A 144,179-nucleotide genomic window follows, 5' to 3' on the forward strand; every position below is an offset into this window, starting at 1 on the left:
TCCCCCTTATATTTGAATTCAAATCCATTCCTTTCCCTCTGGAATAATAAATGTCTAAGATTTTCAGCTTCACTTTATTATATCCCTGTGAGTCTTCCCTTCTCCAGGTGAAATACCAACAAGCTACATTTTGCATGTGACATATTTTCTAGTCCCTTCACCTCTGGTCGTATTTCACTTGGTTCATGCAGGTGTAGACTGACTAGCTTAGAGTAGGCCACTACACCTCTTTTCTTCTGAGCATCATACTAGAATTCTAAGGTTGCATTTGCTGTATTTTGGTAGCCACATCCTGCAGAGGAAGAAGATTGTGCTGAGCACGAAGTGATGTAGGCCGGTAAACCAACAATCCAGAGATGGTAGGCTACTTTGGAATTTATGAGGAATGGCTATGAGGTATCCTCATCTGTCTTCGGAACATTGGCTGATTTCATCAGTTCCTTTAAGGGGAAGAGGAGCAAATCTATTCAAGGAAGACCTCAGGGAATCCAAAACAAATAAGTGTCAAAAGTAGTAAGGGGCTAGACCAGACATAACTAGCATAATTTAATGGTTTAAAACCCTAACTAGAAGAGGGATTTCCTAAAGTCTTGGAAGCATTCAAGGCAGCTTAAAAGTTCTGCTACTTTTCAACCCATATTTTCCCCACAATGTTTAATGCTTCCTGGGCCAGAAGTAGGCAGATAACATTCATGCTTTGCATGCATGAGAATTACCTACTTTTAAATTCAACAGAAACATCCTCCTAAACACAGAAGAATATTTCTGTTGAATTTCATGTGAGTTAACTAAGGAATAAGGATTTGCTTATCTGCATGTTAAATTAACATTTCATTTGAAAAGCAAAGCAGTTAAGCAACAAGGAATAATAGACCCAGAACAGCTTGTTCTAGGATCTTTTATTTTGTCATAAGGTCATGACTATATTCAAAAGACTTCCCTTATGAGGTGTAATGTGGGGATAAGGACACATATGTAATAATTTAATCAATAAAAAAATTTAAAAAAGACTTCCCTTGCCCTTAAGATACCTAATCCAGGGGAAGTTATCTAATGTATTTTTTAAAGTAGTAAGAATGTATGCTATTGGCGCACATGAAGAGATAGACTGTTCCACCTCTGACAAAAGACATTTTGGAAAAGTTGTTCATAAACATTTTTTTTGTAAATTAAAGTATTTTTCCATTTACTTATACTAAATGCTTTTGAAATGCTTGATAACATTTGTGCTTCTTTGTAACATAAGCTTTTTACAAACCTTTGTGATTTATTTTTTGTAACTAACTCTATATCAACCATTTAAAATCTGGAGGGCAATGATATTTTAGAAACTCTCTTATGGCCCAGCCAGTGCTCATGCCACACTGAACTGATGATCCATGCACCAAAAGGTCGTAGGTTCGATTCCAGGTCAGGGCATATGCCTGCATTATGGACTCCATCTCTAGTGGGGGCGGGAGGGGGGGGAGGAGGAGTGCAGGAGGCAGCTTATCAATGAGATGTTTCTCTCTCATCAATGTTTCTATCTCTCCCTTCCTCTCTCTAAAAAACAAAATCAATAAAAATATATATTTTTAAAAAAACCTCTTATGAAGTAATTACATTTAGGTATGATTATTTGTTTTTGAATTTTAGACATTTATGTATTACATTTTCTTAAAAGACAGTACACCTGTATTTCACATATTGGAAATTAAATCAGTAATTAGCTATGATGATTTAAATCAGAAGAATCATTATATTTGAGTATGATATATAATGACACTCAAATTTATTTTGCTAATTCAAGAGGCCTTTAATTAGGCACAGCACTTCTGAACTATCATCAGTACTAATAATCATAGTCACAATTTTAGAAGTCAATGAGCATTGAGTGAACACCTACAATATATAAAAACATTATTAATAAGTATAATGTTATAAGAACAGTTAAGATGTGTTTCTGTTCTTCAAGAGTTTCACTACAAAAGAGTTATGTAAGTGTATGTTATAAACTATATAACAGGCTGTGCTATAATATACATGCTTTTAAAACAAAGGCATGAATAAGATACTTCATCTTTTAAATTTAAAACACATTTTTACATGTTTAAATGACTAGTGAAATGGTAATGTCCATATTTTTTCCACTTTTAGAATATTTTTCATTGGTTTGTTAAGTATTAATACAATAAATAATGCATATAAACTACTATTATCTTTTCCTGTGTTTTCCAATGTCCTACAAAATGAGTTGTATTAAATCATCATCATAAAAAAACAAAATCCCAAATCTGAGCAATGTGGAAAAGGACTTGACATTCCTCTTTTATAAGTGAACTGCCAGCTGGGGCCATCACTCAGACCGGAAACAGGAATTCAGCAAGTGGGTCAAAGGGAGACTCAAGATTTCAAACAGGAAGCGACCTGGAATCTGCTTCTCGCTGCCAGAGGTTGCTAGTGTAAAGCTCCTGGGGAAAGATGATCCTGCCTTTGTAGTCAGAAGGTCATTAGGAGGATTAAGCTGAGGGGCTCACGTTGTGCAGTATGCTTATTGAAAGGTAGAACCAGACCGAACCAGCTAATTTTAGTCTGAACCTATGACATTTAGCCTCCCATGTGATGTAGAGCAAATCATTCAGCCTTTCTGGGTCATAATTCTTTCATGTACATATAACTCAAATGTCTTGGCTCCATTAGACAATGTAAACACATAAAAGCAGCATTTCCATTAAATAGCAAAATTCCTAGTGGAGGAGACACCACCAACTTCATTGCTAGAAATTAGCCTACTAAAATGTCCTCTGGAGACAGCTGAGGCTTCCTAGGCACAGTCTTAGGTACACTCAGACCCAGCCTGTGTTTTCCTACTTGTCACACTCTGACGTGGCTCTTTAGAACACCACTAGCCTTCCCTTTTCCACATCCCCCTTCTGTAGGTAGTACTGGCAGGGAAAACTTATGTCCCCTACCCTCCTTTTCAACTTGCATTAATTCCCCTTAACAAAGTATAGATTGGGCTTCTAACATTTATTAAGACTTTACTGAAAATCCCTGTGTAAAAAATGAGGAAATAAAACAATTTAGATGATACAATTAAACTTTACTTAACACTTAATGAAGCAGACAATCACCATTTGAAGGACTGCAAAATGGGCTGGAAGGCAGGATGCTTTTATTGGGTAACGAATAAAGGAAGAAAAAAAATACAAAAATATCTGGTTGGCTGGAGCCACATAGTCAACCTTGTTTGGGGTGAAAAGGAGCAAGAAAATATGTATAGAGCTCAAACTTGGCTTGATGTTTAGGGATTGGCTGACTGGACATACTGCATTTCTGGTCTAGCAAAGCATTTACAGGGACATCAAAGTTATCTAAGTTTTGATTTGTTGATGTGCCACCCTGGGGAGGAATGGCTCCATCTTGGGCCTAGAGATTTATTTCAACATGAGCAAGGGAAGGAAAAAGTAGAACACACAAAGACTCCCTCTCCCTCCCTCCCTCTCTTCCAGTGAATAGTTATTGAATAACTAATAACATCCACTATGTGCCAGGCATGTGTAAGTGAAAACAGATGTGGTTCCTGCTCATGGGTCCCATAGTCTAATAGAGGAGGCAGACATTAACTAAATATGTAATCACTCAAATAAAAATCATTGTAAGTTGATAAATGCTTTGAAGAAAAAGTAGAGTTATAGATAAGGAGGAGCTTACTTAGTTGGGGGAGTCAGGACAAGAGTTCTTGAGGAAATGAGAGTAGAGCTGAATGCTGAAGGATTCATTGGCCTTCAAGAGGCTAAGGAGGATGGACAGAGAAAGAACATTCGATACTGAAGGAACAGCTTGTGGGAAAGCTCTGAAGCAGGGAGGGTCTGGCCCTACTTGAGGAACTGAAAGGAGAACTGCCTGAGAGGGAGAATGATATGAGAGCAGAGGAGAAAGTTAGGTAGATCTTGGGTAGAACCATAGGGAGCCACTGAAGGGTTTGAACAGGGGAGTGGCATGGTCAGATGTGAAATGCCAACCCCATGGGGATAGAGTGCACATACCTCAAACAGTAGGCAAAAAAGACAAAGCTAGGAGCAAAGCAACTTTGCTAGGAAAAGAAATATGGACTTTGTAAATTGGATGCATTTTATTTTAAAAGTATTAAAAGAATAAGCAACATCCATACAAAACTGTATACAAATGTTCAAAGCAGCATTATTCATAATAGCGAAAGAGTGGAAACAACCCAAATGTCTATTAACTGGTAAATTGATAAATAAAATGTGAAATGTCCATACAATTGGCAACGAAAAGAAATGAAATACAGATACATGCTACATGGATGACCCTTGAACACATTATACTAAGTAAATGAAGTGAGACACAAACAATGACATATTGTATAATTCCATTTATATAAAATGTACTGAATTGGCAGATCTATGGAGACACAAAATAGATTATTGGTTGCTTAGGGTTAGAGATGAAGTAGGGAATGGACTGCTAATGTGTATAAGGTTTCTTGGAGGGGTGGAGGTGGGGGGGCAAAATTGTCCTAAAGTTAGATGTTGGTGATGACTGCACAACTCTGAAAATATACATGCATGCATGCATGCATAAACAAACCACTTTAAGTGGGTGAATTGTATGATATCTGCTTATATCTCAATGAAGCTGTTAAAAAAGAAAATAATTTTAAAAAGAATCAGGAACTAGGGGTATCTATAAAAATGGATCTCAATCCTAAATTTCTTCTGTTATCTTCATTGTAATCCAAATAATTGACCACGATGACTGTCTTGCTAGGGTGAGTTGGGAGGATTTATGGCTCTATTAATACATGTTAGAATGGTAGAGTTGAGCCCATTGTTCATCTAAATTGGCAGTACCAAGCAGCTGTTTCAAGTAATCACACCAGAACTGCAAAAGGCACCAAAAGAGTGCTCAATTCTTTCAGTCTTTTAAGAGTGGTCTTAATTTGTGAAAATAACACCTTTCCTCTTTTTAGTAATTTCCTTTGAAAAACTAACCCTATAAGTTTTCTTAATATCTTATTTTCATTAAAATTGTTAAACTTTAAGATATTGCCTTGTAAACATTTATTTTCTATTTTTAAAATCTTGATTAGGAACATATGAATCATTATTTATTGAATACATCATAGGTTCAAAATAGCTGTAGAGAAAGGGAATGTGAGGTTCAGCAGGTGGCGATGCATTTGCTTTCGCACGTGGAGAAGGCCAAGGTTTCTTTTTTTTTTTTTATTGCTTAAAGTATTACAAAGGGCATTACATATGTGTGCCAAGGTTTCTTAGATGCATACCTGGCATCTGTATTAACCAGTTTCATAGTCCCTCAGTGTGTGTGTGTGTGTGTGTGTGTGTGCGTGTGCGTGTGCGTCCAATTTCATTTGACTTGTGCTGTTGACTGTTAGGTTTTTATAAAAATGCACTCATTTCCTTTCCTGGCTTTCGTCTTACTGTTGTGTGCACTGAAGTGGAATTCAGGCTTACCCACCTGGGTGCAGGCTGGTTAAAGGTGCCGTGTTTGGTGTATGAGGAAGCAGAGCCTCGAGGATAAGGCACCGTGATTTGATTGCCTCACCAGCTACTGAGAGGTTTTCCTGTGGGAACTCAACTCTCTGGATTTCTTTTTTTTTTTTTTTTTGGATTTCTGTTTTAGGAAAACGCCTTCATTTTCCGACCTTCAACCTCTATCTTTTCAAGTGTCATACTTGGGAATAAATGTCGTTATGAGTATCACTTTATTTTGCCTTTGCTTAGAACCGACTTTAAGATTAGAAGAGGTGCTTATCGGCGTGGTGTCACTGGAGGGGAAAGGAGATCGAAGGTGACTTTTCTTTTGGGCCATTCGTTTCCCCAAAAATAACAACTACAAAAAAAAAATTCCCATCTATTTATCTTATTGTGATTAAGTAACAGTAACTGAATGCTTGTCCAGCTGTTTTCAACAAAAGGCAGCAAACAGCACTAGGGTTCTGACCTAATGGATTTTAAAAGAGGAATGTCAAGGTCATCGGAAATTAAGTCTTTCAGGACTGTCTCTCACATGGCTTACACGTCTCCCATCTTTTTTTTTTTTAAAAAAATATATTTTATTGATTTTTTACAGAGAAGAAGGGAGAGGGATAGAGAGTTAGAAACATGGATGAGAGAGAAACATCCATCAACTGCCTCCTGCACATCTCCCTACTGGGGATGTGCCCGCAACCAAGGTACATGCCCTTGATCGGAATCGAACCCGGGACCTTTCAGTCCGCAGGCCGACGCTCCATCCACTGAGCCAAACCAGCTATGGCCTTCCCAATCTTCTTGCTTCCTCTGTGGCCTCCTTAAGATCCATTCTCTGCAGGAAAAATATTTATTTATTTATTTATAAAGTAAACCGTGGGTGTCTCCCCCTATTTAAAAATGTACTCCCAATTCCTCTCTTGGCTTACAGAGCCTACAGGATCTGGCCCATTTTGTTTGCTTCTCCAAGTTTATTTCTTCTTTCTCATTTTTCTCCTCAAACCCAACCTAGGGCCTTGGAGTTAGTGGTTTATTTCGCCTGGAAAGCCCTCTCCTCTGGTGTTGGTTGTGGAAATCGCTGTTTGTCCTCCTCACAAGGGCGCCGCCCCTCAAGTAGCCGCCCGATCACAGCCACCATCACATCACCCGGGATGTTTCCTTGTGTGGGGTTTCGCCCACAGACGTTCTCCCTCGCCCCCTAAGAGCCCTAGACCCTAGACCAGTCTTCGTCGCTGCCCACTCGACAGCCTGGAGTCATGGCTATCATGGCTAACACTTGCAGGCGCTCACACACACACTTTGAAGAAACATCGATCAGCTGCCTCCTGCACACCCGCTACTGGGGATGTGCCCGCAACCAACGCGCATGCCCTTGACCGGAATCGAACCTGGGACCCTCCAGTCCGCAGGCCGAAGCTCTGTCCACTGAGCCAAACCCGTCAGGGCAGGATGCGATACTCCTAAACGCGTCTTTCTCATCTGCCAGGTACGTCCACCCCGAGGAACAGATGCCCTTGAGGAGGCGCAGCTTCACTGGATTGGCCTCCCGATTCTCAGGGCAATGCTCACACCAGCTTCCACCGGAGCTCGCCGCCTCCGTGGCCAATGCTTTTTACCCCCGCGTCCGACGCGCGTGGAGACGTCGCGATGAGCACTAGGGCCCCGGGGTTCCCGGATGCTAACGGTCGCGGTTCCGTAGGGCCGTTGGCTGGCGCGCTCTGAGTGGTCCTCCCAGCAGATGCTGAGGAGAAGGGGCGGAGCCACCGGAGGGATGAGCCGCACTTGAGCGGTCAGCGTCGGTGGGGCTGCCGCTTGGGAAAGGGCCCGGAGTGAGAAGAAAGCGAAGCTTGCTTGTGACGGAGGAGTCCAGCGGACCCCAGGCGGTAAGACTGAGGGGTCCCAGGCAAGGAGGCAGGGGCTGGACCCAAACCCACCGAGCAAGCCAACGCTTGAGGTGTTTTGCCGGAGGAAAGGGTTAAACGGTTTCCAAGGTAACGGATCAGGAAGCGCGCAAGACGTTCGCCGCAGGTTCATAGGTTAGCCGGAGTTTAAAGCTCCCACGGCCGTGCGGGTTCCGGCCAATGGAGAGGCCGTCTCCACCTCACGTGACGTGAAGGCCGCTCCACTCACCGCCGCGGAGCACGTGAGAAGCTTTTCTCTTTTCTTGGCTTTTTTGAAAGCCCACCCACTTTTGCGCGGGCTGGGTCACGAGGTTCTTCTCGCGAGAGGGCGCGCCACCCTCTCGCGAGAATGAGTGGGAGGCGTGGAGACTCGGTGGTGGTGCGGGCCCGAGCTGCGGCGGCGGAAGCCGGGGTGGGCAGGGCGGGGGCGGGCCGCGGGGCGGGGAGGGGGAGGGCTGGGAGCAGAGCGGGCGGGGCGTCTGCCGCTCTGCAGCTCGCGCGCCGGGTCGTTGCGGGCTAGTGATAAGCCTGTGGGCTGCGGAGGCTGCGGTCCTCAGGTGAGCTGCGTGCGGGTCCCTTCGCCGCGTGTCTGCCGGCGGCAGGATGTGGGGCCGCGAGGGATGGAGCGGCCGAGTTCCGGCGCCCCAGCCTCCGCCTGTCCGCAGCCTTTGCTCCGACTTGGGGCTGCTCTGAGCTGCGCCTTCGCTTGGATGTGGGAGGAGGGCGGGAGGAGGCAGCGGAGGGAGGAGCGGGGCGGAGGGGGGAACCTGGGGCACGGGCGAGGGTGTGTGTGTACAGGGGCTGGAGAGTCGTCCTGGGGTCCAGCGTGCGGCGGCGGAGCTGCAGTCCTTTGAGTGACAAGTTCAGCTCCCATCCCCCGGGTGATCTTCAGAGCCGTGTTCGCTCGGTGCGTGGTGGGGCGTGTGCTTAGATTGTGTGCGTGGTGCGCGCACAGGAGGGTGTGCAGGAGGGAGAGGACGTTGCACTTTGTCCCCGAACAGCAGCATCCTTCACTGTCAGAATCCCTGAGCCCTGGAACCAGGCGCAGCCCGTGTGGCAGAAATGGAAGGCGCCAAGCAGCTCCTCAGAGGGTTCAAATTTGCATTTTCGGTCAGATTTTCTCTAGGGCGGTTGGTTAGTCGTTTAAATGCTGGTCATCCGTATTCCGAATGGATTGAGCATACGTCTGTTATTCCAGGCATCTAAGCTGCTTTATAAAAAACAAACAAACACATAGATGTGACCAAAGTATTAAAAAGGTTGACAAAAAGACTATAGGAATACAATCTAAACCACCACCGTAGTATGATTTGGTAACAATTCTTTTCTTCTGCTTAACGCCGTGCTCTAAAGCCTTATTAAACTGAAGGTGATTTTGCTTAAGATGTTAAGGAAATTTCAGGACGAGACATACTGCTGAGACATCTACTGGCCTGGTGCAAACGTGAGTTAAGAATTCAGGTTCTCTTTTCAGCTTTGTGATGATTCAGTCCCTCACAAAGCATGTAAGCTTTTCTTAGCTTCTTCCCACCTTGTTAGGGATGTTGTAATGATTGATATTGATTTTGATATGTGTGGAAATACTCAGAAAATACGGGGTTCTCGATAATGCAAAGGTGATTTTAATTACTATTTTAGAGTAAATGGAAGTATAGTTCTCAGCGCATGATTAGGACATTTAAAATATTGTGATTTAATGAATCTTTTAAAACACAGTTTGTTTTCACGTAATACCCTGGTTTTCATACTTTTTATGTTCCTTCTAGCAGCACTGCTGCAAGGGTTGCCAGCGAATTTCCCTGTTAGTTGCAGCTATAACAGAGCAGTTTGTGAGAGGTCAAAGAATGTAGGGCAGTTGGAACAAATGGGATCCCAAGATGAACTGGTAACTAGTCATTAGTGTATTTCCGTACGTACCCACATAACTGCGTTATTGATAAAGACTAGTGATAATATCCTAGTTGTTGAGGATATGGTACTTGCCGAAGACCCTGAACCACAGTGAGAAATTCTCTAGCTTCTGATCTCCTGGGGTAAGTCTAGAAACTGAAGAAGTCTTTTGCTTTAGAGGCTGGAAGAAGGATAGTACATTTAATATGTATATGTGTAAATATTATATACATATTTTTTAATTCTAGGAACTTACCTTCTAGAAAAGGAAATCAAACCCAATCAGATGATACATTATTGCTCATTTTTAGGGAAGTTTTCACATAAATAGTGGAGTTCTGTCTATACTTGGAGAAAATGTGAAAAACTTAGGAAATGTCTTTTTGATAATGGGAAAAAGAGACCCATCTATATTAAAAAAGTTCCTTCCCATTCCACATTGGCAAAGTGATATTCAGGCATAGAAAAGGGACTTATTTTATTTATTTTTACTGGTCTTTATAACCTTTTGGCAAGGGTTTCAAGCTTTTAGAATGTAAGTGTTAGTTATTTTGTCTTGCCTTTGAAAAGTAATTGAAGTAACTTTTGGTAGAATAATTATTTAAGTAAGCTGAATTTGTTCTTTTTCTGTCAAGTCACCTACCTTTTAATAATACAATGAACTACTTGGACAGAACAAGAAGTGGGGGCAGGTCAGGAAAAGCTAACAGCTTAGCCTGGGCTTGAGTTAAGGGTGTCTATATTGGTGAAGTGGTGAAAGGAAAGAAAAATACTTTATCAGTTTAAAAACAGACCAAACTTTTATACATAAAAGTTCATTTTATTTTAAAATATTTACTAGAAATTGAGGCATTTGAAATACAGGGTGGGCCAAAAGTAGGTTTAAAGTTTGCATAGAAAATATTACAACGTACACTAATAAAATAGAAAGATGCAAATTGACCGTACCTTTGCGACACCCACCAGCTAATCAGGAGTCAGTATGCAAATTAACCCAACAAAGAGGGTGGGTTAATTTGCATACGCAGGCGCCGAGCAGCCGGGGGTGGGATGCAGGTGTTCCACACCGCCTCAGCCACTCTGGGCCTCTGGGCAGCGTGGGAAGATGGAAAGGCGGGCTCCAGCCGGATCTAAGGTGGTGCTGGCAGCCAGGAGAAGGAAGGCTTGTTCTTGCATGAATCTTTGTGTATCGGGCCTCTAGTCTACACTAATAAAAGAGAAACATGCAAATTGGTGTCACTCTGCTACGCCTACCAGCCAATCAGATGAGTATGCAAATTAACCCAACAAAGATGGCAGTTAATTTGTATACACAGGCACGGAACGAAGACTGAAGACAATGTAGAAGGAAGCCAAGCGCTGCAGAAGGGAGCGAAGTTGCGGAGAAGCAAGTGGGGCGGAGGAGGCGGGAGCGAAGCCCGCCTTGGTGTGTTTCACTCCCTTCTCTGCTTCGCTCTGGCTGCAGGAAGCCCTATTCTTGCAGGAATCTTCCTGCAAGGGGCCTCTAGTCTATATATATAAAAGTCCAAGGGACTGGCTGGCTGGCTGGTAGCTATGACACGCACTGACCACCAGGGGCAAACGTTCAATGCAGGATCGGAAACCACAGGCATGGAAACATGACTGATGAATCTCAGAGGGAAGGGGGAGGGGTGAGGGAGGGAAGAGATTTACCAAAGATCTTATATGAATACTTGAGGCCGGTGCACGGATTTGTGCACTGGTGGGGTCCCTTGGCCTGGCTTGTGGGGATCGGGCCGAAACTGGCTCTCTGACATCCCCTGAGGGGTCCTGGATTGCGAGAGGGTGCAGGCCAGGTTAAGGGACCCCACTGGTGCACAAATCCATACTCCAGGCCTCTCGTCCTAAATAACAAAAGCCTAATATGCAAATTGTCCCCTTGAGAGTTTGACCACTCGCTGTGACATGTGCTGACCACCAGGGGGTGTTGTGGAACAAAGGAAGGCCCTGGCTGGCAGCCGGCAGCTGGAAAGAAGGCCCTGGACAGCAGCCAGAAGACTCCAATCGGCCCTGATCTCTAGCCAGGCCTAGGGATCCTACCCGTGCACGAATTTCCTGCACCAGGCCTCTAGTATTAAATAATAGTACAAGAATAAACTCTTGTTTTATGTACTCAGAACTGTAAACCTACTTTTGCTCCGCCCTGTATATATATTAGAAACTTGGCAGGATAAAAGGAGAAAACATTTTTAACATTTTTGGATTAATCTGAGAATGTTTCATGGGAAGAAGTAAGAGGTGATGTAGTGGCCTGAAACAGGGAGTATGTTTACTTGAGTGAAAATGAGGTAAATTGTAAAGAATTTTAGGTTTTGGAACCTGGCAGATCTATGAATATTACTGAGCCTCTTTTTCCTCATCCTGAAAAGAGAGTTAATGTACCTCAAAAAGTATTGGGAAGAGCATAGTTGTAGCTTACTCAATCTTTTTTCATTGACCTCTTTTAATGCCTTGAGGATTATTTATGAGGAACAAAAACCCATTTGAATTAACTTACTTAAAAAAAGGTGTTTGTCAGACAGTTAGATGACTGCCTCTAAAGTCTATTGTATGAAGTCTACTCCAGCTCAGTGTCCTAGGAACCAAAATATCTTCAGAGGGTTAGTCTTCTAGTTTTTTCCTGGGAATTCATGGTCTTATTCTCTGCTACTCTGTTTTCTGCTACTAGTACTCTGTTATGTCCCAGTTTTTTTGTGTTTTTTTTTTTTTTTCAGATTGTCCCTCTCATTAAAGCTCCTGGTTTCTGCTTCCCCATAACTTTGGTTTGCATGAAACGTTGATTTGTCATGGTGCCAACACCAGACTCACTTTGGTATTGAAGTATGATTCTCACCAAATACCTCTGTATCTGAATTCTGAATTTCTAAAGAAAGAATCTGATTGGTTCTTTCTGAGGGTGCCCACTTCCAGTTCAGTGGGCTGTGGTTGGGGGAAGATGAAAATGGGAAAATGGATGGAGAGGAGACTTAGGTGTGTCTCACAGTTTGTACTTTTTTAGACTGAGTACCGAAAGTTCTCTAAGAAAGGGGTGTGGACAGGGAGGAAAGGAAGGGTACCTCTGATGTATTTAACATCCTGCAGTTTTGAGTTTTCCCCCTAGAACTTTATTGAACTTGTTTTAAGCAATCTTTTCTTTCAGGACAGATTTTCCTAGATGTATGAGTTAGGGCAAATTATGTAACTGTTGCATGCCTCATTTTCCTTATATATAAAATGGGTGTGATAACAGCAACTTCTGTTGTGAGAAATCTGAATTCTGTTTAATAGCATTTAAGCAGTGCCTGGCTGGCACAATATAAGGATGTATATATTATTACTGAGTACACTTCAGCAGGTACTATGATATGGGCTTCTACAGCATTCAGAGATGAAAGAATATAATTTCTGTCCTGTCCTGGGTGGCTCAGTTGGTTGAGTGTTAGTCTTGTGCATCAAAAAGTTCACCAGTTCTAGTCCAGATCAGGGCACATCCCCAGGTTGTGTGTTTGATCCCTGGTTGGGACATATGTGGAAAAAACTGATTGATGTTTCTCTCTCAGATTGATGTTTCTCTCTCTTCCTCTCCCTCTCTCTTTGAAATCAATAAAACATATTAAGAAAGAAAGAATATAATTTCCACTCTCAGGAGTTTAAAAGTCTAGTGATGACCACTTCATATTTAAGACTATTTCTTGAATTTAATCACAGTAAATTTGTCTAAATCCAAATCTACCTCACCTGCTTTTCAGACTGCTACCTTTTTGTGGTTCTTTGTTTACCTCCCCAGGAACACTTTATTATAGTTGTCCCTTTGGATTCTCTCTTGATCCTCTGTTTTTTCCCAGTCTCTAGGAGTCCATCCATTGCCTGATATATTGCAGGGTTTTTCCACTTTGGTTGGTGAGAATGCAAACTATTCCAAGTCCTGGCTGGATCCAGGGATTGTTTGGCCTATTGCTCTTTGGTAGTTATTTTCCCAACCTCAGATACTCTGCACAGATCAATATTGAGCCAGGGACTCTAGGGGAACTCATCTGTTCATTTCTAAAGCTCTTACTCTTCCTGAGTTCTCTCTCCAGTACTCTGCCCTACAAATTCTAGACACTTTGGCCTTCCCAAACTCTGATCTTTGTCTCTGCAGCTAGGTGAGACTGCCAGACAGTTTGGCTTTCCTTTCCCTATGTTGTGACAAGGATGTAGCCGGATCATAGTCCTGTTTTGCCTATTGTGTAATGTTTGAAAACCAATGTTTTACATATTTTGTTTTGTTATAGTCATATTGAACAGAATATTAATTTTTAACACTTGGCCATTTGTTTGGGATTTGTCAGAATGTATGTTTGGAGCACGTATTGTAAATATTTCTCAAATATTATAAAATTAGAAATTATTGTAGTCTTATTTTCTCAAATAATTCATTAAATGTACCCATTTAAACATTTAAAGGCATACTTTGCACTTTAAAATGAATTACTTTTTATTTAGCAGATGTTTGAATCTTACTGTGTTAGAGTGCAAATATAATAAAACACTTTTATCTCCAAGGAACTCACAATGGGAGGGAAGCATGCAAACATTTGCACCAGAGAAATAAAGTACAAACCACTTTGGCAGCATAAAGGAGGTGGCTACTGTTTGGGCAAGGAGATGAGCCAAGCCTTCCTCGGGAGGCCCTTGAACATTCATGAAGAGTCAGTAGCAGTTCAGCTGATGCAAGAAACAGTAGATTTGATGAAAGTTTAGGGGGGGATGGGTCAGGACTTGGTGATTTACTAGATATGGTAGTCTGTAGCGATTGAGGGGAAGGTCAGTTTCTAGCTTGGCTTACTGGCTTCGTTGGTTTACTGATACAAAGAATGCAGGAGGTGACTGTTTAGAGAGAAAAGTTTCATTCAGTTTTCAAACATACTAATTTTGGGGTAATTGAGACATTTCCTCAGAAGTACCTAACAGAAAATTGAACATAAGGAACTGAAACTAAAGTTCACAAAGTGTACTGAAGATATAAAGGTTGTCCCAAAATTCCCGCAAGAAGTAATTTTGATAGAAAACACAGGTTTATAATTAAAAATTGTAAATTTTTTATTGATTCATAAAGTATACAGTATAGGGTTATGTATGGAACGGCATATCGTGTAAATGGCCTCCACAGCTTTGCTGGCACATACGCACTCTTTTGTTATTGCCTGAGTAGCCGCATTTTCGAAGAAGAATGGTCCGATGATGCCTCCAGCCCAAAATCTGCACCAAACAGTGACACATTGTGGATACATTTGTTTCTCAACAATCACTTGTGGATTTTCTGAACCCCAAATGCATGCGACAATTTTGTCGATTAACCAAGCCATCAAGATGAAAATGAGCCTCATCGAAATTCAGGCACATTTATGCAAAACGTTCATCGAAAATTTCAACAAAAGAGTGCGAATGTGCCAGCAAAGCCGTGGAAGCCATTTACCCGATATGCTATTCCATACATAACCCTATACTGTATACTTTATGAATCAATAAAAAATTTATAATTTTTAATTATAAACCTGTGTTTTCTATCAAAATTACTTCTTGCGGGAATTTTGGGACACCCTTTACATACATATTAGGGAGTTATGTGCATAGTAAAAACTAATGGTAGATATAAAATAAACTGGGAAAACTAAATAAAATGAATGCCAAAGAGGACGAGGTGGAGGTTAGAAAATATTAGTATTTGAGGCCCTGGCTGGTGTTGCTCAGTGATTAGAGTGTCAAGGGTTCGATTCCTGGTCAAGGCAAGCACCTGGGTTTTGAGTTGGATTCCGCCCCCCAGTGGAGGCTTGTGGGGGAGGTGACTAGTCCATGTGTCTCTCTCACATTGATGTTTCTCTCTCCTCCCCCTCTTTCCCTCCCTTCCACTCTCTGAAAAGCAATAGGAAAATATCCTCTCGTGAGGATTAAAAAAGAAAATATTAGTATTTGAGTAACAAATTATAAAAGAATTTAGAGAAGGTGACTAATGTAATGGCTAGACAGGTGTTTCTCAATCAGAAATAAAAGAGTATTTATTAAAAATAAAGATTTCTATTTTCCATGTAGACTTGAATCTAGAGATCTTCGGGGTTAGGGGAGGTTGTTAGAAGTAAGTTGGTCCTTATGTGTACTGAAGTTTGAGAACTGGTGCAGTAGGAAGAGAGTCAAGATAGGACACTATTGATGATGGAAGAGTAGGAAGGCATTTCAGAAACTCCTGGGCTTGGTTGGTTAAGTCATGTTATAAAAAGGCCAAGATGTAGATGATGCTGTCTTGAACATTTCTTAATTTCTTAGGCCAGAGGAGAGGAGAAAAGACTGGGATATATTTGTTTTTCTTATTATAAAAGAATGCTTGCACATCCAGAAAAATAAAACATACAATATTGCATCTACCCAGACAAAACCAATATTTATACCCCTTAATATATGTTCTCTTTTACTGCACATAAAAATATAGACATGTAGTAATACAGATTTTACATAAAATGGGGATAATGTGAACATGCTGGAACCTGCCTTATTTTACTTAATTTATTATCTCTATATATAAAAGGCTAAGTGTCTGTCCATCCCACTGGTAGCTATGACGCGCACTGACCACCAGGGGGCAGACGCTCAATGTAGGATCTGCCATGACACACACTGGCCATTTAAAAATAAATGGCACCACGGACCTGGTGCCAACAAACCAACACTCAACTTCCCCCAAGTGGGACACAGGCCCCACCACCACCCCAGAGCTACACCCCACCAAATCACAGCCAACACTGCCAAGACCCCATGGCACAAAATGTGGCCCACAGCCCAGCCCAGCCCGGAAACAGTTGCTGTGGGCATCAGGTAATGATGTCACGTAGCAACACCTGGCTTTCTCTCCCTAGAGACTAGCATCCTTGGAATTTTTTTATCCCAGGAACCCGACTTGCTTTATAGCCAGATGCAAACATTTTACAGTTTAACCAAATGTTTGTGAAACGTTTTCCCGTGCCTCATCTCATTTGATCCTCACAGAAGTCCTGGAGTAGGTAGATAGGAGACTCGGTAGAATCCTATTTTCTTTTCATTAGCAAGATGTGAATAGTGATATGAAAATATTTCTTCTAATTAATTTCCTTTCAATGTGCATGAATTCGTGCACTGGGACACTAGTCTTCCCATGTTATATGACATTTTATAACATTTAAAAAAACAACTTAATTGTCATGAGTGACCACTATCATGAATTTAGTCTGTATCTGTCATTTTTCCTACGTGTGTGCATACACATACATAGGTGTCGGAGTTTTGTTTGTAATTTTTTTTTTAATCACAAGTAGAGAGCACACTATTTACACTGTTCTGTAACTTGTCTTTTCTATTAATATTTTGTGGACATGCTGTCATATCTATATGTATTGATATAACCATTTCCAACAGCTGGGTAATAATATGAATATATTATAATTTATTTTAATTGATGGACTTATAGATTCTTTTTGATGTTTTATCTTATTTTGTTTTAATATTCTTTCACATATATCTTTGTGAATTTTTGTAAGTATATATGTAGGATAAGATGTGAAATTGCAGGATCAAAGGATAGGTGTAACTTATTCAGAGTGTCCTATACTGTTTTCTGTACCTTTTATAGTTGTTTCTTTAATTGCTTTCATTTGTTATCTTTTATATTTTGTGATATTTCTTAAAACTTCCTTGGTGTTCCAGTGTTTTAAACAATGTGTGTTCTGCTTTTTGCTGTTTCTAAAGGATTTCATGTTATTGTTTTTATATCCTGTGTCTTTCCTGAGCTCTGGCAGCTCACTTTTGACTTGTTTCCCTTGTCTGTACTTTCTTGTCTCGGATCTGCTTTTTAAAAAAATGACTTTGGTTCAGTTTCATTTCTTTGACTATAGAGCAGCACAATTAGTATTTTCCTGTTTAGGACTCTTGTTTATTCACCCAGAATATGTCACAGAGCAAAAAAACAAACAAACTTTAAATGAAAAGTTTATTATTTTAATACAGAAGTGTCCTCAGGAAAAAATACTGTATTTTTGCTCCTCTTATGAAATCTGTCTAAAACTGCATACACTCTAATCATATAAGATAGTGAAGAAATGCTGCTGTTACTCTTTCTCCCCATCTGTCTTGGCATCATTTCCAAAGTGATTGTTTTTTCTTTACCAGAGTGCAAGTCATTTAATCTCATGTTAGGTCCACTTTTATGGACCATTGCATAGATATTCTCTGATAGATTTTTTTTCTTTGTGAGATGTTTTACTTATGTTTAAGATATACACAGTGAAGGAGTAGGGTTCATAATTGTGTTTTTTTAATGAGTGAAGAAAAGTGTAGATGTGAAATTAAATTTAGTTTCTTGTTTATTAATATAAATTCTGAGGTATTATCCTGAAAATAAATAATGTGAATTTTGGGTGGCATGATTATATTTGTCTGGATTTTTTTTCTTTCTTTCTTTAGTATATTCCTTCTTATATTGGTTTTATTTATTTTTTTAAATTTTTCTTTAAAGGTCTGTAGTGGATTCTATTTTGTTTTGAAAAGAGTGTTCTATCTAGGTTGCTACTCAGGAATATTGTAGGTAGAGTGAACTGGGGTAGCTAGAGATGTCAGATCTGGGATGTTGTCTGAGAGTACCACAGGCCTCCCCACAAGCTCATTGGAACTCTTTCTTCTGCCCTGAGGTGGGCGTGGCATGTCGCACCTTCAGGTGAGCAGCTCATTGGTCAGATAATTGGTCAGTTTTTTTCCCCTCCAATGATTTAGTGTTTAATCTTTGCTCATATTGCCTCTTGTCAGCAGCTGCAAAGGTTATTGTTTTTTCCCATCTCTTTTTCCAACTCCACCCTTTCAGGAATCAGAGAAAGTAAAGATGTTTTGTGTGCCTCTCCTGTCTGCCCTTCCTCATTGTTTTTAAAAGGCTGCCATTACCATCTCAGGAATGCATGACAATTTATTCAGTTACTCCCTTTTTTCTGGCATCTTGAGTGCTGCTTATTTTTCTCTATGATAAAGTGTGATGAACAGCTTTTCAAACCTTTATGCCTGGTTGTTAGAGTTTGAAGATTTGGATTTGAGTCCTCACTCTACTGCTTGCTGTGTGGGCTTGGATGAATTGCTTAATTTCCACTTGCCTGTTTTTCTCATTATAAAATTGGAATACTACTCATTCAGTCCTAAGGATTAAATGAGATATTAACTTAATAATCTCAGCAAAGCACTTGGTGCTTTATAAACTTTAGTTAGAATCATAGATGCTCCAGAATCATCGTTTCCTTTGCTGATTCCCAGAAGTAGAATTGTTGTGTCATAGGGTAGGAATATTTTCAGGGTTTTAATATGCATTTCAAAATTGCCCTCCAGAAGGGTGGTGTCAGTTTACTTGGGAGCTGAATTTGAGAGTTTTCTGAAACCCTTGTGTTGACCTCTATATTACATCTTTTACATGAAGTTTGAGGCAAGTCCATTGGCCTAAGGGCTTCTGGCAGTTGAAGAGAGCTCTGGGGGTGAGGAGGGGAGTGAGTTGGACTGGGATAAATAAAAGGATTATTTTCTTGTTTTGGCCACATAAGTCTTTATATTTACACCTTGTTTTGATAATTTTGGTCCTCATAAATATTTTAATTTTTATTTTACCTATGTTTTATAATTTAATTTTTATAATTTAATTTTATATTTTAATTTTTATTTTACCTATGTTTTATAATTTCCAAAGTGCCTCCTATAAGTTATTTTTCATTTGATTCCCATAATAAACTTTCTGGGTAAGTGAGGTAATATATATATTGAGGAAACAGACCCAGAGATACTGCAATTTACCTAAAGGAAACAAAGCTAATGAGAGGTACAACAGGAACACAAATGGTACTTTTCTGAATCCTGGTGTTGTTATGCCCAGATTTCAAGATCCCCAAAAGACCACCACCAGGGAGCCAGCCGAGTCCGATGCAAAAGCAAAGAGTCTTTATTCAAACCCGGGTTTGGCTCCCAGCCTCTTTACCAACGCAGCGGCGAGATGAGAGAGCTAGCCCGGTGGGAAGAGGGGTTTAATGGGGGGGGGGGGGGGGGTTGAAGTAAAGGGAGGAGAGATGACTGTGGGCCCTGCCGATTGGCCAGGTGCAAGTCGGGGTCTTGTTATACAGGATGTGGTTGTGTCTATGGCGCGCACGTCCCTTGATTGTCATTGGTTAGTTTAAAGAGCAGAGGCTTGGGCTTCCGGGAAGAAGCTCCTTGCCGAGCACATGGCTGATGGCTGCTGCCTAAATATGGAGGATCCGGAGTAAGATGGAGGGCGTAGCCCTCACCCTTTCAGTATATCTCTCTTTATCATGTGTTTTGGGGACCTCTGTTTCCTTTCTTGCAGTCCTACTTCAGTTCCAGTCATTGATCACATTTTATTGTTAGACCACTAGGATTTATCTTATTAGTTCAGAATAGTATGTAATCATAGTTCTTTGTCTGACAATTAGAATCTAGTAATCTCTAAAGCAGTGGTTCTCAACCTTCTGGCCCTTTAAATACAGTTCCTCATGTTGTGACCCAACCATAAAATTATTTTCGTTGATACTTCCTAACTGTAATGTTGCTACTGTTATGAATCGTAATGTAAATATCTGATATGCAGAATGGTCTTAGGCGACCCCTGTGAAGGTCATTCGACTGCCAAAGGGGTTGCGACCCACAGGTTGAGAACTGCTGCAAAGGAAGGTGGATGTGTGGGGGCACACACACACTTCATTCAGCTTTATGTCTATAGTACAAGAATATAAAATTAGAACTCCGCTAAAATTTAGTGTTTTTTGCAGTTCTAATGGGACTAGATTGAAGTCTGGTTTTTCATATAAGTCTCTTTATAATAAAATTAATATTAATAACTGAATGTCTTTAAAATTTCTACGAGGTTATTCTTTTTTTTTTCCAGTCCTCATCTCAGGATATGGTCATTGAGTTTTTTTTTAGAGAGCAGGAGGAAAGTAGAGAGACAGAAACATCTTCAACTGGGGATCGAACCCAAAACCTGAGTGTGTGCCCTGACTGGGAATTGAACCCAAAACCTTTTGGTGTATGGAATATGTGCCAACTAAATGAGCCACCTGGCCAGGGCAGTTAGGTAATTTTTATAAGACAAGTTTGATTGAAACTAATTAACCATTAAATCTTTATCGACTCAAATTTTTTAGTTATTTAGTGATTTAGAATTCACTTCTCATTCCCACCCTTTACTATAATAAAACATTTTCCTGGCTGTTCTCCCCTGTATCCATAGCATCTAATGCAAGTAAATGTTGAATGACCAAGTTACTGTGGTCAGATGTTGATATTGAGTGATTAATGCTGAGTTGATTTAAGCTCTCAAAGGTATTTTATTAAAGCATTGATTAAAAAATTAAGACTTAATTTTAGAGTGTCTCCCAAGGGCTTTGTATCTGTGTGCACACATGTGCACGCATGTGTTTTAACCCTTTGAATGCTAACCAATATCCTAGGAACTATGCTAAAATTGCCAAGGCATTTTTGCTGATTTTACAGCAGTTTAGGAAAAAAATTATGAATCGCAAGTAAATGGAGTTACATATTCAAAAACTTAAGGAAACCTTTACTACATCGACATATTTAGCAATATCATCATCACTAATAAAAGCAGACTTAGAACTGGACACCATTTCTCAGCTTTGATAGCGCTCCCGGGACTTTTGGCGAAAGACAGGAGGAGTGCGATCGCGTTCCCCGGCACTCTAGGGGTTAAGTACTATTCATCATTGAATTTGGATGTTTTTTTGAACTCTAGTCATTGGTATGCTGTTAAGATTACTATATAAAGAATTTGTTTTTGTTTATTTGATTTTAATTTGATATGTACAGATTTCACATTTTTATTTGTATATTATCAAACTTATCTGCTCAAAAAGTAAGAATGTCTCTAGAGCATTCACAGTTGCTATGAGGATAGAGTGACTTTTAGGAGACAAGAAGGCTGTAATCTTTTTGTGATATTCTCTATTTTAGATTTTAAAAGGTTTTTCAAATACTTATTGAGGCTTTCAAATATTTTTATTTGCAATAAAAAGGGCAGCGAGATTGAATGATAAACTACTTTATAATAACCTTGAACATAAAAATAAAATTTTTGTAATAATGTGGTATCATATTAAGGTACTGATATTAACATATCTTTCAACTATTCTTGTTGGAATTGCTAAGTAAAAATTTGATGGCTCAGAATTTTTGTTTATGTTTTTACTCAAAAACTATTTTAGAAGTTATTTTAGGGCAAAATGCTTGCCTGAGTCACTAAAGTTAATAAATTGTTTTCTTTTATGTGTTCTTTAGGTATTTTATGGATTAACTCTTCATTCATCACATACAGCAGCAATATAGTTATGGCAACCTTCCAGACTTTCAGAAACAGTCACATGAAGACTAGAGCATCTGTCAGAAAAGTAAGTTCTCTATATTATATTACTTTTAGTGATAGTTTAGTAAAAATGTTGATTTTTTTTTGTTAAGCAGCTGTGATATTCTTGTTTCAATTACTCATTGAAATTAGTAACATTGAAATACTACAAAGATTGAAATATATGACAGTAGTAATAGGAAATCATGAAGATAATGAACCTTATTTCCTAAAGATCACAGTGCCTCCCCATTTCTTCTCAGCAGATAGTTTTCTATCATCTTTTTAGCAATATAAGTATCAGGTGAAAATTTTCTTATAGATCTTTAGCTGTACCCCAAAGTATTATCATCCATCCATCCATCCATCCATCCATCCATCCATCCATCATCCTTCCTTCCTCCCTCCCTCCCTCCCTCCCTCCCTCCCTCCCTCCCTCCCTTCCTTCCTTCCTTCCTTCCATCCTTCCTTTCCCTTGGGCTAGAAGGACTGGAGGCATGTGGCATTTTGGTGGCTAATTTGCCCTGTGGCGCCACTTCTCTGTCCTTGCCTCTCTCTCTTTTCAAGGAACCTGTACCACCAGGGGTTGTACTTCTTATGTCCACTGTGCTGGAGGTATTGCTGTCCAGATGTGCTGGAGGGCTTCCACCTTCCTGCCTGTAAGGACATAGAGGATGTAGCAGCCACTTTCTTCTCTCATTGGTGCTTTCTCCCCATTCATTCATTCATTCATTCATTTATTCTGGAAATATAAATTTGGATGTTTTTTATAGGTCAGGTCCTACACTAGGTATTAGATAATCAGTAGTGGGCAGATTTCTACTTTCTGTAAACTGTAGTGTATTATACTCTTCTCATATTATATGCAACAGGACCCATAGCTTTAAGCAAATAATTAAATTATACAGATTGCTTTATATTAATAATTAGAACTAAGAAATATGCATACAAAATATAGTAATGAGCTGCTGACCTTGTTTTTTAAGCATAATACTACATACCTGTTTGATTCAAATTTACTAATATGAGGAATTAGGCCACAACTGAAATTTCATACTATTAGTATTTTTTTAAATTTTGTTTTATTGCTTAAAGTATTACAAAGAGTATTACATATGTCTCTCTTTTTTTTCCACCTTGACATTCTCCTGGCCTCCCCTACCCCCCAGTGTCTTGTGTCCATTGGTTATGCTTATATGCATGCGTACAAGTCCTTCGGTTGATCTCCTACCCCCTTCAAGCCCCCCAACCCTCCCCAGCCTTCCTGCTGTAGTTTGACAGTCTGTTGGATGCTGCTGCTCTGCTTCTGTATCTATTTTTGCTCATCAGTTTATAATGGTCTTTATTATCCAGAAATGAGTGAGATCATGTGGTAGTTTTCTTTTCATTGACTGGCTTATTTCACTTAGCATAATGCTCTCCAGTTCCATCCATGCTGTTGCAAATGGTAAGAATTCCTTCTTTTTTACAGCAGCATAGTATTCCATTGTGTAGATGTACCACAGTTTTCTAATCCATTCATCTGCTGATGGGCACTTAAGCTGCCTCCAGATCTTTGCAATGGTAAATTGTGCGGCTATGAAAATAGGGATGCATATATCCTTTCTGTTTGGTGTTTCTGGTTTCTTGGGATATACTCCTAGAAGTGGGATCACTGGGTCAAATGGGAGTTCCATTTTTAACTTTTTGAGGAAACTCCATACTGTCTTCCATAGTGGCTGCACCAGGCTGCATTCCCACCAGCAGTGCATGAGTGTTCCCTTTTCTCCGCACCCTCTCCAGCACTTGTTGTTTGTAGATTTGTTGATGATAGCCATTCTGACAGGTGTGAGATGATACCTCATTGTTGTTTTAATTTGCATCTCTCAGATGATTAGTGACTTGGAGCATGTTTTCATATGTCTCTTGGCTTTCTGAATGTCCTCTTTTGAAAAGTGTATATTTAGGTCCTTTGCCCATTTTTTGATTGGATTGTTTATCTTCCTTTTGTTAAGTTGTATGAGTTCCCTATGAATGTTGGAGATTAAACCCTTATCGGTGAAAACATTGGCAAATATGTTCTCCCATGCAGTGGGCTTTCTTGTTGTTTTGTTGATGGTTTCTTTTGCTGTGCAGAAGCTTTTTATTTTGCTGTAGTCCCATTTGTTTATTTTCTCTTTAGTTTCCAATGTCCTAGGAGATGTATCAGTGAAGAAATTGCTTCGGCATATGTCTGAGATTTTGTTGCCTCTGGATTCCTCTAGTATTTTTATAGTTTCTCGTCTTACATTTAAGTCCTTTATCCATTTTGAGTTGATTTTTGTGTATGGTGTAATTTGGTCGTCTAGTTTCATTTTCCTGCATGTATCTGTCCAATTTTCCCAGCACCATTTATTGAAGAGACTGTCTTGACTCCATTGCATGTTCTTGCCTTCTTTGTCAAATATTAATTGAGCATATTGGTTCAGGTTGATTTCTGGGCTCTCTATTCTATTCCATTGATCTGTATGTCTGTTCTTGTGCCAGTACCAGGCAGTTTTGAGAACAGTGGCTTTGTAATACAGCTTGATATCTGGTATTGAGATCCCACCTACTTTGTTCTTCTTTCTCAGGATCACTGCAGCTATTCAGGGTCTTTTTTATTCCAGATGAATTTTTGGAGAGTTTGTTCTAAGTCTGTGAAATATGTCGTTGGTATTTTAATGGGAAGTGCATTGAATTTATAGATTGCTTTGGGTAGTATGGACATTTTAATGATGTTGATTCTACCAATCCAAAAACATGGTATGTTCTTCCATCTGTTTATATCTTCCTCTATCTCTTTTTTCAATGTCCTGTAGTTTTCTGAGTAGAGGTCTTTTAACCTCTTTAGTTAAGTTTATTCCTAGGTATCTTAATTTTTTTGGTGTGATGGTAAATGGGACGACTTTTTTAGTCTCTTTTTCTGTAAGTTCATTATTGGTGTATAGAAATGCCATAGATTTCTTGGCGTTAATTTTGTATCCTGCTACATTGCCGAATTCATTTATTAAGTCTAATAGTTTTTTGATGGAGTCTTTAGGATTTTTTATGTACAATATCATGTCATCCGCAAATAAGGACAATTTGGATGCCTTTTATTTCTTCTTCTTGTCTAATTGCAATGGCTAATACTTCCAGTACTATGTCGAACAGGAGTGGTGAGAGTGGGCATCCCTGTCTTGTTCCTGTTCTTAGGGGAAATGGTTTTAGTTTTTGCCCATTGAATATGATGTTGGCTGTGGGTTTGTCATATATGGCTTTTATTATGTTGAGGTATGATCCTTCTATTCCCACTTTGCTGAGAGTTTTTATCAAAAATGGTGTTGGATTTTGTCAAATGCTTTTTCTGCATCAATTGATATGACTATGTGGTTTTTATCTCTCAATTTGTTTATGTGATGTATTACGTTTACTGATTTGCGGATATTGTACCATCCTTGCATCCCTGGGATAAATCCTACTTGGTCATGGTGTATGATCTTTCTGATGTACTGCTGGATCCGATTTGCTAGGATTTTGTTCAAGATTTTGGCATCTATATTCATGAGGGATATTGGCCGGTTATTCTCTTTCATTGTGTTGTCTTTATCTGGTTTTGGTATTAGGGTGATGCTGGTTTCATAGAATGAGCTTGGAAGTGTTCCTTCCTCTTGAATTTTTTAGAATAGTCTGAGGAGGATAGGTTTTAGGTCTTCCTTGAATGTTTGGTAAAACTCCCCTGTGAAGCCATCTGGCCCTGGGCTTTTGTTTGCTGGAAGCTTTTTGATGACTGCTTCAATTTCTTCCATAGTTATTGGCCTATTGAGATTTTTAGATTCTTCCTGATTGAGTTTTGGAATGTTGTATTTTTCTAGGAATATGTCCATTTTCTCCAGGTTGTCTAGTTTGTTGGAGTAGAGCTGTCCATAGTATTTTTTAACAATCCTTTGTATTTCTGTGGGGTCTGTTGTTACTTATCCTCTTTCATTTCTGATTTTGTTTATTTGGGTCCTCTCTCTTTGTTTCTTGGTGAACCTGGCTAGGGGTTCATCAGTCTTGTTTATCCTTTCAAAGAACCAGCTCTTGGTTTTGTTGATCTTGTGTATTGTTTTTTTTGGTCTCTATGCCGTTTATCTCCGCTCTGATCTTTATTATTTCCTTCCTTCTGCTTACACTGGGCTTTTCTTGTTGCTCTCTTTCTAACTCTTTGAGTTGTAAGGTTAGGTAATTTATTACCATTGTTTCTTGTTTTTTACAGTAGGCTTGTAGAGCTATGAACTTCCCTCTCAAGACTGTTTTCGCTGTGTCCCATAGGTTTTGGATTGTTGTGTTTTCATTGTCGTTTGTTGCCATGATGTTTTTTATTTCTTCTTTGATCTCTCTGGTAACCCAGTCATTGTTTAATAGCATGCTATTTAGTCTCCATGTGTTTGATTTTTTTGGATTGTTTTTATTGTAGTTGATTTCTAGTTTTATGCCATTGTGATCTGAGAAGATGCTTGATACGATTTCTATCTTCTTGAATTTGAAGAGACTTTGCCTGTGACCCAATATATGGTCTATCTTTGAAAATGACCCATGTGCACTTGAGAAGAATTTATATTCTGTGGCTTTGGGGTGAAATGTTCTGAAGATGACCATTAATTCCATCTGATCTATTGAGTCATTTAGGATTGATGTTTCTTTGCTGATTTTTTGTTTAGAGGATTTATCCAATGGTGATAGTGGGGTATTAAAGTCCCCTACTATGATTGTATTGCTGTCAATCTCTCCCTTGATCTCCTCCAGAAGTTTTTTTATGTATTTGGGTGCTCCTATATTGGGTGCGTATATGTTTACCAGAGTTATTTCTTCTTGTTGGATTGCTCCTGTTAGTATTATGAAGTGGCCTTCCTTATCTCATTTTATGTCCTTCACTTTGAGGTCTAATTTGCCAGATATAAGTATTGCTACCCCAGCTTTTTTTTTCATTTCCATTCACCTCAAAAACCTTTTTCCATCCCTTCACCATCTGTCTGTGTGCGTCTTTTTTTCTGAGGTGGGTTTCCTGTAGACAGCAGCTTTATGGGTCATGTTTTCTTATCCACTCAGTTACCCTACGTGTTTTGATTGGGGCATTTAATCCATTTACATTTAAAGTTATTATTGATAGATACTTGTTTGTTGCCATTTTTATTCTTTACTTCTGTGTTCCTTCTTTGTTTCCTATTTTTTCTTTTTACAGCAGACCCTTTAGCATTTCTTGCATTGCTGATTTGGTGGTAATAAACTCCCGTAGTCCTTTTTTGTCTGTGAAGCTCCTGATTTCACCCTCAATTTTGATTGATAGCCTTGCTGGGTACAGTATTCTTGGATTCAGACCCTTCCTTTGCATGAGTTTGTATATTTCATTCCATTCCCTTCTTTCCTGATGTGTTTCTGTTGAGAAATCAGTTGCTAGTCTGATGTGGGATCCTTTTTAGGTAACTTTCTGTCTCTCTCTGGCCGCTTTTAAGATTCTTGCTTTGTCGTTGGTGTTTGCCAATTTTATTATAATGTGCCTTGGTGTCGGTCTTTTATGGTTCATTTTGTTTGGGACTCTGTGAGCTTCTTGGATTTGTGTGAGTTTTTCCTTCCCTCTATCAGGGAAGTTTTCTGTCATTATTTCTTCAAACAGGTTTTCTATTCCTTGCTCAGTTTCCTCCTTCTGGCACCCCTATTATGCGGATGTTGTTTTGTTTTGTGTTGTCACAAAGTTCTCTTAGGCTCTCCTCCTGCTTCTTAATTTTTTTTTCTAGAAGCTGCTCTGCTTGGGTATTTTTTCCTACCTTGTCTTCTAGCTCGCTGATGCAGTCCTCTGCTCCTTCTAGTCTACTGTTGATGCTTTCTATTGAGTTCTTTATAGCAGTGATGTCATTTTTCATTTCTTCTTGGTTCTTCTTCATTTCCTCTTGGTTCTTACACATATTATTGAATTTGTCTTCCATTCTTTATATCCACCTTATGCCCATTTCTCTGAATTCTTTCTCTGACAGCTTGCTTGCCTCCATTGCCTCCATTTCGTTTACTCCCTTTTCTGGTGATGCCTGTTTTTCTTTCATATGCAGGCTGTTTCTTTGTCTCCCCATGATCCCTCGTCTCCAGGTGTTTGGTTATGTAGTTCTCTCTCTGCCACGTTGATTTAAAGGCTCAAAATACAACACAACAAGGCACAATGCACAAGGCAATGAACACAAATGTATTCACGTTACTAATAACCCCAAATAAAGTTGACCACCAGAGAAAAGAGAATTAGGGGATTAGGAAGAAAGAAGAAGAAGAAAAGAAAAAATAGAGAAAGAAAAAAAAAGAGTGCAAAAATGAGATTGGTAAAAGGAAAATAAAAAGTAAGAGAGAAAAGAAAGAGAATGAAATAGAAGAGGGGAAGAAACTATTTATATGGGGAGAAAACTCCAATAGAACAGTCACTAATCCCAACAAATTCCAGCAATAGATACGTAGAGATGATTGCAAACTACAAACAGCTAATAGCAAGCGAGGCAAGGGAAAACAGAAGCAAAAAATAACCAAAAAAACAACAAAAAAAGAAAAAGAAAAAACGAAACAGTCTCACAAACAAGCATAAGAAAACCCCAATATCATCAACAATCAAGCAAACAACAACAAAACGACACAGAGAAAAAAAATTTGGATAGTGAAGAAAGAGAAGAGAGAGGTGTATATGTACTTAGAGCACAGGGTTGGAAATTAGATATATAAGTAGGGTGAAATTTTAACAGGGGGTGAAAAGAAGGAATAGGGAAAATCTAAAGCAGGAATGGGGTAAGAGAAACAGGAAAACAAAAGGGGAAAAGTGAGGAAGAGAGTTTAGGCATAAAGGTAAAGTTGACATAGAGTAAAATGATGCTAATGGAAAGATGAAAATAGAATGTAGAACACTAATCCGAAAATAAAATAAAGAGAAAATAAAATGACACTTTTTTAAAAAAAAATGTAAAGTGGTAATAGTAATAATTGTGGTTAAAAGTAAAAATGTAGTAATTGAAAAGGTAAAATCAGGTGATGAAAAAAGAAAAAAAAATTAGTTTCTTAAGTAAAAGGTGAAAAAAATAAAAATGTGCAGTAGTGAAGGTCCTTTACTTCCTCTACTCTTCTGTTTGGCATGCCTTAGTCCTGTCAGGTATTCAGGAGAGTGTTGAAGTTTCCTTCGATACACTGTTGCTCCGTATTGTAAACCACAGTCCTGATTTTTTTTAAAAATATATTTTTTATTGATTAAGATATTATATCTGTGTCCTTATCCCCACGTTATCCCCTACCCCCCGCCCCCCGCTCATGCCCTCACCCCCCCCCCCCCCCCCGTTGTCCATGTCCATTGGTAATGCCTATATGCTTGCATATAAGTACTTGGTTGATCTCTTCCCCTTACCCCCACCCCCCCCTACCTTCCCTCCAGGGCCCACAGTCCAATCAGTGCCTCTCCGTCTCTGGATCAGTCCTTGTTCATCAGTTTATGTCGTTCATATATTCCACAAATGAGTGAGATCATATGGTATTTATCACTTAAAGAATAACCTTCAGCATTTCATACAATCCTGGTTTGGTGGTGATGAACTCCTTTAGCTTTTCCTTATCTGTGAAGCTCTTTATCTGACCTTTAATTCTGAATGATAGCTTTGCTGGATAAAGTAATCTTGGTTGTAGGTTCTTGGCATTCATCACTTTGAATATTTCTTGCCACTCCCTTCTGGCCTGCATGGTTTCTGTTGAGAAATCAGCTGACAGTCATATGGATACTCCCTTGTAGGTAACTAACTGTTTTTCTCTTGCTGCTTTTAAGATTCTCTCTTTGTCTTTAGCCCTTGGCATTTTAATTATGATGTGTCTTGGTGTGGTCCTCTTTGGATTCCTTTTGTTTGGGGTTCTCTGTGCTTCCTGGACTTGTAAGTATTTCTTTCATCAGATAGGGGAAGTTTTCTGTCATTATTTCTTCAAATAGGCTTTCAGTATCTTGCTCTCTCTCTTCTTCTGGCACCCCGATAATTCGGATGTTGGTACGTTTGAAGTTGTCCCAGAGGCTCCTTACACTATCTTCATATTTTTGGATTCTTTTTTCGTTTTGCTTTTCCGGATAGGTGTTTTTTGCTTCTTCGTATTTCAGATCTTTGACTTGATTCTTGGGTTCCTCTCGTCTGCTGTTGGATCTCTGTATATTATTCTTTATTTCAATCAGTGTATGTTTAATTTCTAACTTGTCCTTTTCCATTTTTTTGGCATTCTCATTAAGATCCTTGAAGGTCTCACTAAGTTCCTCGGCGGTTCGTAGAAGATTCTTGGGTAACCTTATAACTGTGATTCTGAACTCTATGTCCTCCATTAGTTTGCTTTCCTCCATTTCTTTCATTTGTGACATGTTTCTTTGTCTTCGCATTTTTGGCTGACTGCGAGGAGCCACTGTCTGTGCTGGAGGCACCCTTATGTGTGTTGGGTCCACCCAGCAGGGGCTACAGCAATATCAACATATTTCTCCTCTTTGTTTGGAAGTTTTGGAGCTCTTTGATTCACTGCAGTTAGGCTGCAAAAGCGCAGGTGCCTCTCTTGTGTCGCTGAGTACAGCTTGGGAGGGGATGTAGTGGGGCGGGGTCTCAGAGAGTTCCCAGGGTGGGGCAAACAGCAATGGTGTCGTCAGCGACCCCGCAACTCCGTGAGTGCCTCGTGCCCCCACAGCCCTGCGAGCAGCTCTGTGAGAAAGTCACCTTCGCTTTCTGACATGCTGCAAGACAGTCCAGTTTCTCCCTGTAGGAGCCTGGGACCCAGCGTCTTGCGGTAAATGAGTTCAGTGCGTTCGAGAGCTTGTCCCCTTCTGATTGAAAAAACCATGCACCCAGGTGCAGCAGCCTCGCACTCGCCCCCGTACCTCTGTTCTTGGCGCCTCTCCCCTCCTACTCGGTCTCAATGCGCTTTTTTCTTTCCTTCTAGATGTAGAACTTCCACTTGATCAGCTTTCCCATGGTTCTGGATGATAGTTGTTTTGTCTTATAGTTGTGGTTTTAATGTTGTTGTGGGGGGCAGCATGTACAGGTTTGTACCTTATGCCGCCATCTTGGTTCTCCATAGTCCTGATTTTAAAGCAGGCAGTATTTCTTTGTTTCCCAGTCTGCCTTTATTTGTATTTACAGAAGAGTCAGTTCGTGGGTCAGCCCCTGGGTGGCAGTGTTTCTGGATTGACCTCAGAGGCTATAAGCCCTCTCTAGCCAGTATTTAGGTTTTGTTTTCCCTATCGCACTTAATACTGGTTTGGGAGAGTCCACTGCCCCAGAGCTGGTTCCTTGGTCGTTACTCCCCGCTCTGATTCCCAGGTTCCACAAAAACAACTTTCCCCTGCAGTCTCTGTGAGTGACCCCAACTGGGCGATCCTATGTATTGGGTTTAATAATCAAAAGCAAAAATTTAAGGAGAAAAAAAAAAAAAGAGCCAGAGTGTGCAATTCTCCCAAAGTCTCTTCCGCACGTCCTCTCTCCCCTGGCTCTAAGCAGCCAGCACACTGGCAAAATCCGAGGTTGCCTTTTTTTCACCCAATCCAGCTATGGGTTGATTTTTAGAGTTCCCTTCTGCCAGCAGCCCTGCAGGACCCCTTCCACACTCGTGGATCACGCTGGCCCCAATGGCCGCGGACTTTGTGTGGCACAGACTTCCCCCACATGCATTCCTCTCTCCAACCTGAATTACAAACCGCACCTTTATGTAGGCGAAATCTGACCTTTCCGTGAGGAGGAGCAGGGCTCGTCTGAGTCCTAGTATTTGCGCTGCTTGAGATCCGGTGTTCCTAGGTTTGTAGCCGGACGCTGGGTGCCATGGTTGCAGGGTTTCTGGATGTATACGCTTCCGATATCAGCCACTCAAGATGGCGCGGTATACGCGGCTGAGCTGGCTGCTCCGGGAGAGATTTCAGCAGCAGTGGAGGCTGCCCGGTTAGGGGAGCCCAATCTGGCAGTCTCCAACAGTCCCCTGGAGTATAGCTATCGCTCACCCACAAATTTACACTCTCAGTATGTCCACACACTCTCCTTTCGTTCTCTCACTCTCACACTGTCTTGCAGTCTGCCTTCCCTTCAGCAGCCATCTTCTGAATCCCTCATCATACTATTATTTTAATATCTTTTGTTATTCAGCACATTACCCACATTAGGCACAAAATAAAAATTTGGTTTGAATTCATTTGAATACTTGGAAACTCTTTTAGATAAAAGTATGTGAATTCAAATGTTACATACCGTTTATGCATACACTTGTACCATTTTTGATGTCTTTCTTTGGTATGGCTGAATGACAAAACTTCTCTATTGGCTAGTGCAGAAATTGAAAGGTGTACTTGAATTCTCTAGATTTCGTTTTACTTTTCATTGAAAATAGAGATACATTAAATATTTATTAGTAGTCAAATATTATGAAGATCAGAAAGAGCTATACTTTCTACTCTATTTTTTTAAACATGTAATTATGAAAAATTTCAAGCATATTGAGGAATTAAAAGCATAGTATACCAACACATAAATCTGTATACCAAATACCAATACTCAACAGTTGTTAATGTTTTGTCTTATTTGGTGTATATATGTGTTTGTCTGTTTACTTTTTGGCAGAACTATTTGAAAGTTAAAGTCTTAATGTCTTCATTACTGAACACTTGAGCATGCTTCTCCCAGGAATAACAGCATCTTCCCACATAATAATAATACATGATCACATCTAAGAAAATTAAATATAATTCCCTTATATCTAATACTAGCCATACTCAGATTTCCTTTATTACCCTTAAAATATCTTTTATAATCCCTCCTTTAACTTCCATTTTGGATTCAGTGTAAGCTCCTAGGCCGTAAGTTGCATTTGATGGTTATGACTTATTTTCTTTTGGTCTGAAAGTTTTTCCTCTTTCTATTTAAATAATTAAAAAAAGTAAATATAACCTCAAGATTTTATTGTCTTCAGAATAAAACAAAAGCTGAAGCTTAGAACTGGATCAAGAGGTCTTTTCTTTCATTCTCCCAATTCAAAAATGCCTGTGTGTCTTAAGGTTAGCATTCTCTTAGATCTACAGTTGGACTCAATGCATTCAAGCCTCAGCAATTTGTAATTTGAGCCTTTTTCTGGAAAATTGGCTCAGTCTGTCCACCATAGCTACTCTGCTTCCTGTCATAATGCTGCTTTCCCTGGGCATGCAGAGAATCCTTGTCCTTATTGTATTGTCTCTATGTGGGGTCTTGTACTATGGGATCTTATACTTCGTGTATCTCTCTTCTATATTTCATATAGACTAGAATTTAGGTATAAAGGATTAATTAGATTCTGGTTAAACATTTTTGACAAGAATACATGATAGGGTGATTTGAGGACAGAATTTCAGGTTTTCCTATGATCAGCGATGCAAAAATTGATCAGTTGAGTAAGGTAGTAACTCTGTATACCTAGTATTTAAGCATAATACTACGTACCTGTTTGACTCGAATTTAAAAGCTGTCCATTTTCTATTTTTTAGTTAGCAATAATCTATAGGCTGATATTTGGTTGTGTGCAAATATCTTGTTTTTTTCTCCCCCCAACAACCTTTCATCTAATATTTTTGGCATTTCTTAATGACCCTTTCCTGAACTTGTTATTTCCTAGAAGTTGCAAAATGGTAGTTTTTCTAAATTTTTCTCTATTTTCCTTTTTTTTTTTTTTTTTACATTTATTAGCTAACATTTTTTTTCTTAAAGAAAAGCTTTCTGTCTTCTACCTTAGAAGAACTGTGATATCTCCTATAAAGGGAGGGTAAATGCCCTTTAATTACCAATTTTCAGATTCATGATTTAGTGGAATAGTCACTTCTAGTGGTGGCAAGTGAGTTTATTCCTCTCACTCATTCGTTTATTTGTATTACTCTGGACTCATAGATTTTTTAAAAAAGTCTACATTTTCCAATCCTTTGTTTATTTATAGTCTCTTATTCATTCACTCATTTATTTGTTTCAAGTTCTTAAACTACCCCAACCTTGGCCTCTGGGAGCCCCTGCAAGCTGGTCTCTATGTCCTTTTGTCCTAGGCTCATAATTCTTTGATTGCTTCCTTGTTTGTACTGCAACAGATTGATCCCAGTTTCACCTTCCACTTTCTCTTTCTCAGACCTGTAATTGGCTATTCCTCTAAAGAACTCTGAATAATATTCAGAAACCAAAATCTGGGAACTAGGAGTAGGAATGTTTATTGCTTCTTCAAGTGTCATGAGTTTATATTGATAGTTCATGCTCAGATTTCACATTTTAATTTTTCTTAGTTCATGTTAGTATCTTAGCCTGTAAACCTCCACTCATTAATGAAAACAGAATCATTTAAAATTTTGAATATTTTCAAGCCCACAGAAAAGTTGGGGGAAGAAAAATACAGTGAGCCCCACATATATTTTTCACTTACATTTACCCTGTTAATGTTTTACCATAATCATTCTATCTTTGTATACACACACACATACATGTGCACTTTTTGTTTTAATCCTCACCCGAGAATATTTTTCCATTGATTTTTTGGCAGAGTGGAAGAGAGAGGGAAAGACAGAGAGAAACACATCAATTGGTTGCCTGCTGCATGAGCCCCAATCAGGGCCTGGGCTGGGGAGGAGCCTGCAACCAAGGTATGTGCCCTTGACCAGAATCGAACATGGGACCTTTTGGTCCACAGGCCAACACTCTGTCCACTGAGCCAAATTGCTTAGGACCATATGCACTTCCTTTTTGCTCATACATACAGATCCAGGGAAAATCTCAGAGACTGAAAAATCTCCCTCTGTAAGCAGAGGGCAGAGGAAGACCGAAGAAAGAAGTGGGTCACTCTAGTCCAGCAATTAACAGAGTTTATTAAAGGAAACATAGGCTCATCTTGTGCTGTGGCAAGAGGAAGTAGATAATCTCCGTGATGCTTGGCAGGGACTAAAGGATTATGTAGAGCAGGGCAGGATGGATGAGGGACTGGACTGGTCCCAGGTAGTAAGGGAAAATGCCTTTCATGCTTGTCCGGGCAGGGTAATAGCCTGTTCCAGGAGCCAGCACAGCATGGAAATGGAGTCATATCTCTGAGGGGATTTATGGGAAGCAATCTCTCTTCTGAATTTACAGGAACAATCTCTGTTCTAGCCTGGATCTAATATAATACAACTCAAGGGTCCAGTAGTGGTCATGCCAGGAAACAGTCTCTCCTCCATACCTTCTGAAACCATATGAGAGTAAGCTGCAGATATTATTTTACTTCTCTTCTGAATATATCAGCATACATCTCTTAACATGAGCATCATCACCACCCTTCAAAAGTCATTAATTCAATAACATCACGTAATATGCAGTCTATACACAAATTTCTCTAATTATCTCAAAATATCTTTGTTACTTTTCCCTTGCCTGTCTTTAAGGATCTAATCAAGGTTCATAGTGTATGTTTGGGTATTGTGTCTTTGTGGTCTCTCCCAATTTAGTCCATTTCAATGGTCTAGATTCTTTTCTTATGACAGTAGGTCTTTGGAAGTCTGGACCAGTTGTCTTGTAAAACATCTCTATATTTGGAGTTCATCTGTTTTGCCCTGTGATTAGGTTTAGCAGGAACCTCCCAAAGGTAATCTAGTCTTTCCACTCTGATGCCAGCTTGACCAGGTTATAATAATCTCCAATATAAAGACACATAATTGTGTATGTGTTCCCCCATGTCCCGCGTGGTTCAGGGTTCAGGATCTGGAAGAGGAGCTGCACACAAATGAAAGAGAAGAGACAGATAATTTGGAAATATTGGGGGGCCAGGCGGGCAAGTCCAACTCAAGGGGAAGGACTTCCACCGGTGCCCAGGCCTCGCCAGCCTTTCATTCAACTTTGGTTACACATAAAGCCCTTAGTCAGGCAGGCAATTGCGGTAGCAGACAGACTGTCTTAAAGATCAGTAAATATTAAAAGGATTTACTCTGAGACTATTTGATCAGGAAATAGCTTGAGTCCCCATTGTCAGGACTAGACAATCGGTGCATAACTCAGGCCCTTGCCATGGTTCAAGGTTCACCAGCATTTTGGGATCCTTGTTTGCACTTCTCTGCTAGTGAAGACAATGGGTGGCCTCCTGCATCTCCCCCGTTTCTTTTCCTTAGTAATTCTTGAAAGGTGAATGCTGCCTGAAGGGTTCGAGCCCTTTTAAGACTCTTCATGCTGCATCTGCAGACTAGAAATAAGCATATGAGAACAAAAATGAGACAAGCAATAGTGGTTATGCTGAGAGGCAAATGTCATGTCCTTTTTAAATTGCTGCCAGGTATCCAAGGAATCAGTCTGTAGTAAGTTTCTTTCTGGGCCAACAGTTCTTTGAGTCCCAATTTCAATGTCCAACAGTTTCTTATGTGTACATGCCAGCAATTATATTCTAGTTCTGGATGGTGGGCAAACGGTGGCAATGCAGGTCCAACCTCTGGTGGACAGCTGCTGACTGCTAGCATGGCAAGGCATCTTCACCATCTTCCATCTGGATGGTTTCTCCTCTTGTCTTCATGTGTTGTCAGTTCCTCTCTGGGATTCATTGTTGCAGGAATCCACACAGGCTTAGAGGAGTTTTCTGGAAATATACTAACATATTCTCGACCAAAAGTTAATAAAGGAATCTTTTCTATAAACTAGACTTGGGATCCTTTCTTTGCATTGTGCCCAAACCATTTTCCTTTGGCTTATTTTGAAACAATGTGTGTTTTCATGGGTGTCTTGTCTTCAGCATTACAAGTGAAAAATAATTTTTACAGTAAAAAATTTTCTTGATGTAATTTACTCACAGGGGATTATTCCACTATCCCCCTTCTCTTTTTATTTAAATAATATTAAGAGGCTTTTGGAAATTTTGCAATGCAGTCTTGGTAACTTTTTATTTTCATTTTATGCACAGAAATATGACTGCAAATTGCAAATCCTGTGAACCAATTTGGATTCATCGTATGTTAAGCAGTTTTTGAACTATGAGATAAACCATTAGTAAAAAAAAAAAAAAAATAGTTAATGCTTCAGGAACAGTGTTCTGTCTAGTACAACAAAGTTTTTATGAATATTCATTTATTTCAATTAGCCAATTTAAATTAATCTAAAATAAGGTTTATTTTTTAACTTCACTTGTCCTAGGTTATAGAGAGTAAATGACATTAACTACATTTCTGCTATTAGCCTTTGAATAACTTTACATAAGTTTTCTCAGGGAGGCAAAAACACAAATTACTTACTTTTGCTTATGAAGCCTAACATTGACCTTTAATTACAGCTTTCATGTATTTGAAGGAAACCTCTTTTTATTTCCTTCCAGAGCAATTATTAGGATACACTTAGAGAGTTTCTTTTAAAAGACACTTTTCTTTCTTTTTTACACCAAGCAACTTACAGGGCTGCTGCTTGGATATAGGGTCATGCAGCTGAATAGCTATATTTCAATGACTCTCATTACATTATGTTGACCACTAGTAAGGATCAGATTTAATATTTTAATAATAATAATCTTTAATTTACCCTGTAAATATTAGCGAAAGAGATTTCAAAATTTTTAAATTTCTCCTTTTTATTAATCTTAGAATTACATTTTTAAAGAGTATCCCTTTAGGCTTATTTGCATATACAGAGGAATTATGAGTAGTCCCAGTAACTTTCAGAGGGATTTATTAGAATTTAATTGTTTATAAAAATATTGGCTTTTCATTTAGCTGAAATTATATGAAACCTTGATTATAATTTAAAAAGCTAATTTATAAAGTAATTAAAGTAGTTATCTTTATTTAAAAAGCAAAGCAAGTAAATTTATACATTTGATCCATGAGGCACAAATGCCGCCCCACCTCCAGCCTATTTAAAATGCAGGCGGCTAGGAGTTTTTTGTCTTTTAAATTTCCGCTGCTGAAAAATTTGGCTGTATCTAAGAAATATACCGTCACTCTATTTTGCCCTTCCTAGAGGCCCAAACCCTAATAACATTTAAAATATATGTATATAAGTAAAATATAGTTGTTAATTTTTACTAAAGCTTTCCATGCAATTTCAAGTATATTAGATTGACTAAATGTAAAATATTTCTTTTAAGAAGAGAGAACAAATTCTTTTTTGGATCACTCCGGGCCCTTGGAGTTTTCCAAAAATCATCCCTCGGTTATAGCCTTGAAATTTAACCTGGAAAGACTGTCAGATATATATATTTAAAGATTATATACTTTTGAGAGTTGGGCTGGAGTTGTGAGGACCAGGGGTGCCATGGGGGCCACTGACGACGCCGAGCAGCCGCGGGGACCTGGTGGGGCAGAGGGGGGCGGCCCGGAGCTGGGACATGTGGGCACAGCGGGGCAGCTGGTTCTCAGGAATCCTTGGAACATAATGATAAAGCACCGGCAGGTGCAGCGAAGGGGCCGCCAGTTTCACAGATCCTGCTATCTCCATGGACCTGCTCCGAGCTGTGCTGCAGCCTAGCATCAACCAGGAGATCCAGACTGTGTTCAACAAGTACATGAAGTTCTTCCAGAAGGCAGCACTGAATGTGTGAGACAACGTTGGGAAAGAAGTGGATGCAGAGCAGCTGATCCAGGAGGCCTACTGCAGCTGCCTGGAGCAGGCAAAACTACTGTTCTCAGATGGAGAAAAAGTTATACCCAGATTGACCCATGAGCTTCCAGGGATAAAGTGTGGTCGGCAGAAGGGGAAGGTGCCCATCGAGAAAGTCCCATTCCCAAAAAGAAGAAGGGAAGGCCTCCTGGACACATCCAGTCAAATGACCGGGCAGCCCCTGGTATGGTGTGAAAATCCTGTGAACCAATTTGCCGCAAAGGCCCCAAGTGGGACCCAGCTTGGCTGAATGAATCTATCACCTTTCTGTTAGGATCTTGAGCCAGCAAAGCCCTGGGGATGGGGGGCACCAGAGGGAGAATCTACATCAAGCACCCACACCTCTTTAAGTACGCAGCTGATCCCCAGGACAAGCACTGGCTGGCCGAGCAACATCACTTGCGGGCAACAGGAGGGAAGATGCCTCCTCATTGAAAAGGACATCCAGGACCTCGCTGCCAGCGATGATTACAGAGGATGCCTGGACCTGAAGTTAGAGGAGCTGAAATCCTTTGTCTTACCCTCCTGGATCGTTGAGAAGATGCGAAAGTACATGGAGACTCAATGGACAGAGAATGAGCATCATGCAGTTGAAGCACCTGCACAGACCTGAAGCCAGGTGGCCTGGCCACACTAGGCAGCCTTCCTCCTGACTCTCTTTCCCTGTGGCTGAGGCCATCACTGAGACTGCTCCCAGATGGATAATAGCGGCATTAAGCTGTGCCTCACAGGGGTGATTAACTACAGAGCATCCCCAGACTGGCATGTACTTCTATATTTGTAAAGTCATTAGGATAAGAAGCAATTAAACAGTTTGTAATAAACACACACACACACACACAAATTATATACTTTTTATAATTATTAAAAGATATTAATGAAATTTAAACTGGTTTTTGTATTAAAAAATTTCGGTTGGGATCACAGAATTAATCCTCCTTTTTAATTAGACCAATAAGTAACATATTTTGAATTCCTAATATTTCAGAGAAAACACAAAAATTATTTTCTCAAAAATAAATTTATATACTTTAGGCATTTAGTTACCATAACTATAATTTCTCCCAATTTAATTTGAATTCTTAAAAGCTTCAAATTTCAGGTAGCAAGTTAAATACTTAGCATTTCTCAAATTAGTAATACATTTATATTTTAAGGATGTATTTCCAATAAAATACAAGGCATATACAATTAACAGATTAAATTCTAACCTCTAGATTTTTTTTTAATGAGGTAAACTCAGGTTAATATTTCAGTATTTTTGTCATTTTAAAATACCTAGATATTTAATAATTTTTATTATTTAATTCAGCAATGTTCTAAAGTCTTAAGTTACCAAAGGCTTTGGAAAACTATCTTTCTGGTGAGAAGGCAGGGGGATGGGATTTTTAAAACCGCCACTTTTTTCCTTTAGAGATATAACAAGTAAGGTTCCTGTTGCTGCTGCAGGCTTCTCCGGCTTTTACAGGGAGAAGAGGGACTGGCCCTTTATCATCAACACATTATCACTGAAAAGCTTAACCACAAAGTCTAATTTGCTTATAAGCTTTCTGCACATAATTTAGCTGATTTTGCACATCATTATACTGTCCCAGCCTTGCTAACATTTCATAAGTTATTTGAGCATTCAGCCAGGTTTATCCTCCTTCGTCTCTTTAAAAGTCTCTGGCAAATGAAATACCGTGTTCCACAAGGAGAAACAGTTTGGAGGCATGTTTTTCCCCTGCTGATGAGCTTTTTTCAAATTTTGACCCACTCTTTACCAACATTCAAGACCTAATGTACCTTCTTCAGGAAACCAAGGGTTATGTTCTATAATAACATGCAAAAACTGTACGAGATTACCTTCTGAAACTTTAATTCCTTAAGCATGCAAATCAAAAATCTACAATAAAGGTTCTTACTTTTAAGCCGAATCCTGCCCCATTAGCCTGGCTAAGGAAACATTCCCACTCTACTTACAGATTGTGAATTCTGCAGCTGATCATGGGCTTTGTGTATGGTGAATATCTTCCCACCTATACGGTGTGCCCACCTATACAGTGAATTCTTTTCCACCTCGCCGGTGAATCTTTGTTTTTTCACTCTAGGCGAAGTCTTCTCTTCCAGATGTCCCGTTGAGGCGCCAGATGTGTATTTGTGTTTCTCTCCCGCATGGTTCAGGGTTCAGGATCTGGAAGAGGAGCCGCACACAAATGAAAGAGAAGAGACAATTTGGAAATATTGGGGGGCCAGGCAGGCAAGTCCAACTCAAGGGGAAGGACTTCCACCGGTGCCCAGGCCTCGCCAGCCTTTTATTCAGCTTTGGTTACACATAAAGCCCTTAGTCAGGCAGGCAATTGCGGTAGCAGACAGACTATCTTAAAGGTCAGTAAATATTAGAGGGATTTACTCTGAGACAGATTATTTGATCAGGAAATAGCTTGAGTCCCCATTGTCAGGACTAGACAATCGGTGCATAACTCAGGCCCTTGCCATGGTTCAAGGTTCACCAGCGTTCGGGGATCCTTGTTTGCACTTCTCTGCTAGTGAAGACAATGGGCGGCCTCCTGCACATAATACCTTTGTAATTAGTAAGTCATCTGTAGAGTGATTCTATGAGACAGTGTGAGTATCCTGTTCCCCAGTAGTTTGTAATCCAGTAGATTAGGATACACTGATGTTCCTTTCCTAAATCAGTAATTGCAGGGGTAGTTACAAATCGGATTTTCTAATTTTGTCATTCTGTCTGTATTTGTTAGCTTTTTTGTTGTTGCTGTTAATCCTCACCGGAGGACATTTCCTTTTTTTTTTTAAAGAGAGAGTTGAAGGGAGAGGGAGAGACAGAGAGAAACATTAATGTGAGAGAGACACATCGATTGGCCTCCTCCTGCACATGCCCTGAGGAAGGCTGGGATCAAGTCTACATCTGAGATACATGCCCTGGAACCTGGGACCCTTCAGTCTGAGGGCCAGCACTCTATCCACTGAGCCAAACTAGCTAAGGCAGTCAGCATCTATACTAATAAAAGCATAATATGCTAATTAGACTGGACGTCCTTCTGGACATCCTTCCAGATGACCTCTAGACAAAGCCAGGGCAGCGAGGAAAGCCTGGGTCCCGTGTCCTTGCTGGTGGCTGGAGGGAATTCTGGGTCCCGGTGCCTGCTAGCAGCCGGAGGGAAGCCAGTGCCGACAGGTGGGGGAAGGGAGGCCTACTCTTGCACGAATTTCATGCATTGGGCTCCTAGTTCTTACATAAAGAAGGACTCTTCCCCTACTCTACCCTTTTGTCTATCTCTTTTTTAGGTTTTTTAAAAAAACTTAGTTTTGCCGAAACCGGTTTGGCTCAGTGGATAAAGCGTCGGCCTGCGGACTGAGAGGTCCTGGGTTCGATTCCGGTCAAGGGCATGTACCTGGGTTGCAGGCATATCCCCAGTGGGAGATGTGCAGGAGGCAGCTGATTGATGATTCTCTCTCATCAATGTTTCTAACTCTCTGTCTCTCTCCCTTCCTCTCTGTAAAAAATCAATAAAATATATTTAAAAAAAAAAAAAAAACTTAGTTTTTATGGTCTGTTACCATTTTTATTCTTTTAATACCCAAATTGTCCCAAATTAGGCCAGTGGGAATTTCTTCAACTTGGCTTCCATGTCTTTTGAAATGACCTAGTTAGTCTCTGGGCACTTCTTTGCATTCTGTCAATAAGAAGTTGCAGCCACACTTCATATTTTTTCTATTTCTGACCTAGAATTAACCATTTTCCCAGGGAGTTCTAGTTCTTTTTATTGGTACATGGTATTTAGAAACCGAAATCTAGGTGCTGGAAATGCTCATTGTTGCTGAGGGTCATTGCTTCTGTGATTTTTCAGTGGAAAAATGTAGTACATATACTTAAAGAATCTTGAGTTCAGATTGATAGTTCACATTCAAATTTAACTACATTATTTCTTTTTGTTTTTTTGTTTTGTTTCACTGGTGGTCTGTGAGGTCCGAAAGGTTGGCGACTGCTGGTTTAAAGTATTGCATATGTCTCCTTTTTCCCCCATCGACCCCCCTGTGGCTACTCCAACCCCGCAGGACAAGCCCCCACCTCCCCAGGGTTCTTGTCCATTGTTTATGCTAATATGCATGTATACAAGTCCTTTGGTTGATCTCTCTCCCCCCCTCTCCCCTCCCTCCGCCATCCCTCTGAGGTTTGACGGCCCATTCTGTGTTTCTCTGTCTCTGGACCTATTTTTGTTCATCAATTTATGTTGTTCATTATATTCCACAAATGAGTGAGATCATGTTATATTTACCTCCCTGACTGGCTTATTTCACTTAGCATTTCGTATTTGTATCTCTTCTCTTAAACTAAAGATTTTCACTAATTTTCAGTTTATTAAAATTAGCACACATTTATTGAGTTCATATACAGGGTGTGGCAAAAGTAGGTTTATAGTTCATATGGAAAATAATACAATAATAAATAATAAAAGAATAAATCTGAGTTTAGTGTACTCACAACTGTAAACCTACTTTTGCCTAATCCTTGGTATGTGTGGTATTGAAATGTAGGGAAACACATTGAGTTAAATACAATTTTACAGTCTCTGGCCTCAGTAATTTGGTTTAATAAGTAGGAAAGACAAATATATAATGAAAAGAGGAATTATAATATATTGTGATGTAGATCATTAATATAGGAACTTTGAGACTTATTATGACCAAGGGATGGCAACATCTTCACATGTCTTGGAAGATTGGGGAATAAGGATATTTCTGATAGAAAAGCAGATCAACAGATCAGCAGGAGAGTAAGTTAGAAGGAAATTAAGTCTATTTATGTCTAATTATAATATTATTTTCTTTATGTAACTTTTTCCTTCTTTTAGTACTTAGTACTTGTGACATCCTCTCCTGCCAAATCTGGAATGCCTTTCCTCACCTTCATCATATAGCTGCCTTAAGGTCCCTGAAAACCTTATTTGTGGTTATTAAGCCTTTTCCCCCCCATAACCAACTTAGTTATGAGAGTAATCACTATTGTTAGCATTCCTTATTGTAGCTTCCACAGTGTCTCACTCCTTATATAAATTATTGCTTCTGTTTTGCCAATGACTTAGATATCAAGTATGCAGTCTTTTAGGTTTTAATGTAAGGTAAGGGTAAATGAACCTGGTGTAAGGACCCCGTGGTCTTTCAGTAGGTTGAATGTCTGGGTTATGGTGTGTGTGTTTTGAGCATGTGGAACTCTGTTTAAGCATTTTGTTCTGTTTTTTCTCTTAGCTAAATTGAGTTCTGTATTTATCAAAAGGTATGTAATATGCCAAATGAATATTAATTGGAGTTACTCTCCATTTAAAACTAGAATATCTCTTGGATCTTTGATCTTGTCTTAGAATCAATCTTGTCTTAAGAATATCTTTTGTTTTCAGAGCTTCAGTGAAGATGTTTTCCAGTCGGTAAAGTCTTTATTACGGAGTGAGAAGGAACTGTGTAGTGTATCAGCAGAGGACTGTTTAAAGCAAGATGAACATGCCAGTTTGACTGAGGTTTGACATATTACTCTCTATATCAGTGGTTCTCAACCTTCCTAATGCCACGACCCTTTAATACAGTTCCTCATGTTGTGACCCCCAACCATAAAATTATTTTCGTTGTTACTTCATAACTGTAATTTTGCTACAGTTATGAATCATAATGTAAATACCTGATATGCAGGATGTATTTTCATTGTTACAAATTGAACATAATTAAAGCATAGTGATTAGTCACAAAAACAATATGTAATTATTTATGTGTTTTCTGATGGTCTTAGGCAACCCCTGTGAAAGGGTGGTTCGACCCCCAAAGGGGTCGTGACCCATAGGTTAAGAACCGCTGCTCTATATCCTTTCCTAATAAAGCAAAATGTATGTTCATGCATTTCTGTAGAACTGCATTCCTACTTTAAAAATGCCTAAAATGTTTACATGTTAATACATGTATGAGAAGTACCTGTTTTAAATACCCACTAATATAATTGTCGTTTAATTCAGTGCACAGGCATTATTGCCCACTCATCAGACAGATGGTGCTGTATCAGATGATTCCTACTCGATTCAGTAATTGGTACTTTAATACTGAAATTTTCTACTGTGAAACATGAAATATATCCTTATTTTTTTGTAATTGTTTTTTTGGTTATTGTTAGTTTTCTTGGTTGTTTAAATTCAGTACCTTGAGTCAAAATGAAAAAATAGTGCTAAATTTATTTTGAAATTAAGATATTTACTACTTGAAGATAAGATATATCATTTGCTCACCTGTTTCACTGCTACATTAGTGTTTCCTATCTTTATTTGAATTTATTACTAATAAAAAGGAATAACAGCTCTAGCCAGTTTGGTTCAGTGGATAGAGTGTCGGCCTGCGGACTGAAGGGTCCTTGGTTTGATTCTGACCAAGGGCACATGCCTGGGTTGCAGGCTTGATCCCCTGTAGGGAGTGTGCATCTCATCATTGATGTTTCTCTCTCTCTCTCCCTTTCCCTTCCTCTCTGAAATCAATAAAAATATATTACAAAAACAAAAAGCTTAAAAAAAAGGAATAAATTTTATTCTTCAATATAATCATAGTCCATTAACACATTTATGATATCAAATGAGAGGGTATGAGCTCATTGAATCTGAAAAATATGATATTAGGTTGTTAATACAAATTTTTTTGAAATTAGTGTTCTAATAGAATCTTGATTATTCTTATGTTTGGGAATGATTTTCTTGACTATTATCTTATTTTCCCTTTTTACTTTATTTTCATCAAGCTGAGCCACTCTTAATCTCCTTGGTTGTTGCTATGTGACAAGTCTCCTGTGTCCTTCTGCCCTCAAACAATTTTCCAGCCTGTATCTCTCCAGCTCCTTATGTAGTGCCTTTCTGAGCCCACATTCCTTGGCAAGGTCTTCTTTGATCAATGGGATATGCAAGACTCAAGTGGCATCTTTAAAACCCCAAGTCAGCTTATTTTCTCTTTTGTATTCAGTAAAAGGAAATTTGAAAGAATAGAAGGAATTTCTTTCTCACTTTAGAGTGTACATATCCCAAAGTATCTTTTCGAAGAAAGGAAAGGAATTTCAATGAATGTCTCTTTGTTATTGGGTGCCTGTAATATACTAGGCACTTTCCTCTACATTATCTGATTAACCCTCACAACTGTGGAGGAGAAGTTGTATTGCCTTAAGTTTTATAGATGCGGAGACAAGCTACTAGAGGTTAACAACCTACCTAGACCTGTAGAAATTAACTATAACAATTTTGTGAAGTAACAACCCTAATAAGTCAGAATAAACATCCTGAGCTAATTTCTGACTTGCTTCTGAATCATCAGAAAGAGATCAAAAGTATATCGTGTTGCTTTGTATTTTAACTATTATATTTTCCCTTAATTCCTAGTTATCCATGTTGCTATTATTTAAGTATTTCATACTTTTAGTCACAGTGCTTGTTTAGCAGACAGTTTACTATTCTATCTTCAAATGGAACATATTTCTTCTAATGTCAAAGACAAAGGGAATATAAACTTTATTTTTATTATTTTTAATTCTCACCCAAGGATATTTTTCCATTGGTTTTTAAAGAGTGGAAGACAGACAGAGAGAAACACCAATGTGAGTGAAACATCTTGATAGGTTGCCTCCTGCATGAGCCCCGACCAAGGCCAGGGCCGGGGAGGAGCCTGCAACCGAGGTACATACCCTTGACTGGAATCGAACCTGGAACCCTTCGGTCCGCAGGCCAATGCTCTATCCACTAAGCCAAACTGGCTAGGGCTGAGAATATAAACTTTTAAAATAATACTTTTTTTCAGATTATAAAAGCAGTACATATTTCCTTATAGAAAGCATGAAAGAAAAAAATGACTATCATTAATCTTATGAAGGAGGGGAAAAACCCACAGTGATAAAAGTAGAAAAAAACCTGGCTGGTGTGGCTCATTGGTTGAGTTTTGGCCTATGAACCGGGAGGTCATAGGTTCGATTCCCGGTCAGGGCACATGCCTGGGTTGTGGGCTTGATCTCCATTGTGGAGCTTTCAGGAGGCAGCCAATCAATGATTCTCTCTCATCATTGATGTTTCTGTCCCTCTCGCTCTCTCTTCTTTTCTGAAATCAATAAAAAAAGAAAAAAAAAATGATCACTTATAATTCCATTGTCTTGAGTTAATCACTGTTGTAGTTTGATGTACTGCTTTCCAGTGTTTTTCCCATGCGTATGTTTTAAAAAATATTGTTGAAATTGTAGGCATACTCTTTCTCATTTTTGTGTAACTTGTCTTTTTTATTTAATGTGGCATGTCCTCATATCATTTCATATTCTTTAGAAATTTAACTTATATAAACTTCTACAGAGAAATCTCTATATAAGGGCATTGATGGAAATAAGTGATGATATCACAGGGAGTCAATAAGGAGGTAACCTTGAGGGCCTCCTCTCCGAGGAGGTAACATTTAAGTTGGATCTTGAAGGATGAGGTAGAACTAGGCATGGGAACATCCAAGGAGAGATCCAGGTTGAGGGGGCGCTACTGTGAAGCCCTTAGGCAAGTACATACTGGGCATGTTCTAGGCCCTGAAGTGAGCCTATGTGTATAAATGGAAGTGAGGGAAGACTGAAGCCAGCTAACCCAGAGCCTTGGGTCCTGTTAGAACTGCACTGGGAAGCATGGAAGGCTTTTGAAAAGCAGGTGACATAATTATTGGGATCAGGTGGAATAGGATTGTAGTAGTGCAGATGAGAAGTGGTGGTAGCGGGAATGGAGAGAAGTAGATGTATGTGAGATATGTTTTGGGAGTAGAATTGATCGAACTTGCTAATGAAGCTGAAGAACTGTACTATAAAGCCAAATCTTTGGTGGAAAGCCTCGTCATCATCTTTGAAAAAATTAATCATTTTGTCCAAGATACTCAGCATTTTTATTTATTTATTTTGAGGTCTAATTGACATAAAACATCATATTAGCTTCAGATATACAACATAATGATTTGATATTTATATATGACAGTATTTTAATTCTTTATACGTTTTTTCTGTTTCTCAGCTGTCAGTAATCTAATTGAGATAAAATGTTAAAATTTAAACTAATAGAGCTTTATTTATTTATTTTTATTCAGGTCACATTTCTAGGTTTTAATGAAGAAACAGATGCTGCTCATATACAGGTATGGATGATTTATTAAACTGGGAAGGACCAGGAGAGATTATTTGGAACAGATTTTGAGACACGTAAAATTTGCCTTATTAACCGAAAACTTAAACACTAAACTTTTCTGTTTTCATTTCTGTTTAAAGTTAAAAGGTGACATTTTGAAATCAATTTTTGAGTGTGCTTTGGACATTTTCACTTTTTACATTTTCACTGAGTATTCTTGGTATAGAAAGCATTTTTAGGTTAGGAAACCACAAAAGTCAATTATCTTAAGGAAGCTAAAACTGTAGGCTGAACTTTTTCTCCTGAGGTAGAATGTAAGCCTTGTTTTTTAATTTGGATGGTTTTTATAATCTGACCTCAACAGTCAGATTCTTATATTTTCAAATGAGATAGAATGAAATTTAAATGGTAAAATAAATGAGATAGAATTAAATTTAAAAGGTAAAATTTATAAAAAATAATATTAGCCAATGCAAAACTTTTAGCCTGTTGATTTTCACAGGAATTTACAGAGGGACTGACAGTTGAGATTAGGATCAGCAAAGGAAAGCTATACAGTTACATAAAGAGTGGTTGAAGTTCCAGTGGGTGTGGTAGGCATACTGTGTTTTACCTCATGAAGAATCTTAAGGTTTGTGATTGCCATATGTTTCCTTTTGTGGCAGTAAAAGTCTCCCAATAGAAGAAGAAGTAATACTATTCAATTCTTTGTGAACAATGCATAGAAAGTGATAATGAAAACTCTTGTGTGTCTTGATTGTATCCTTACCTGAAGGAAAAAGTTTCGGCAGTAGGTCCAAGAGAGGACATACTCCTGAGAATGTGAGGCTAAAAGCAGAAGTGTTCCAAAGTATTTCTCTCTTGTTCTATTTCCTCTTTAAGAGTTACTGATAAAACCATAATTAGGAAGGAACGTACTCTGAGAGGTCAAGGATGTTAAAATACCTTAACTGGGTAAAATTTATATAAATAAAAGCCTAAGCAACCTTTATGACCAGTCGACCGGACGACCGGCTGGTAGCTGTGGCGTGCACTGATCACCAGGGGGGCAGACGCTCAATGCAGGAGCTGCCCCCTGGTGATCAGTGCACTCCCATAGCCAACCTCCCACTGCCGGCCAACCTCCCACGGTGCCCCCCCCCACCCTGCCCGCCCCCGGCCGGCCAGCTGGCCGGCCCTGATTGGGACTGTGATCGTTGGCCATGCCGAGGGACCCCACCCATGCACAGATTCATGCACCGGGCCTCTACTATTTACATAAAAAGGACAAATGAGAGAAAAAAGCTTTTTTCTTTACGTCTTTATTAAATTATCAAAGTTTAATATAATACTTCAGAGAGAAAAAGCAGAAAAATAGATTTATATTTTATGAATATAAAACTTGAACTCCAACGAAGTATAATCTGTAGGCAAGAATCCTGTATGAAAAATTTCACAGTTAAACCTGAGGACTGCAGGTTGACATTTGCAGCTAAAAACTATTAACCCTCATGGATGTGTGAGGTACCATGTAAAATTTTTTGTTGCTTCATATTAATACATTTAAAAGGGTACAGAAATGGCAGGTATTAAAATATTTTAGTACACTTCATTTTTGAGTTTTAAAAAAATTGGTTGTGGTTGATAAGCATATGTTAACTATTATGAACTGGGAAATTTATTAACCAGTAGACCTTAAGATTTTTAGATAGGACCCTCATTATAGGAATCTTAACAAAGTTTTATTGCTTTAAATTAGGATTTAGCTGCTGTTTCTTTGGAACTTCCAGATCTTCTGAATTCACTACACTTCTGTAGTCTAAATGAAAATGAAATTATTTGTATGAAGGATATAAATAAATCACCAAATATAAACAGTGGTCCTCTAAATCAGGTAACTTTTATATGTAATTTCTAATGAGTTTTTAAGGGCAGATTTTACAATGACATTTGATTAAGACTATTAAATTTTTAAATGCTTTGATGAAGTTTTTTGTTTTTTTTAAAAAGAAACCATATTTGAGGAAGTATGATTCATGAGAAATCTAACTCATGAAGCTTTGAAATCATGCTGAATGCTACAGGAAAATGGAATACAAAAATAGAATAGTACCTGACTCCTGCCTTCAAGCAGTTTGCAGGGTACTTGTTAAGTTAGGTGAATGATTAAATAAGAAAAATCACAGGGCTGTACAATAGTACAGGAAAACATTATTGCTAAATGAATGGATATTAAGTTCTGTAACATGTAAGAAGATAATGTAGGTAGAATTTCAATACCTGGTTAAGAGAAAGCTGGGAGAAAAAGATTGGGGAGTGAGAAATGTGGAGAAAGAATAAAGAAAAGAATTAAACAGTACAAAATCAGGCTGCATTTCAGGATGCATGTATTTTTCTTTTTTATTTTCCCCCTTGAGATTATGTTATTTCTAGGCTTCACTTCCAGTTAATATGTTTTGTATGTATACTATGATTTGATATTAAAATATTTTTATCATCTTTCCCAAGAGTCGTCATTCTGGGATGCTTTGTGTCATGAGAGTGTTACCACCTACATTACCAAGACTCAGAATTGATTTTATCTTTAGTCTCCTAAGTAAATATGCTACTGGTATAAGATACACCCTGGATACATACATTCATCAGAAACGCCAACTGGAGACCACTAATGAAGATGATGATGATACTAACCAGTCAGTGTCTTCTATAGAGGATGATTTTGTCACTGCGTTTGAGCACTTAGAGGAAGAAGAGACCTTAAAGCCATATAATGATGGTTTGTCTTTACTAAACTTCTTGATATAGAGCAGTGGTTCTCAACCTGTGGGTCGCGACCTCTTTGGGGGTCAAATGACCCTTTCACAGGGGTCGCCTAAGACCATCGGAAAACACATATATAATTACATACTATTTTTGTGATTAATCACTATGCTTTAATTATGTTCAATTTGTAACAATGAAATTGGGGGTCACCACAACATGAGGAACTGTATTAAAGGGTCGCGGCATTAGGAAGGTTGAGAACCACTGAAGAGGATTAAAGTTTAAAGTTCCATTTTAAAGGCTTTAAGGCCGAGTTACTCAATTCTTTTTTTTTTTTTTTTAAATTTTTTTTCTTAAATCTTTATTTTTTATATTTTTAAATTTGTTTCTCTTTTCCCCCCCCCCCCCATAACTCCCCTCCTTCCAGTTCCCACCCCACCCTCCACCCTCACTCCCCACCCACTGTCCTCATCCATAGGTGCACGATTTTTTGTCCAGTCTCTTCCCGCATCTCCCACACCCCTTTCCCCCCCAAGAATAGTCAGTCCATTCCCTTTCTATGTCCCTGATTCTATTATAATCAACAGTTCATTCTGTTGATTATTTATTCACTTGATTCTTAGATTCACTTGTTGATAGATGCTTATTTGTTGTTCATAATTTGTATCTTTACCTTTTTCTTCTTCTTCCTCTTCTTAAAGGATACCTTTCAGCATTTCATATAATACTGGTTTGGTGGTGATGAACTCCTTTAGCTTTTCCTTATCTGTGAAGCTCTTTATCTGACCTTCAATTCTGAATGATAGCTTTGCTGAATAAAGTAATCTTGGTTGTAGGTTCTTGGCATTCATCACTTTGAATATTTCTTGCCACTCCCTTCTGGCCTGCAAAGTTTCTGTTGAGAAATCAGCTGACAGTCGTATGGGTGCTCCCTTGTAGGTAACTGAGTTTCTTTCTCTTGCTGCTTTTAAGAGTCTCTCTTTGTCTTTTGCTCTCGGCATTTTAATTATGATGTGTCTTGGTGTGGTCCTCTTTGGATTCCTTTTGTTTGGGGTTCTCTGTGCTATTTCTTTCACCAGGTAGGGGAGGTTTTCTGTCATTATTTCTTCAAATAGGTTTTCACTATCTTGCTCTCTCTCATCTTCTGGCACCCCTATAATTCTGATGTTGGTATGCTTGAAGCTGTCCCAGAGGCTCCTTACGCTATCTTCGTATTTTCGGATTCTTTTTTCATTTTGCTTTTCCGGTTGGGTGTTTTTTGCTTCTTCACATTTCAAATCTTTGACTTGATTCTTGCGCTCCTCTGGTCTGCTGTTGGGAGTCTGTATAGTATTCTTTATTTCAGTCAGTGTATGCTTAATTTCTAGTTGGTTCTTTATCATAACATCGAGGGTCTCATTAGATTTCTTGTAGATCTCATTAAGTTTATCGGCGGCTTCTAGACAGTTCTTGAGAGACCTTAAAAGTGTGGTTCTGAACTCTATATCTTCCATTGACAATTTTGTCCTGTTTCTTTGTCTCCGCATTTTTCATGCTTTCTTGGTGCACCCCCTAGTGGTCTTTGTGCGCATTCTTGTTGTAGTTAAGCCTTGATTGTTGTAGTTAATACTGGGGGCTTTGACCTCCAGGCCAAGTGGCTGTGAGAGTCAGCTGTGTCTGCAGTGGGAAAACTTCTGTCCTCTGGGGAGGTGCTAATCTAGCCTTTGCCTGAGGCTATTCGGCAAATGGCTCTGTGCAGGGCTTGGGTGGGGCGGGTCGCACGGGATCAACAGAGGGGGCGGAGGGAGCAGTTATGGCTGCTCTCAGTCCTGTCTCCAGAGGCTCTGCCTCTCCGAGTCCCAGCAACCGCTGCAAACCTCGGAGAGAAAGCTGCCCTGGCGTTCTGACCGATGCCAGACAGTCCCGCTTCTCCCGTTTGAGTCTGGGTCCCTAGAGACTCGCCCAGAACTGGAGCTCAGGGCCTGAGCCTCCCTCCCAATTGAAACAGACAACCGTGCCCTCAGCCGCCAGCCTGCTCTGCGCACCTCCGCACCTTTGTATTTTCCGCACTGCGCCTCCTCTGAGTCGCGGTATGCTGTTCTCTTTCCTTCTAGTTGAAGAATTTCCCCTCAGCCAGCTTTCCTGTGGTTCCGGGTGATGTCTGTTCCGTCTTTTAGTTGTATTTTTGAAGTGGTTGTGCGAGGCAGCATTCTCCGGTGTTTACCTATGCCGCCATCTTGGTTCTCCGCAAATACTTTTTATCTCAATTCTTTTTAACCTTTTTTTCTGATTGTCTGAGGAATTACTTTTCTTGAGATTTTTTAAGTTCATAGCTATCTGGTTTTTATTTTTATTGATTTCAGAGAGAAAGGGAGAGGGGGAGAGATAGAAACATCAATGATGAGAGAGAATCATTGATTGGCTGCCTCCTGAATGCCCACACTGGGGCTCGAGCCCCCAACCCTGGCATGTGCGCTGACCGGGAATCGAACCGTGACCTCCTGGTTCATAGGTCAATGCTAAACCACTGAGCCACCCTGGCTGGGCCATTGTTTTCTGGTTAGTTTTGCTATTTCTGTTCTTATTTTGTTAGTACTGTTTACCATATTAACTGTTTGGAACATGCCTAGGGTCAAACTTGAGAGGAGTTAACTGGCAGAGTCACTGTATTCGTGTTTCTAACACATGTGACACCATTCTATGTATTCTCAAGTATGGGGTAAAATTAAATTATTTTAGTAAAAGATATATTTGATTTTGAGAATGATTTGGGATGAATATGTTAACATAATTTAGAAGAGACATGTTACAAATATTTTATGCTGAAAGTCTATTCCTATTGATTTAAATTTTTAAAAAATTCTGTTCAAGAATAAGCTGATCATTTTATTCTTTTCCTATAGGAGTAAACATTACTGCACTAAAGAGCCACTGTGATGCTGCTTCACAGACTAGTGCTGGTCACCAGTTAGAAACCCATGATTTAAGGATTCTGGTTAGCTCTGGGCGGCAGAAGTCATTGACAAAACCTTCAACTTCCTTAATAAACGTTCTGGGACATAAAGAACAACCTGTGAAAAGTTCAGTCACAACATCAATTTCTGAGCCTTGGACCCAAAGGAGTTTCTATAGGTCATCTAATGCTTCAGATAAAGGTAGTGACATGCAGAAAACGATTTTTTCTTCTTCTCCTGCCTATTCATCTGAATCAGAATGCTCAAGTCCAAGTCCGGTTATTTTCTTAGATGAAGAAGGATATCAAAAAAGTTTAAAAGCAAAACTTGAGTTACCAAAAATTCCTGTAATGAAAGATGATATAGAGGACTCAGACTCAGAAGTAAGTGAATTTTTTGATAGTTTTGATCAGTTTGATGAACTAGAACAAACTTTAGAGACTTCTTGTCCATTTCTAAAAGATTCTGTAAAAGGGAAGACATCGCAAAAGAAAAGACACAAACATGACAAATCTTCTGTAACCACTACTATGAATCCTCAAAAATTCAAGTTTGATTGTCCAGCTCTCCCAGCTAATGTTCGAAAGCCAACACCTCGTAAACCAGAGTCCCCTTACAGCAACCTGTGTGATGCTCCAGATTCTCCTCGCCCAGTGAAGGCATCTGGGGAAGACAGTGGCTTGTTTAGCCCCATTCGGTCCTCTGCTTTTAGTCCTCTTGGAAGCTGTACACCTGCTGAATGTTTTTGCCAAACAGATATTGGTGGAGATAGGATTCATGAAGATCATGATTCTATTTATTACACCTATGAAGATTATGCCAATAGAATTACATGTGAAGTACTGGGCTCAGTCCTTCATACTCAACATACTAATGCAATATCAAACATTAATAGTGTTAAAAAGGGAGAAAGTGAAACCATTGCTCTTAAGAGTGGAAACCTTGATCAAAATAAATCTAAAAATAAACCCTTAATGATTAGAGATAGCATTCAAAAATTTGCAGCAGATCTTGTGGAAAAAAGTTTTGGCAGTGCATTTAAAGACTTGCAGAAAGGAGTCTCTTCATGTACCAATGCATTGTGTCATTTAGCCGTCAAATTAACGTCATCCATTTTTCAGATGGCATTTAATGAACTGAGAAGGCAGCATGCATTTTCACTGAAAGAGCGTGCTATTAGTGGTCTGGCTAATTTTTTGGTGAGTGAAGCTTTATCAAATGCTTTAAAAGATTTACAGTATGTAAAGAAGCAGATATTTACAAACATAGTTGCTGGGTTTGCTGCAGATCTTGCTGAAGAGCTTATTTTTGAAGGTATCATGGAAGTGTGTCAGTTTTCATCTCCTCCAACACCTGCATCTCCAAAGTATTCATTTGACTATGAAGACAAAGTAGTGAAGTCATATGCAAAAGATTTGTCTGAATCTGTAATGCAGGAAGCATTCATTGAGCTATCACAAGTTGATGTGATCTTTACAACAAAGGCAGCAGTTAGTGTTTCTACAGATAACATAAAGTATGTGAGTGCAGAAAATATTGTGCCATGGACACAGACTTCTACATGTCCCATTTTTAATAGTCAAGCAATTGTGACAAAACCAATGCCAGAATATAAATACACTGTACAGCAGGCCTTATTTTGTACTTCTGGAATTGTTACTTCTATACCAGTGCCCCTGGCTGGAAGTGCCCTTCTCCCATATCACTTTTCATCTAATATATATCAGGCAAAGACTAATCTGTCATCTGGTGATAGTAATCTGAATGGTGATTCTACTGAAGCAGGTGTTTCCACAAAAAACGAAGAGGAAGTAGCTTGTCTCAGAAATATTTGTTTATCTTCAGAACACAGTCTAGGTAACCAGAATGATTTTAAACCAACTAATGATGATGTTGAAATGCAAAGCTCTTCAGAATTACCAAGTGATCCTGTGATTATTAGCAACTTTTCTACAGCACTGGTGCATTCTATAGTAAATGAAACTTTAGAGTCAGTGACATCATTCAAAGTTACAAAAACAGTTGATGAACACACAGATTGTTTAACTAAAACAGTAAAGGGAAAAAACCCTCCTTTCCACTATGATCAAGTGACCCTGCAAGAGAATGAAGCTAGCAATAAGGACATGTTTGTTGATCGATTATCTAAATCTGTTATTAAACATTCCGTAGAGAAAAGCAAATCAGTGATCTCCAATGTGGATAAAAATATGGTAAACAGGGAAGGCTTGCCTGTTGCTGAAGAAGAGTCACGGTTGATATGGGGAAAGTTTCCCAAATCTCTTGATGCTCAAGATCACTTAACTCCCTGTTCACTTTTAGTGGGAAAGGATTGTGTTCCAGAATGTACAGATTCTATAGCTCATGGATTTTCTTTAGAGCCACTACCATGTTGTTCAACTATGGCAGGTCAGAAACCTGATTTGAAGGAAGCTGCTAAGGACAAATCAGTGAAAAAGTATAATTTGAATAATATGGCACCGGTGCCCTTGTCTTTTGGGCAAGAAAATCCTTATCCCCATTCACATACTTTCTCATCTGCAGTGCTTACATGTGTAGATGGTTTGCATGTGGAAGATAAACAGAAAATTAGAGATGGAAATGTAATACCTGATACTCCTCCATCAACTCCTCTAGTACCATCCCAGGCTAGTTCTGAATGGGATATCAAGAAGTTAACCAAAAAGCTTAAAGGGGAATTAGCAAAAGAATTTGCACCTGCTACACCACCTTCTACACCTCACTACTCATCTGTTGGTAGTTTGTCTGAAAATGAACAAAATACTATTGAAAAAGAGGAGTTCATGTTGAAACTCATGCGATCTCTTTCAGAAGAAGTTGAAAGTAGTGAAGGTGAAGAGCATCCAGAAGTGGATGTGAAGGCAGAGCACTCAGAGAAGAAAACTCAATTTGCCGAAGCATTAGCTTCACACATCGTTTCTCTTGCAACTGAAATGGCAGCTTCCCATTTAGATAATAAAATAATTCAAGAACCCAAGATTAAAAGCCCTTGCTTAAATGTGCAGAGTCAAAGAAGTGTATCACCTACTTTGTTAAATCACACAGATGAAAATTTACAAGCATTATGCAATTTTGCAGGTGATATGGCAGCAGAAGTCATTACAGAAGCTGAGAAAATAGCAAAAGTTAGAAGTTGTATGCTTTGCAGGCAGAAGAAGAATAGTTATAGTGATGGTGACCAACCTCATAGATCAGAAGAAAAGTTGAATATAGAGACTGTAGCACATCCAAGAGAAGGTGACCCGTTTATTCTTTCATTACCACCAAGTTCTTGTATGTCAGGTCTGTCATATAAGTATCCCAGCTGTGAAAGTGTGACAGATGAATATGCAGGTCACATTATCCAAATACTAAAACAGGAAGGTGGTAATAGTGAGTTAATAATGGATCAGTATGCCAATAGACTTGCTTATCGATCTATCAAATCAGGATTGAAAGAAGCATCTAAGGGAGCAACAATGAAGTGTAACTCAAAAACGTTTCCCTTGCAAAACTCACAGGTGAAAGCCAACAATGAACTCTTAATGTTCTTAAATAAACACCACCAAGAAGTAGATAAAAAAAGACAAAGTAAAAGAAATGAAGGTTACCTCTGTAAAAATCAAACTTGTGAATGGACAGGGAATACATACAGAAGTAAATGCTCTGAACTGTATAGTTTTTCAACCTCTCTTGCTCACAGCATAACCAGAGATGTTAAAAAAGAGCTTACAGTGTCTGCAATTGGCTTGCCAAAATCCTCAACAGATTCTTGCCTTTATGAAAAGTCTGGATGTGATGAAGATAATGAGTCTCACATTGAGCCAGAATTTCCTAAGTCTCTTCAACCTTCCCCGCAAAATCACAGATTTTACCACAGTGCAGGCAGCTTAAATGGGTATGGATATGAAGTGAATGTTGTTCAAGCTATAGAACAATATGCTAAAAAAGTAGCGGATGACACTTTAGAACTCAGTTTAGGATCTGCAGTTTTCCAAGTGTCTGAGACAGCAAAAGCAGCAGATAGGATCACTTATGCAGAAAAGTTGTCACCTCTTGTAAGTCAAGCTTGCAGATACTGTGACGAGAAAGAACTCCATGACTGCAATGGAAACTCACCTCAGTATTCTTTCAGACAGGATTCACTTGCTCATAGTAAGCCAGGTTCTAATTCAAAATTTAGCAGCATTTATCAGAAATCTAGAATTTTTCACCTTGATGTCCCTCAAATTCATGTTGATCTTGATAAGAAGACAGTGCTTGCTGAGAAGATAGTTGCTGAAGCTATTGAAAAAGCAGAGAGAGAGCTGAGCAATACCAGTTTGGCAGCTGATAGTGGAATTGGACAAGATGGTGTTAGCTTTGCTGAAAGCCTTAATACAGAAATAATGACCTCAGCCATCGTGAATGTTGAACATGCTGTTAGTAGGTAAGTTTCAAGTTTCTTTTGGGTCTATGATACAATGAAAAGTTAAACTCCATTGTTCCTGGCCAGATGGCTCAGTTGGAAAGGTTGTGGGTTTGATTCCCAGTCAGGGCACCCAGTTTGTAGGTTCCATCCCTAGTCAGGGCAAGTATATGAGATAACTGATCGGTGTTTCTCACATCGATGTTTCTCTCTCTAAATTAAAAAAAAAATCAATGAAGAAAGCCATATCCTCATGTGATGATTAAAAAAAAAGTTAAACTTGATCATATATGTCTTAGATTCTGTTCAGAAAGGTAGGATTATTTTTTAACCCTAAATTAACAAGTTTTCTCTGTTACATTTATGTATTGTTTCATATCCTACATATTACTTTCATATACATTCTTCATTATCCCACAACAGCCTTTTGAGGGAAGGTATTAACCATTTACCCAACTAAAATATGAAGCTATTATGGTTTAAAACTATAGTGTGATTGTAGGAATGCCCAATATAATTCTGATTAGTATATTTTAAATACAAAATGAGAATAACCCCAAAGTGGGGGCAGTTCAGGACCTATTCTAGGCACTGGGGAACAAAAGTAAGTAAAACAGGCAAAAATATGTGTTCACTTGGACTTCATGTTACAGTAAAGTAAGACAATAAATAAGTAAAATGTGAAAAAAAAATAAGTAAAATATGTAGTACATGGTAATAAGCGCTTTGGAGGAAAACTAAAGCAAGGGTGTTAGTGTTTTTGGTGGTGGCAGTACGTGGCAGCAGTTGGGGCTGGTTTTCAGTTTTGAACAGGTAGCAGGCAAAAATAACCCTGACAAGGTAACATTTGAGCAAAGAGCCAAAGGTGAAGAGAGAATAAGTCACATGAGAATCAGTGGAAAGAGGGTTCCAGGCAAAGGGGTGGGACTGAGCATGTGGAGGAAATGGCAAAGAGGCTTGAGTGGCTGAAGTGAGTGGGCCAAGGGGAGTAGTAGGAGATAAGGTGTAGGTTATGAGAGATTGTCATACCAGATAATATGTTATAAGTATTTGGCTTATTTCGGCTGGTGAGAAGCCACTAGAGCAGTGGTTCTCAACCTTCTGGCCCTTTAAATACAGTTCCTCATGTTGTGACCCAACCATAAAATTATTTTTGTTGCTATTTCATAACTGTAATGTTGCTACTGTTATGAATTGTAATGTAAATATCTGATATGCAGGATGGTCTTAGGCAACCCCTGTGAAAGGGTCGTTTGACCCCCCAAAGGGATCGCGACCCACAGGTTGAGAACCACTGCACTAGAGGGTTTTGATCAGAAGACTAACATTTTCCCTCTTCATGTTTAAAAATATACTTTCAACTGCTATGTTGAGAATTAAATGTAGTTGGGCAGTTGCAATAATTGAACAGTGAATGGCCTTCCTAGTGAAAAGTTAGAATAAAATTTGAGAACATTTCTTTATTAAAAAAAAAATGAGTAGGGTTAGGTTTATGATACACACTTAACATCAAAGAGATTTGGCTAGTTTGACTCTAATTTTAATTTACAGTACTAGAATTACTTGAACTACTTTTTTGGTTTTTAAAGCCAAAATGAAGTTTGTTTTGTTTTGTTGTGCAAATAAAAGTAGTATCTTACAAAGCAGTTGGAAAACTTAGGAACTTGTGCTCTTTCATAGTGGTCCCAGTTGAAAATATGAACTGCTTTGAAGAAAATTTAAATGATGCACTTAGGATGGATAGGTGTTCGTGGGTACTCAGTTAACTCTGAAAGTAATAAGCTACCCTGCTAAGTCTCTTTGTTAGCAGACACAATGAAAGGGGGTTAGGTGGACCACTGGTCTGACTCTGAATATCATTTCTTGTTTTTGTTATCTTTATCATTTTTAAGAATTATAGTCTTATCAGAGGCCCAGTGCACGAATTCATGCATGGGTGGGGTCAGGCCAGCCCAGCCCCAATCGGGATGGATCAGGAGGAGGAGACGGTGGGAGGTTGGCCGGCTGGCCCGCCCTAATAGGGGCCCGATCAGGGCTGGGCCAGCTGGGGGGAGGAGCTGCAGGCGATTGGCCAGTGAGTCCCGCCCCCTAATTGGGGTGAGGGGGCCGATTGGGGGCGGGGGGTTGATCGGGGTCAGTAGCTGGGGGAGGGGCCGTGGGAGATTGGTTGGCCAGCCCCACCCCCTATTGGGGTAGGTAGGCAATCAGGGGTAGGGCCGGCCAGGGGGAGGGGCTGCAGGCCGATCCGGGTGGTGGGGGCCCATGGGGGTGGGGCCAGCTAGGGGGAGGGACTGCAGGAGGTTGGCCATACAGCCCCACCCCCTATTGGGGTGGGGGGGGTGATCAGGGGCAGGGCCAGCTTGAGGGAGGGTCCGCAGGAGGTTGGCCAGCCAGCCTCCCCGATTGGGCTGGCCGCAGTGGTTGTCATAATAGTGACCTGGCATTCTGGTCGTTCTGGCGTTCTGGTCGCTGGCTTTTTATATATATAGATAGTTCAGAACCTGATGCTTTTGCCACTCATTCATTTATTCATTCATTTATTCATTTATTTTAGTCCAAAAGAAACAGAAGACTTTCAGTCAACTGAGTCTTTTGGTAGCCAGCAGATGAATCTCAGTATTGGTGATGACAGCACTGGTAGTTGGTCCAATTTAAGTTTCGAAGATGAACACCAGGATGAAAGCAGCAGTTTTCATCATCTAAGTGAAAGGTAACTAAAACTTTACATGTAATAGCATAGTTTAGATCCTCAGACCTATGAAGTGAGCTATTAGTTTACATTGAGTATTATTTAAAATTCTGAATTTGAGAATCTGTCATTATTTTCAAAATGTATTTTATTATTTGCAATACATTTCTAATGGTTTTTGACATTTATTAAATACTAAAGGCCCAGTGCATGAAATTCGTGCATGGGTAGGGTTCCTAGTGGCTGCCAGCTGGGGGCATCTCCCTTCCCCCGGCTGCTGGCCCCACCCCCTGGTCGAACTCCTGGTCAAGGGGACAATTTGCATATTAGGCTTTCATTATATAGGATAATAATTAGCCCAGCTAATTTTCTCTGGATGTGCCAATAGTTGATTTGAAAATGTTACATACATTTAATTTTATACCCTCTTAGGCTTTACCTGGACTTTTAATGAATTTTTGAGGAAAAACTTTTTTTTTCTTTCTTTAAAGAGAGTACTTTTTTTTCTGTAGAGCAGCGATTTTCAACCTTTTTCATCTCATGGCACACATACAGTAATTACTAAAATTCTGTAGCACACCAAAAGACGTATTTTTTGCCATTCTGACAAAAAAAAAACACAGGTATACTTTTGATTCATTCCCACCAGACAGGTACTGGTATTGTTGTGTGGCTGTTGTCAGTTTTTAATTTGACAATCTAAGGGAAAAGTGGTCAGTGCCTCTGACTAAATAGTCAGGTATTACATTTTTTTAAAAATTATTGTGCATACCAGTTAAAAATAGCTTTTTGAGGATAGGAAAAAGGACAGTTTTCTGTAAGAGACATAAAAATGGCCTGTAATTTCACAGGGATTAGTTTAGATAGTATTTTTGGGGGGGGAAAGGTTCCTTAGTTGTCCTGCTACTCAGGAAAAAAATGATCCAGATCATTTATACTCGAATGACTGAAATACATAAATTCATTATAACTTGTTTGGTATAGCAGAGGTGTCGTAAGTGTTTCCCTCCACGTCCTGCGTGGTTCAGGGTTCGGGTCTGGAAGAGGAGCCGCACAACAAATGAAAAAGAAAAGACAGGAGATAATTTGAGAATATTGGGGGACCAGGCGGCAAGTCCAACTCAGGAGGAAGGACTTCCACTGTGCTCAGGCCTCACCAAGCTTTTTATAGTGAGGGGTAAACAAGGTAGTGGTTACCAAAGTTACACTTTTCTTGTGAGTTTCACTTGTTTACACCATGGTTATACTTCCTGCACTTCCTCAGCCCATTAGCTTCCCAGATAAGATCTAGGGAGTGTTATAAGGTCAAGCCTAATTATGCTAAGAGGACTGTGCCCTCTAAGCTAGGACTTGTTTGTGACTTTGCCAGCAGGTCAGTCCAAGGCTTAACCGTATATCAGTTTCCCACACAGAGGCACCTACCTTATATATTACTTTTCTTAATTAACTTTATTTTGAATAAGTTATGGAATATTTTATTAATTGTGATACAGTTGTTTCTTATATGTATAACTCTATACAGGCATTTTCTAACCAATAAAATTCCATAAAATCTTTATCCAAATTAATTGACAATTGGAAATGATAAATACCATCTATAGCTGAGTCTAGGGAGTGGAGAGGATTCTCAGCATACATACTTCCAGTTTTGGGCATATGTGGAAAGGACCCTGTGAGGCTCCAGGTGAACAGAGCCTTGGAATGGACTTGTCAGGAGTGGGAGGTAAGCAGACTATTAGAGGAGGGGCTGAGGGTGCATAAGAAAGGAAATGGCTATCGCTTGTTAAAACAGATCATTTCAGAGTACTTTGTTTGATGCTTGGATTAGCTAGTAAGTATTAGTATTTTTATAAAGTATCTATTTTATCATAGTTTCTTAAAATGTAGTTGTAAATCTTCAATATTTCTTAAAATCTAGACCCAAAAATGGCAGTTTTTAAAATGGGGGGGTAGGAAATGGGGATGATAATCACACATCATCATTTGGCTCTTTTCCATAACTTTATCTAGACTAGAATATGAACACTTAAATTGTTCTCTTATCTTTGAGTGATATAGGCTTTTAGAGTTTCAGTGAGAGTTGACGTTGCTTAGGAAATCCCGGTGTTAAAATGGGAAAACTAGGGTTAGAGGCTAGTGGCATTAAGAGGATTGTAGCCAGTTGAACAGCTCTATGTGGAATGTTACCTAGTTTGATGAAAAGAGGGAGATATCTACCATGCTCTGTTCTTGGTTCTGTCCTATACAGCATTATTTTATTGGTGATAAGTAATACTCATTTCTGAACGACTCAAAACAAAGATGAAAACAGTAAATCAACAAGTGTTGGTGAGGATGTGGAGAAAAGGAAACCCTGGTGCACTGTTTGTGGGAATGCGGTTTGGTGCAGCTACTATGGAAAACAGTATAGAGTTTCCTCAAATAATTAAAAATGGAACTGCCTTATGACCCAGTGATTCTGGGAAATCTGAAAAAATCTGAAACACTAATTGGAAAGAATATATGCACCCTTAGGTTCATTGCAGCATTATTTACAATAGCCAAGGTTTGGAAGCAGCTCAAGTGCCCATCAGGAGATGAGCAGATAAAAAATCAGCAGTACATTTACACAATGGAATACTACCTGGCTGTAAAAAGGGAAATCCTACCTTTTGTAACAGCATGAATGGACCTGGAGAGTATTATACTAAGTGAAATAAGCCAGTCAGAGAAAGACAAATACCATATGATTACCCTTATATGTGGAATCCAATGAAAAAAATAAAATAACAAACTAGAAACAAACTCATAGTTACAGAGAACAGACTGACAGCGATCAGAGGGAAGGGTGTTGGGAGGCTGGGTGAAAAAGGTGAAGGGATTAGCAAAGAAAAAAAAACAATTCATAGACACAGAAAACAATATGGTGATTACCAGAGCGGGAGGTAGAAGAGGGTAAAGGGGAGATGAATGGTGACAGAAGACTTGGTGTGGTGAACACACAATACAAAATACAGATGAAGTATTATACAATTGTACACTTGAAACCGATATAATTTTATTAACCAATGTCACCCCAATACATTCAGTAAAAAATTTTTAAAAATTAGGATAAAAGATAATTCCATTAACAATCAAGATTTAAAAAGACCAAATTAGGCTGAGGCTAAAATAAGTATATTTAATATGGATAAATCCAAGTCGGTTCAGAAAATTAATTATTTGAATTCAGGATGGGGATAGTTTGGCTTGATAGCATTTTGTCAGAAAAACTTCTGTAGTTTAATCTACCACAGTCTTAAGAACTATTATGCTTTGTGGCATTAAGGTTCAGCCAAAGAAAGTTAGTGGGACGCATCCAGGCTTGTTGGACATACAATTTTCAGGGCCTCATGTCCCAGAGATTGATTCCCTAGGTCATTAGAGGGTCCCAAGATACTGCATGCTTAATAAGACCCTCATAATTTTAATGCAGGAGGTTCAGAGAACACATGTAAGATAATATGGCTTTTCATGTTTCATCTTTTGATGACCTGTGCTGTAGGCACTGTTATTTTCTGGTACAGAGATCAAGGTAGGAGATTATTGGACAAACTTGCATTTTCCCTCTAAGTAGGAAGTTCCATAGAAGGCACCAGTTAAAAAAGAAACAATAATCTCAAAAGTTCACAAGTGTTTAGGAGGAATGTATAATGATTAGATCAGAAAGAGAACTGGTCTATGTAAGTGAATCTCAAGTATTTCAGCAGTTTGTGAATTTTGTCCCCTCCACTGATTTTTAGACAGAGTGGAGGAGAAAAACATTGACATGAGAGAGACACATTGATTGGTTGCCTCCTGCTTGATCCCCTACCAGGTTCTGGGGTCGAACCTGCAACAGAGGTACGTGCCTTTGACCGGGAATCAAACCCTTGACCCTTTGGTGCATAGGCTGCTACTCTAACAACTGAGAAAAACTGGCCAGGGCTGGTTTGTGAATTTCTTAAAAGTTGAGCTTTAGCCCTAGCTGGTTTGGCTCAGTGAATAGAGCGTCAGCCTGCAGACTGAAGGGTCCCAGGTTCGATTCCGGTTGGGAGCACATGCCTGGGTTGTGGGCTTGATCCCCATTAGGGGACGTGCAGGAGGCAGCCTGTCAATGATTCTCTGTCATCATTGATGTTTCTATCTCTCTTTCCCTCTCCCTTTGTCTCTGAAATCAATTAAGATATATATATTTTTAAGTTGTAGTAGATTTAGGTAAGAGATGGGGCTGGACCTGCCAAATTTTTAGATAACTACCAGTGGTTTGCAAATGCCTGTCTTTAACATAGGAAACATGAAAAGACATAAAAGAAAATGATGGAAGCAGGACAGTGTTCAGGAATGAAATGAAAAGATTTTAAGTGAAGAAATGAAGTTGTTTTATGTGTGGTTAACATAGGATGATCATACCTCCCAGTTTGCTCAGGACAGTCCTGGTTTATTTCTGTTCTGGTATAATTATTGTTGGTGACGTCTTTCATTTTCAGAAGTGCCCTGGTGAGGTGAAAAATACATGGCCATTCTAGTTATAAGTGGCATTTTGTAAATAACGGACTTCAAATCTCTACTTTAAGGCGCAACATGGAAGGGGGAATGAGGTTAGATAGAGGGAGTTCGACAATATTTTAGCTGGTATTTTCATGTTCATCTAATACTTAGATGATTTATTTTTATTATTAAGTGGGGGAATCATTAGTGTATGGGTAAAAAGTTTGTAAATTTTTTTGTTTAGCTAGTCATTCTGTTACTAGAAGTAAATACAGTGTTTGAGATCATTAATTTCTCTGGCTAGTAGCTCCCTGTTCACTCTATTTCTGTATTTTCTCAGTGTTGGTTTGTTGGACAGACTACATGGGCAAGATTCTGCTTGTTTTAATAGTTTTATGATAGAGCTATGTTTGTTTGAATATATGTGAAAAGCTTCTGCTCCGTTTTAACTTTTATTCTCTAATACATTATAGTTTGTCACAATTTGTTAGTGGTAGAGTAAACATGGATATGTAAATTATTTGAGATTGCTTGGAAACTACTTAGAACTTTTAAATAATCTTCCATTTTCTAGTAACTTTGTCAACATTTACTGATGCCTATGAAATTATTTAATGTTAACTCATTTTTTAAAACCAAAATTTTGGTTTATATAAATATTAACTTTTATAATTGCTTAGCCTAATATGGGGAAATATAGCTGCTTTCACTTCAAACTAATGTGCTTACTAATTATTTTGATTAGAATTTTTAAAAATTGCATGTTTAGGTGTTAATCTGAAAGATTGAATTTAGTTTTGTTTCTGAACACAGTTGCTTTTTGTTTTTTATTGCTTTGTTGCAATTTTAGAATATAGTTGCTTTCTTCTTTTGATTGGCTTAGAGTAAGTTGTTATCTGTGTGGAATTACTGACTGGCCAACCAGACAAGTGAAATGCTTGAATAAGCCTTGATTAGTCAATATTCTGAAGAAAATGTATGTTATTTGCCACCTACTGAATTATATGTAATATATGAAATGAAGGTAATGACATAATAAGAAAACTTGTTTTTTCCAAGTAGTTGAAAAGGTCTCTTTGGGACTGTGTTTCGGTGCCTACCTCCCTTACCCCCCCCCCCCCCAAGTCTATCACTGTTTGCACTATCTAAAGACCTGAGAGAATGTTAACATTCTTATTCCAAACTGAAGAGTATTAGCCTTTAAAACTTGACATATACTTAATTTAATTGTAAAACTTCATGCATTCATTTGCTGCTTTTAAAGACATTTTGTTGTCATAATCTGTAAAATAAATATACATTTAGAATAATTGTTATGATCTCTTGAGGACAAGTAGGAAAACACCCAGATCTCTGAAGCTGTCAGGTACCTTTTGCAGTAGCAGTGTGGGCCTCTTGACCCCTGTGGATGCTGCACTCCATTGTGGCAGTTTCAGAACAGCCACAGTTAACACTTGACAGAAGCTGTTCCAAGGAAAACCATGATCGTCTTTACTATTCATTTTCTAGTTCAGCTCTGTTCTTTTCTTCCTCTGGCAGTAATGGTAACAGCAGTAGCTGGAGCAGTCTTGGTTTAGAAGGAGATTTGTATGAGGACAATTTATCCTTTCCAACATCAGACAGGTTGGTCCAGTCCAGAAACTTAAAAACTGATGAGTCTTTCACCACTAATGCATGATGTCATATTCTTAAAACAATGTGGGTTACAATGCCAATATGTATCAAGCTGCTTTTCTCCTATTTTTGACATGATTCTGCTTGATAAATTACATCTAATGAAAAAATTCTATGCTAAGATATGATTGACATCTAATTGCAAAATGTATTACTTTTATGCATGTATTGCTCTGCTTGCTATTTTTCATTCTACCAATTATTATTTCATTAAAAAGAGCTTGCTTCCTACAGGATTTCTGTTTTTTTGTTTTTGTTCTGTCCTTTGTTTTTTTTATATAGTTTTATTTCATACATAAGAAAAATGTGTTCTTACTATGTTAAAAATATATAAACGGCATCAGCAGAAGCATTAATAAATAATAATTTGTGGCATTCTATGATATTCAAATGCTGTGTTATCTAAAACCAAATTGGTAGAATATTTTGGCTTCAAATTATTTTAAATTAAATTTTATTATGAAATTACTTGGTGTTCTATATATCATGGTCAGGTAGAACTTCTAGGTTACAATAACTGATTTAGGCATCATTTGCAATTCATATTTTAACATGAAATGATGTGAGAAGCAAAGCTTCCTTTTTTATTGTCATTTCTCCCCTTTTTAAATATCACACATCATATTATAACATTCATTCTTTACCACATTTCAAGAATTGGTTTTAATACCATTATTAAAGCTTTTTTGTTTAACTGCTTCTGTTCTTTTATTTGAAAAGTGATGGGCCAGATGATAAAGACGAAGAGCATGTGGACGACATAGAAGGTAATTGACAATTTGTTTTTCAAAGTGTTTGCATGTTTTGTTTTATTTTAATACTAGAAGCCTGGTGCACGACATTCATGCACTCGGGGGGTGAGGGGTGCCCTCAGCTCGGCCTGCGCCCTTTTGCAGTCCGGGAGCCCTTAGGGGATGTCTGACTGACAGCTTAGGCCTGCTCCCCATGGACATCCTTAGTGCTGTTGCAGAGGCGGGCCCCTGCGCTCGCCAGCCATCAGCCCAGCTTGGGGCTGAGCGGTGCTCCCTGTGTGGGAGTGCAATGAACACCAGGAGGCAGCTCCTGCATTGAGCGTCCACCCCCTGGTCGTCAGTGCGCTTCATAGCGACCAGTCGTTCCACTGTTTGGTCGATTTGCATGTTACCCTTTTATTATATAGGATATTTTTATTGATTTCAGAGAGGGATGATGAGAGAGATTAATTGATCGGCTGCCACCTGCATGCCCCCCAACTGGGGATTGAGCCCACAACCCAGGCATGCACCCAGATCAGGAATCTAACTATGACCTCTGGTTCATAGGCTGACACTCAACCACTGAGCCACAATGGCAGGGCCATGCTTTTCTAGAAGGTTCTCTAGAAGAGTCTTTAATTTTTGTATTTGTGCATTTCATCAGTTAGGCGCTTGGCCATTACAAATAAGGGTATTTACATTATAAATCAGGGTATTCTTTAATTTATCCAATGTCAGGCCTTTTGTTGAGCAGTTTGTATTATTTGATTGCTAAACTAATGAAGTACCCATTGATATAAAGACCGAGTTGCTTTAAAAGAATGATTCAGTTACTTGTGAGGGAAATTCATGATCAACTCTCTATAATTATCTTTTTCAAAATAAATTCCTTACTCATATTATTTATTATAACTATAGCATATGTCATAGTTTTTTCCTTCCAAACAAGTAACTTCTAGAATTAGTGTTTAATGACAATCTCACATAAATCATATTCCTTCTTCACATTTCTTCCCAAAGTCCAGTACTACACTCACATACATGTTTTTGAAGAAAATACTCAATTGTTCCTTTAATGAACATAGTTCTGAATATGTTAATAACAGATACAATTGGTTACAGAGTTCTGGGCTATGATTTGTAATCCCTAATTTAAATATCTTAGACTGTCTGAATGAATCTAAAAATGGTTCACATTGAAGCTGAATGTTTTTTTAAATATATATATATATTTATTGATTTTAGAGAGGAAGGGAGAGGGGAGAGAGTGATAGAAACATCAGTGATGAGAGAGTCATTGATTGGCTGTCTCCTACATGTCCCCAACTGGGGATTGAGCCCACTATCTGGCATGTGCCCTTGACTGGAATCGAACCTGGGACCCTTCAGTCCATAGGCTGATGCTCTATCCACTGAGCCAAACCAGCTTAGGGTGAAGCTGAATTTTTATTGTATTTAGATGGTTGTTGACCCCCCCCAACCCCCATCTTATTTTTCCTTAATTATGAAAATACCAATATGTCTTCTCTAGGATAGAACATAAAACGATTCATACTGTTTGAGATATAGTGCTTGGTTTTGAACCAGTGATTTTTTATGTTATCACTAGTAGCCTGGTGCACGAAATTCGTGTACATTAAAAGGGAATTAATTGCCCTAACCAGTTTGGCTCAGTTGATAGAGCATCGGCCTGTGGACTCAAGGGTCCCAGGTTCGATTTCAGTCAAGGGCATATACCTTGGTTGCGGGCACGTCCCCAGTGGGGAGTGTGCAGGAGGCAGCTGATCGATGTTTCTCTCTCATTGATGTTTCTAACTCTCCATCCCTCTTCCTTCCTCTCTGTAAAAAAAAATAAAATATTTTTTTTTTAAAGAGAGAATTAATTAGCGGAGATATTTTAATATTGCTATTTGCCCTTTCTCTATAATAGAAGTGTGAGAGATGAAAAGAAATTAGTAAAATATATATGAAAATAATATATAAATTTATTAATAAATAAACAGTAACAAAAGGATATAACAACAACAGAGGCATGATATAAAAACGACAAAAACATGATATGAAAAACAACAAAAACATGATATGAAAACAAAAACATGATATAAAAACAGTGATGCAAACAATGACTGATAAAGTGATTAAACTTATTCTAATATCTCCCTGTACACCACATTAAGAGTGAAAACACTTTCAGAGTGTTTGACTAATTTCCCTTGTGATGAAGTATTTAGAACTTTAACTGTAACATCACATGCTCTTCAAACTTGAGAGAAAGCAACATATAACTGACCATGTGCGAAAACTGGTTCAGGTAGGAATATGCCTACTCTGTCTAGAGTTTGTCCTTGTGATTTATTAATAGTCATCACAAATGCTGGCATCACGGGAAACCATTGTCGAATCAGTTTAAATGGGAGGCCAGTCTCAGATGGGGACAAATTAATTCTTGGAATCAGAACAACCTCTCCCTCTGCAGATCCTGTTAATACTTCAGCTTCGATGTTAGGTCGTAATCTTTTGATAATAAATCTGGTACCATTACAAAGACCCCGTTTACTATTGAGATTTCTCAATAGCATGATGTTGGGGTCCAGCCCTGGCAGGTCCAGGGGTTCCCCAAGGTGTGGACGGAGTCGGCGAAGAAGGAAGGACACGGAGGCAGTGTTCAGTTGATCAGCAGCCTAGCCAGGTTCTCTAGTCAGGTTCTCCAGCCAGGTTCTGTCTTTATTCTCCTGTTACATCTGTATTTATACCAGTTGATTTTAATCTTATCCATTCTATTCCAAAGGTTAGGGCGTTTGTTATCTCCATTCCAAGGTCACTACTCTATTGTTCTGTTAAGCTACAAAGAAGTAACTGAAGGAGATTATCCTAAATAAAGATTATGTAACTTAATCGTGATTGTTTGTAGTTAAAGTGATTAACTACCCTCCTGGCACTTAGTTAAGGGGTTTTACTGATTTATTCCCTTCCTTAGTCCTGTTAATCCCTAACTCCAGGGAAAAATCCCCACCTGGGGAAACAGCCTTCCTCGGAGAGGTGACCTTGGTTAAAACACATAGCGCTAAGTAGGGGAGCAAACATATTAAGAACAGTATGCCATATACGCCAGGTCCCTTGAAACATATGCTATGCAGATGTTTATTCCCTGCAGCGACTGTGCCAAGCAGTAAGGGTGGACTGGCTTCTGGCAAATTTCCCCATTTATATTTTTTAAATGACCGCGCGTGTAAATCAGCGGCCACCTCTTGGATTGGGTTAAGACTCGGAAGACCTGTTTGTGACTTTGCCAACAGGTCAGTCTGAGGCTTAATCCTATATCAGCTCCCCACAGCATGATGAATGCACCCACTTTCAATTTTAATTTATGACACAGCATTTCCGAAGGAGTAATACTATTAAGAAATTCTATGGGAAAATTTTTCTTTTCAGCATCATCTATGGAATCAATGGAATCATCACTCAAATATGTGTGAAAATCTCCATTGAGTATTTCCAAATTTTCTTCATTTAATTTTTGAATATGCTCATTTTTTGGACAAAGAATTGCACGTTTAGATATATTTTTAATATTATCTATAGCAGTGGTTCTCAACCTTGGCTGCACATTAGAATCACCTGGGAATCTTTTTAAAATCCTGATTCCTGGGCTTCATCCTCTGGAAATTGTTTCTTTATTATGGGGTGGGGCCACAACATTAGTAACAAAGAAACAGAATTTTCGGAGGATGAGGCCCAGAAATCAGGATTTTAAAAAGATTCCCAGGTGATTCTAATGTGCAGCCAAGGTTGAGAACCACTGATCTATAGATACAGTATTTCCAAAGGTAGCTTCAATAATAGATCCATTACAAATCATTTCACTTCCAAGCTCCGCTCCGAGGGCAGGTTCCTGCCTGAAACCTCACCCTCCAGGAAACAGCTGGGGGAGGGCGAAGCTGTTTCCAAGACAACCCCTGCAGGACTGACTTCCTTCCGGTTGGTCGTGGTTCTGGCCGTGATGTTACACCCAGGGTTTTTATATAAGTAGGTTTTTTTAGAAGTGGGTAAACTGAGAAAATTGCCAAAATGAATTTTTTGAAATGTATTTTATAACACCTAAATTTCCAGTCATTTTTATTACCAATTGACCAATTGTACTTTTCTTGTTTAGGAAAATCATGTACCAATTTTTTAGCTAAAATCCTCAGACCTAGGATGATTATTTTATTTGAATGCTAGTGCCTTTGCTAAGTAGATATTCTCTTCATACAGGGCTTCTAGAAGTAAGTTTTTCTCATCAGATATAAAGTAGAAGTAGGGTGGTACTTGCTGAGTTATGGCTAGCATAATAATATTTGCTTTATTTTTGTTAAAGTGTTGATTTTTTAATATAGAAAAGTTTTATACTTTTCCCAAATAATACCTATGAGTAGGTTATTCCAAAGACTATGTACATGGTATAAATGCATATAGTGAATATTTTCCGTAATGAATGCTAACTTGACTGAGGAATGGTTAAGATGGAAGAAAATATAAATTAATATCTATAAAATTCATTTAGAAATTTTCACTTTTGGCATTAGGCAGGCTGTTAGGATTTCTTTTGTGAGTAAGTAGAAATCAGGAGATTAATTATTTGAAAATATATGTTATTACCCAGTTTGTGAGATTATAGTCATCTCTTATTGTATAGAAAATTGTAGCCAACTTTTAAAAATTCTTTAAATTAGAAACTGGTAAATTAGATAGATTGATGTAGATTTATAGACAGATTCAAAATTATGGAAATTCTAAGGAAACAACCCTCAAAATTTTTGTTGTTGGTTGTTTGTAGTTTTAGGATGTCAGTTCCTTCTCTTTTCACTAGTGTTTAGTACCTTCTCTAAAGACAAAGGTCATTCATAGGTGAGGCAACCAGGAGTCCTGAACTGAAAAAGCCAATAGTACAGAGAAGCCTTGGGGTGACAGCTTCCAACCCCATGACCCCTGCAGGAATCACAACATGGCCCAGAGACCATATTTAGTACGATCGTGCACCAAAACCCCTTTTTGATTGAAAGTCAATGGTGAGAGTGGAGGGCAAAACAGTACATTTATTTTAAGAGAATAATGTGGACCAGCTTTTTTATTATTATTATTTTTAAGTTAATCCTTAAGGTAAGTTTTCCATTGATGTTTAGAGAGAGTTGAAGGGAGGGTAAGAGAAGAGAGAGAGAAACATTGATGTGAAAGAGACATACCGATTGGTTGTCTCCTGCACATGCCCTTGCTGGGGCCAGGATCGAGTCTGCAACTGAGGTACATGACCTTAACCTGAATCGAACCCACAACCCTTCAGTTCACAAGCCAGTACTCTAAGCCAGTGATGGCGAACCTTTTGAGCTCGGCATGTCAGCATTTTGAAAAACCCATTGCCGTGTAACATATAGAAATTTTTTGATATTTGCAACCATAGTAAAACAAAGACTTATATTTTTGATACTTATTTTATATATTTAAATGCCATTTAACAAAGAAAAATCAACCAAAAAAGTGAGTTTGCGTGTCACCTCTGACACGCTTGTCATAGGTTCGCCATCACTGCTCTAAGCACTGAGAAACTGGCGAGGGCCAGACCAGCTTTTTAAGTGGAAAAATTAGGGACCTACACATATCCTAAAAATAATTAGCAGTGGTCTAGAATGCAAACTATAAAAATGAATCAGGGACATTAACCAACAAATTTCCATTACTGGTACTATTTGGTACCATGTCTGCCAGCAGGCCCTACTGTTCACCTTTTGTGTGGGATGGCCCATGTCTTAGCACTTCTTATTGTCCACCCATCCTAATTTAAGCAGGAATGTTAAGTCATTACTTTTACAGTCAACAGATTCATCCTACTTTATGTTGAAAACATGATTATATTTTCTTTTTTAATCACCTGAGAATGTTTTTTTTACATTGATTTTATCTTACTTTTTAAATCCTCATCCGAAGATATGATTTTCATTGATTCTAGAGAGAGAGGAAAGAAGGGGGGGGGGGAGGGAGAGAGAGAGAGAGAGAGAGAGAGAGAGAGAGAGAGAGAGAGAGAGAGAGAAACACTCTGGATCTCTCTCTGCCTCTGATACCTTACCTGTAAAATGGAGATGATAGTTTCTATATCATAGGTGGTTTTGGATTATAGGACTTTGCATATCTAAACAGCTTAGAATAATACTTTAATGTATGCTATACAAGTAGTTGCTGCTGCTATTTCTCGTAGTTCAGAAAGCTTTCTTAAAGTCCATTTAATGTGTTTATTTGAGGTTTTTATTTGTGTGTTTCATTTGTATTTTGATTGTAATCTTGCTTTATAGTTTCATTTTTTCTCCTTTTACCTGTGGATCATATTTTGATACAAATAATGGCATGTGTGGTACTTCAGTACTGTGCTGTCAGTAGGTGATCAAAGTTATCCCTTTGTTTTACATTATTTTGCCCTTTCAAAGAAACATTTTAATTGATGTTTTGGTGTGGTTAAGAAAGGATGAATTTTTCCAAGCATTCATTGGAATCTTAAGACGTGGCAAATATTTACATATCCTTGGAAACCAGAGTATTGAGAGTTGAATTGATGCATTTCACTTCATATTGTTTAAATTTAAATATTAGGTTTGGGGCAAGATGAAAAGACACTGCTAATAACGAATATTGACATGGAGCCATGCACAGTAGACCCTCAACTAAGGATTATTCTTCAGTGGCTCGTGGCCTCTGAGGCTGAAGTTGCAGAACTTTCTTTTCATGACTCTGCAAAGAAAGAGTTTATACAAGTAAGTATCTGCCTTATAGGGTGGTTGTGAAGATATATTTAGTACATGATGTTCTGTGTCAACTGGTTGATCTAATAAGATAACTCATCGATAGTAGAGTGATTAAATGTGTAGGCAATAGAGTCTGATAGTTGGGCTCATATATCAGCCCTACTACTCAATAGCGGTGTAACCTTGGGCAAGTTCACCAATTTCCAATCTGCACTGTGGAAGTGAGTATAGAATTTACAGAGGTTTGTGAGGATTCAATATAATACTGTAAAAAATGCTTAATCTAGTGCCTGGTACATCCTAAGTTCTCAAAGTTAGGTGCCATTAATAAACATTTCAGGTGTTTCTATGAAAAGATTGAGCTTTTCTTTGTATTAAATTGATTTATAATTGTGCCTAGTACTTCATTTGTCTCTTTCTCTGTTAATTCAGTTTCATTAGTGTGAGGAGCTAGCAAAATCAAAAATCAGTAGAAGTTTAAGTTCTAATAAGGGACAATGGACCTGTTTAATAAGGTTCTAATAAAACATTCAGATTTGATGCACTAATAGGATAATTTTATTGAGAACATACTGTATACCAAGCACCTTGTTAGTCAAGATTTTCAGTTTACTGCACAAACCAGCATTTGGGAATCATTACCACAGTTCTTTTATCTCAAGTATCCAAAAAGTAATGAGCATATTTGCTAACGAAATATAATGCTCTGTCATTGCAATAAAAAACTGTATTTTCATTAAACATTTTTTTTTTCCAGTTTAGATTCTTAACATTTTTGGCTCAGAATGTTTCTTATCAGAACTTTGGTTTAATTTAATTGTAAGGTATAGAATAATCTAATGAATAACCAATGTAAATTGCTCAATAATAACAAAAAAGGAACTGCCCAGTTTCTCGTGATTCCTGGTTCAGAATTTACAAAAGTATTGTTGGGAGAAGTGTGTGAAAAAGATATTATGAAAAAATAGTGGGTTTTTGTTGTTGTTGTTGTTGTTTGTTTTTACTTAGATATTTGGTGGGTTTTTTGTTGTTGTTGTTTTTTTTTTTCAGTTTAGGTCTCTGTTTTTGGGCAAAGGGAGAAATAAGACAGAAAGTGATGCTCAGGAAAGAAACTGTCAAGAAGAAAGAATGGTTAGGAAAAATGTTAGAAATGACCTCAGGGAGCAAACATTTTCAAGTCATTTAGTCTTAGATAAACTGAGGGCTAAGAAAGGCCAGCAGCAGAGCTGAGTGTGATAGAGCTTGAGTTAGGGGACCTTGTCCCTATATTCTGCCTTGTCAGAAAATATACTGCCAGTTCCTCAAAAAGTTAAACATAGCAAAAAAAAAAAAAAAAGTTAAACATAGCATTATTATATATAATGCAGCAATTCCACTCCTAAGTATATGTATGTTGTCCATTGCAACATTATTCATAATAGATTAACAGTGGAAACATCTTTAGTGTCTATTAACTAATGAATGGATAAATAAAATATGGCATATCTATGCAATGGAACATAATCCATCAATAAAAAGGAATGAAGTAGGTACATGCTACACCATGGAGGAACCTTGAAATTATTGTGCTAAGTGAAAGAAGCTGGTCATAATAGATCATGTGATATAAATAATAATTTCATATAAATGACTTCATTTATATGAAATGGCCAAAATAGACAAATAGAGACACAAAGTAGATTAGTGATTCTCTAGAGTTGAGGGGATTGGAAGAAATTGGAAGTGATTACTAATGTGTAGGGCTTTCCTTGTGGTGTGATAAAATGTTCTGATATTGGTTGTGGTGATGGTTGCATTCAACTCAGTGAATAATACTAAAAACCATCAACAGGTACACTTTTAAAAGAGTGAATTGTATGGTATGTGAATTATATTTTTATTGAGGTATATTCAAAAGCTATTTTTTAAAGGCTAAGCATATTTACATTACAAAAATTAAAGTAGTTTTTACAGAACTAAATAGAAAAAAAATGAGTGAAGATGTTCTGATTGGTGACAGAGATTTATTTAAACCTGTATTTATTAACTTTTTAAAAATCCTCACTAGAAGATATGTTTATTGATTTTAATCAAGAGAGCAAGGGGAAGAGAGAGAATGAAAGAGAGGGAGAAACATCATTGGGTGCCTCCCATATGCATCCTGACTGGGAATTGAACCCTAAACCTTTTGGTGGTGTGCATAATGACACTCTAATCAACAGAGCCACCGGGCCAGAACTATTTACTTTTTCTAATTGAGGTATAATTTATATATAATATTATATTAGTTTCAGGTATACAGCGTCATATATACTGTATTGTGAAATGATGACCACAGTATTTTACTTTTTGTGTTGTTTTTTTTAAAACATTAACATTTCTTAACTTAGAAAAACATGTTTCCTTTGAGGCTAGAGTATGTATTCCAAAAACATACACCACACTATATGTTGTGGAAGGAAAATCCACATCCTTTTATTAAGCTTGACATTGCCTTTACTATTTTATGTTTCTACTTGAGGGTGTGGCAGATGTATTTACTTAGGTTCAGAATTTCCTGTAGAAATGTAGCTCTATACTCCCACACAGGATATTTGCTTGGTGTGGTTATTGGAGTTCTGTCTCCAGCAATGCCGAAGTGTCATTCTGTGGAGGAGATGTGTTTATAAAGAGCAGGAAAGGAGAATGTTTAATTTGTGTAAAGTGGTGGTTAGGGAGAAAACTTTGTTATAACTCGGAAACAGTATTTTATTACAAACAAGATTCTTAGATTTCGCTGATGTTAATAAAAATGAAAACTTTATTGTTATAAAATTATTTTTGGTTAATGTTTGACATATCTTTCTGTCTTATTAGCTTTCAAAACAATTACAAGAAAAAGGATGGAAAGTGGGAGACCTCCTGCAGGCTGTGCTTAACTACTATGAGGTGGTGGAAAAGACTTCCAGTGAGGAGGAATGCAAGTCACTGTATGATTGGCTCTTGGAAAACGCATAGAACAAATTCCAAACCAGTATATGTTTATTATTTGTTTTAGGAGAGGAAGAAACAGATAAAGACGCATAGGAAAAAATTTGAATAGTGAATATTAACATTTAAAGTAAATTGGGAGAAAGTAAATACAGCTTTTTAGGCTCCTATGTCATCACATACTGTATGTAGTTCATACTTTTGTAATCTCTGTCAAATATTATCTTCATTCTTCTATACACATGTATAATATGTTAAAACTCTAAGAACGTATTTGAAGGAAGGTCTAACCATGAGGTTTTCAGGGACATCGATGTCATTCTTTTTACATCCAAATTGTGCTGCTAAAAACTGCACTGAGGTAGCTAAGGATAGGTGCCAGGGATAAAGAGTTAGAATTTGCTCCTTTGTAAACAAGTGGTATCCTATTAATAACTAATTTGACATAAAAAAATAGCATTGGAGCTGATTTTTTTCTGGTAGTTTTGGACTCATTTTTAAAAGTCAATTTTATTTTCAAAGCTCAGCTATTGGTAGGTTTTTGAATCCCTCAAACTATTTAATTCCTTAGGAACATTAATATTTTAGGTTTCTGTTAATACTGTAAATGATACTTTTCTCAGCCTTTCATCAAAGTACATTATTTCCAATCGTTCTGGCAGGAAAGTGAGTGTGTGAGTGTGTGTGTGTGTGTGTGTGAGTGTGTGTAAAGGAGTACTTTAACCTTGCTAGTGGTTTGTGCCCTCTTTTATTTTAATATTTTCTTGGTTAGAAATTCACTATTGATATTAAAAGGTGCTTTAAAATGTCTGTAAAGATTGTGCAGCAAAAAATTTTATTTCTTTTTTTTTTTACTATTTGGGGTCCCCAACTTATTCTATAAATTAAAATAAAGTTGAAAAACATGTTGAAATTTTAAAAATTAATGTTAATAGGGAAATGCATTTTTGAAAACCTCTCCTCTTGAGCAAGGATAAGTTTTTTCTAGGGGAAAATAAGGATCCTCCTGTGATAAAATCTATCTGCACTATTTTGTAAAGACCTCTGACATGATCCTTTCGGGCTCTACATTTCCTACTGCTTTAGCTTTAGAAACTGCAAGTTGATTTGACTAGAGGACCAAGATTGTGTCTTGGTTTTGTATTGGAGGGTGTGCATGTGTGAATTTTTTGGTTCTTCCATGATTGGATTTTGCAGTCTAGAGTAAATCACTTTTTTCTGGGGGCTTTGGTTTTGCATTAATTCATTTTATTTTTTTTCCCTGAGCACTGACTTTTTTTGGAAGCTGCACATAGTGTAGAAGCCATAGCACCTGCCATGGGACAAGGAATAGGGGTACTTACATTAATTTGAATTAATAATTATGGTAGAGAAATGTATTTTATAATGAAAGAGTCAAATTTTCTTTTTAAGAAAATGCCAAGAGCTATTTAAATATTTTGAGGTTATATTGCAAGCTTTGGTTTTTCTCAATTTAAGATAAAGAGCAGGCCTTGAAAATAAATTTTCCTCAAGTTTCTTTAAGTATTTTTTAAGGTGGAAAAATGCAGGAAATGTATATAGCCAGAATTGTTTCTGCCTTTCGCTTCTTCGAACTTGAGATACAGCAGCACTGGACTGGGTTTTTTAAATGTTAGGAGCTTTGTTGTTAATTATAACACTTGTTAACTGATTATTAAGTTTGGATTGAATTTTTACAAATGTGTAGCTGTCATTGTGTTTAGAAACTTCAGTGTATGTATGGGTTTGATTAACAGCAAACTGAGTTCTCAATTTCTTTTAACCTAAAGTGAGAATATATTTTGTAAAATGTGCTTGAAAATGTTTATGTTTATTTCTGTGGTAATAGTCATTTTGAGGTAAGATTTTCCTGAGCTCCTTTTCTCCTTTGCAGTTTCATGGAGCTGTGCTGTTTTCCGAGTTCTCTTAGTTAGCCTTCACTTATGTCAGCCCAGTCATTAGGTATTGGCATGCCTAGTAATAATCATAGAGAAGTCCACACTTGTATCAGTTCAGTGCAGGGACATAGAGAAAATGTGAAGTATTGGCAGATGTGAAAAGAAGCCTCCTTACTTAGAAAACATTTGTGTTTAGAGCAGTATTTTTATCAAGTACAGTCTAAATTTACTTTCTTTGAAGGCACTTTGTGATTTTTCCAAAGACATTCTAGATCCCTTTGGTTGCTCAGTCTTCAGAACAGCTGTTTTTCGAAGACAGCTCTGTCTTATTTTAATACAAATCTACTTGACATATTTATATTATAATATTGTATTAATGCCATTCTGTAGATTTTCGCTCTTATGAAATATCTTATTCAGAACTGTTAAAATTGTGATGTGCATTGAGTTGAATTTTCTTTATCACATTTAGAGCTATTGAAGGATCTGTAGAAAGTGAATGAGGCCTCTGATAAGGGGTTTTTAGAACATTATTTTAGACTGAAATGTGGCAAGTCTTTCATAGTCTTCTTTTCTCAAGATAAGTTTAAATTTTTAGGTATTATTAATGTTGATTTTGAAAATGTACAGATTTATACAAAAGAAATGATTCATTTATAAATCACAGAAGAAAATTACAATGTCTGTTGGATGGTTTGATACAATTTAATGGAATAAAACGTTTGAAAGTATTCACTCAGTGAATATATGTGATGACTGATATCTTTATACTTTGAAAAATGTTTCACTTACCCTTTCAGATATTTGATATGAATTAATTAAATTCATAATACTTTCATTATGCTTAAATAAGTGGTTTATGTTATTGATAAGAGAGTTTAATTACTTACTAAACGCACCCTTTATGAAATGAAAGGTGGTTTACCCAGTGACTTTGACATTAGTGCACATTCCCCAGAGGCAAACGAGTCATCATCAGAGTCCAGACCCAGATGTTTTCTTAGTTAATTAATTTAGCTAATATTATTCTTCCACAATTAATGTTATCAATTTCCCATCAGTATATTGCTTAAATTTTATATTTTTCAACGGAAACTTTCCAACAAATTTTTATAAAATGACACATCCATACTCAAACTGTAGGGAAAATACTTTCATTTAAAACCCTATCCACCTGTCACCAGCACAAAAGAGTTAGAGCTTCAGTGGGAATTATAAAATTGTACTAAAGTGAAATACATTTTTTCTCATTTGTAGAAAAAGACCCTGTATGCAGTCATTCACTATTTCTGCTCTGAAGAAGCAGATACAGTGTTAGTCACTCTTGTCACTTTATTTATTTATTTTTTTTACCATCCATGTACATTCCTTTCACAAGGGTAGAATTATAGTTGTAGAAGTTCATTGTTTTATTTTTGTTGTAATGTTTGAATACTATTTAATATCAGGTTTAATATTGCTGGATTTGCTATCTTCGGTTACTTGTGCAGTGTTAAAAGTAAGTCACATTCTTATTTAATATATCAGATATATAGCAAAAGCAGCTTTAAATAATTGTAGTTGTTTATTTGACTGTGCTGAGTTACTATATTAAGACCTTGTATTGTATAACAGTAACTTCTTTTTGCTTTTCAGTAATTAAATATGTTCATTTACCGAAATACGAACTTTAGGATGCACTAAAATTTTGTTTCAGCAGTGGTTCAAAATAAACATTTCAAAAATTACTTCTGTAATAATTCTCAGTTGTTCTTTTATCTTTCATCAGTTGTTTAAGTCTGTGATTTTTCCCCTTCCACCTAAGAATTCTCCAATAAACTTACAAAATGCCTGGCCTTGGTTTCATTGTATAATATCTTATTAACTACTCTGTACTGAACTAAAACAAGGGCATACAGTGGAACTGCTGTAATAGAAGACACATCAAACAATCTCAGTGCTTCTAACATGGTTTTCCAGAACAAGAGAAGTTAGGAATGAATATATATATTTAAGTCCTCACCTGAGGACATGTTTATTGATGAGAGAAAGAGAGACAGAGACAGAGACAGAGAGAGAGAGGGAAAGAGAAGAGAGAGAGAAACATCAATGTGAGAGAACCAGGGATCGAATCTGCAACCTTTTGGTGTACAGAACATGCCCTAAACAACTGAGCCACCTGGCTAGGGCAAGAATATTTTTAATTGGACACTGGATTCTAACTACTTATTTAGGTGCTTCTGGATTCTGACACCGTGATTTGAAAGGTTATTTGTCTAATTAGATTTGGATTTTAGTACAAAGTAGATCAAGCATGTCAAACTCCCAGGCCACATGCGGCCCACCGATATAATGGTATGTAAGAAACGTTTTAATAAAAATTTCGTAACTTAATTTTCACAGTATCCTGTTATACGTAATTATTAATAACGAACTACAACATCTGCTAATGACTGATTACTATAATCGTGTTGCATTCATTTCCCTTATGTGCCTTACACGCAGGCACACCATTTCTCTCCACTAATACTAGCAGGGAATATTTTAGCTGATTGCCACATCATTAGTCTTGGACTGACTTGTTTGGTATGCGCAACAGGAAATATTTTGCTTTCGGAGAACAAGAAAAATAGGTATATTTGTGTTATGCTTATTACTTTGTGCATTTATTCAGTGTCTGGTAAGTTAATGTTTAAGAAAAAATAATTTTTATTAAAATATTCAATTATTTTATGTTAATTATTTATTTCAGCCCTTTGTATTCAACATGTCTCTTTCAAAATAAACCTATGTTTCTATGAAAATTGAAGCTTTTGTTTTTTTACGGCCCACATAAACTTAAATCTTGTTTATCTGGCCTGTGTTAGCCTTTGAGTTTGACATGCTTGAACTAGAATATTTTGGTTGACTTCTCTATGAGTGTGTTATGAAATAATTCTGGTGTGGGTTGAACACTCCTTCCATAGAACATAGGGATCATACCTCTATTATGCCATGAAGCATAAAGCACTTAAAAGTTAGATGCTGTTAATTTATTACAAATGGAATTTGACTTCCTTAAGTATTTTAAGCCTTAGAAATGAGGGAATCATTTTTCTAGTTTTTCAGGAATGTTTCGAAATGCCAAGAAATTATAACAAACAATGGCTTGGGTGTGAGTGCATCCCAGTCAATATAACAATTTAAAAATTCTGAGAAAAGGTTAGCAAGATTACTTTGACTGCAATTCCAAAATCTGAACAATTTTGCACATTGGGATTATTTGTGATCTGTGTCCTAGCTGGGATAGAGAGGAGGGTGAGGGACAGGGCTTGATGAAATACTTCAGATTTTTGAAAGTGGACAGATGGAGAGGAGTCACATATCCAAGGATGAATATGCCTTTGGGGTTCTTATGCGAAAAGTTTAAGAGTAAACATCTGAGCCCTTTTTGCAGCAGTATGTTTATAGCAGGAACAAAAGAATGCGTGAAGGTGATTCCTTGGGGGTGATCATTGCATTTTTTTCCTCCATCCTTTGTAGTTTTGTAATCACCTTTTTGTGTTTTAGGTTAAGGAGGATAATGCTTTAGATTGAAGAGAAATATAAAAGAAACATTTTATATTTTATGAAGCCCCTGAATTTGATATTTTAGCTCCTCACTCCCCTTCCCCCATACCTCTTCTTTTAAACAGACAACTACATAGATTTCTTAGCTTAGAGTAAGGGGTTAAGACTGGACTCCTGCGTGCTGAATCAGCCCAATGATATGCTTTGGCCCAATGGGAGAGTATTTTAAAGTAATTAACACAAAAATAAGGCAGTTTCATATTTCAATATGTTTTGTTTCAGATTCTCCTTAAAAATTGGAAGCTCTGGAACACTGATTGCACTCCTCTGGCTGCAGTTTGGGGGGAGCTAATAATGATGGCCCCTGTAGTCTGGGCTTACGTTTCTTTTTACCTCTGGCATGACCTGCTCCACTTCTCCCATTTCTGTTGCCCGCGGGGGCCTGTCCGTGTTTAAGCTGCAACCTCTGACTTAAAGCAAATGAGGTAATGTGCTTAGAAAATTTGAAAGATGTTCCAGCAATTTTTCCATTCTCTAGGATTGCTTGAAGGGGGAAGGAAGATTCTAGAAATTATAGACTTGGTGAGTCTATTTCTCCTGAGAAGAAAGCGTATCATAATTGTTGAAAGCATATTGTTTAAGTATAGAGAAGAAAGAAGGGAGAGGCTGCATAGGTTTACCAAGAGCAGGGTCTGTCAGATTTACATTTTCTTTTTCAATAGAGTTATTGTACGGAGACATAGTATCTGTTTTAATGAGGCATTTTACATGGAGGAAAGGAAGGAACATTTGTGGCTTCCTGGCTTTTTGAGAACATGTTCCCAGAGACCTGTAGTCAATAGGTCAGAACCCACCGGGCAGGTCAGCACTGTGAGGCGCCATAGGCCATTGATGCATGGCTTTTTATACTGCCTTGGGTGAAGACTTGGAAATCTGTCGGTCAGGGGTGTGAAAGAGCATTATGATCATTACCCAGTAACCATATCAAGGAATAATATTTAAGTAGAATTGAAGTAAACTGGGAGCAGACAAGGGACTTCAAAGTCTATTTTTCTTTGTCTTGATGACTGAACCATGATTTGACATTTTCCTTCAAAGGTAGGAAGGTTCTATGTTTACACACTGCTCTTTTACAACTATAGGCTTGAATATTTTACTTCAAATGCTATATTTTTATGGCTTTCTTGATATACAGTTACTTTCCTCCCTGTTAACATAAATTCTGTGAACCCAGAAGTTGATGCTTAGAAATTCTATAAAGGCTTAAAATGCTGTGGACTCAGAATAAGGCTGTTAGGAAGAAAGAGAAGCTGCCAGAATTACTTACACCTGAAATCAGCCTCGTTTCTGTTTATAATGATGGGTTTTTGTGGGGCAGGAGGACATGGATTCCAGGGAGATTGAAATGTTACAATAGCTTTTCCAACCTGTAAGTCTGTTACTGAGTCAACCTCAGATGCATGTAGCAAATGTTGGGAAGTCCCTTAAGTTGCCTAAGTTTGGGGAAGCCAATAGACCTCTTCATTGGCCCTGAACCCCAAGAAGCCACGGCTTCCAGAAGGAGGGGGCCCTGGTTCAGTGGCAGAGTCTGCCGTTGACACAGCTGGTGAGATACAGTCAGTGTGTTGAGTGAAAATCAGATCCCATAAGACCTCACTAGGCCCAAATGGTTAAGTGCTATAATAATGTGGGAGGTAAATCGTGGTCCTGCCTAAATACAGGGTAGTGGAACATGAGAAACCCTCAGGCATGTATCAGGATGCTAAGAGGCTGCAGAGAGAAAGTATGTCGGTGCCAGTCCCCTGTTGGGAGTGGGAATATGTTTGAATGAAAAAGAAAAGCTCAACATTTATTGACACCCTCTCCCCCATTGGTCTGCCTTTATGGAGCTTATTCTTTAGTGAAGAAGAGTCTTTTTTTAAAAAATGTTTTTATTGATTTCAGAGTGAGGAATGGAGAGGGGGAGATAGAAACATCAATGATGAGAGAGAATCATCCATTGGCTGCCTCCTGTACTCCCTCTAATGAGAATTGAGCCTATAGCCCGGGCATGTGCCCTGGCTGGGAATCAAACCGTGACCTCCTGGTTCATAGGTCAGTGATCAACCACTGAGCCACACCAGCCGGGCAAGAAGAATCTTTAAATGAACAATTTAAATTCTGTTGTAGGAGCCTAAAACAGAGGAACTTAGGGCTTTCTGAAGATGTGAGGCTAGGTTTGAGCTTAGTAGTTCCCAACCAGGCAGGAAGTTTGGGGTGGAGGGGAGTGGGAGAGTTGCTCCAATACAGCCAGCAAGCACCCTGAGGGGAAGAGGCTCGTGACTTATTTGAAGAACCAAAAACCAGTTCTGCTACAGCATGAGGAGTTGTGACAAATCTTGAAAACAGCTTCTTAGCTAGCTCTTACTCAGATGCTTGATGAAAGTGTTTGTAGTTTTCCACTGCAGTGGAATGCAGTTTTTCTACTGCAGTACTTGGTTTTAAGCCCAGGGCATGGTAGATGATAGTCTTGCTTGACCCTGTGCTATTCAGACTATGCCTAGTCCAGATACCATCTTACAAAGAACAGAAATAATGTGAACCGTCCACATCCATAACAGAGGGAGCTAAAAATATTATCAATTGTTTTCACTGAAGGAAAAAGGCTGTTTGGGCTTGGAGAAGGAAAGGTGTGGGGGCTTTCAGTGTAGGCAGATTGAAACTTGTCACCCTAGAAGACCAGGTAAGTACTGGGATTAGAAGTTAGTGGCAGATTCAGTTAGCTCTTCAAAAATTGTACTAGATCCCCTTCATGAAAAAGGTGTTGTCCTTGGAGATGTGTCTGCAGTGCTGGCTGATCACTTCCGCAGGTTTTGAAAAGAACTCCAAGCAGTTCATAACTTTAGATGAAGTGACATCCATTCCCATACACTGTTTTTTTCTGTGGCAGTTTAGGAAAGTAAAAACATAGGTTCCGGGGTCAAAAGAACTCGATTTAAAATGGTAGCTCTGCCGCTTGAGACCTATCTGTATGATATGGAGCAAAGGACTAGAATGATGGTACTTTTTCTTGGGTGTGTGTGGGGGGTCCTTTTCTGTCAGGTGCCTGGGGGCACAACTAGTTTGGGAGCTCTTTACTTTAAATTGAGGTTTCCTGGGTCACCAGGACAGCCTGATTGTGCTGCCCTCCAGGCCAGGGCCTGCATATGGAGAGTGCAGCCCTGGGAGCTCCGACATGAAGAAGAGGTTGTTTGTCCTGCTGGTGGGTGGAGAGGATTGCCTTTTGCCTGTCTAGCCCTATGAGGCTGCCAGAATATTACTCTGGTTTTTTGTCAGGTTTGGCAATTATTCTGGGACCCCAAAAAAATTGGTGTTGAATGCTGGGTTTACCTCCTAGGGTCCTTTGTTTTTGTTGGATTTTGACCCACTGACTCCTCAATATCTTATTAGCTTTCAAGACGTTTTAATATTTTTTATCCACCTTCCTCTTCCAGGTAACTGTAATATTTTAATTTACATGTAGTACTTAAATGTTTTCTTCTCCATATGCTTTAATATTGATATCCCTTTCATTTTTGTCTATATTTTATCTTTTGAGAGGGTTATAAGTGCATATGTTATTAAATTATAGAAGGTATAAGAATGTGCAGTGAGAGCTGCTTTCTCACCACTTCTGCCTGGAGCACCTCATACAGAACCATTACCAAGTCTGCTGCGTAGAACTTGTGCTGTACAGGACATTTCAAAGCATTGCTTTGCTGTTATTGTTGGATATTAATTTGCAAGTGTCAGAAACAGAAACTGATGACTATAAAATCCAGGTTAGTGGTTACTTCCGGGGCAGAGGGATATACAGGAGACTAATGTATCAACAATATTCTATTTCTTGAGTTGGATAGTGGTTAAACTGTCTGCACAGATTATGTGCAATTCTGTGTAAACATTTCATAGAACGTGTACACATGCACATGTGAGTGCACACACAATGTTTAAAACACAACTGCAAAACTGACCACCTTCAAAACGACCAGAGGGTACAGATGGTTACCTGCAAAGCAAAGTTTGGTTCACAGCAACCTGCTGAAGAGATTTAATAGAAGCCAAAAGATAATAGAACATCCTCAAAGTTCTGGTTTAAAAAAGTCAAATCCGAAATTCATATTTTGCTAAACTATTTTTAAGAGTGAACATAAAATTTCTAGTAGACTGAAAGAGTTTACATTTACCTGTGCTGAGAAGAAAACCTGATGAAGTGTGTACTACTTCTATGAGAAGTAAATTGAACTCTAAGGAAATAGTGGAGAAGCAATGTTTAAAATAATAAGTAAAATAGAAAATGAAAGAAGGAGCAAGCACCCAAATACAATACATGTTCATATAATTTCTGTTTACTGTTATGGCAAGTGCTTCACATTGAAGTTATATATCAGCCTTGTCATTATTTCTAGTTTTTCATGTGGAAGAAAACTGAGCCTCAGAGGAGTTAGGTTTCTTACATAACAGGGATAGGGTCGTGCCCAGGTCATTAGGCTCCAAAGCCCAAGTTCTGCTCATCACTCTCACCATATTTACAAACCAAAACACAAAAAGAGGACAACTTGTAATAACAGAGACTGCTTACATGTTAGCATACTTCATGTTTCCCCCCGTATATATCCTATCTAATAAAAGACAAAAAGGGTAATTGACCATACCTTCGCTATGCTTCCCATTGGCTAATCAGGGCGATATGCAAATTAACCGCCAACAAAGATGGTGGTTAATTTGCACACATAGGCACCAAGTGACGAGCGAAGCCGGCTGGCCCCGGGCAGGAGCAGTGAGCGAAGTGCACACCACGGCCTCTGCCACACCCCCGGGGCATGCGGCGCGCGGGGAGCTGGGGGCTTAGCTAAGGCTTAGCACATACTCCCTGGTGGCCCCGCAGGAGAGCATCCTGGCAGCCTCCTGACATGCGGGCGGTGGGGAGAGCCGAGTGGGGCAGGGGCTACAGGGAGCCATGGAGGGGCAGGGCAGCCGGAGCCAAGTTCCCGGGGCTCTGAGGAGATTGTTTGACAGGAGCCTGGACTGCAAAGAAGAAAGAGGAAGCGGCCATGGGGAGCTCTTCCAATCCCCCTGCACAGACACCCTATCCCAGCCCCCGCACCCCCGGGGGGACGGGGAGGCTGACCAAACAGGGAGAAGACCCAGCCTCAGTGGTAGCTGCAGCCCATATCTCCGACTCCCAATCTCTTCCCCTGCCACCCCCACCAGGGATGCCCACAACAATAGCACGCCTGCAACAACCCGTCAGCACCCCCGAGGCCCGCAGCCTGCCACTGCTGGGCCCCCTCCGCTGAGGCCAGGCATGCCTCTCCTCCCTACAACTCCAGACCCTGGTGGAGGCAGGCCTAAGCGGCCCCTCAGGGTCAGACTCATCCCCCCCAACACCCCTCCCCGACAGCAGATGTGCACTGAACCTTGCCGGGGGTGCGGCTAAACCCGCCCTCCTAACCTGCCTGGCCCCACCCTGCCCTGGCCCCTGCCCTGCTCCAGGAGATTGGAGCCCCGCCCTGAGCACATAGGCCATGTACAATTTAAAGAATGGTGCCAAGTGGGGAGGTTTGACAGTTACTCCCCCTTCAGCCTTGCCACCCCCCTAGCGCCCCCCTAGCACTCCCCTCTCCCCCTAGCCAGTGCCTCCAGGGACGACCACCGCTACAGGGCTGCTGGCCAGAGCCCGCCCCTCCAAGGCCTGTGGAACCCTCTGCAAAGCTTCCATAGCTACAGTCCCAGCAAACAATCATGCCCTCCTCCCCTAATCAGCACCTGCTACCTGCGAGGGTACCCATGGGCTTAAAAATAACAATCCCTTCATGTTTAGACATCACTTACTTGATGAAACATTTCTAGGTTTATTAGCTCAGAACCTCCTCATGACAACCCAGTGAGGTAGGCGGAGAAGAGATTACAATTCCCATGGTATATGCGTATGCAGAAATGAAGCTCAGAGAGGAAAAGTGTCAAGCACAGTGGTTCCCAAGGTGCAGCACATGCCCCATGGGGGCGGGGGGGGGGGGGAGCAATTTGATTTTAAGTGGGGACAATTCCAGAATGAGTTAACAGTGAATTTTTTACATTTCTTAGGGTTCGAAGGGACCTCATCTACAGCATAGCCTATATAATGAAAGGCTAATATGTAAATGACTGAATGGTGGAATGACCGGTCACTATGCTGTGCGCTGACCACCAGGGGGCAGACACTCAACGCAGGAGCCGCCCTCTGCTGGTCAGTGTGCTCCCCAGTGCTGCTCAGCCAGAAACCAGGCTCACAGCTGGCGAGCACAGCAGCAGTGGTGGGAGCCTCTCCCGCCTCCGTGGCAATGCTAAGGATGTCCGACTGACGGCTTAGGCCCACTAAGCCATAAGTTGGACATCCCCCCCAGGGCTCCCAGACTGTGAGAGGGCACAGGCCACACTGAGGGACTGCCCCCCCCCCCGCCAGTGCATGAATTTTGTGCACTGGGCCTCTAGTTTTATATAATTAGGGTTTCCTTTAGTTCCTAAATATTTGTCGAAAACATTTTTAAAAGCTTTGGACTTTTCAGGTTTGGTTGTCAATCTGGCCACTCTCTTAACTGGAAATAACGGCCAGAGCTCTTTAGTCTGACTGACTGATAGTGATTTTTGCATTCCTATTTTGTGGGATTGCTTTGTGCCAAAGTTGGTTCACTAAACCCTTGGTTGTGCAGACCTTGATTTAATGGACTTCAGGTTTAACGGATAAAATTTCTGGTCTATATGTCATATGTGAAAATAACACCCTTTTACTTTTAAAATGCTTTTAACCAAGGTTTGCTTATAATTACATTAGCAGGTTTTTTTGGTTATTCACTAATTATGAATTTTGTTAATTTTTTAACAAATTTTAGCAGATAGGCCTTATGTTGGAAAATTTTGCTGACATAAATATATATTACATATCTATAACTATAGTTTACATATTTGAATGCAAGAGTCACTGTTCGTAAACAATGTTCCTCAAATGATTAGCTCATGATTGAGCTGCATCATGGGGTAATTGTTCTATTACCTGACTAGACTTCCTGTAAGTTTTATTTAACTTCTGCTACCTGCTGGTGATGTTAAGCCATGCCCCAGCTGTGTGCGTTTGTTTATCCGAGGTGACTGGTGAATGCATGCATTTACTGGACCTATTCTCTATAAATTTAAAATGAAGAGTAATACATATAGAAAACTATTCTCTGAAATTAAACTTTTTTTTTTATTGCTTAAAGTATTACAAAGAGTATTACATATGTCTCCTTCCCCCCCCCCCCCACCCTTGACAATCCCCTGGCCTCCCCTACCCCCCAGTGTCTTATGTCCATTGGTTATGCTTATATGCATGCATACAAGTCCTTCGATTGATCTCTTACCCGCCCCCCCCCTCCTGCCCTCCCACCCTCCCCGGCCTTCCTGCTGTAGTTTGACAATCTGTTCGAGGCAGCTCTGCCTCTGTATCTATTTTTGTTCATAAGTTTATGATGGTCTTTATTATCCAGAAATGAGTGAGATCATATGGTATTTTTCCTTCATTGACTGGCTTATTTCACTTAGCATAATGCTCTCCAGTTCCATCCATACTGTTGCAAATGGTAAGAGTTCCTTCTTTTTTACAGCAGCATAGTATTCCATCATGTAGATGTACCACAGTTTTCTAATCCATTCATCTACAGATGGGCACTTAGGCTGTTTCCAGATCTTAGCTATGGTGAATTGTGCTGCTATGAACATAGGGGTGTATATATCCTTTCTGACTGGTGTTTCTGGTTTCTTGGGATATATTCCTAGAAGTGGGATCACAGGGTCAAATGGGAGTTCCATTTTTAGTTTTTTGAGGAAACTCCATACTGTCTTCCATACTGGCTGCACCAGTCTGCATTCCCACCAGCAGTGGACAAGTGTTCCTTTTTCTCCACATCCTCTCCAGCACTTGTTGTTTGTGGAACTGCTGATGATAGCCATTCTGACAGGTGTGAGATGGTACCTCATTGTTGTTTTGATTTGCATCTCTCGGATGATTAGTGACTTTGAGCATGTTTTTATATGTCTCTTGGCTTTCTGAATGTCCTCTTTTAAAAGGTGTCTATTTAGGTCCTTTGCCCATTTATTTATTGGATTGTTTATCTTCCTTTTGTTGAGTTGTATGAGTTCCCTATAAATGTTGGAGGTTAAACCCTTATCAGTGATAGCATTGGCAAATATGTTCTCCCATGTAGTGGGCTTTCTTGTTGTTTTGTTGATGGTTTCTTTAGCTGTGCAGAAACTTTTTATTTTGATGTAATCCCATTTGTTTATTTTCTCTTTAGTTTCCAATGCCCTAGGAGATGTATCGGTGAAGAAATTGCTTCGGCATATGTCTGAGATTTTGTTGCCTTTGGATTCTTCTAGTATTTTTATGGTTTCCTGTCGTATATTTAAGTCCTTTATCCATTTTGAGTTTATTTTTGTGTATGGTGTAAGTTGGTGGTCTAGTTTCATTTTCTTGCATGTATCTGTCCAATTTTCCCAACACCATCTATTAAAGAGACTGTTTTGACTCCATTGTATGTTTTTGCCTCCCTTGTCAAATATTAATTGAGCGTATAGGTTGGGGCTGATTTCTGGGCTCTCTATTCTATTCCATTGATCTATATGTCTGTTCTTGTGCCAGTACCAGGCAGTTTTGAGAACAGTGGCTTTGTAATACAGCTTGATATCTGGTATTGAGATCCCACCTACTTTGTTCTTCTTTCTCAGGATCGCTGCAGCTATTCGGGGTCGTTTTTTATTCCAGATGAATTTTTGGAGAGTTCGTTCTAGGTCTGTGAAATATGCCATTGGTATTTTAATGGGAAGTGCGTTGAATTTATAGATTGCTTTGGGCAGTATGGACATTTTAATGATGTTGATTCTACCAATCCAAGAACACGGTATGTTCTTCCATCTCTTTATGTCTTCCTCTATCTCTTTTTTCAATGTCCTGTAGTTTTCTGAGTAGAGGTCTTTTACCTCTTTAGTTAAGTTTATTCCTAGGTAGCTTAATTTTTTTGGTGTGATGGTAAATGGGATTGCTTTTTTAGTCTCTCTTTCTGTAAGTTCATTATTGGTGTATAGAAATGCCATAGATTTCTTGGCGTTAATTTTGTATCCTGCTACATTGCCGAATTCTTTTATTAAGTCTAATAGTTTATTGATGGAGTCTTTAGGGTTTTTTAAGTATAATATCATGTCATCTGCAAATAATGACAGTTTTACTTCTTCTTTTCCAATTTGGATGCCTTTTATTTCTTCTTCTTGTCTAATTGCAATGGCTAATACTTCCAGTACTATGTCGAACAGGAGTGGTGAGAGTGGGCATCCCTGTCTTGTTCCTGTTCTTAGGGGAAATGGTGTTAGTTTTTGTCCACTGAGTATGATGTTGGCTGTGGGTTTGTCATATATGGCTTTTATTATGTTGAGGTATGATCCTTCAATTCCCACCTTGCTAAGAGTTTTTATCAAAAATGGGTGTTGAATTTTGTCAAATGCTTTTTCTGCATCAATTGATATGACTATGTGGTTTTTATCTCTCAATTTGTTTATGTGATGTATCACGTTTATTGATTTGCGGATATTGTACCATCCTTGCATCCCTGGGATAAATCCTACTTGGTCGTGGTGTATGATCTTTCTGATGTACTGCTGGATCCGATTTGCTAAGATTCTGTTGAGGATTTTGGCATCTATGTTCATGAGGGATATTGGCCTGTAATTCTCTTTCATTGTGTGTCTTTACCTGGTTTTGGTATTAGGGTGATGCTGGCTTCATAGAATGAGCTTGGAAGTGTTCCTTCCTCTTGAATTTTTTGTAGTAGTCTGAGGAGGATAGGTTTTAGTTCTTCCTTGAATGTTTGGTAAAACTACCCTGTGAAGCCATCTGGTCCTGGGCTTTTGTTTGCTGGAAGCGTTTTGATGACTGCTTCAATTTCTTCCATAGTTATTGGCCTATTGAGATTTTTAGATTCTTCCTGATTAAGTTTTGGAACGTTGTATTTTTCTAGGAATATGTCCATTTCCTCCAGGTTGTCTAGTTTGTTGGAGTAGAGCTGTCCATAGTATTTTTTAACAATCATTTGTATTTCTGTGGGATCTTTTGTTATTTCGCCTCTATCATTTCTGATTTCGTTTATTTGAGTCCTCTCTCTTTGTTTCTTAGTGAGTCTGGCTAGAGGTTTGTCAATCTTGTTTATCCTTTCAAAGAACCAGCTCTTTGTTTCATTGATTTTCTGTATTGTTTTTTTGGTCTCTATGTCATTTATTTCTGCTCTAATCTTTATTATCTTCTTCCTTCTGCTCACTCTGGGGTTTTCTTGTTGCTCTCTTTCTAATTCTTTGAGTTGTAGATTTAGATGATTTACTACCATTTTTTCTTGTTTGTTGAGATAGGCCTGTAGAGCTATAAACTTCCCTCTCAGGACTGCTTTCATTGTGTCCCAAAGGTTTTGGATTGTTGTGTTTTCATTGTCATTATTTTCCAGGATGTTTTTAATTTCTTCTTTGATCTCATTGGTAACCCAATCAATATTTAATAACATGCTATTCAGCTTCCAAGTGTTTGAGTATTTTGAGTTGTTTTTATTGTAGTTTATTTCTAATATTATGCCCTGTGGTCTGAGAAGATGCTTTGTATGATTTCAATCTTCTTGAATTTGGGGAGACTTTGTTTGTGACCCAATATGTGGTCTATTTTTGAGGATGTCCCATGAGCACTTGAGAAGAACGTATATTTTGTGGCTTTGGGGTGAAGTGTTCTGAAGATGTCGATTAAGTCCATCTGATCTAGTGAGTCATTTAGGATTGCTGTTTCTTTGCTGAGTTTTTGTCTAGCGGATTTATCCAGTGATGTCAGTGGTGTATTAAAGTCCCTTACTATGATTGTATTGTTGTTGATCTCTCCCCTGATATCTTCCAGGAGTTTTCTTATGTATGTGGGTGCTCCTGCATTGGGTGCATATATGTTTACCAGGGTTATACCTTCTTGTTGTATTGATCCCTTTAGTATTATGAAGTGGCCTTCCTTATCTCTTGTTATGGCCTTCACTTTGAGGTCTATTTTGTCCGATATAAATATTGCTACCCCAGCTTTTTTTTTCGTTTCCATTTGCCTGAAAAATATTTTTCCATCCCTTCACTTTCAGTCTGTGTGAGTCCCTTCTAATGAGGTGGGTCTCTTGTAGACAGCAAATATATGGGTCATGTTTTTTTTTATCCATTTAGCCACTCGATGTCTTTTGATTGGACCATTTAGTCCATTTACGTTTAAAGTTATTATTGAAAGGTACTTGTTTGTAGCCATTTCTATTTTTTTGTGGCTGTTTTCTTTCTGGGCTTTTTAGTTATTCTTTTTATACCAGTCCCTTTAGCATTTCTTGCATTGCTGGCTTGGTGGTGATAAACTCCCTTAGCCTTTTTTTGTCTGTGAAGCTTCTTATTTCCCCTTCAATTTTGAATGATAGCCTTGCTGGATAGAGTATTCTCAGATTCAGTCCTTTGCTTTGCATCACTTTGTAAATTTCTGTCCATTCTTTTCTGGCCTGATGTGTTTCTGTTGAGAAATCATTTGCTAATCTGATGGGGTATCCTTTGTAGGTAACTCTCTGTTTCTCTCTTGCAGCCTTTAAGATTCTCTCTTTGTCTTGTACATTTGCCATCGTTATTATGACGTGTCTTGGTGTGGGTCTTTTGGGATTCATCTTGCTTGGGACTCTCTGTACTTGTGTAACTTTTTTCTTCCCCATATCTGGGAAGTTTTCTGTCATTATTTCTTCAAATAGATTATCTAATCCTTGCTGCTCTTCTTGTCCTTCTTGCAGCCCTATTATGCGTATGTTACTTCATTTCATGTTGTCCCGAAGCTCCCTTAGGCTCTCCTGCTTTTTAATTTTTTTCTCCAGTTGCTGTTCAGATTGAGCTTGTTTCTCTGCCTTATCTTCTAACTCACTAATTCGGTCCTCTGCTTCTTCTAGTCTGCTGTTGAAACTTTCCATGGTGTTTTTGATTGTAGCTATATCATGTTTCATTTCTTCCTGATTCTTGCATAGGTTGTTGATTTTCTCATCCATCCGGTGAATGAATTGTACAACCATTATTCTGAATTCTTTTTCTGTCATGTTGCATGCTTCAACTTCATTAATTTCCTTTCTTGGCGACTCCTCATTGTCTTTCCTCTGGGTGTTGTGTGGTCTCTTCATTCTGATTATCTCCCGATGGTTCAAACGTCGAGTTGCGTGGGCCTGGGCTGTGTGCAGTGGGAGCCTCCCGCCACCCTAGTGTCACTGAAGAGCTCTGACACTAAGATGTATGGTTGTTGTGGGTTGGTGGGAACCAGGCTCGCTCAGAGTCAGTGTTGTCAGAGCTCAATGTGGCCTCGTACGCACCCTTAGAATCAGGGACCCTGCCTGCACCATGCTGAAACAGAGACCCCCCTGGAGTGTGTTGAAAACCAGAGCACCCTAGCATGCGCCAGGAGTCAGAGTTCCCCAAGAATCCAGTATCAGAGTCTCTGTTGCTTTGCGCAACCTTGCCTTGAGAATCAGGGTCCCTGTGTGCCCTTGCACCAGGAATTGGAGTCACTGGCTCTTAGTATGAATGCACAGGGAATCAGGATCTCAGGCGCAGGTGATAAGAAACACAGTCAAGTCACTGGTGCTTGGTGCTGCCTCCTTCCCAGAGAATCTGGGTCCCTGGGCCTGTGCTATGCAGGACAAATTCCCGGTGTTCTCGTGATTGCACCCATCCCAGGGCTCTGAAGCCGGCAGTGCGCGTAGGAGGAATTCCTGGTGTTCGCACGATTGCTCCCATCCCAGGACTCCTGAACCAGGCCCTACGCTGGATCAGTTCCAAGGTGCTCACGCACTTCCAGGCTAAAGTTCCTGCAGCGCTGAGGCCCAGGCAAGGGGTGGGTCTACCAGTTAGTTACTCTGGTGCTGCCCACGAGCCTGCGGGAAGGGGGGATGGGCTCTGTTACTCATGGATCTGCCCTCGGGGATTTCTGAACTTTTGGTGTCTGCAGGTCTGCAGCTGTGGTCACAGGTCTCTGTCCCCAGTGGCTGCAGAGATCAGACTGGGTGGTGCTGAGGCCAGGATCCTAGTCTCAAGCAGCTCTGTTTCCCAAGATGGTGTGGTCGCTGTGCCTGTGCTGGCCGCCCAGGAGTGTCCGTGCAGGGAGCGGCACTCCGCCGCCTAAGACTGCCCGGTTTAGCAGCCCCTTAGAAGACCCGCAGAATCTAACTGTCCCTAGCTCATACACACACACCACACCCGTCCACACACTCCTCTATCACTTCCTTGCGCTCTCACACTCTCTCCCTCCCTTACCTTCCTGCTGGTCGCCATTTTTATTGTGCTCCGAAATTAAACTTTTTATACATATTTAATTTTAATTACACAAACGTGTCTACATAAGTAAAAACAGGTAAACTAATTTGTCAATTTTTTTAACATACACATTCAGAAAAATCTATTATATAATAGACTTTTGGCTTTACTGGACACCACCTCGCCAGAATTAGTCCAATATATCAAAGTTTTACTGTACAACTGAAAATCTTTATAATGTAAGTGTTTTATGTATATCTTTTGAGGACAATATTAATAAGGGTCTCTGGTTGGTTTCTAGAAACCAGACAAAAGTAATTATCTCAGCTTGACAATTTGATTTTTCTCTCTCCTTATCTTCAATCTTATTCTGCCCGTCAGAGCTGACAGCAATAGAGGCCCTTTCATGCATGAACTAGAGCTCATCTTGCACCAGCAAACATGCACTATGTACCCTCCCATACTTGTTCAAGCTTTTTAGATGAACACTTTGGAGTAATCAGTTGTCTTTCACCTCTTCCTCTCCACCCTGACTCCTCTCTCCAAGAGGGAGGAGAAGCAGGAGTCTGGAGAACAAATAATCCTCCATTCAGGGGAATGGGGAAAGTGAAATGTTAAAAGATGTTTAGGAAAGTTTGTAATTTGGTGCGTTATAAACCCATACTCCATAGCCAATGATTTTGAATCAGGTATGTGTAGTTATAATCATTACTATGATGTATTGGATACAATATATTGAGTCTTACAAAAGATGGCTAGGTAATACCAGATGATAGGAATCACCTAAGAGACAAGCCACATTTCTTGATTAAATAGTCTGTAAGGTAAATTAAAGAAAGGCACAAGAGCCCTGGCTGGTGTGGCTCCGTTGGAGCATCGTTCTGTGCACCGAAGGTTCACAGGTTTGATTCCCGTTCAGGACACATACTCAGGTTTGGCGTTTGATCCCCGGTCGGGGCATGTACAGGAGGCAACTGATTGATGTCTCTCTCTCCCCCTCACCCTTTTGATAAAAATCAATAGAAAAATATCCTTGGGTAAGGATTTAAAAAAAGAAACAACACGAAAAGCACACTAAGTCAGCTTGTTTACAGACTTGCATTTTCGTTAGCTTGGCAGATAACTAACCCTTCCATTGAAAACAAACATGCTGCATAAAATATTAAAACTTTTCCTAAATGCCTTGATAGGCAGCATGAAGGCAAGGAAAATGTAGGCCAGAATAAATGTGAAGTTGAGCTGGGGAACCCCAACTCTCCCACTCTGGGGATCAGAAGAAAACTTTATACTGTCCAAAACTTTGGCAGTAAATTGAGAGGAAAAACATCTTCCCTGAAAATTGATAAGCTAATTCTCATGTGAGCTTCAGCCTAAATTCACCCTACCTAAGTGGTTTAAAAAACCTCAAGTGAAGAATTTAACATTTTTCTGTTAATGCTTCTCAGAACCTGTGGGAGGCAACCAAATCCCATGTTCATTCTAATGTTTCGATTATTCCCAAAGATAAAGTTCCAAGAAAAATGAGAAACTTAGATTTTAAAAATTTACAAAACCGTGAACATAACCAGCAGATGTTGTAATGTACCCCACGAATCACAGAAGGACGCCTCAAGAAGTCGAATTAAAGAGTCACATTTATTGCAATCCGGGACTATGAGGGGCCATTCCCCAAATCTCATAGCGATAAGATGGTGGCAAAACCAGGCTTATATAGGCAAAGATCACAAAGGTATTGATTACATCTCAAGGTTTGGAATGAGGAACCTGGTTTGCAAAAAAGCAGTTTACAGAAGCAGAATTAAGCATGTTAATTATAGTTTTGGGTCTCGGGGTCACTGAATTGACAGAAACACCTTATCTAGAGCCCTTGGGTCTTGAGACCGCTGAGTTGCCAGGAATTCATTATCTAGAGCCATCGAGGTAATTTAGAGTAGTTGCACTGTCTTGGTCTTGGGACCACTGAGTCAACTGGAACGCATTATCTGTGGCCATTAAAGCAATTTAGGATAATTGTGCTGTCCTGTTTCCCAGGTACAGAAGAATGTGCTTTCTAAAACCAGTATGACCACTACAAATGGGATTTCACATTATAATCAATAGGGTATCCAATTGAATGGGATGATTTACATAATTCAGAAAATCAAAATAACCTGTCTATTGTTAAACAAAGCAAACAGGTACCATACTTCACAGAGTGGAAACCAGCTCAAAGACTTCAGATGTTGGTATTGTCAGATGCAGAATACAAAGTAGCTGTATTATATATTTTGGTAAGACAAAAAGGGAAGCTTAAATATGAACAGAGAACCTCCTCATATCCACTAGGACGGCTAAAATAAAAAAGATGGGGCGCTAGAAAACAGTGGTCAAATAGGCAGATGTGTCGTGCACCTCGTGCTGGAGCCAGACTGGAAAAGCAACTAATCGGAGAACAGCCACCAGAATTAACAAATTACACACAGCTGAGGAGACAATTTACAACAAGGAAGGGCAGAGGATGCCTGGGGATCTGGGCTGGAGAAGGACGCAACTGAGAGGGTGAGGAGGAAGCTGCACTGCACCAAAGCCGCGAAAGGAGAAAGGCGCCTGAAAGACAGCCCAAGCAGCACGGTGCTGGGAGGAGAAAACTCGCAGTTCATGGTCGTTTTGGTTCTGTCTTGTCTTTGCTTTTATTTGCTAAACCCAGAACATAGGATCTTTCAATTGCAAACACTTGGCACAGGGAGAGAGGCACAGTCTTGAGGTCCCTGAGGAGAGGTGGGGGAGGGAAGCAGGGCAGGGAGACGTGGCCAGGAATCTGGCAATGGGACATTCCTAGGCTTCCAAACCTAAGAGGCCATTTCTCTCCTGAAGAGCCAGCCCCTTCCAGTAATAGAGCCAGCCACACCCTGCCTGCATTTTGAAAACAAAGGCAGAGGCTAAGTTTATGGGTCTAAATAGGCCCAAAGAGCCCTCAGTGACTGGATTGGAAGAGGGGCCAGTTGGCCTCCCTATTCTGTGAACCAGACTGAAAAAACTCCAGGTTGCCAGCCAACTCCACTGGTCTCCGTACAAGGATCTCTCTCCAACCAAAGCCAGAGTAATATTTGGGTCACTTGTGGAGCAGTGACTCAGGAAAAAGTCACCCATCTTATTCCCTGAAAGCGAAACAGTACCAACCCCACCTAAAGCCCTGTCAGAAACAGAGGCATGGGTGATTAAGACTGACCGCTGGCAGACAGGCAAAGAGGGCAGATTGGCCCTGCCTGCTTGCGGCCAAGGCCTGTGGAAACAGACACAAGTGGAGGGCCTGTGGAGCACTTGGAGCTTCAAGCAGGGTGCTAAAAGCCAAGACAGTGCCTGACAGTGGCCAGCACGAAGTACCTAACAGGAAGCCCAGAATGAGCACAGAGTGGGGTCCTAAACCAGTTCCCATGGGGCATTAAACCTTGGCTGAAACGAACAACACTTCACTTTTTAATTTTTTTTATTACTTTTTATTTTAAAATTTTAAATAATTTTTATTTTATCTTATTTTATTTTTTACTTTTTTGCACTCTTTTCTTCTCTTTTCCCTGTTTTAGTGTTTCTGATATGAAATTTTTGGACTAGAACACGCGATGTTCCCCTGGGCAGACGGTTCCCGGGTTTGTGGGAATCGAAGAATGAATCTATGGACCGCTTGGAGCTTCAAGCTTTCTCCCAGTCTGTAGCCCTGTGTTTTTTTCCATGGACACCAATTCTAAAAATTCCCTAAACCTGCCTATATTTCCCTAAAATTCCTGTTTCTTATCTTTTTCCACAACTTTTCCTACTCCATTCTCTTCACTACTCAATTTTTTCTCTCTTCTCCTAATTTTTTAACTTGTTCCACTTCTTAAATTTAGGCCTATTTGCTCTCTCCTCTATTCTCCTTTTCAAAAAATTTTTTATTTTTAATTAAAATTTTTTTTCTTCTTCTTGTCTTCTCATTTCTTTTCTCCCTCCTCTATTCTAAACCATGGTCCTTCCCCCATTCGTCCAATCCCTCAACCTTATTTTCTCTATTTAAGCTCTGCCTCTACAGATTCTGCCTTTGTTTTCTGGGTTTTTTATTTTGTGCTTTTTGGTTTATTTGTTGTGTTGTGTTTTCTCGCCATAGTCTTTTTTTCCTTTTCTTTCTTATTATCATTCTTGTTCTCTTTTCTCTTTCCTAATTCTCTTTTCTCTGGTGGTCACTTTTATCGGGGTATAGGTGTCTTGTATACATTTGTGTTCTGTTCCTTCTATGTTGTGTCTTGTATTTTTGTATTTTGTGCTGTTTGGTCAGCGCCTCCACAATGGTTGGCACTACGTGGTAGGGAGTGAGCCACATAATCAGACAACCTGAGAAGAGACTCCACCCACGAATAGGACAATAACATTCAAGACCCAACTACATTAGGAAACCCAATTATCTCAAGTAGGGGGCCTCCCTAGTGACATTGGGTGAAAGGAGAACTAATACATGTCTAATAATTATAGGAGGAAAAGAGAGAGAATGAGCAGAATTAATATTTAAAATGATAATTGCTGTTGAAACGGCCCCGGTGAGGTTGAGACGACCCCGGTGAGGTTGCAACGGCCCCGGCGAGGTTGCAACTGCCCTGGTGAGGTTGAATTGGCCCCTGTGAGGCTGAGACAGACCTGGTGAGGCTGAGACGGCACCAGTGAGGCCGAGACAGTCCCAGTGTGGTTGAAATGGCTCTGGTGAGGTTGAATCGGCCCCAGTGAGGTTGAGACGGCCCTGGTGAGCCTGCAACAGCCCCGGTGGGGTTGAAACGGCCCCGGTGAGGCAGGGATGGCCCCTGTGAGACTGATATGGTCCCTGTGAGACTGAGATGGCCCCTGGCAAGCTGAGAAAAGTACTACATGAACTCACTCATTTGTGGATAATAAGAAGCCTTATGGACTGATGAACAAGGATGGATACAGAGGCAGAGCAGCATTGAGCAGAATGTCGAACTACAGTGGGAACCCTGGGGAGGGTTGGGGGGAGTAGGAGATCAACCGAAAGACTTATATGCATGCATATGAGAATAACTAATGGATACAAGACACTGTGGGGTGGGGGAAGCTGGGGGAATGTCAAGGGGGAGAAAAAAGGAGACATGTGTAATACTCTTTGTAATACTTTAAGAAATAAAAAAAAAGATAATCGCTGCAATTTTCCAGAAATGATGGAAGAAGCCTCCACAAATTCAAGAAACCTAACAACTCTCAAGTAAAACAGAATACATATTAAATTTTTTAGGAAAAGCTATACATATATTTGTCTACTTTTGTGGATTATTAAAAAGTAAGCTAAAATAAATTTTCAGGGTAATCAGTAGGAATATATATATATGTATATATATACTCATAATACTATATATACTCACATATATGCTAAATATATTCATATTATATATGTTCTATATATAGAAATCAAGGAAGTATAAAAAAGAAGCAGACTGGGACCAAAAAGAAAAAAAATAGAATAAACAAAATAAGATGGTTGGTATAAAGCCTGCTTTCCTCTTCACTCACAGGTGTTCCTGACAGCACCCTCCAAAAAAACTTCCTGCACAGGAACATCGGAGTCTGTTTCCAGGGCAACCTGATTCGTGAGATTGGTACAATTGCTTTGAAAAATGATTATTACATAATTAAGTTGGATTTGTGTGTGCCCTATTACACAGCAATTTCACTATCATATATAAACTCTAGGGGAAAAACTTGCTTATGTACACCAGGAGGTATGTACAATGTTTATGAATAGTAGACTGCAAATATAAATTGTGATATATTCATTCAAGGACATTTTATACAACAGTGGAAAAGGACAATTGCTATGCATCAACAGAGATGCATTGCAAAAATATAATAGCAAAACAGGCACATTACAGAACACACAAAAAGTAAATCGATTTAGGTAAAGTTCAAAAACAAACAGAACTATATACTGTTGTTACATATACATATACACACTTATGTATATACTAGAGGCCCAGTGCATGAAATTCGTGCACTGGAGTGGGGTGTCCCTCAGCTCAGCCTGCACCCTCTCCAATCTGGGACCCCTCGTATGTAGATTATATGCATATATATATACAGATATATATATATACATACACACACATATATACATATATATATGAATACATATATGACTATTAAAAATATAAGGGAATGATTATTACAAAATTCAGGATAGTAAATTACCTGTGGAGATGGGGAAAGGGAAGCAGATGCAATCGAGGCTTCTAAGGTACCAGTAGTATTCTTTTTATCAGTGGTGGGTCCCTGAATGTTCAATTTATTATTTTTCTTCAAAGTATACACATACTTTATATAATATTTTAAATGCATGTTATACATCACAATGAAAAAATCATTTAAAACAGATACAGTAGTCTCCCATCCATGATTCACTTTCCAAGGTTTCAGTTACCCGTGGTTAACTGTGGTCCAAAGATATTAAATGAAACATTCCAGAAATAAACAATTCATAAATTTTAAATTGTGCATTGTTCTGAGTAGCATGAAGAAATCTCATGATGTCTTGCTCCTTCAGACCAGGGCCAGACCCATCCCCTAGTCTAGCTATCCACGCTGAGCACAGCTGTGCAGCTCCCCGCTCCTTGGTTACATGGTATCCGTCTTGGTTATCAGATTGACTGTCGCTATGGCAGTGCTTGTGTTCAGGTAACCCTTATTTTACTTAATAGTGGCCCCAAAGTGCAAGAGCAGTGATGGCAATTCGGATATGCCAAAGAGAATTCATAAAGTGCTTTATTTAAGTGAAAAGGTAAAAGTCTCTCAACTTAGTAAGGATTTTATTTCACATCAATTCAAGAAAAAGGGTAGAAGATATTTTGAGACCACATTCACATAACTTTTATTACAGTGTATTACAACTTCTATTTTATTGTTAGTTATTGTTGTTAATCTCTTCCTGTGCCTAATATATAAATTAAACTTTATTATAGTTTTGTGCATATAGGAAAGAACACAGTATGTACAGGGTTCTTCAGTACTGTCTGAGGTCCCAGGCACCCACCGGGGGTCGATATCCCCTTCAGCTAAGGGGGGATACTGTACTCAACAAAATTTGTTGAAAGGAGGTGTGGGGGAGTATTTTTTTAAGTGTTTGCAAAAACAGCTTTGAAGAAAAATGATGTTTAAGCACAAGAAGATGAAGGGGGGGAAAACCCAGAAACTTTTCTGTTTCCTGAATTTTTCCCTGGGAAAAGTACCCATTCCCTGGGTTTTCGGCTTTTCCGCCTCTTACTAGTAAGGTTGGATGAGCAGGGTGAGGGAGGAAATTGGAAGTAGTCAAAGAAGCTAGTGTCCTGGTCGGTCTCATCACTGTCTTGTGTCTCCGGGTCCTGCCTGCACCTGGACTCCTGCCCCAGCTCCTGGCAGAAGCTCCGCGACCCACCAGGAGGTTGTGACCTGCGTGGCTCTTGCCCTGCGTGGGACGGGATCAGAGGAGGGGAGGAGATGGCGGAGGAGGAGGCTCTAGGTCAGAACCTTTAGCGGGAGAAGTGCCAGGGGACATGGAAGAGGGCAGAGCTGTCGCGTGGCCCGGGGCTCTCAGCTAGGAGTGGGGAAATGCTGATCTCCGGAAGCTTCCTCGGGATTCAGGGTGAAGAAACAAGAGCTGAGATGCTTGCGCTCTGGAGGGCTGGGGCGGTCATCCTGGCAGCTCGCCCTCGCCCTCGCCCTCTGCAGTGGTCCCATGCGCCAGCCCTTCCGCAGACACCTCTGCAGCCTTTCCCACGGGTTCGCGGCAGGGCAGTCTCCGAACCACCGCGGAGCCATGCAGCGTTTTATTACAACCCCGGCAGCCTTTGGAAAGGCAGGGCCTCAAGTGCAGTGTTCCTTTGAGCCGCAAGGTGGTACAGCAGCACAGCCCACGGCTTACAGAGCCCTGAATTCAGCGGCAAAACGCTTCCTGGGGCGCAATGAGCCCGACCTGCAACCACCTCGCAGTCTCCTGCGGGCATTCCTTGTTTCATATTCCCGGCCGCTCACCTCGCCTGACTGTAAAGCCCACATGTCCATCTCCAGTCAGGATCTGGAGCATCTTCTCCTCTCTGTTCACTTCTGCTCAGGTTTCTCCCCCAGTTTCAGGTTAGAACTGCTGCCTTATGCTCATGGCACCCGTCCTCACGGCACCGCCCAGACAGTGCCAGGCACACAGGACAGGTGAATCCTAGGGGCTCCTGGGACCGTCACATACACTCGGGTGAACAGTCAGCAGACTGTCCCCACCACCTTCCATTCCTCCTCGCGTGTTCAAACCTGCTCCTGCCTTTTTATTTTCCCATTTCCACCAGCTCCCGCCCCGCACATCCTCAGTAGCTTTTTTGGGGGGATTTTTCTATTAGTATTTCATCATGTCCATGCTGTTTACAATTATTCTAAATATGCTCTAAATTGTACTCCTAATTTAGTCTCTGCTCAAAATGTCAACTTACCAATATAGTCTTCCCTTACCATGCTGGTCAAATAGCAACTACCTTCCAGCACTCTTTAACCCCTTGCATTGCCTTGTTTTCCTTCTTTGCCCCCTTGCCACCTGAGGTAAGTATTTATTATCTCTTACACTCTAGGCAGCGGTTCTCAACCTGTGGGTCGCGACCCCTGAAAATACATCCTGCATATCAGATATTTACATTACAATACATAACAGTAGCAAAATTACAGTTATGAAGTAGCAACGAAAATAATTTTATGGTTCGGGGTCACCACAACATGAGGAACTGTATTAAAGGGTCGCAGCATTAGGAAGGTTGAGAACCACTGCTAAAGCCTAGAGTGTAACTTATATCAAGTTCCTTTTCAATATAAGGAGAGGAGAGTGAACATTTAAAATTGGGGACCTGGAGTGTAAGCTCCCCGAGAACTGGGACTTTGCCAGTTTTGTTCCCTATGTTCTTAGCCTTAGAACAGCGTCTGGCATGTAGTGGGCACTTGGTAAATGTGCTCCCAACGTGGTAAATAGGTTTCAGAATAAAATAACAATAATTTAAAAACCCTTATCTTTGAAAACCAACTACCACCTTATGCCATGATTTTCTTCTTGATATTTAGTTGTGATTGTTTTGTAGGATTGGAACATGTCTGGTGTCTAAAAACCTTAAAATATTTTTTGAATGGTCAGTGATATGTGAGAGAAAAAACTCCCGTCTTGAGGTACAGGTAGAACTTCCTGAACCTGGTTCTGCCTTTCTTACCCAAGGGAGGGAATCTTAATGAGCTTGAGGACAAAAGCCAGTGCCTTTCCAGTGTAACTCCATGGTTTAATTGTTCACTCTCCTCTACTTATATTGAAAAGGATCTTGATAGCCGTGACAGGTAGAATAAGCCCCCCTCCTCCGTCCCCTCAGTATGTTCAGGCCCTTATCTCCAGAACCTGTGAATACATTATATGCACAAGGGACTTCGCAGATGTGATGAAGTTAAGGACCTTGCGATGGGGAGGTTATTTCGGATTCTCCAGGTGGGCCCAATCGAATCTTCTTAAACTGTAGTCAAAGGCAGATGTGATTAGAGAGGAAGAGTCAAAGAGTTGAAACATGATTTTGATGATGGGGGAAGGGGTTAGAGCAGTGGTTCTCAACCTTGGCTGCACATTAGAATCACCTGGGAATCTTTTTTTAAAATCCTGATTTCTGGGCCTCATCCTCTGGAAATTCTGTTTCTTAGTTATAGGGTGAAGCCACAATATTAGTAACAAAGAAACAGAATTTCCGGAGGATGAGGCCCAGAAATCAGGATTTTAAAAAGATTCCCAGGTGATTCTAATGTGCAGCCAAGGTTGAGAACCACTGGGTTAGAGCCTCTAGAGCAGTGGTTCTCAACCTTCTGGCCCTTTAAATACAGCTCCTCATGTTGTGACCCAACCATAAAATTATTTTTGTTGCTACTTCCTAACTGTAATGTTGCTACTGTTATGAATCGTAATGTAAATATCTGATATGCAGGATGGTCTTAGGCGACCCCTGTGAAAGGGTCGTTCGACTGCCAAAGGGGTCGCAACCCACAGGTTGAGAACCGCTGCTCTAGAAGCTGGAAATGGATTCTCCCCTAGAGGCTCCAGAAGAGATGCAGTCCTGATGTCACTTTGATTTTAGCCCAATGAGACCCATGTCATACGTACAGAGCTGTAAGACAATAAAATTTGGGTTGTGTTAAGCTACTAAATTTGTGGTAATTTGTTACAGCAGCAATAGGCAACTAATACATTACCTTCTGTTTGAAAAAACGCTTTGCATTCCCCAGAGTGAAAGAAGAGAGGCCTGGGTAGGCATCCAAAGCCGCGCTGTCCAATGTGACGGCCACGAGCCACAGGTGTGGCCTGAACACTGGCAGCGTGGCCAGTCGACCTGAGGTGTGCTCTGAATGAAGATCGCACAGAGATCTGAGAGAATGAATGTGGGCAAAACCTCATTAATGGTTCAGTCACATCACTTCCATGTTGAAAGGACACCATTTTGGATATATTCATTTAAATAAAATATATTATGAACATTTATCTCACCATTTTTTAACTTTAAAAAGTGACTGAGAGAATGTAAACTACACACCTCTCTTGCACCTGTGGCCCACATGAGCTGTGACACTCAGGCCCAAGAGGAAAGATCAGGCTTTTTCTTTGTTGCGTCTTTCTGTATTGGGCTGTGAGAGATGGTGTCGCTTGGGTGACTGTATCGTTAGCATCTAGAGAGAGTGGCTGTCACATGCTTAGTGATTACTTGCCAAGCATTTGATGTTGCTGACCCTAGAAGATGCTTTGACAAGGCATAAGATGGTAAATTTGTCTTGAACAATTGTTTTGAAGGGCCTAGAAACTGTCTAACTAAAAACAGGATCAACAAGTGGGTCTTTTCCTTTTGGGCCAATATTTGTTGGCCTACCCTACCCCTCCCAGACAGGGTTAGTTAGCATTTCTAAAAAATAAAGATGTCAAAAACCCAAAGGCAGCCTCAGATGTCTGAGCCCAGATACCAACAAGCATTCCACATAGTGATGTCTGTTTGGCCTATCTCTTATCTCTGTTGCAATTTTTCAGTAATGCGTGGAAAAATGCCTTGAACTTAGAACTTAGGAGATAAACACTTCATTTGAAATTTTAATTCTCCTCTGATTTGCTCCATGATCAATTAGCTTCCCTGTGGTTTCCTTCACTGTTTGTTTATAAGGACCAAATACTGTGAGGATTAATTAGTGACTCTGATTAGAAATATTTAAAAAGTATCCGGAATAATTTGCCTCAGAAACAAATTATTCTGGCAAGGATTTTGGGTTCTGATCAGTTGCTTTACTACAATCCGGACATTGACATTTGCAAAATCTATTGTAGTTCAACAGCTAGTATAGGCCCACAATATATATGCAGTGAAATATTGCTATTTCCCTCCCTCCTCCCTGTATGATGTCATCTGCTTAACTCAAATGAACTTTGTGCCATTAAAAATGGGGAAATACAATTGATTTCAATGCCATTTGAGTCTGTTTTGAGGTATTGTGGACGGAAATATCCTGGTTACTTGGTTGGGATGATTCATGTAGTAGAGCAGTCTGGGAATAAACTTTATCTTGTCCTTGTCTTTATTTTTGTTTTCTATATGGAAACTAATCATTTGAGGTTGGCAACGTGGATTTTGGGCTAAATTTCTTCAATGAATTTTTTCCATGGTTCTCTACTGCAGACAAAAAATTTCCAACTCCAGGCTGTTTTCCAAAAGCAAATCTACTCACGGCTCTCTGGAAGACTGCTAGCCTGTCAGATACTACAGTCCGCCCTCCTCTGAGGTTGGTTAGGTTCAGAATTCATTGCATTTTACTCAAAAACTGAGTGCTGAGTGTTGCAATTTATTTCCAGGAGCAAGAAGGCAAAATAGTAATGAAAACGTTGTCAGTGGAGACTGCTGCCTGGTACACAGACCGAGCTCATTAGCCTGACTCCCATGCTGGGCCAGGGGATGGGTGACCAGTGAGCAAGTGCTGATGCTGGTAACTGAAGACAGCATGTGCTCAGATTCATTGCTCCTGCTGGCAGTGCTGCCTTCAGCAAGCAGTAGGCTGGTTTGGTTAAATGCGTGCGCGCGCGCACACACACACACACACACACACACACACACACACACACTCATGTTTTTCCTGATGCTTCAATAAAGCCTGGGAGTAACTGACTATCTTGTCACTGTGAAAATGTCATATTCACAGGAAACAAATAACATGCCCACCAAAGAATGAGGCTATATAAATGAAGAGATCAAGGTATCAACACCCATGGAGAAAATAATAGAAATCCAATCCAACTGTTTCTTAATAGTCTGTAGCAGCCCATTCTAATGGTATGGTAGGATTTATAATAACCACATATGTTTATTCCCTTACTAAACTATTTCAATAGCTCAAGGCTCCTGTTTAAAAATTGAAGACCACTCACTAGTTAAATTATGTTTCTTTTAATTGATGAAGTATAGAGTAAATAGCTTAGGGTTTGGGAGCGTGCCATTAGACCATGTACAACTAAGCAAACTTAGATCAGCTTTGAAGTTGCGCCTGTCACATGCCCTCCCCTGCCCCCTTCCCAGTGAATGAATAGCTTTTGTCCATGTAACATTATGTTCAGTGTGAGGGCTGCTGGAAGCAATGTCTTTTAGTCCCATTTTATTTTCTTTATTGTGCGAGTTCGCAGAGCTGGAGGCTATCCTCGCTGTTTAAAGCTCATCTTTGTGAATGTGATTGTACTTGGAGGCCGTCAAAACCTAAAGAAATGTGGCCTTGGTGAATGGCCGTGGAATAATATGACAGCATTTTCAGAGTAGCCCAGCACTGGGAATACTCCTCATGGGCCAGGCAGGTATAAGGCAGGCATTTTTCACTCTCGGAGCCACTGGCAAAGGGAGGTAAACATTTCGTTGGCCATTCGTTTTTCTGCTTAAGCAAATATATCTGGAGCGTAGCCGTTTAAAAGTCTGCACAGGCGCCTGCAATGGAATCACCTGGGGAGCTTCCTCTACCTGCAGGTTGATGAGTCTCACCCCAGACCTACTGAATCACAGCCTCTGGGGATGGGGCACCTGGGAAGCCCACTTTCTTCAAATACATTTTTACTTTTAGAATAGTTTTAGGTTTGCAAAGATAGTACAGAGTTCCCATTTATGTCACATCCAGTTTTCTTTATTCATTTGTTACAATTAATGAGCTACGATAGATACATCATTATTCACTAAAGTCCATACTTCATTCACACCAAGCCCTTTCTCTATTACAGCATCCTATCCAGGGTGCTATGTGACATTTACTTGTTATGTAAATGTCTCCTTAGGCTTCTCTGGGCTGAGTTTCTCAGATTGTCCTTGTTGGTGGTGACCGTTGAGACTTTAGAGGCGGACTAGCGAGTATTTTGTAGAATGTCTCTGTTGGGAGCTGTGTGATGTTTTCCTCATGGTTAGACTGGCCTTACTGGGTTTTGGAAGGAAGGCCACAGAGGTAAGTGCCCTTCTCATCACATCACACCAAGGGTCCTACTATCAACATGGCTCACTGTGGATGTTAACCTGGTTCACCTGGCTGAGGTGGCTTTTGCAGGCTTTTCCACGGTAAAGTTACTCCTTCTCTCCCACCTTTTCATCTGTACTCTTCGCACAAGCTCATTGTGGGTAGCCCACACCTCAATAGTCCTTATAGTCCTTATAGTCCACCTCCTTGGTGGGGAGTAGCTACATAAGTTATTTGGAATTCTTCTGCATGAGAGATTTGTCTATTTATTTATCTTTTTAATAATATTTATATCAGCATGGACTCATGGATATCCTATATAATAAAGAGGTAATATGCTAATTTGTCCATTACGGTGTCTGAGTCATGACCAGTCAACGGGTTGCGCATGCACAGGAGCTGGGGGGCGGGGACTTCCACCCCCAGCAGAGGCACACTCAGGCCTGCCCAGCACTAATGTCCTGCCCAGGGCTGAGGTGAAGCTGCCTGCCTGTGTCCCTGACCTGGGATGTGGCGCTGCCTGCGAGCGTCCCCCCAGGTGCAGAGCTGCTTCAGTGTCTCAGTGAACTTTGCAACCGACCCAAGGAGAAAACCGAGAGGGGAGAGGCCAGGAGCTCTGGTTTCCCAGCACTTCAGTCACTTGAAAACAGCCCCGCTTGGAATGCGAGGAGGCTGTACGTTCAGCTGAGAAGTGAGGGGGCTGAACCCACCGTCTCTGGGCTCCGGTTGGTCCGAGGCCTGAGCGTCCACCGTGGGAAGGAAAAAGCGGAGGGAGGGGCCCAGAGGAAGGGAGGACGATCGAAGGAAATGTGTCTAGACTTTCCCCAGCCCTCTCCCTCTTTCCACTGCCCTCAAAAGCGCTGGGCCCGGCCACAGTTCTGTATCCACCTTTTAGTCCCCTGTTCTCCAACCACAGAGGAAAGAAATAAGGAAGGAATCCGTGCTGCCTCCAGAAAGTATCTATATACCTGATTGGCCGGTTGCCTCCCACAGAGAGAGGCCAGTCTGTGACTTCGGCCCACTCCCCTCAGCCCACTCACCATGGGGAGCAGGCCTAAGCCGTCAGTAGAACATCCTGTGAGGGCTCCCGGACTGTGAGAGGGGGCAGGCCGGGCTGAGGGACCCCCTTCCCCCGTGCACGAATTTTCGTGCACCAGGCCCCTAGTTGGGTTATAATCCAATACTACTTTGTTAATTGAATTACTGCAGCTTTGTCCATTGGGAACTCTTCCAATTGGCTCCTGTATCCCCTATATATATACCCATCATTGTATTTTTTGGGGTGCACTTCTGGGACTTTTTGCCACTAAAAGATGCTCTAAAAATCCACATATTTAACAGACCCCAACACACTAAAAGTCAAAAGTTATCATTTTCAACCATCAAACCCAGACATTTCCAAATGACTTGTTTATTTGTGGTTGTGGAACAAAGTAATTAAAAAGGTCATAGAATAATTTGTATCCTAAAACTCTCTCTCCTTTTACTCTGCAGCATGATTAGCCAAGGCATGTAAGTCCAGTCAAGAGACTGGAACTCATCTGAGGAGAATCATCCATGGAGTGTTTTCCCAGGAGGTGCAGGGCTTCTGGGCACAAGCACATCACTGGGAGAGGGCAGCGTTGTCTGAGTTAGCCTGGTCTCTATTAAAGAGCATCTTGAGCCATATAAGCTGCCGTCTTGGGACTCTCTGGTGACACTCCTGAGAGGGAGGGTCAGGAAAGACCCGTGGGTAGCAAGTCTGAGGGCTGGCAGTGGAGTGGGCTGGAGCATCATTCACAGAGCGGGTTGAGTGAGCCTGTGCTGCAGAAACTGAAGGAAGTGACTGTTCCCACAGGGTGCCAAGTGTGTGTCTGTGTGTGTGTGTACACATGAACTTGCATGTGGGCAAACATTTCTTCCATCTTATAACTGGACTAGTGGCCCAGAATTCATGCACATTAAAAGGGAATTAATTAGAGGAAATATTTTAATATTGCTAGTTGACCTTTCTCTATAATAGAAGTGTCAGAGATGAAAGAATATTAGTAAAATGTATATGAAAATCTCCCTCCTGTCAGAGTCTGGGGCATGCCACGGGACCCAGAGCCAAGTCCCCACCCACCTGCGTGCACCTCGAAATAGTTCAAGACCCAGACCCGGCCGGCCCCACCCCCATCAAGCCCCACTGGGCGGGGGGCGCGGCCTCAGGTCCCCTGGCCCCAGCGCTGGGGCTGGGGGAGGGCCCAGCCTCAGGTCCCCTCCGGCCTCTATGCCAGGGCAAGGGGTGTGGCCTCAGGTCTCCCGGTCCCAGTGGAGGGCGCAAGGGTTCGACGACCATTTGCATATTAGCTCTTTATTACATAGGATTAGATTGAGAGCCCTTTGCTGCAGCACGTGCGTGCTGTGTCAACCCATCGGATCCATGGCGGCACCTCTAGCACCCGTTTCAGATTTTTGTTGAACGCTCTGCAGCGATGACAGTGCTGCCACGTAACACAGAACAACCAGCTTGAAGGGAACTGGCTCTTGCCTTTCTTGGCTCTTCCTTGGTCTCCATATTTGCTTTTGCTCCTCTTCCTTAGCTGAACATCTGTTTACTTCAGAAGGCATCTGGTAGTGTTTCTAATTAGTGATAACAACAAATTATGCATACACCTTCACCTCATGGCATTTTAAACTGCTGAATGTCTGATCTCATGAACAGGAATCACTTGTCAGTTATTATTATGTATACCCCCACAGCACCCATTTTGATTGTTCTTTCTACTCTCTACCTGAGGCCACTCCTCTTGTCTCTGCCCACCCTCCCCTCCACACAACCTCTCCCCCTCAGTTCTGCAGAGGACAGTAAGAACGGCCTGCAGGTAATCTCCTCCTGGCAGGCGCCAGTGCCAGCAGCAGCTGTCCTCCAGGTATGGTTCTTGGCACACTTCTTGCATTCTGGGAGCACTGTGGCTTCTGTGCTTTCGGTGTTGTTATTTTTATTGGGGATTGGGTGTGTTGTGTTTTGTCTCACAGGGATTTTTCCCATCTGTTTCTGGGCTTGAGTTTATGGCAGAGGTTCATTTGAAATGGGATTGCTAAGTTTTATTTTCCCATTTGAGGCAAGAGTGTAGATGGGCTGTACTTTTAATTCCCTTTCTGCCACATCAGAGGAATTTGTCCTTTTATTCCTAAAGTAAAGAGGAAAAAGAACCACTTCTGAAATAATCTAATGCAAATGTGTGCCAACAACTCCAACTCCACCAACCCTGGTACAGCAATTTCAAAAACTTGTGTGATTATCTATGTTCAAGTCACTCTTTTGAGTTTCCACTCAAGGTCTGTAATAATGATGATAAAAGTAATGTTAACAGCAATAAAGTAGCGTACTTTCCTTGAATGCTGTCTAGTTGATAAAAATCTCTTCCCATAGCTTAGTTTTCACAATAGCTACTAGTACACCCATTTTATGGTTGAGGAAACTGATGTGGGACATTTTTTTTTTTCTCCTTCAAACACAGAAAGGTCCTAAAGGTGTACAATGATAATTTGACTGGAGAAGCTCAGTAAATAAACCAAGAAACTGAATTACAAGAGGGCTGGAAAGGAATGAAGATACCAATAAGGAAGAAAGCTCTTTGTGTATCTTTGAGGATTTGGACAGAGCGCTAGGTGGAGCTAGGGCTTGCCTCTAGGATGGTGACTCAGGATTCCTGCCCAGGATCTATCTCCTGGACTATTTCTCCTGGGCCCTCCCTTCTGGCCTCAGGCTGCTCTGAGCTTCCCCTAGCCAGTTCCTCTCCAGGCCTGCCCCCCACTGAGGAGGTACTTTCCTGCCTGCTCCCTAAGGATGCTCCTCTGGGCTTCTAGCCACTGAGCATTGACCTTGCTGTCACCTCCCTCCATTCCCTTCCTCCAGGAGGTCTCAGTTGGATTCTGCACTAACCCCTTACCCATTTCTTCTTCCCAAACTGTCAGAGATCATCTGGAATGCTACTCAGCTATTAAGGCGAATTCTAGCCTTCAGCAAAGCCTGGCTTTTTATGCATTAAAATGCTGAAACCTTGGGTCCTTCCCTGCAACGGTTGTCCAGGCTCATGGGCTAGCGTGGCCCATCACCAGAAGTGTCCCTTCTTCCTCATGGCCAGTTATGGGCACACCCACGTCAGAGGGTGTTGGGGCATTTTAGGGGCTCTCCTCTCAGGTTTCCTTTGGGCCAGGCAAGCCACCTTGCACAGGCTCCCAGAAGGCACCTTTCCTCGTGGCTTTTGCCTGCTTTCCCTTTCTACCTCTCTCCTTCCGGGTTCTGCTTGGTCTTGCAGTGAGGACAGCTTCTCTACTTGTTCAGGTGTGGCCAAGCTCTGTTAACTCTGGATCCTTGACGTTCTTCAGAGCCAAGTACCCATGAGCTAAAACAAAAACAACAACAACAAGCTCCTCTTGCTAATACCCAAGCTGATCTCATTATGCCAAGGCCTTCCCACCCTGGACACACACAACACAAAGCAGGGTTGAGGTGGGGAGGGTGAGGGCGAACGGAAGCTCCTTATGCCACTAGAGATTCTCCAGTAGCCGTGAAGAGTCCCAGGCCCTACCTCGTTTTGGGCAGCGTTAGTTCCCTCTAGAGCAGGATGCTCATCACCTCTGTTTCTTTTAAAACCTGCACTTTCTTTGGTAGCAAGTTCTGCTTCTCTTGTCAGGGACAACATCACCTTGGAGAAGAGGAAAGATGACTAACATTCCGTGGTCCAGTGCTGACTGCTCATACTTCCTGTGTTTCCATCTGCCCCAGGTTTCCCTGATGACTGTGACCTTCCCTGTATTTTATTTTTAGCAAACCTTCATTGAACAGTTATTCAAATACTAGAGGCCCAGCCCATGAAATTCGTGCACGGGTATGGTCTCTAGGCCTGACTTGCGATCAGGGCCATCTTACCTGGCTGCCAGCAGCTGGCCCTGCCCCCCTGCTGCCACCCACCCCTGGCTTCCCGTTCGCCATCTTGCACCTGATGTGGGCCTGGCCCAGGATATACTTCGAGCCCATGTAGGAGGCTGTGATCCCCCCAGTGGAGGCCTGTTCACAGGAGGTGCTTTTGTGTAGAATTTCTTTCAGGGAAGGGATGGGGTGTGGGCCAAATGCCCGAGAGAGTTCCAGGGGGCCAGTGGCACCATCAGGGTCATTCTGGTCACTCCTGAATGTTCACCACGTTTATTCGCTGGAGGATTCTAATTGCAGGGTCCTGGGGCACGACAACCCATCCCACAAAGAGGTCCCATTAGATTTCAGGTCGCATCACCACTGAGGAGGGTAAGATCAGGTGCTTTAAGCAGAGAACACAGAATTCTGAACAGGGTTAGAATTCAGCAGCAACAGGTTTCTCAACTCACCTAACCAAAGTCTGCTACCTTGCTGATGGCTTCTCCCTCCCCCTCAGGGAGCAGGTGGGGAGGAGTGAGGAGCAACTGTGGGCAGGCCTGTGTCTCCGCTGTGGGGAAAGAATGCCAGCCGGCTGGCACCACCCACCCATCCCCAGTTTCCCGTTCACCAACGGGCGATTGGAACCTGCTTTGGGGGGGAGGGGGGGAGGGCAGGGCAGGGTGAGGGATCATGAGGTTGGCCTTTTCCACTGCTGGTTGCCCTCTGTGTGGGGCAACTGGCAGGGTGGGGGCCTTGACCTGGGGCCATCACTTCCGCCACCATCCACCCCTGGTTCCTTGTTCCTCATCAGGTGATTGGAGCCTGCCCGCCCGGGGAAGGGACTGAGAGGTTGGCCGACAGGCCTCTGATAGGGCTATTGGGGCAGATGTTCAACACAGGGGGAAGCTTCTACATTGAACGTCTGCCCCCTGGTGGTTGTTCTGCTCCTCCAGTAGATTTGCATATTACCCTTTTATTATATAGGATTGTGCCAGGGAGGTGGTACAAAAAATGGAAAGGTTTTGTTCTGGATCTCCTGAGACCTGTGATGCAAGGGAGAGGTAGCTGGTGGGTACACATTTTCATAATCTACATTTCCTTTGTGTTATTTATTTGTGTTTGCAGTTCTAGTGAATGGGGTGTTAAGGAAGCTCCAGGGGAGGGTGAGGTGAGTGTTGATGTAGATGGTCAGGAGAGTTTTCCTCTGAGAGGTGAAATTTGGTCCTGGACTGAAGGATGTCTAGGACTGTGACTGGTAGGAATATGCAGTTGGAAGAGGGCGCAGGCACAGCACAGCGCTAGAACGTGACACCTTGGGGCTCGTCCTCAGAGACCCTCCCGTGGCTAGTCTGGCTCTGTGGAAAGATGTGGGGAAAGGAATGGGAAGGGATATAGGAGTGATGCTGTTGAGGGTTCCCATAGTAGAGGAGTGTCTTTCCAGTTATTCCAGTGATAACAATGTAAAAAATACTTTATATATACATTAAAAAGATTCGCCCTAATTCTCTACAGGAGGAAGACAGCTGTCACTTACCCACTATACTGTTAATTCCAGTCTTGAGCTTTTTAGAAGATGTAGGGAAAAACATGCACCGGCATCCTTGTTCCTGTGTGGAAACTATTTTCCAAAAGTGAATAATTGATTGTATTTGTTTGTCTGTCTGACTTTGTAAATGGCTTTATGCCTTTTATTTTTGTTTTGTGCTTGCAGTCTGTATGTTTGGGGGTTTGAGAATGCAGGCGGGGCCAATCTGCCTGGATTTCCACCTCCGCTCTGCTACTCCCCAAAGGTGTGATGAGCAAGTACTGAACTCTCCTGTTCCTTTGTTTCCTCTTCTGCAGAATGGAGATAATGACAGTACGTTCCAGGGTTATTGTGAGGGTTAAATGAAATTATACATGTAAAAAACTCTCCTTCCTGGCACAGAGTAGACAATAAGTTTTCCTTATTATTATCGTGCTTTTAAAAATTAAATGAATTATTCATATTGGTATTGAAAAATTGGAAGAGTAATACATACACATGGTGAAGCAACAGCCACAACCAATTCCCTGGTTTGTACCAGAGGGTGAATAGTGAATGAAACTCCCCTCCCCGCCCCCCCGTGCCTCCCACGCCTCCCAGCCTGAGGCCCTCACTGTTACATTTTAGTGTATGTTTCCAGAATCAGGTTGAGAGTCTAGAGCATATTTATGTGTGTGTGCCTCCCTCCCTCTGAATCTGAAATATATGTGTGTGTTCGTGCATGTATCCATAGATGCTTAAAGACATATATGTATAATTTGCACCTTATATTGTCACATTATAACATATCTTAGTGATCATTTTATATCTGCTTTATGGACCTATATAATTCTTTTAAATGATGACATAATATTTTATTTTATACTAGAGGCCCAGAGCATGAAATCTGTGCACTTGAGGGGTCCCTCAGCCCAACCTGTGCCCTCTCGCAGTCCGGGAGCACTCGGGGGATGTCTGACTGACAGCTTAGGCCCGCTACCTGTGGGGAACAGGCCTAAGCCCCTAAGGTGTCAGTCAGACATCCTTCACCGCTGTACTTGCCAGCCATGAGCCCGACTCAGGGCTCTGGCTGAGCAGCCCTCCCCCTATGGGAGCACACTGACCAGCAAGGGGCAGCTCCTGTGTTGAGCATCTGCCCCCTGGTGGTCAGTGGGCGTCATAGCGACCGATCACTCTGCTGTTTGATAGATTTGCATATTGACCTTTTATTATATAGGATATATAAACTCAGTCCCTTATAAATAGAATATTAAGATTATTTCCAGTCTTGTGTTTCAAACAATGTTCCAATGATTACTTTAATACATTTTCATTTTGATGGATATTACCAAATTGAAAATTAGGAAGTGTATTCTTCCCTGTTTTCCTATAAACTCTTCAGTGCAATCTACATTTTTCATGTATGCTTTGTGAGGTGAATTTACTTTGGAGGATGTGATGTGAAATGTTGCATTCAGCTTCAAGGTGGTATAGAAAAACCAGAGGTTACCTACATGTGAGATACAAAGAGGATTTTTTTAGTGAAGGAAATCTCTCTTATGAAATATTATTACCCTTAAAATGTTTCTCTTGAAAAAAAAATTGCTTTATCAAGCACAAAAAGAAGGTAATACATTTTTATTTATCACTAGTGAATCTATTGCCGTCTTAATATACTTTAAAACAAATCTGAGTTAAAAAAAACAAAACAAGGAAGAAACATCTGTGTATGATAGGTGAATATTTTAAAATAGTCCATTAATTTAATTTTTAGAAATATTTTTTCAAGTGTTTTGGAATGCCCATAATGGAAAATAGGAAATAAGGCATACTTATAAAAAATTATCTTTATTGTTAAAAGGATTACAGATGTCCCCTTTTTTCCCTCCAATGACCCCTTCCTACCCCCTGCCCCAAACCTTCACCACACTATTGTCTGTATCCATGGGTTATGCATGTATGCATATAAATTCTTTGGTTAATCTCGCCTCACCCACCCACCCACCCACCCACCCCCACCTTCCCTCTGACTTCTTAAAGGATCTAATTAAAAGGGGGAGGCCGGGAGACTGCTGGAGGAAGGCATACAGACAATTTTAAGAAAAAGGCAAAGTGGAGAAGGAGACAAAAGAGTGAAAAAAGCATAGCAGTTGGGTCTATAGCTGAAACCCTAGGAATACCAGTCAACTCTGTGGACCAATTGTACTGACACTATCACACTAAATGTTATTCTTTGGGGATCTTGAGTCACTGAAGAAAAAAGGCTCAGTAAATTCATAATAGATCAGCTCAGGTAAACTAGTGAGGAAGTGTGTAGTACATGTTAAAATAATCTTGATCAAGATAATTTTTGCAGTGTTGTCATTTAAAGGGGAAATCAGCTGCTATTGGAAAAATGCCCTTTCATAGACAAACTCCTTGCTTAACAGTGCTGGATAAATGAGGCCTTACTGTATCTAGTCTTCTAAAATGTATACTGTTAGCTTTTTTAAAATGTTATCTTCAGAGAGAGATCTGTTTGTTTATTACTTGGTTAGCTATCTTTGATTATACGATTTGCTCCTTGTTTAAGCTGTTTATGAAAGTGTCACTATAAAATATTGGTAGTGGTCATGGCAAGACTCAGAAAAATGACCTACAGGTCTAATTCCATTCCAAAGAATTCAAGGGACTTTCCAAATTAATTTATTTGAATTCTGCTTGGAATTTGCAGTTCGGTAAAGGGTAGATAGACACTAATGTTTTTATCATCTATAAAGTTAGGGTTTCTAAGCAGATGACTTATGTTTAACTTCCAGAAAACTAACTTCTTAAGTATCATCAAGTTTTGTTAGAGGGGTCTGTTCACAAACAAATGGTGTGTGGTATATGACCTTACTGATCACCTAATTTTTTATTTAACTTCTAAGGGCTTTATTTGACCAATCTTGAAATGATTGATTTGTTTTTCAAAGAGTCAGATATTTTTCCTAACCCTCTGTCATTTCTTAATTGGATCTGGATTAGTGAGGTTAATACTTTATTTTAATACCAAATTCATTTTGTGAGGTTGTATGGAATATTCTTGAAATATGGGTTTGGAATTAAAATCTTTTTTTTTTTTTTTTTTTTTTTTTTTTTTTTTTAATGGGGAGATTTTGTTGCAGTGATTCCTACTTTGATCTATACAGGATGAGCAGGCATTCTCTCCTTATTCCCTATCTGACCTTATCCCCTGTGTTAATGAAGGTTCTGTTAGGCCTCTCCCACCCTGCTGTGTTCCCTTGTTTTTCTAACACCAGATTACATTAGCTACCCCAGGGAATAAATCAGTGTTTGTTTCTCAAAGAAACAATATATGATTGTGATAGTATACAGCTACAGCCTTCCAGTGAATGCCCAGCAATGCCTCTAGGCCCAGGCCCTTGTGTTTCAAGTCTCCTTCATGGGTATTGACACCTTTCAGATGAGGGCCGTTCATTCTTGCCTGAATTGGCTGGCCAACGGATGTGAGTACCAAGTCGAGCCCTGTGCTAGATACTACAGTCCTGACTTCAACAAAGCTGAGTTTAAAGAACTGTGGAGTGGACATTGGGACTCCTGGCTTTTTTTTTCTAACTCTTGACCTTGGAATGTTACCTCACCTCTCTGGTCTTCAATTCCACTGTCTTTGTTATAAGAGAGTGATACTTTTAATAAAAGGTCTTTCTTAGTGCAGAAATTAGATGATTCTAATGAAAGAAAAAGAAAATCATAAAGTGAAACTCCCATTTGACCCAGTAATTCTACTTCCAGGAATATATCCCAAGAAATCAGAAACACCAATCAGAAAGGATATATGCACTCCTATGTTCATAGCAGCACAATTTACCTAGCTAAGATGTGGAAATAGCCTAAGAGCCCATCAGCAGATGAGTGGATTGGAAAACTCTGGTACATCTACACAATGGAATACTATGCTGCTGTAAAAAAGAAAGAACTTTTTCCATTTGCAACAGCATGGATGGACCTGGAGAGCATTATGCTAAGCGAAATAAGCCAGTCAGAGAAAGATAAGTATCACATGATCTCACTCATTTGTAGAATATAATGAACAACATAAACTGATGAACTAAAATAGATCCAGAAACATAGAAGCATCGAACAGACCGTCCAACCTCAGAGGGAAGGTAGGGGAGGGAAGTGGCTAAAGAAATCAACCAAAGGACTTGTATGCATGCATATGAGCATAACCCATGGACACAGACAGTAGGGGGGTGAGGGCATGTGCTGGGGGGTGGGGGTGGCCAGGGAGAGATCAATGGGGGAAAAGGAGACATATATAATATTTTAAACAATAAAGAATATTAAAAAAGAAATCATAGCTGAAGTTGGTATATATTTTTAAGCCTTGTTCTCACCAAGATTTACCAGAGTTCTCTTTCCCTCCCCCATGTTCCAGAGTTCTTCATTACTTCCTTCCACTGTGTTCTCCCAGTGCTTTGCCTTTAAAGGCCTCCCATTGGAGAGTTTATCATGTCATATTACACTTATCTATTTATAGTATGTCTCCTTTATGGTACCATGACCCGCTGGAGAGCATCTCATCTTTATATCTCCATTCCCACACTCAGTATCCATCACATCAGTTACCCAAGAATGATTGTTGAAAAGCAATCCATCGGAGGAACAAAAAGCAATAACTTGCAGATCCTGAGAGTATGTTTTCTTATCATAGCACTAATCTGTCAGTCAAGAGACCCCGGTTTACAAACTGACCAGTTCTAGGCCCCTGGACACCTTGCTTAACCTACAGTTTGCCAAAATCACTGGGTTGTGCTAAGGCTCAAATAAGATGATTCAGAAGAAAACACCTTAAAGAATAAAGAGCTATTAATAGTTTTAAAGAGCTATTAATATTAATAGTCATTTCTTGAGCCAATGTTAAAGTCATCATTACCATTTCTGTTTTACTGGTGAGGAAGTCAAGACTCTTATCTCAAGATAAGTATCACATGATCTCACTCATTTGTAGAATATAATGAACAACATAAACTGATGAACTAAAATAGATCCAGAGACATAGGGAGGAGCGAGGACAGCATGAGTGTAGTGCCTTGTTCAAAAATGCCACAGTTAGCAAATGGATGGTCTGGGATTCAAAGCTCTTTCTACTACATTACACTGCCTCCTGCTATGCAGTGAATACATCAATCTTTAGTGAATACATACGATGTGCACGTTGCTGTGTGTATGTATGTTTTTGGTGGTGATGAGAGGTTGTAAAAATATAATAGATGCTGCATTCATATCCGATTTAATCTCTCACCACTGTTTGACACTGTTGACCACTTCCTCCTTGAAACACACCCTTCCTTTGGCTTTGTAACATAGTCCTCTCTTTGGGACTATTTCTTTTCAGTTTCATTTGAAGAGTTTTCCTTTTTCAATGCAGCCATTATGTGTTGGTATTTCTGAAGAATTGGTTCTAGACCTTTTCCTCTTTTCATTCCCCTTTTCTTCCAATGCAGCTAAGAAAAGGGCTTCATTGGTGCTTCACCAATACTTCATTTACACTGATGATTTCTAAGTTCATATCTTTGAGCTTCAGGCTAATATGCTTACTGGACATCTCCAGGGCAACACAAATGTAGGTCCAAAACTACACTCATGCTGTCCTCGCTCCTCCCTATACACTTCCTGGTTTTCTTCCAGATATTTTTTTTATCCTCACCAAAGGATACGTTTTTATTGATTTGAGAGAGGAAGGAGAGAGAGAGAGAGAGAGAGAGAGAGAGAGAGAGAGAGAGAGAACGAACATCTATCAATTGCCTCCAGTAAGCACCCCAATTGACGATCAAACCTGCAACCTTTTGGTGTATAGGACTATGCTTCAACCAACTGAGCCACCTGGCCAGGGCTCTTGCAGTTTTTCTTTTACTTTTTTTTTTTTTAAATGTTTTTGTTTTGTTTTAATATGTTTTTAAAATTGCTTTTAGAGAGAGAAACATTGATGTGAGAGAAACATTGATGGGTTGCCTCCCCTGGAGGACAGAACCTGCAACCTGGACCCCGAATTGGTGACCTTTCTATGCACAGGATGATGCTCAACAAACTGAGCCACACCAGCCAGGCCTCTTTCATTTTTTTTTTTTTAATGCCATCATTTATGTAAGCCAGAAAAGGAGCCATGGTTTGGACTGTCCTTTCCTTCACTCTTCTGGAAAGAGTTCATTGCCAATTCCCATTAGTGTTTCCACTAATTAGTTCTCTTATATGTCTTGTTCTCTCCATTTCTACTGCCCAACCACAGTCTAAGCCACCACCACCTGTCACCCAGACTGCTGCATTAGCACCCTAACTTGATCTTCCTCTAGGCTCTCTGGTTCTCTTCTTCCAGTCCCTTTTCCACACTAGTGACAGAGTGGTTTTTAAAAAAACACAAATGTATTCCACTTACCCTCAATGGATTTGCATTGCTCTTAGGAAAAAGACCCAGTCCTTTCTCAAGGCACAGTCTCTGAATGGGCTTGCCCACCGTTCTAACCTTATCTCCTTCTTTCTTCCCTCTCTGTTCACTTTAGTCTCACTGGCCTTGCAGTTCTAAGAACTTGACCTTCTCCATTCTACAACTGGGTATTAACATAGTCTGTAACCTTTACTGGAATACTCATTCTATCTCTACCCTCTGTGGTAGGCTGAATAATGACCTGCAGAGATATACAAGTCCAAATCCCTAAAACCTGTGAATGTTACCTTCTATGGTACCAGGATTTTGCAGATATAATTAAGGATTCTGAAATGGGGAGATTATCCTGGGTTATGAGAATGAGCCCTAAATGTCCACTAGAGTGAGGTAGAGGGAGATTTGATGCAGAGGGCAGAAGGCAAGGTGATGATGGAAGTAGAGAGAGATTTGGAAATGCCATGATCTGGCTCTGAAGATGGAGGAAGGTGCCACGGACAAGCAATGCAGCTCTAGACACTGGACAGGCAAAGGAATAGATTCTCCTCCAAAGCTTCCCAAGGGGCATGGCCCTGCTACAGCTTGGTTTCTGCCCAGAGAAACCATTTTGGACGTTGGGCCTCCAGAACTGTAAGATAATAAGTTTCTGTTACTTTGAGGCACTAAGTTCATGGCAATTTGTTACAGCAGCAATAGTAAACTACTATAAAACTGCCAGAAGCCAATTCCAGCATGTCAGCAGGGCTGAATCATCTGGGAATGGCTTAAAAGGCATTTCCCCAAACCTGAAAAGGATGATTGCTTGCTGCCAGACAGCTCAGGGCATCTTAATCTACATGTTATTGCCTCCTACTGGCCAAACACCTGAACAGCCATGGGCAAATTCTTCCAATCTGACAATGGACTCTATAAATGAAACCCTACCCATTGAAATGTATATCTCCACCTCGCCTTAGGACAAATTGTGTTAATAAATAGCAAGGGGTCCTGAGATGAGGAGAACTTAGTTCCTTTTAGCTAAGCTCCTCTGACTCCCTATAATGCCTTTCAAAATTATGCTTCGTCTCTGGACTCTTTAGTAAGTTACACACAGCCCTTCTCCAGATTTCTGAACCCTTCTTGATGCTGGAACAAGAACCCCGGCATAAAACATTCATGTTTAAGCAAATGTTTTGAGCTCCCTAGAGTAAAACAAGAGAGACCTGGCCAGGGGCCTAGAGCTATGCCATCTGTCTGGTAGCCAGAGTTATAGGTGGCCACAGAGCACTTGAAAGTTGCACTTGGGCTAGTGCAACCGAGGTGAGACAGTGAGAGGTTGGGACCATTTTCCTAAAAGCAATGCAAATCCATTGGGGTGAGGGAGAGGAATTCATTTGAATGCATTGATTTTGAAGGGGTTGCCACCTGCTGTTAATTCTCCTTTGCCCCAGTGACAGTAATGGGCACATGACCAAGGCCTGGCCAATCATGATGTGCTATCCTCAAGGCCATGATAACTGGCCTGTTAGTCTAGTACCCGAGCCAGAGCAAGTAGGAGCCTCTCCAGAGATGTTATGGGAATACGGAAATGGCAAGCGCTCTCTGTCCCCTAGAGTTTCTGAGCTGGAATTATGCAAGACTAGAACTGTCAGGGACTCCGTGCTCCCCTTCTTCCTCTGCCTGGGGGAATGCGTGATAGCAGGGAGAACAAGGTTGATATGGAGAAGCAGAGCTGAGATTGTCAGGGGCAGAGGTACAGAGAGAAGATGACTTGATTACATTTTTGGAATCCCTTGTGTCCCTAGGGCAATTTTTTAAAAATATATATTTGTATCGATTTCAGAGAGGAAGGGAGAGGGAGACAGAAACATCAATGATGAGAGAGAATCATTGTTCGGCTGCCTCTCGCACGACCCCCACTGGGGATCGAGCCCACAACCTGGACATGCGCCCCTGACTGGAATCGAACCTGGGACCCTTCAGTCCGAAGTTCTATCTACTGAGCCAAACCAGCCAGGGCCCTAAGGCAATTTTTATCTCTGAGATCACAAGGGTAAAGATCACAAAGACCTGGGTTGTAGGAGGCCCCCTGTGTCACCATGTGGAATGAGCTTGCCAAAATAAAGCCAATAGGAAGAGGCTGGACAAAAATCATACACCTATGGATGAGGACAGTGCGGGAGGGGTAAGGGCAGAGGGTGGGGTGGGAACCGGGTGGAGGGGAGCTATGGGGGGAAAAAAGAACAACTGTAATCATCTGAACAATAAAGATTTAATTAAAAAAAAAAGCCAATAGGGAGGAAGGCAGAACTGAGAGTCTGGGAAAAAGGGCTGGGTTCCTGAAGACCGCCCATGAACTTTTGGGATCCCCTGGTAGCAAGACCTGTTAGATGTCCCAATCATGTAAGCAAATAAGTCCCCCCTTTTCCCTAAATATTTTTCATTAGCATTCTTTCACTTGACAATTGAGTTTTATTCATACAACTAGAAAAGCTACTAATGCATTATTTGAAGTAAGATTTTTAAAAATTTATATTTGTACTGTGTGGAGAAAAAGAAATTATTCAGAGATTCTTGAAAGATTAGGCAATAAAAGCAATAACCTATTTTACAACAGCCTTGTAAATGGCTGCAATAAATCCAGGCCCCAGTAAATCAATTGCCTCCCTGGTAAGTTTCATTCCACCACCCTCCTCCTACCACCATTTACTAGGGAGAGTTGAGATGCCCAAGAAGGCACAGGGTTGGCAATCCCAGTGATTTTATTGCCCTTTACCTCTGTCCTGCAGGTGATGACTTGGAAAGTCTTAAAATACAAGACTTTCAAGGCAAGAATTTTTAGGGTCTGTCTTGAGTCTCTTGATGACTAGAACAATGCCTGCCTGGCTCATGTTAAGTGCTCAAAACTATTTTTGAATGAATGGCAGCAATATTTACTTTGTACCTATTGTGTGAAGTACATTAAGCACATTAAGGCATTCAAGGGAACTGATGAATTTAGGAATAGTTCCCTGTCCACACAGAGGGTACAGATTAGTTTTTTTTTTTTTCTAATTTACTATAGGTCCATAGACTAAAAATCATTGAACTTTTTCCTCTGACCCATTTGCAAAATACTCTTCAAAACAGCATCAATGTTCTTATAAGTTTTAACATTATCTGGTTCAGGTATTTCCTTGGATGGATGGGGATGGATCAGATGGATCAAATGCTTAAGAAATACAGACTCCGTGGAAGCCCCAGGTTTATCCTATGAGATACAACCAACATTATGTTTTTAACCATCGGAAATAGATAATTCAGAGTAGGATGGTTTAATTCCACATCTGAGCTAAAAACATGGCAGTGCATTCTGTGTTACTCATGGAGCAAATATAACCCATCCCAGCAAGCCATGGAAATCGTGAATAAAGTGATGATGAGGGCCTTGTGATGGTGGTTTTCTGAATGCCTGCAGTCAGTTTGCCGTGGGAGCTCTGCCAGGGGAGCTGTGCTTCTGGACTGTGCTCGGATCCGGCAAGCACGCTGTCACTCCCTGACCCGCCTGCACTGTTTATGGTGAACCCCATCAGCTCACACCCTGCATGCACGTACAGGTCAAGGGCAGCCTTTCAGCATCACCATGTCCACTGCGTGAATGCTGCCCATAAGGTGCAGTCAGAGGTGGGAGAGTGAGGGGAAGTACAGCAGATGCTTGCTCCACCCTCCATTCCGTGCAAAAAGTCAACAACCCATAAACCAGTCCACGTGGTCAGCCTCTTGTGTCCTCCCAGCGAGGGTGTGTGCACAGGGGCCTAGCACCAGATGTTGGATGCTGTTTACTCCTGTCTAGCTAAGGAGTCATTATTAGCCAGAAAGGAACTGTGACGTCAGTTTGGTCTTTGTGGATTTCCTGATTCAATGTTTATGAAGTACACGCAGATGGTCTATGATATCTGGTCTAATTTGTATCATATAATAGACATTTTTCATTTGCTATGTGCTGGTAATTGTCATGTGTTGTGTTCTGTGACACTGTGGACATAAAACTATGGAGGAAGGTGGAAGGAGGTGGTACTTTTTCAGTCTTCTTTCCCTCCTTACCCCAGAGAGCGAGTGGGTGAGAGTAAGGCCTCTGCCTCAGCCAGCTTGCAGAATCCTTATTATTTCAGATTCTGTCTTGTTATCATCCATCAGGACCTGGAGCATGGAGTCAGGTGTGCTTCTGGGATGGAGCACGAGCTCCTGGAGAGACCCGCACAGGAGATCTGAGGTCCTGCTGGCTCCCTCTCTCAGCTGCGAAGCAAAGATCTGAGGACCGCTCCCCTGCCTACGTTCAAGGGGTGGGAGAGTATCTGCGAGGCTCTTAAGCCTTTGAAGGCAGGTGCTGTAAGAATTTGAGATAAAAGTTTCCGGAGATGAAACAATGGTCAGGAGGCCCTTGAGGGCTGACAACATCAGCGCAACTGATTTTTCTTCTCTTCTTTGCCAAGCCCTAGGCTTCCGAGTTTGTTGTAACGTAAGGACTTGAATTGAGGGGGGAAGTGTACTGTGATACCTTAATATCTCCTTCCTCATCCCCCTCTAGGGAAATGGGAAAGAAGAAAGGAGAGGAAGAAGAAAGGTTGGAGGAGGAGGTTAGGGAAGGGCTTTGATGCCGATCTTTTCTCAAGCGCATAGGAGGAGGAGAGATGCTAACACAGCCCAGTGCAGCGAGCTAACTTGCTCAGTGTTTCCAGGATGTGTCATCTCCTTTAAGCCTCTGTGCAGCTGTGGTCTCTCAGCCTGGGCTGCCCTTATCTCCTTCCTCACCTGGGAACTGGCAGTTAGCCAGCCTCCCTGGTCTTTGGTGAGTCCCCTGCTCCAGCACCGGCTTGTTCACCACTTGCTTGTGTCTGGCTCTCTAGACTGAACAAAATTTTTAAGTTGATTTCAGAGAGAAAGGAAGAGGGAGAGAAAGAAACATCAATGATGAGAGAGAATCATTGATCAGCTGCCTCCTGCATGCCCCCTGCCTCCTGGGGATTGAGCCCACAACCTGAGCATGTGTCCTGACCAGGAATCAAACCATGATCTTTTGGTTCTTAGGTAGACACTCAACCACTAAGCCATGCCAGCCGGGCTAGACGGAACTCCTTTTAAGTACAGGAGCTGGGCTTTATGTATCCTTTCACCTGCCTGATTCTGAATCCCCAGTGTCTATGCCCAGTAAAGATGGGTAGTGTAAGAAGAGTGCCTCTGTTCCATGTCAGTCCAGGGGATGCTAATATTCAGAATCTGAAGGTCCCTCTAGCACAGCCATGCCACCAGGACAGAGTGGAAATATGATCATTTAAACCTTGAAGCTGGTTAATTTCATATACAACCCACACGCTATCAACCTCTATATGTCTTCTACACTACATCTGTAGTATACATTTCTTTATAGGGAGATAGATATCTCACTTATATTTAACTAGAGGCCCGGTGCACGAAATTTGTGCACGGGCGGTGTGTGTGTGTGGGGTGTCCCTCAGCCCAGCCTGCACCCTCACCAATCTGGGACCCATCAAGGGATGTCCGACTGCCCACTTAGGCCCAATCCCATGGGGCAGTCGGACAGCCCTCTCACAATCCAGGACTGCTGGGTCCCAACCACTCTGCCTGCCAGCCTGATCACCCCCTAACCACTCCCCTGTAAGCCTGATTGATGTCTAACTGCTCCCCTGCTGGCCCAATTGCCCCCAACTGTCCTCCCCTGCCAGCCTGGTACTCCCAATTGCCCTTTCCTGCTGGCCTGATCTTCTGCCTGCCATCTTGTGGAGGCAACCTTGTGTCCACATGGGGGGGGCCATCTTGTGTGTTGGAGTGATGGTCAATTTGCATATTACTCTTTTATTAGATAGGATAACTGTTTGCGCTCTCTCCCCTCACCCCCAACAATACTCTGTACACAGTAGGTGTTTCAAAAGTGCTGTGCAATCTTATTGTCCTCAGCCTCTAGGAGCCTAGGTGGTTGTGGTGGGCAGAATAATGGCTCCTAAATATGTCTACACCCTAATCCTAGGAACCTGCAAATATTACTCTTATGTGGCTAAAGGACCTTGCCGATGTGATGGAATTAAGGGATCCAGACGAGGATATTATCCTGTTATCTGGGAACTTGATGTAATCACAACAGTTCTTCTAAGAGTGACACAGGAGGAGTCAGAGGAGCAGGTGATGTGATCGTGGGAGTGAGGTCAGAGGGTGCAGTTTGAAGGTGGAGGAAGGGACCTCAAGCTGAGGCAAACAGGTGGTCATTGGAAGCAGGAAGTGCCCTGGAGGAGCCAGCTGCCACAACCTTGACCTCAGCCTGGTGAAACTGAGTTTGAATTTCTGACTTCCAGCACTAAAAGGCAATGCTTACTGTTGTTTTAAGCCATGAAGTTTGTGGTAATTTGTTATAGCAGCAACAGGAAACTACAAAATGGTATGCCTGGTGCCATGTCTGGGTGATCTTAGGGCAGTACAAGAGCCCTGCTGGACCGAGGGGTCAGGAAACAGGTGCAGACCAATCGGCTGACTCCAAGACCCCTCTTTCTTTCTAGGAACTGGGCTGAGGAGACTCTGTCCTTGCAGCTTTGTGCATCCCTAAGGATTGAAATGTAAAATCTTGGCTGGAGGGGTTGCCTGGTGGGGAATTAGCAAATGGGACTAGCAATGCTGCTATGCCTGGGATTCCCCATTTGGAAATCATTTCCCCCTAAGACACCCACAGTGACGCAAACTAGCTCTTTTGGCTTTTCTCCAAAATATGTTCTCCCCAAATGAGGGAAACACCCCCAGGGAAAATGAGTTCCTGATTCACAATAACTGCCTTAAAGATAGCAAATCAGACAGCATTAGCCATCCCACCTGTCCCTGACACATTGGCGCATGATTAAGTATACCTGGAGAGATAAGGGACACTATTAGCACTGCTGGATAAGATCGAGAAGTAAAAAAGAACAAAGCAGAAACATGTCTGAAAAATTTAATTCATGGGGAAACCAAGATGGCGGCATAGGTAAACACTAGAGTTTGCTGCCTCAAACAACCACTTCAAAAATACAACTAAAAGACGGAACGGACATCATCCAGAACCACAGGAAGGCTGGCTGAGTGGAAATTCCACAACTAGAAGGAAAGAGAAAAGCATATCGAGACTCAGAGGAGGCGCAGTGCGGAAGTAAAATACTAAGGTGCGGAGGTGCATGTGGAGAGGGCTGGCAGCTGAGGGCGCAGTTGTCATTTTTAATCAGGAGGGAGTCTCAGGCTCTGAGCTCCAGTTCCGGGTGAGTCTCTAGGGACCCAGACTCATACGGGAGAAGCGGGTCTGTCTGGCATCGGTCGGAACTCAAGGGCAGCTTTCCCTCGGAGGGGCATGCAGCGATTGCCCAGACACTGAGAAGCGGAGCCTCTGAGAGCAGCCATAACTGCTAGCCCTGCCCTGTTGATCCCGTGGGACCCACCCCGCCCAAGCCCTGCAGGAAGACCTTTGCTGGATAGCCTAAGGCAGAGGCTAGATTAGCACCTCCCTAGAGATCCAGGAGCCAGGAGCCATCCAGAGGTCAGAGTGGGACCATCCAGTTTGCAGCTCAGTGGAACCATAAAAGACACACTCAGGGGGCAGACTCAGTGAGCACCAAAGCCCCATTGAAGCAAGTCTTGCCCCGGAGGGGTGTCTCCAGCACAGAAGTTCTCCCACTGCAGACACAGCTGATTCTTGTAGCCAATTGGCCTGGAGGCCAATTCCTCCCAGTGATTCCTCCACAATCAAGACTTAACTAAAACAAGACTGTGCACAAAGACCACAAGGGGGTGCACCAAGAGTGTCCTCCTCAGGTAATTGGGGAGGCTGAACCACTGGGCCCTAGAGGACACTTAGCACAGAAAACCACTTTATCAACACAGGGAAGCATAAAAAATGCAGAGACAAAGAAAAAGGACACAAATGACAGAAATGGAGGAAAGCAAACTACTGGATATAGAGTTCAAAACCACACTTTTAAGGTTTTTCAAGAATTTTCTAGAAACTGCTGATAAACTTAATGAGATCTACAAGAAATCTAATGAGACCCTCGAGGTTGTGATAAAGGACCAACTAGAAATTAAGCATACACTGACTGAAATAAAAAATATACGACTCCCAACAGCAGACCAGAGGATCGCAAGAATCAAGTTAATGATTTGAAATAGGAAGAAGCAAAAAACAACCAACCAGAAAAGCAAAATGAAAAAAGAATCCGAAAATATGAAGATAGTGTAAGGAGCCTCTGGGACAGCTTCAAGCGTACCAACATCCTAATTATAGGGGTGCCAGAAGATGAGAGAGAACAAGATATTGAAAACCTATTTGAAGAAATAATGACAAAAAACTTCCCCTACCTGGTGAAAGAAATAGACTTACAAGTCCAGGAAGCGCAGAGAACCCCAAACAAAAGGAATCCAAAGAGGACCACACCAAGACACATCATAATTAAAATGCCAAGAGCAAAAGACAAAGAGAGAATCTTAAAAGCAGCAAGAGAAAGAAAGTCAGTTACCTACAAGGGAGTACCCATATGACTGTCAGCTTATTTCTCAACAGAGATTTTGCAGGCCAGAAGGGAGTGGCAAGAAATATTCAAAGTAATGAATGCCAAGAACCTACAACCAAGATTACTTTATCCAGCAAAGCTATCATTCAGGCTTGAAGGTCAGATAAAGAGCTTCACAGATAAGGAAAAGCTAAAGGAGTTCATCACCACCAAACCAGTATTAAATGAAATGCTGAAAGGTATCCTTTAAGAAGAGGAAGAAGAAGAAAAAGGTAAAGATACAAATTATGAACAACAAATACACATCTATCAACAAGTGAATCTGAAAATCAAGTGAATAATCTGATGAACAGATTGAACTGGTGATTATAATAGAATCAGGGGCATAGAAAGGGAATGGACTGACTATTCTTGGGGGGGAAGGGGTGAGGGGGATGCGGGAAGAGACTGGACAATTGTGCACCTACGGATGAGGACAGTGGGTGGGGAGTGAGGGAGGAGGGTGGGGTGGTAACTGGATGGAGGGGAGTTACGGTGGGAAAAAAGAGGAACAAATGTAATAATCTGAACAATAAAGATTTAATTTAAAAAAATTTAATTCATGAAAGGCCAAATACTTGGAATAATACAGCAGAGACTAAGCCTGTGAGTTAGAATATCAGACTGAGGGTCTCTCCTAGAAGGATGCAGGAAAGTTCAAGAGATAGAAAATGTAAAAGAAAAGCCAAATTGAAGAACACAGAAGACAGAAATAGAAATGCTGACATTCATCTGATAAGAGTCCCAGAAAGAGAAAGCCATAAACAAAGAAATCACAGAGATTAACTTCCTAGAATAACAGATTTAAAGACCCATATTGAGATACAGAGAACCACACACATAGACACATGAGAGGGACACAGGAGGAGTTTGATGAAGAAAACAGATCATGTATTAAGCCATAAAGGAAGCCGCCATAAATACCAAGGGACAAGTATCATACAGACCACATATCCTATCTAATAATAGACAAACATGGTAATTGACCATACCTTCGCTATGCCTCCCATTAGCTAATCAGCACAATATGCAAAGTAACTGCCAACAAAGATGGTAGTTAATTTGCATACTGCAGGCAGGGTGGGACAGCGCCATCCTGCCAGCCCTGCTGCCAGCCATCCGGGCCTGCTATCTGTGACCCGGGGTGGCGGGCGTCCATGTGCCACCCGACCCAGGGTGGCCAGGTGTTGCAGCAGCGATCGGCCAGCTCGCCCGGCCTCCATCCGGGCATCCCGGGGCGGCGCCCAACCCCCGGATTGGCCCTGCCGTGTGTGCGACCAGGGGAAGGCGGGGAAGGCATTGAGGGATCGGGCCTGCCATCTACCACCTGGGGAGCGGGCCTAAGCCAGCAGGTGGTTATCTCCCAGGGGCCCCAGACTATGAGAGGGCACAAGTGGCGCTGAGGGACACCCCCCTACCTCCGCACAAATTTTTGTGCAGCAGGCCTCTAGTACAACTATAAAACATATTGGGCCCATTTCACTGGTGAATGTAGATGCATAATCCTATATAATAAAAGTGTAATATGCTAAGTGTCCAACTAATAGGTCGACTGCTCTACCAGTCACTATGATGTGCACTCACCACTAGTGGGTAAATGTCCGACCGGTAGGTTAGCTTGCTGCTAGGGTCCAGCTGATCGGGACTGGGCAATAGGGCCAGACACACCCTGGAGCCCTCCCATAATTCCTCCCTGGCCGGCCGGCCCCCATCATCCCTGATAGGGACTGGACGAGACTGCCCTGATCAGCCCTGATTGCCGGCCAGGATGAGGAACCCCATCTGTACACAAATTTGTGCACCAGGCCTCTAGTTCTTAAATAAAACATTAACTGAATCCAACAATGCTTTTATAAACACACCATGATGAAGCTAGTAGATCTATAAACACATGAATGACATTAGATATATCATAGCATCATGAGTAGATCTAAAAGCCATAAAGCCAAGTAAAGTAAGAAACAGAAAAACCTTTTACATAAAATAAAAACACAACAAAGACCAATATATATTTTGGAGGAATGTTTAAATCCTGACTCTGCCACCTGGTTGTTGAATCGTCTTAAGTAATTTTCTTCATCTTATCAGTAAAATAGAGATAATAATAGAACTTACAAGTTGTGACCATTAAGTGAGTAATAAATGGAAAGCCCCAACAGTGGTTCTCAACCTTCTGGCCCTTTAAATACAGTTCCTCATGTTGTGACCCAACCATAAAATTATTTTCGTTGCTACTTCATAACTGAAATGTTGCTACTGTTATGAATCATAATGTAAATATCTGATATGCAGGATGGTCTTAGGCGACCCCTGTGAAAGGGTCGTTCGACTGCCAAAGGGGTCGCGACCCACAGGTTGAGAACTGCTGCCTTAGAACAATGCCTAGTAAGTAGTCAATACATGTGAGCTATTATTTGCTACTATTAAAAGTGTCCAGAGCAAGGATTGGGTGGTATTCTTTGAAATCCAAGGCCTACTACCTTGCCTGGCATCTGGGCTAGCATCTAGTAAATGTTTAAGGAGTTGAATTAAAAATTATAATCTATGTGAGAATAAAACTGGAACATAGGGTAGGAGTAACTTCAGGCCTATAATTCCCTGTTTTATTTCAGAAAGACTTAGTGTCAGTAAGAAGTCAGTAGCCTGCCCAGTTGTCCAAAGATGAGCATAAGCAGATGAATATGGAGTAAAATAGCTCAGGCCATAGAAAAGGCCAAAGCATGGAGGAAAGCCCTGGTAGCCTCTAAAACATTTGTTGGAAAAGTTTTTGTTCTTTCCAAGTATTTTGTCTGGTGAACTAAACACTGAATAAATATAATACATGAACATGTTGGATAGTGGCTTCAAAAAGTTACATGGATTTACCATCTTAGCACCTTAGAGCTGGAAGGGATCTTGGACACCTTACCTCTTCAGATCTCTGTTTCCTTATCTATAAACGTCACATACCCACTTGTGCCAAAACCAGGACCCATGTTAGTGCCGGGTCCACCACAGTCTGCTGCTGCCATCATAATTAATTGTGATAATTATATAGATACATTCCCTTCTCAGTCCTATTAAGTCTGTTCCTCCTTGTGTAACTCTCCTCCCAGCTGCCTTTGGTTGGTTAGTATTGATCAGACTGGAAATCTATCATATTGTAGAAGGGCATTACTAGTATTCTACACATTCTACTAGTGAATGTGTTAAGTTAATGACTCACGAAAAATATATAGGTTAGTAAATGAGTGTAGAAATCTGATAAGATACCAAATACAAGACAACAGAAGGTTGACGTTCTTTTAGTGACAGGAATGAGATAAGCCAAGAAAACTTTTTTTTTAAAGCCTAGAAGTAGGCTAAAAGTCTTGGGAAAAAAAACAAAAAGGACTTCAACAATGTTATTTCCAGGTGCCTTCAATTGTGGTAAATTTAGTTCATCATAATATTTTGGTGTGTATTTTAATTAACTGCATTCAGTTTCATTCCCTTTAAGATTATAAAGGACATAGAGTCAAGCAATAAGTAATATGGTGAACTGAATTCAAGTAGTTTTATAGTAAAGACCTATCAAAGTCAAAGAATTATATAGTTTCTCTCAATGTCCTTTTTACCTAAATTCATTCTATGAATTGGGTGATTTATACGAATAATATTAAATAATTAGACTGGGGGAAGATGTGCATTGTGATTTGTCCCATTCTTTGGAAACTTCTTGGTCATTTCCACCACGTGACCTCATGACGTGTTTTTCACCGCTCTGAGCCTCACAGTTCTCTTCTGTAAAACATGGACAATATCAGTCTCACCTCAGGGTTGCAGATACATCTCTGAGTGTCTGAAAGCACCAGTAAAATACCTACCTAGCACATAGTAAACACTCCAAATTTTTTTCTCCCTCCTGCCATTGAACCCTTTTTATTCCTTTTCTTTTATTTCTTCAAGGATAGCAAATTATTCTTACCTTAGGCATTTAGGTTATTTAGGGAGTTCTTGCCTAATTTCCAGGGAAGTAGCTAGTACTGGCTAATACTCCTCCCCAAGTCCAATCTCATCTCTCTTAATGCAAATGGTTACAGAAAAGAAAGGAACCTTTCAGTGGTGGGTTCTTCTACCCTCCACATGAGATAGAATTGTACAAGTGAAAGAGCATCCTGGTTACTGAAGTCCTTTGCTTATAGGCACCACCTCCTACATGTAACATGAGACTTAGCATAAAGCTCCGAACGAGGCAGGTAGCTTACATATCAGCAAAGTTGTTTCTTTCGGATTTTCCATCCAGAGGTCTGCCTGGCAAGGCAGCTATCCAGGAGTCTTGGAGACACCTGGAATTTATTTTCCCAAAAGGGAAGAGGAAGAACTCTTGCTGTATTTCTTTCCTCACTCCAAATATTTATCTAGTTTTCCAATACTTTTCTTAGATATATTTTCTTTATTGATTTCTAAAGTGATCTTTATTTTCTATGTTTAAACTTATTATGAGATTCTTTATTGTTTCTGTTCTATTATTCTGTTGTCCCATTCCTGCAATAGTGACTTATTTATAGATATACTATTGTCACATATTTTTAAATGTCTGATGGAGCAAGCTCCTTATTGCTAAACCCACTTCCAATTTTTATTATTTTTCAGATGGGATATTTTCTCATGTGTTTTTCTGCCAGCAGTCTTTTAGAAGCATCCTTGATTGACTGTAATTTTGATTTGGATTGTACCAAATTATAGATTAATTTGGTTTTATCCAGCAATGCCTCTCTTATTATTCATATTCTTTTATATATTCTTTGCAATATTATATGTTTTATCATTTTTCCCATATAAACTCTTTGTATTGCTGAGAAAATTTATTTCTAGTTTTCTTTTTTTAAAGTAAACTGTGATGTTTTGTACTGTGTCAGGGTAGCTAATTAGGAATTGTGTTTCCCAAAATTCTTTCTCCTGTTGCCCCAGGTTTAGAGTGACGACAAGAGAAATTTGTGTAAGATTTAGGAATTAGGAATAAATCAGTGGCTACTGTGCTCCGAAGGTCATCTTGGGTCAGAGGTGGCGAGGGCCGTATGTGGAGCTGCTAGTGGGTTCCACTTTGTCCTTGCTTCTCCCAGCACCACATACTGTTTCTCACTGCTGACCACCTGACTGACTGACTTGGCGCACCACTAGATAGAAACAAATGCAAGATGTTTATAATAGGGGAATCTGTGTGTCAGGTGAGGTGTGTGTGGAGGGGAGTGGGGGAGTATTTGGGAACTGTTATCTGCTCAATTTTTCTGTTAACCTAAAAATGTTCTAAAAATAAAATCTTTTAATTTGAATCTCTTGTTTCTGACCAAATGTTACTTTCCTGTATACGACACAAGATGCAGGAAGACACAGCCTGAGCTGACCAGGCAGCAGACATGATGAATTTCCTATCCTGCTATGATCTGGGCCCCTTCACAGCCTTTCTTATAAGCCTGTTACTTTATATTTTTCCTGTCACATTTTTGTCTTTACAATTAGAATGCTCAAGCTCTTTTGTTCCTATGTAATAAAATATTTGGCAATAGAATGTACTTCCTTGTCTATGTAAACTATCCAAAAATACTTACTATATTTGCTGTGTTTCACAATATAAGGGAAAAGGAAATAGGGCTAAAAACCAAGTCAACCTCTTCTCACGTTCTTTGCTGTAAATCTCTGATTCACTTTCTAATACTCTGGATTTTAAATCAGTCTGTGGCAAGCTCACAATCATACTTGGTAAAAGGTTTTCAAAAGGAGCTCTGAACTACTGGGGCTCTGGACCTTTTTGATTTTATTAAATAGGGTTGGTGACATTTAACCCTCTTCCTCCCTTTTGATTGTCTTTGCAGAGCTTGCTGAAACTAGAAAGGCTAACTCATCTTGCTAGCTATCCATCAGTCGTTTGGAGACAGAAGGTCACAAAATGCTTTTGCTTTTAAGGACAAAAGAATATTGCTCATGAGATTTTTATTTTTTGGCACGTAACTAGCTGCTGTGGCCAGTCGCGAAAGAAATTTCTGTGATTTTAATGGTACAGAAGCATGTAATAATCAGGAGATATTAAATATGTCACATTATGGGTGAGCTAATAGTGATGCAGCTAATGAAGTCAAGAAACACTGATATCCTAAATCCTCAAACTAGGTGGGTCTGGTAGGTTCTCCTACCTTGGCACTTTTTATGGTGGGTCTTGACACTGTTTCAGTTGGACTACAAAATAGAAGTCATTTCATAAAACTTTAAAGACATGATCTGTTCAGTTTACTAGATTGACATTTGCACTAATGGTAGATAAAATCGCTTGTACCTTAGGGCCAGTCTAGGCAGTGGCACCAAACTGTCCCCATAGTCATTGTATTCTTCTCTACCAGGCACTGCAGTATAATTTGTGATTATCGTTATGTCCTGCCCTGACCCATTCGTCATGACTTTCTCAATTATTCAAACATGTTTTATCAATGAAAATTTACACTTTAGATTAATAAATGCTGGCTCTTGAGGAAAAGCACTCATACAATTGTTTGAGTTCCAAGCTCAAGTAGCTGCTTTTTCTTTCTTTCTCTTTTTTTTTTTTTTAAAAAAATATGTTTTTCAATGATTTTAGAGAGGGAGATAGGGAGAGGGAGAAAGAGAAACATTGGCTGCCTTATGCATACCCCCTACCGGCGATCAAGCCTGCAGCCCCGTGAATGTGCCCTGATATGGAATCAAACCTTCAACTTCTCGGTGCATGGGACCACACTCAACCAACTGAGCCACACTGGCCAGAGCAACTAGCCGCTTTTTCCATGTAACACCATATTTATTGGAAGAATGATCGACAGCTTGTGTATTTGACAGACATTTTTCTCAAACATGAGAAGCTTGAGTCTGACACTTCAAGGGAAACAACATGCAGTATTTACGGCCAATGATAAAATTTCAGCTTTTACTGTAAGTGAAAATTAATATTTTGTAAAATTTGCATCTACTACCATGAATTTGACAGCTTGGCAATACTTAAAGACTTTTCAAATGAGATCATTAGTGATGTGAACAAATGTAATTTTTTGATATTGTATGATAGAAGTGCCAACATTTCAAGATCTACTTGTATTTTCCAAAAGGCCAATGCATAATGTTACAAAATTTGAATTGTGATAAAGACCAATGGATTTTAATGTACTGGTTTTAGATTCCACATTGAATCTAACCATTAAAAAACTATCACTTGTTGAAGTTTGATGTAATATCAAAGAATAGCCACAATGTTCTTAAATGGCTATAAAATACTTCTCTTTTTTTTTTTGCTCTTTTTTCAATTACATATATGTGTGAGGCTAAATTTTCTTCATATACTTCAACCCAAAGCACACATTGTAACAGACTGAATACTCAAGTGGATTTATAATCCACTCATCTATCTTAAATCAGACATTAAGAAGACAGGCAAAGCCCTGGCCTGGTGGCTTAGTTGGTTGGAGTATCATCCCACACACCAAAAGATTGTGGGTTTGATTTCTGGTCGGGGCACATACCTAGGTTTCGGGTTTGATCCCCAGTTGGGGCGTGTATAGGAGGCAGCTAATTGATGCTTTCCTCTCACATCAAAGTTTTTTTTTCTCTCTTTTCCACTCCTCTCTCTTTAAAAATCAACAAAAACATATCTTTGGCTGAGGATTTAAAAAAAAAAGATAGGAAAAAATGTGAAACAATGTCACTCTTCTCACTGACATTTTTGTTTGAGAAATATAGTTATTTTCATAAGAACATGTTATTTATATTAATATGCAATTGGGTTAATTGTTAGTAAATTCTTCATAAAAATCTCACTGCTATTTATTTTTAATCCTCACCTCAGGATATGTTTTTTATTGAGAGAGAAAAAGAGAGAAAGAGAGAGAGAGGAACATCAACGTGAGAGAGAAACACGGGATGGTTGCCTTCTGTAGGCCCCCAACCGAGGACCAAACCCAAACCTTTTGGTGTACAGGACAACGCTCCAACCACCTGAACCACCTGGCCAGGGCATCACTGCTTTTTTATGTTTTTCACAGCGCCTAAGACAGTGCTGGACTTAATAGATGCTCAGTAAATATGAACAGAATCAATGTGAACTTCTTTACCAACTTTACAGGCTGTGTTTCTGTGGCTGTGGCCTTTGTAGCAAAGACGGCCCCTGAGTATAAGGCACAGCTCACCAATTCCAAGACATGTTCTTGGAAGACTGTGTAACTGAAAATGTAAAACATCTAACTACTTGCCTGTTGGCATTTATCACTTCATAACATCCTCAGTTTGCTTATCATTGATGTGATGACTGACATGTTCACTTTGGTTTCTGTTTCTATTTATCAAGGTTAGTGATCAAACACTCAACCTGAAGAAGTTTAAATCACTGCTGAAAAAAAGATACAAAAATCCTTCTCTTCAAGAAATTTACAAGTGAAGGTGATTATTCTTTTTAGAAAGAATTTATTGGGGCTGTGGTAGGTGGGTGCAGTACAAAGTCTTACAAGATGGGGACCTTACCCTCTAAAATCTCCTTGTGTGGTGGGAAACACAAGTCTGATCAATGTGTGTGGAAGCAGAAACATTACATTTGGAATCCGATACTCTGAGAGCACTATCATTTGATTAACTCTTGTTATTGTGAGCTTCTGTGGGAGGAGGACAAAATTGTAACAGCCATCTCAACGACCAAAAACTTCTCTGGGTTAAATTTTTTTTTTTTTTTTTTTTTTTTTTTAGAAAAAGACATAGAGTGGTAGAATTCAAGTGAATACAACTACTGCTGATAGCAGTAATGACAGTTGTAAAATTCAACAACTTAATTTTAATTAACAGTAAGTATAATCTGTGACTACCTTCATGTCTTCCCCTAGCCATGTGTCATGACTTTCTAAAATCTCTTGAAGCATGGTTTACAGACAGAAGTTTACATTTTAATCTTGGTTTGGTGGTGATGAACTCCTTTAGCTTTCCCTAATCTGTGAAGCTCTTTATCTGACCTTCCGTTCTGAATGATAGCTTTGCTGGATAAAGTAATCTTGGTTGTAGGTTCTTGGTATTCATCACTTTGAATATTTCTTGCCACTCCCTTCTGGCCTGCAAAGTTTCTGTTGAGAAATCAGCTGACAGTCGTATGGGTATTCCCTTGTAGGTAACTGGGTTTCTTTCTCTTGCTGCTTTTAAGATTCTCTCTTTGTCTTTTGCTCTTGGCATTTTAATTATGATGTGTCTTGGTGTGGTCCTCTTTGGATTCCTTTTGTTTGGGGTTCTCTGCACTTCCTGGACCTGTAAGTCTATTTCTTTCACCAGGTGGGGGAAGTTTTCTGTCATTATTTCTTCAAATAGGTTTTCAATATCTTGCTCTCTCTCATCTTCTGGCACCCCTATAATTAGGATGTTGGTACGCTTGAAGCTGTCCCAGAGGCTCCTTACACTATCTTCATATTTTCGGATTCTTTTTTCATTTTGCTTTTCTAGTTGGGTGTTTTTTGCTTCTTTGTGTTTTGAATCTTTGACTTGATTCTTGCGCTCCTCTGGTCTGCTGTTGGGTGTCTGTATAATATTCTTTATTTCAGTCAGTGTATGCTTAATTTCTAGTTGGTTCTTTATCATAACATCGAGGGTCTCATTAGATTTCTTGAGGATCTCACTACATTTATCGGCGGTCTCACCAGTCTTTTCGAGGGCCTTACTAAGTTTATCGGCAGCTTCTAGACAGTTCTTTTTTTTTTTTTTTTTTTTTTTTTTTTATATTTATATGTTTATTGTAACATTTTTTACAATAGCCAAAATATGGAAGCAACTTAAGCGTCCATCAATACACAAACAGATAATGAAGTGGTGCATATATACAATGGGGCAAAAGTAGCTTTATGGTTGTTCATATGGAAAATAATTAATAAATAAAAATATAAGAATAAATTGTTTTGCACACTCACAACTGTAAACCTACTTTTGCCCCACCCTACATAATGGAATATGATTCAGCCATAAAAAAAGAATGAAATCTTGCCATCCACACAACATGGATCCACAACAAGAGGGTACTGTGCTGAGTGAAATAAGTCAGACAAAGAAAGACAAATGCCAAATGATTTCACTTACATGTGGAATCTAAAAAACAAAATAAACAAGCAGAACTGAAACAGACTCATAGATATAGAGGACATTTTGTGGGTTGTCAAAGGGGAGGGAGCTTAGGGGATGGGTGAAAAAGGTAAAAGGATTTAGAAGTACAAACTGGTATAGAATAGTCACAGGGATATAAAGTACTAATATAATATTGTACATCAACTATAATTTAAAAATAAAAATATAATGAAATGAAATGAATTAACAAAAGCAAACAAACATACTAATGACTTTCTGCAAATTACTTTGTTAGAACCTTGGAAATAACATGACTCACATCTGGTATTAACATATGTCAGATGCTAGGACAAAAAAAGCAAAACAAACAAAAAGAGCTAATATTGAAACACATTCCCTAACAGCCTACCATTGAATCTCTTTCTGACATTTATATAAATTTCTTAGCTTAGGTGCCACTGGATCTACGTAAGCATCACTCTTAAATTAACATAAAATATTTTTGCTGAAAATTTTCATAAACTATAGAGGACAGAAATTGGAATGTAAAAGCATTCTAAAACAAAGAACATTTATGTATATTAAATAAAATTGCCATTTACTTTTTACAAGACTGCCACAGACACATGAAGTTGTGTCCAGGTTTTCTCACTGAATCCCCATGTTGACTAGATGCACTGAATGGAGAAGGCTGAGAACTGTTAGGCTGGCTCTGCACTTGTACAGCTGGTGAAGGCGTCATAGGAGTGTTCTGTGGGACCACATTCTGTATGTATGATGATGGCTGCTGCTGCTTTTGCTGAACAGCACTTTCTATTGCTACTTTAGCTACAGTGCTTGGATCTGCTCCTGCTGGCACAGCAACCATTGTTGCACTGCAGCCAGCATTGTTGGGGTCACTGATTGTAACAATTCTAACACCTACTTTATTTGGAATTCCTGTGACTGTTTCCCTATCATTATCCTCTGCTGGCCTCTTTACAGTTTTGCATTCTGCTGTGCCATTTGTAGACCGAACATCAGATGGTAGGGCAGGAGAATGGGACACTCTTGATCCTGAGTGGGGAACTATAATTTGATGCCCCTGTATGACAGAGGTTGTAGAATGTGGTGAGACAACCACACTTGGGCGTTGCTGAGGCACATCTGAATTCAAACTTGAAGTTAGAGGTCCATTAGGCAAATCAGTACCACTAAATTGCTGTGTTGCCACATTTGAAGTCTCCTGTATACTGCTCACAGATGATGAACCACCCAAAGTTAATACAGGTCCATTAGAAATTCTTTCTAGTTGATCACCTTTGGCAGTATCTTGCTGAGTGGCATCTAGTGTCCCTTGTGGTTCCATTGGAGATATCTCACCATTTCCTACATGATTGGAAGTTTTGTGATTTGGAATGTTTTTGCTTAAATGAGAACCATCTCCTTTATCAAAATCACAGATTCCATTAACTAAAGGTTTTCTCAAATCACTTTTGATATCCTGCATGTCCACTTGTTCTGAGTTCTGTTTTCCAGATGCTCCATTTTCACCTAATTCTAATGATGGCCCATTACTAATTAGTGAGCACTGATTAGCCTCACTTTGAATTTTCCCTGAGTTTGAAGGAGGTAGACTTGAGTCACTGTACTTTCTCCCATTTAAAAGACTTCCCACCTGCATTTCATTTTCTTTTGTATCCCCATTGCTGGTGTTCATGGTTCCTCGTCTGCAGGACGGGTTCTCCATGACTTCAATTTTACGTTCATGAACATGTAAACCTGTTGCTTCTTTTGCTTCCTCCTCCTTTTGGCAAATTATTTTATCACCTTTGAATGGGGGAGTAGCAGTAGTACAAGATGATTGTCCAGCTGGAGATGCTTGACTGGCTGGAAGTGTTTGCACCTGAAGTCCAACTCCTGCCTGGGTCCCGCTCATGGTAATTCCTGCTGGAGCAATTAGCTGAGTTCCATTTCCCTGACTCACAGTTGCAGTTGCAAAACTTGTATTTGGCACAACTGTTATGGTTACCTGGTTGCCTGAAGTCCCTTGGAAAATGGTTGCTGGGCTATTTGAGATCAGTGGACCTGGCAATATTTGTAAGTTCGAGATGGGCACGGTTTGCACTCCCCCTGTGGATGGCATTGCACCTTGGACCAACTGAACATTTTGCTGCCCAACTAACAGCTGCTGTGCTGGAGTTTGCCCCTGCATTCCAAAACCTGCTGCTTGGTTATTGGCCACCTGGTATACCACCTGAGGGCTAGGCGCTCTTGCATTATTAGGGGGAGGAACCTGTGGAGCTGGGAGAATAAGCTTACCACCTGGAGTTGAAGGACCACGTTTTGGAAGCAGCAACTGTTTTATTAGGCTTGACTCACCAGAAGCAGGCTGACCAACTGCATTTGTTTGCTGTGGTTGAACTTGCATCTGTACTTGTGGCTGCTGAACTTGTACTTGTACCTGCTGAGGTGGAGGTGCTGGTGAATGCTGCTGCTGCTGTCTTTTCACAGATAGCATTTGACTGACAGTAGGAGGTGGTCCCTGTGATTGAGGGGTGGAAGAAGATGACATGACAGTAGGGACTTGGTTATTAGAAGCTGGGACAGGTGATGGTGAGGAAGATGGAGTTATGTTTGGTTGTCCAGTTAGCTGAACTGTCTGACCAGCTGGAAGAGCTGCTGGATTAGCAAGAACAATTTGGTGAATGGCTGGTGCATAAGTCTGACCTTGTTGAGCTGGCTGGCTTACAATCACTACACTTTGTTGGGTTGGCTGCTGTGGTTGTTGAATAGGCTGTTGTACCACCGTTGATGAAACTTGCTGAGAAGGGAGAGGTTTTGGTGCAATATTCTGAAACCCTACCCTTGAGGGTTGTGGACTTGGGACACCAGCAATAGTAACCATTTGTCCTGTAGCTACCTGAAAATTCTGTACTGAAGTTGCTGAGACAATATTAGATGCAGAAGTTGTTACATACTGTGGGGGTGCTATGATAACAGTGTCTTGTGGCTGGCTACCAGCTGATGTCTGTTGAGATGAAGTTTGCACAGGTTGGGGTGATGTGGTGATCAACTGTTGACCCTGTGAAACTGTAGAAGTACATGCTGGCATGGTCTGTACTCTGCCAAAGATATGACTCTGTGGGACAGTTTGTTGAATTACAGTAACAGGAGTGCCAGAAGGTATCTGACCTGGTACCACGGTATGTAATGGAGACTGTTGTGGAATTACAGATGGATGATGAAGCAATGTCTGGGAATTTACAACTGTAACAGGCTGTGGCCCTGTACTATGATTCTGAACCACAGAACTCTGTGCAGCTCCTCCTCCTACAGCAATACTAACAGGAACTGCCGTCTGGGGTATAGAATTCTGGATCATTGTAGCCTTAACAACTTCACAAGGAATTGGAGCTTTATTTTGAATGACAGTCACCGGAGCATTTTGTTGCTGGTGGGTATGAACTGAAGGATTTGGTGGAATTCTTGAAACAGTCTGTGCCATAGTATGAACACCTTGTACTGGAAAAGACATTTGTGTTGCAGTCAAATTTGAAGATTGATTGGTAACAGGAGTCCTCTGAAAATGGTTTCCTACAGTTTGTGGTCCATGAGGGATTCCTGCAGGTGAAGGACTTGTAGATATATCAGGAACAGAATCAACACGAACAACAGGAGTAGAAACT

General features: G+C 40.3%; 2 protein-coding genes and 1 pseudogene across 12 annotated transcripts in view; 2 read left to right on the forward strand and 1 right to left on the reverse strand.

The window, feature by feature from the left end:
- Positions 1-7,256: 7,256 nt before the first annotated feature.
- AKAP11 (A-kinase anchoring protein 11) lies at positions 7,257-80,547 on the forward strand. Of its 8 annotated transcripts, none has more exons than XM_036298693.1 (12): positions 7,257-7,381; positions 21,629-21,738; positions 43,675-43,791; positions 47,390-47,437; positions 49,166-49,300; positions 49,915-50,182; positions 53,052-57,531; positions 60,065-60,220; positions 66,227-66,310; positions 67,082-67,128; positions 73,714-73,874; positions 76,701-80,547. In XM_036298693.1, the coding sequence occupies exons 2-12, from the start codon at positions 21,679-21,681 to the stop codon at positions 76,839-76,841; spliced, it is 5,697 nt and encodes a 1,898-aa protein (XP_036154586.1). In that variant the 5' UTR covers positions 7,257-7,381; positions 21,629-21,678; the 3' UTR covers positions 76,842-80,547. The 8 variants fall into 8 exon arrangements, with proteins under 8 accessions (XP_036154586.1, XP_036154592.1, XP_036154587.1 ...); XM_036298694.1 differs by lacking the exon at positions 7,257-7,381 and adding an exon at positions 7,413-7,641; XM_036298692.1 differs by lacking the exon at positions 7,257-7,381 and adding an exon at positions 7,861-7,956.
- Positions 36,186-39,101, forward strand: LOC118650334 (annotated as a pseudogene).
- Positions 80,548-141,085: 60,538 nt separating the features above from the next.
- The window catches only part of LOC118651185 (AT-rich interactive domain-containing protein 2-like), a 5,019-nt gene continuing 1,925 nt past the window's right edge, over positions 141,086-144,179 (reverse strand). For 3 of the 4 annotated variants that reach the window (XM_036300089.1, XM_036300090.1, XM_036300088.1), the window contains one exon: positions 141,086-144,179. This exon is cut by the window's right edge. In XM_036300089.1, the coding sequence (XP_036155982.1) occupies positions 141,110-144,179 (3,070 nt within the window). In that variant the 3' untranslated portion in view covers positions 141,086-141,109. The other variant, XM_036300091.1, reaches the window with a different exon arrangement.

The sequence above is a fragment of the Myotis myotis genome, unplaced genomic scaffold (genome assembly GCF_014108235.1).
Source record: "Myotis myotis isolate mMyoMyo1 unplaced genomic scaffold, mMyoMyo1.p scaffold_m19_p_3, whole genome shotgun sequence".
NCBI classification, from domain to species: Eukaryota; Metazoa; Chordata; class Mammalia; order Chiroptera; family Vespertilionidae; genus Myotis; species Myotis myotis.

Excerpts from the sequence above, each read along its gene's own strand:
- AKAP11 (XM_036298693.1), top strand. The coding sequence starts at position 21,679 with ATGGCAACCTTCCAGACTTTCAGAAACAGTCACATGAAGACTAGAGCA. Across the intron at positions 49,301-49,914 it reads ACAGTGGTCCTCTAAATCAG|AGTCGTCATTCTGGGATGCT; the intron begins GTAACTTTTATA and ends ATCTTTCCCAAG. Across the intron at positions 57,532-60,064 it reads GTTGAACATGCTGTTAGTAG|TCCAAAAGAAACAGAAGACT; the intron begins GTAAGTTTCAAG and ends CATTTATTTTAG.